Raw genomic sequence first — 144,179 nt, 5'->3', positions numbered from 1 at the left:
CACACACACTAACACAGCATGTGTGTTCATGAGGTAAAATTACCTCACGAAAATGAGTTTGAGCCCTCAACTCGTAAATTTAGCCTTTACTACCCCTACCACGGGGGGAAGGGAGGATGATGGAAGTTAACTGACTTCACTATTATAATTTTTTTGTCAAATAATGTCAGTATACCAAATTTTAGGTCAATTGGATGAGCCCTTTCTGAGAAAATAGTTTTTTCCACACACGCACATACTAACACACGCCGCTAGGCTTTTATATATTAGAAGATAATGCTAAGAATTTAGTAGGTCAGTGTAGTATATAACTCCGCCCAGCAGGTGGCGCTGCAGCTTGAGCACTCTGTCACCTGGTAGTTTTTTCCACACACACACACACACACACTAACACACGCCGCTAGGCTTTTATATATTTTATATATATATATATATATATATATATATATATATATATATATATATATATATATTACTAGAACAAAGCACAGGCGGGGCGCCTCATAGTGTTATACCAGGACAACAAGGAACAAAATATGTATATATATGCGTACCGTCAGGTAAAGATGTATAATCTAGACTTGAGTGGATCCTCTTAGGGAGTAGTAACACTGGATCTCAACTCAGGAACAATCCAAAGGCGTGGAAAAAGGCAAACATAGTATAATATTGTAATGCAAAAGATAATGCACCACGTGAAACACCACAGAATATTCAAAAGGGTGTGATATTCAAGAATGCACCAGGGTATATATATAGAACAGCGTAGCCCAGGAAAACACACACCACTTTATGTGTAGGTAATAATTCATATGCGTACCAGAAATATGAGCATAATAGCCAAAAGATGTTTTCTTTATAAGCAGCTGTATCTCATACAATGGATACCCAGGGATATGGGCATAATAGCCAGAAGATGTTTTCTTTAAAAGCAGCTGTATCTCGTGCAATGGACACCTGAAACCAGGAACAGAAACACATGCAGGTAATCCAGGAACAGACACATGAGCAGGCTAGGAACTTCAATGACCAGTTCCTAGCCTGCTCATGTGTCTGTTCCTGGATTACCTGCATGTGTTTCTGTTCCTGGTTTCAGGTGTCCATTGCACGAGATACAGCTGCTTTTAAAGAAAACATCTTCTGGCTATTATGCCCATATCCCTGGGTATCCATTGTATGAGATACAGCTTCTTATAAAGAAAACATCTTTTGGCTATTATGCTCATATTTCTGGTACGCATATGAATTATTACCTACACATAAAGTGGTGTGTGTTTTCCTGGGCTACGCTGTTCTATATATATACCCTGGTGCATTCTTGAATATCACACCCTTTTGAATATTCTGTGGTGTTTCACGTGGTGCATTATCTTTTGCACTACAATATTATACTATGTTTGCCTTTTTCCACGCCTTTGGATTGTTCCTGAGTTGAGATCCAGTGTTACAACTCCCTAAGAGGATCCACTCAAGTCTAGATTATACATCTTTACCTGACGGTACGCATATATATACATATTTTGTTCCTTGTTGTCCTGGTATAACACTATGAGGCGCCCCGCCTGTGCTTTGTTCTAGTGACTATTTTCTTCTGGATTGACCATCTGGATACAGGCTTATACGTGGCTGCCACTCACACATGAGTGAAGTGATTGTGGACTACTAATTATTATATTTGATACTATATAGTATTGTGAACCTCTATATATAATACTAACTGATGTGGTAGATAGCGCCAGTGTATATCTATTGTTGTGGTTATATATATATATATGTATGTGTATTTGTTTGTGTATATAATATAGGGTGTGGTGTTTTCACAGTAACTTCCTTTAAAATTGTAAGACTACTGACTATCAGACTAATTAATATAGGTCTTGACAGGAGTCACCATTCTCACACTTAGAACTTTCCAATGAGTGGCCCCATCTATCCTTTTATGTTGAACTCTGCCAACTCCATTGACCTCGAAAATAGTAGGTGTTTTCTTGTCCTGGTCTCCCTCTCCATTAGCAACCATTAGCTCTACGTGATCTTGCCTCCCCCATCCCTGTTTCCTCCCCAGTCTATCCTCCTTTTTCCTTGTACACCTCTTATTCTTGATTTTGTTTGAAAAAAGTTGACCTTGTATTTTGCATTCTTTTCTGTCATTGTATCAGCATAACATATGTAACTTTTACCTTTGTCTGTTGAAAATAAAATGTTTAAAAAAAATTGCTCTTTCTGTTTAGACAATAAGTCAATTAAATAGACTCTAGGATATATCTGGGTAGAAAGTGTATGTACATGTGTATACCAGAATCTCAAGTTTAAAATACCTATTATACGTAGAAATGGTTTTCATTATGTTTTGTCTAAGGTAGGGGTCATTCAAATTGAAGATACATTTGTTGACAAGAAGATGTTACCAAAGGCAATGATCTAATAGGAATTTCCAGTTACATTGGAAAGGTTCATTTGTTGATATAACACGATTGTACCAACTACCAAGATCGAATTAAAATGATTCTGTTGTAGTACAGTGTTGTTGTCTTGTTTATATGTTATTTACAATTCAAGTAGCACAGGAGATACCTTGATGAAAGGAAACTGTACATAATTTATGACACTCTAATTTAAATTTCACATACAGATAGGCAGTCTGAGAAAAATGTTTTGATCATCATTGGAAAAATCTGAAATAGAGTGATGAATGGGGTATAAACAAAATACAGATAGTTGGAGGAAGCAAACAGAATCACAAATGAGGAGAGAGAAAGGAAAAGGGAGATGAAGAAATTTGGAGTGAACAATAGGTGTTGTACAAAAGACAGAGAAGGACACACAGACATCTCATGCATCAGGTAGCTATATTATGCATCTCATGCATTATATTTATATATTGTGACAAGCATGCCGACCAGATGATGCTTACACAGGTTTGCTGCACTTTGCTCAGGGATGTCAGGATGGTACAGTCAGCAAGTCTTGTAATTCCAGCAGTCAAACAAACAAAAGTATTTACAATTTCCCGCGACCCTGCATTGAGCTAAACGATCAGTCATCTCACTAATGACCGGCCAACTATTTCAGCGCCAGTCTCCTCCAACCACAACACAAATCCAGCTATTTATGCTTCCTCCCCACCGCTAACTACCTCAACTAGAAATTAATCACACCCATGTGCTCCACCTGTGAGCCTGTGATCTGTGTGTAGAGAAGTGTGGAGAACTAACCCTGTCTGCAGCATGAGTCTATAGACTGCCAGAGAAATTATTAGTCTCTCCCTTAACAGAGCATATTTACATGAGAGAGCATGTGTGTTTTTACGCATAGCTGACAGTCTATGCTCCACAGTGAAGTGGAAAGGCTGCAATATCTCACTCTGGCATTGATCTCTTTGTTTACTTACAACCATTTTAACAGTGCATGGTCCATCACCAGGGTAAACTCCCTATTTAAGTGGTAATAGTGGAGGGCTTCAACACCCCATTTGATCGGCTTCTCCTTGAAACTCAGTACTTTACAACTGAATCACGCAGGGGCATACGGTTGGTAGGAGACACTAGCCTCCATGGGTATCAGGCCCGCCGCTACCCGGCAAGTGAACCTGACAGGGGAGCAAGGCGTCAGCAGGAGCAAATTTTTAGTAGGGAAGGCACACTTTCATGACAGCCCAGTTCAGGAGCAGGACATGGTGGGAGCAGTGGGCTACAAGTGGAGGAAAGAGTGGTATCTGCAGCCAGGGTCATAGTGTGCCCCAGTAGGATACCTCGGCCCCGCGGCACTGCTGTAATGATGGGAGCACCCAGGGTAGGGACGCAAGAGGCTGAGTCAAGGGTTGTTTTCCGCAGCAGGGCATCCAGTTCACAGTGTTCACAGAGGGGCAGGAGCTGCTCTCGTGCTGCGTCATCTGAGGATTGCCAAGCGTCACTGTGTTTGTTTGATGAGAATGAAACTAACCTATCTTTCCCAGCAGAGGACGCGGCTGACCAGGCAATGGATGCGGATCAGTATTCTCACAGCAGCAGTTACAGGTCGGAGCAACTGCAGGAGGGCCCGGATTCCATATCAGGTTCCTCTGATGGATATCGGGGAATGGATGAGTCTCTGGTTGACAATCTTGATGACAAATTGCTTGTCTGGTCAGAATGTTATAGCACTAGTCAGAATTCGGATAGTTCTGGTGCATGCCCTCCCAAATTGATGAAAACACTGCGCAAATGCTTTGTCCCACAGAAGGGTGTGCATAGGACAGGTGGGCATAGTAGGGCGATCCGGCTCACAGGATCTGAGATGCTGCGCTGCGAGAATACGGCCATATATACAGGGGTTCGTGCTTCAGTGCCGGATAGGATTCTTAAGGGGCGATATGTGGATATGTTCACCGCTACCGGGAGGGTCAGGTATCTGTGGTCAATTGATGGGCTACGCATTGAGCATCTGGGAATCAGGTTTCAGGACCCGGCCTTCTACAGGCCTGATGGGGTGCACCTTACGGGAGGTAGGGTTAAGTATTTTTATATGGGAGATTTATGAGGCGTTAGGCAACTGGCTTAAGGTGTAGTATGGTGATGGGCCTAGGTTCAGGAGGGAACCTGGCGTGGCAGGTGAACACTGTACAGGATAAGCAATGTGGTAAAGCACATATTTATGTTAGTCAGGCTTTTGGAACTCATGCCCTTTAAAGAGGCAGCTTAGGTTCGGTGCAAGTGCATCTCTTCTGGGCTGACTTGCGGTGCATTATGATTATCCAAGAGGGGTACAAGTTCCGTGATGCCTGTGGACGGAAGGACAAGGTCGAGTACAGTGTTCTCCCGCCACCATTGCAGCTTTAATTTAAGTTAAATAAACATGAGTTATTTGCCAACAAGTTGGTATGGTGTCTTTAATATATATTACTTAAGAGTTAAGTTTAAGTATAATGTTTATTGATTATGTTATCAACTGTAAGATTACCAACACAGCTCTTCTCTTTGGGTGTATATTAGACCATACACTTATTGGTGCAAATTCAGACAAAAAGCCTGCAAGGACTTGTAAGTTCGGGTGGGTTCGGTTTTAAGGAAACCGAGCCCGCCCATCTCTAACATAAACTTTGGATATATACTATGTTCCAGTCAGATATGAATTACTGTGTTTTTCTGTGCCCGGTTGTGATACTGAATCAATGCCTTGTAATACACTCAATCAAAATAAATACTGTTTTGAAATCTATGGAATCATTAATAATTGTTTAGTTGACATTGAAATAACAAATACAACTATACATGTACCATATGGTGATGATGACGGTGCATAGAGGGCCCCATGACAAATTTGTGATGGTCCCCAAACATTTCTAATTAAGCCTCTGTTATGGATTATATACATTGCCTATGAAGCGTCTACAGGTTTCTTTTACACACAATTCCCTAAAGTCTCAGCTAGAGACACAGGTTGTTGTATATGAATCTATGCTGTCACTTTAATTATATTTGTCATTTTATCGCATTATCCTTCCTGAATGGAAACATTTCTTCTTTGTATTTAAAACACATAGCAGACTTACCTGTGATATGCAGGAAAAGATAATATACATATAAAATAGTCTATTTAGTTATATGCAGAATGAATGTATCAAAGGACTCATAATGTAATAAAATGTGTCTTAAATAATTTAATGAAGCTTTATTGACACATATTAATTATATACTTTTACCTGTATACCTACCTGTTGTGCTTAATACAGTTTTATCCATTAGTTGTTTATACTGTATGTCATATAATGTTTATGGCTGAGTGTTCTTTTTTCATTTGTCTTAATCCTTATTTCAAGGATCCTTTGTCAATTTTGTTTATCCATCCGTAAAATATAACAAGTAATTTTAAAATAAATGACACAATAAAAGTAAAATCTGCCATTATATATTCAACAAAAAAATAAACCAACCTGAGGAAGCCACGTGTGAAAGAGTAAGCAAAGCCCTCTGCTTCCATATCAGTAAAGACGGTAACGTGAATCAGGTTCTGCTAATATGGTGCACTTTGTTATTTGACCATCTGGATGTGCTGCTGGCTCTATATATATAAAATCAAAGTCTTTGGCAGTTCAATCTGGAGCATTTTGTGTTAATACCATCTGCAGTGATCTCAGTGAACTAATTGTTACTGCTCATTAGACAGGATATTAAAAGTTATAATGTCATTCCCATGCAATTTGAAGTCCAGCATTCTACAGTGAGAAAGATTATTCACAAATGGAGAACATTGAAGACATCTAGCAGCCTACCCAGGAATGAGCAGAAAAAGCTACATACAGGGATCTACATGTCTGTTGTCACCAAGGTAAATGCAAAGGACAATGACTCTTACATCAGAAAAAAACTGGACATGTATAGTTTGATACATACTTGCTGGCATTTGTGATCTCCCGTCCAGGAGGGGAGATCTCGCTGCCAAATCCTGGGGACATGATCATTTGAACAGCGTCATTAAGCACCACCCCCTCTGCAAAATGACACCATTTTTGGCCTATTATAGTGTGGGGTGGGGCCACAATGATGCGATTCCCACTGCATTGCTACACTAAGCCCCGCCCCCACCCACTTCACTAAGGCAGAGGGTAGGATGCGGGATGTTGCACTGCTTCCCTGGGAGTCTGGGAGAACTCACAGAAATTCGGGAGTATCCTGGACATTTCAGGAAAATAGGCACCTATGGTTTTATATGAATGACAAAGTAAAATCTTTTATGTGTTATCTGTCATTAGATTTATCAAATTTAAGGCCTGGTGAGAACTAGACGAATATTAAATATGTCCTGATAGGTATAGACATATTTTTCACACAGAGACATCTAATGGTATGAAAGATAAAATCATTGTAGGGATGTGCACTGGCCACTTTTGGTGTCTCGTGTTTTGTGTTTTGGATTCGGATTTTCTTGAGGTTTTGGGTTCGGATTTGTTTCGCAAAACACCTGCCGAAAGGTTTTGGATTAGGATTTTTTTTTAAAAAAGCATAAAAAGTTCAAAAATCAAGTTTTTGGGTTTATTTTCACTCCTACGCTATTATTAACCTCAATAGCATTCAATAACAATCATTTCCACTAATTTACAGTGTATTCTGAACACCTCACAATATTATTATTAGTCCAAAACGTTGCAACGAGGTATCTTTCTGGACTGCGTAGTGGAGTGGTCCCCACAATATAATAAGAAAACCATCAACTGGTCTTAATTACACCAAAAATTGTACCTGGACTGCGTAGAGGAGTAGTCACCACAATATAATAAGAAAACCATCAACTGGTCTTCTTAATTATACCAAAAATTGTACCTGGACTGCGTAGAGGAGTGGGTCACCACAATATAATAAGAAAACCATCAACTGGTCTTAATTACACCAAAAATTGTATCTGGACTGCGTAGAGGAGTGGTCCCTACAATATAATTAAAAAACCCTCCACGGGTCTGAATTCCAAAAAAAAAGTTTCTTGACTGCGTAGTGGGGTGGCCCCGGTACACAATTTTTTACCGGGGCCACAATATAATAAAAAAAAACCTCAACTGGTCTCAATTCCACCAAACAAGTATCTGGACTGCATAGTGGAGTGGTCCCCACAATATAATAAAAAAAACCCTCAACTGGTCTGAATTCCACCAAAAAAGTATTTGGACTGCGTAGTGGACGGAGTGGTCCCCACAATATAATAAAAAAAAAACTCAACTGGTCTGAATTCCAGGGAACAGATGGCGGACACTGGATGGACGTCTAAAACCAACATAGCAGTTAAGGGCGCAGTTCCTCTTTTTTGTGACTGCACAAACAATTAACGTAGTAATAGAAATGACAGTTTTTTTTGTTTTAAATAGAGAAAGAAAGAAGGTAGTACTTTAAATGGCAGTTATTTAGTTTCTTTTAAATAGAGAAAGAAAGAAGGTAGTACTAGAAATGGCAGTTAGTTAGTTTCTTTTAAATAGAGAAAGAAAGAAGGTAGTACTAGAAATGGCAGTTATTTTTTTTTTTTTGAAATAGAGAAAGAAAGAAGGTAGTACTATAAATGTCAGTTATTTTTTTTTTTTAAATATAGAAAGAAAGAAGGTAGCAATAGAAATGGCAGTTCCTCTTTTTTGGAACTGCACAAACAGTGATGAAAATGAAGGTGGAGCTGGTGGCATGTCACGGTCCTCTTCAGAGGACAATCTCCTGACCAGCAGGTCTTTGCACCGCTGTAGACTTGTGTCCGCCGGAAACAGAGACACAACATACGCTTTAAACCGAGGATCGAGAACGGTGGGCAGAATGTATTCCTCTGACTTTACAAGACTGACCACCCTCGGATCCTGGCAAAGCGTACGAAGGGCTTCATCCACAAGAGCTACATGCTTGGTGGAATAGCAATGGTGTACCAGCTCCTCCTTTACTTTCTCCAGCTGCTTCTGCAAAAGCCTGATCAGGGGAATCACCTGACTCAAGCTGGCAGTGTCGGAACTGACTTCTCGTGTGGCAAGTTCAAATGGCTGCAGAACCTTGCACAACACGGAAATCATTCTCCAGTGCGCTTGACTCAGGCGCATCCCCACTCCTTTTCCTATGTCGTAGGTGGCTGTGTAGGCTTGAATGGCCTTTTGATGCTCCTCCATCCTCTGCAGCATATAGAGGGTGGAGTTCTAGCATGTCACTACCTCTAGTTAATTTAGATTGCAAGGCTTGTAAATACTTTGAAGATAAAAAAAGCAGGCTGCACAGACTGTGGAGCTAGAAAGTGAAATTAAATGGACCACGTTACTTTGGTGGCTATCTATGCCCCCCCCCACCCCCCCCGCCCTACACTTGTAGTGAATATAAAAAAAGCAGCCTGCATAGACTGTAGAACTAGAAATTCAAATATACAAAGAAATGGACAAAGGCAGTTTGGTATCTGTCTGCATCAGATCCCCTCTCCACTAGGAGTAAAATAGAAAACTATTCAGTCGTTATATAATCTAGAATATAAATAGAAATTGAGAAAGGCAATTTGGTATCTGTCTGCATCATAATCATCAACATCCTCCTCAGCGCCAGCTACATCAATATCCTCCTCCCGGTGTACAACATTCACACCTTCATTAGCCAAATCTGAAACTGGACTGTGGGTGATCCTTCCAGCATATGCAGAGGGCGTGCTGCAAATGCTGGATGGAGTCACCTCTTCCCGTACAGTGATGGGAAGGTCAGGCTTCATAACCACCAACACCCTTGGACTCGCCTTGGGGATTTGTGATGTCATCTGTTTAGAAGGCAGAGTTCTTTGCTGTTTTGTTGTTGTTGCTGACAGCATAACTCTCTTAAATTTTTTGTAGGGGTTGGAGGAGGAGGGCTTAGATCTTTGGGTGAAGCTGGACCACTAGTCATGAACACGGGCCAGGGCCTAAGCCGTTCCTTGCCACTACGTGTCGTAAATGGCATATTGCCAACTTTACGTTTCTCCTCAGATGATTTTAAGTTTCTCTTTTTGCTATTTTTTGAGAACTTGGGCTTTTTGGATTTTGCATGCCCTGTACTAAGAGATTGGGCATCGGGCTTGCCAGACGACGTTGATGGCATTTCATCGTCTATGTCATGACTAGTGGCAGCAGCTTCAGCATTAGGAGGAAGTGGGTCTTGATCTTTCCCTACTTTATCCTACAAATTTTGGTTTTCCATTATATGTAGCACAAGAGAGCGTACCCCTAAGCCACACACACTCGGCAAAGCCTTTAAAAATTGTATGCGGCACAGGAGAGTACCACTGGACTTATACTGCTGAATCAGTGAACTTTGTATATCAGTACCACTGGACTTATACTGCTGAATCAGTGAACTTTGTAATATATCAGTACCACTGGACTTATACTGCTGAATCAGTGAACTTTGTAATATATCAGTACCACTGGACTTATACTGCTGAATCAGTGAACTTTGTAATAGCAGTACCACTGGACTTATACTGCTGAATCAGTGAACTTTGTAATATATCAGTACCACTGGACTTATACTGCTGAATCAGTGAACTTTGTAATATATCAGTACCACTGGACTTATACTGCTGAATCAGTGAACTTTGTAATATATCAGTACCACTGGACTTATACTGCTGAATCAGTGAACTTTGTAATATATCAGTACCACTGGACTTATACTGCTGAATCAGTGAACTTTGTAATATATCAGTACCACTGGACTTATACTGCTGAATCAGGGAACTTTGTAATATAGCAGTACCACTGGACTTATACTGCAGAATCAGTGAACTTTGTAATATAGCAGTATACCAATGGACTTATACTGCAGGATTGTTTTGGGATATATTTTTTTTTTCTTTATAATTTCTTTTTTTGTAATTTTTTTTATAACTTTTTTGAAATTTTGTATAATTTGGGAATAATGGGGAAATAACAATGCCCTTAGAAGGACAGAGCACAGGACACAGCACCACTGGACTGAACAGGACACAGCACAGGACCCAGCAGCACCACTGAACTCACAATTGACAGAGCACAGCACACAGCACCACTGGACTGATACTGCAGAACACAGCACAGCACAGCACAGCACAGAACTAAACAGCACAGCACGAGATCTACCAGGACAGAGGACCACCTAACACACCCTCCCTCTACCCTGATCAATGCCCGAGTGAAGATGGCGGCGACTAGCGGGGAATTTATAGGATCCGAGTATCGCGAGATTCGACAGCGGAATTATGACTCCGAGCCTCGGTTTCAGGTTTTCGGATTCACGAAATCCGAGTGCGCTCATCTCTAAATCATTGTAGAAATAATCTGAAACCTCACAATTCCCTTTAGATGTCATTTAAAGACAGAATATGATGCTGATACCAGATATAAAAATATGGTGCCAGAGACAGAAGGTTACACAAATATTTAAACAATTATAATCCTTTTTACCTTTTAGGGAAAAGATTTTCAAATTCCTGGCTCATCATTTCTTATTTCACACTGTAAATCTGCTTTCATTTAGGCGTGTTGCAACATATGCAACTATAATGAAAGACACAGTCTACTAAATGTTTATTAAATCTTAAATGTTTGTTAACTCATAACTTTCTAACTTACCAGTGGTTGAAGTTCTCCAAAATATACATCCTACCAGAATTCAACCATCGCACATACATCAACAATTCATACATACATCATGATGGAGTGAAGATCAATATTTGATTACATTATTCAGATTTTGTTTTTTTTTAACATTTTATTTGCATACTTGATGTAAAAGGATTTCTGTCATTTTTATTTTGACCTTTGTAATGTAATTGTATAAAGAGCATATCTAAACTGATGCAGAACTATCATTCTGTAGAATATGTTATGTGGGGGCTTGTTTCCACCAAAACTTTGAGCATTTTGTGGCAGAGAGAACAATGTCAGGGTTGTAGCATTTATACTGTACTCTTAAAGCTTTGTTGGAAGAACTTATCGGGGTCTGAAGTTTTAAAAAAATGAACCATTTATTGCTTTATGCCCTGAGAGTACCGTTCTCTGTTTTACGCCATGACACTCATGTTCTCTGCTTTATGCTGTCACTCCTATTCTCTGCTTTATTCTCTGCTTTATGCCCTGGCACTCCGATTCTCTGCTTTATGCCCTGACAGTCCTGTTCTCTGCTTTATACCCTGACACTCCCGTTCTCTGCTTTATACCCTGACAGTCCCATTCTCTACTTTATGCCCTGACAGTCCTGTTCTCTGCTTTATGCCCTGACAGTCCTAATGTTTGCTTTATGCCCTGAAACTCCAAATCTCTGCTTTATGCCCTGTCACTCCTATTCTCTGCTTTATTCTCTGCTTTATGCCCTGTCAATCCGAATCTCTGATTTATGCCCTGACAGTCCTGTTCTCTGCTTTATGCCATGAGAGTCCTGTTATCTGCTTTATGCCATGACAGTCCTGATCTCTACTTTATGCCCTGACAGTCCTGATCTCTGTGCTTCATGCCCTGACAATCCTATTCTCTGCTTTATGCCCTGACACTCCTATTCTCTGCTTCATTCTCTGCTTTATGCCCTGACACTCCTATTCTCTACTTTATGCCCTGACAGTCCTGTTCTCTGCTTTATGCCATGAGAGTCCTGTTATCTGCTTTATGCCATGACAGTCCTGTTCTCTACTTTATGCCCTGACAATCCTATTCTCTGCTTTATTCTCTGCTTTATGCCCTGACACTCCTATTTTCTGCTTCATTCTTTGCTTTATGCCCTGACACTCCTATTCTCTGCTTCATGCCCTGACAGTCCTGTTCTCTGCTTTATGCTCTGTCAATCCAATTCTCTGCTTTCTTCTCTGCATTATGCCCTGACAGTCCTGTTATCTGCTTTATGCCCTAACACTCCCGTTCTCTGATTTATGCCGAGACTAACATTCTCTGCTTTATGCGCTGACAGTCCTGTTCTCTGCTTTATGCGCTGACATTCCCATTCTCTGATTTATGCCCTGACAGTCCTGTTATCTGCTTTATGCCCTAACACTCCCGTTCTCTGATTTATGCCGAGACTACCATTCTCTGCTTTATGCGCTGACAGTCCTGTTCTCTGCTTTATGCGCTGACATTCCCATTCTCTGATTTATGCCCTGACAGTCCTGTTCTCTGCTTTATGCCATGAATGTCACATTCTCTGATATATGCCCTGACAGTCCTGTTCTCTGCTTTATGCCCTGACAGTCCCGTTCTTTACTTTATGCCCTGATGCTCCCATTCTCTGCTTTATGCCATGTCACATCTATTCTCTGCTTTATTCTCTGCCTTATGCCCTGACAGTCCTATTCTCTGCTTTATGCTCTGACAGTTCTATTACTGCTTTATGCCTGGACACTCCTATTTTTTGCTATATGCCCTGTCACTCTGATTCTCTGCTTTCTTCTCTGCTTTATGCCCTGTCACTTCTTTTCTTTGACTTATTCTCTGCATTATGCCCTGACAGTCCTGTTCTCTGCTTTATGCCCTAACACTCCCGTTCTCTGATTTATGCTGAGACTCCCATTCTCTGCTTTATGCACTGACATTCCCATTCTCTGATTTTTGCCCTGACAGTCCTGTTCTCTGCTTTATGCCATGAATATCACGTTCTCTGATTTATGCCCTGACAGTCCTGTTCTCTGCTTTATGCCATGAGAGTCCTGTTATCTGCTTTATGCCATGACAGTCCTGTTCTCTACTTTATGCCCTGACAATCCTATTCTCTGCTTTATTCTCTGCTTTATGCCCTGACACTCCTATTCTCTGCTTCATTCTTTGCTTTATGCCCTGACACTCATATTCTCTGCTTCATGCCCTGACAGTCCTGTTCTCTGCTTTATGCTCTGTCAATCCAATTCTCTGCTTTCTTCTCTGCATTATGCCCTGACAGTCCTGTTATCTGCTTTATGCCCTAACATTCCCGTTCTCTGATTTATGCCGTGACTACCATTCTCTGCTTTATGCGCTGACAGTCCTGTTCTCTGCTTTATGCGCTGACATTCCCATTCTCTGATTTATGCCCTGACAGTCCTGGTATCTGCTTTATGCCCTAACACTCCCGTTCTCTGATTTATGCCGAGACTACCATTCTCTGCTTTATGCGCTGACAGTCCTGTTCTCTGCTTTATGCGCTGACATTCCCATTCTCTGATTTATGCCCTGACAGTCCTGTTCTCTGCTTAATGCCATGAATGTCACATTCTCTGATATATGCCATGACAGTCCTGTTCTCTGCTTTATGCCCTGAAAGTCCCGTTCTATACTTTATGCCCTGATGCTCAAATTCTCTGCTTTATGCCATTTCACATCTATTCTCTGCTTTATTATCTGCCTTATGCCCTGACAGTCCTATTCTCTGCTTTATGCTCTGACAGTTCTATTAATGCTTTATGCCTGGACACTCCTATTTTTTGCTATATGCCCTGTCACTCTGATTCTCTGCTTTCTTCTCTGCTTTATGCCCTGTCACTTCTTTTCTTTGACTTATTCTCTGCATTATGCCCTGAAAGTCCTGTTCTCTGCTTTATGCCCTAACACTCCCGTTCTCTGATTTATGCTGAGACTCCCATTTTCTGCTTTATGCACTGACATTCCCATTCTCTGATTTATGCCCTGACAGTCCTGTTCTCTGCTTTATGCCATGAATATCACGTTCTCTGATTTATGCCCTGACAGTCCTGTTCTCTGCTTTATGCCATGAGAGTCCTGTTATCTGCTTTATGCCCTGACAATCCTATTCTCTGCTTTATTCTCTGCCTTATGCCCTGACAGTCCTATTCTCTGCTTTATGCTCTAACAGTTGCCCTGACAATCCTATTACTGCTTTATGCCTGGACACTTCTATTTTTTGCTATATGCCCTGTCACTCTGATTCTCTGCTTTATTCTCTGTTTTATGCCCTGTCACTTCTTTTCTTTGACTTATTCTATGCATTATGCCCTGACAGTCCTGTTCTCTGCTGTATGCCCTGACACTCCCGTTCTCTGATTTACGCCGAGACTCCCATTCTCTGCTTTATGTGCTGACACTCCTATTCTCTGCTTTATGCGCTGACATTCCCATTGTCTGCTTTATGCCCTGACAGTCCTGTTCTCTGCTTTATGCCATGAATGTCACGTTCTATGCTTTATGCCCTGACAGTCCCGTTCTTTACTTTATGCCCTGATGCTCCCATTCTCTGCTTTATTGCCCTGTCACTCCTACTCTCTGCTTTATTCTCTGCTTTATGTCCTGACACTCCCGTTCTCTGCTTTATGCGCCGACATTCCCATTCTCTGCTCTATGCCCTGACAGTCCTGTTCTTTACTTTATGCCCTGATGCTCCCATTCTCTGCTTTATGTCCTGTCACTCCTATTCTCTGCTTTAATCTCTGCTTTATGCCCTGACAGACCTGTTCTCTGCTTTATGCCCTGACATTCCTATTCTCTGCTTTATGCCCTGACAGTCCTATTCTCTGCTTTATTCCCTGCTTCATGCCCTGTCACTCCGATTCTCTGCTTTATGCCCTGACAGTCCTGTTCTCTGCTTTATGCATTGACAGTCCTATTGTCTGCTTTATGCCATGACAGTCCTGTACTCTGGTTTATGCCCTGACAGTCCTGATCTCTGCTTCATGCCCTGAAACTCCTATTCTCTGCTTCATGCCCTGTCACTTCTTTTCTCTGCTTTGTTCTCTGCTTTATGCTCTGACACTCCTATTCTCTGCTTTATTCTCTGCTACATGCCCTGACAGTCCTGTTCTTTACTTTATGCCCTGATGCTCCCATTCTCTGCTTAGTGCCCTGACAGTCCCATTCTCTACTTCATGCCCTGATTCTCCCATTCTCTACTTTATGGCCTGACACGTCTATTCTCTGCTTTATGCCCTGTCACTCCTATTCTCTGCTTTATTTTCTTCCTTATGCTCTGACACTCCTATTCTCTGCTTTATGCGCTGCCACTCCTATTCTCTGCTTTATTCTCTGCTTTATGCCCTGCCAATCCTATTCTCTGCTTTATGCCCTGTCACTCCTATTCTCTGCTTTATTCTCTGCTTTATGCTCTGACAGATCTGTTCTCTGCTTTATGCCCTGACAGTCCAGTTCTCTGCTTTATGCAATGACAGTCCTATTCTCTGCTTTATGCTATGTCACTCCTATGCTCTGCTTTATTCTCTACTTTATGCCCTGACAGTCCTGTTCTCTGCTTTATGCCTTGTCACTTCTTTTCTCTGACTTATTCTCTGATTTATGCCGAGACTCCCATTCTCTGCTTTATGCTCTGACAGTCCTATTCTCTGTTTTATGCCCTGATGCTCCCATTCTCCGCTTTATGCCCTGACACTCCTATTCTCTGCTTAATTCTCTGCTTTATGCCCTGATAGTCCTGTTCTCTGGTTTTTGCCCTGACACTCCCATTCTCTACTTCATGCCCTGACAATCCCATTCTCTACTTCATGCCAGGATGCTCCCATTCTCTGTTTTATGCCCTGACACGTCTATTCTCTGCTTTATGCCCTGTCACTCCTATTCTCTGCTTTATTCTCTGCCTTATGTCCTGACACTCCTATTCTCTGCTTTATGCCCTGCCACTCCTATTCTCTGCTTTATAATCTGCTTTATGCCATGACAGTTCTGTTTCCTGCTTTATGCCCTGACAATCCTGTTCTCTGCTTTATGCCCTGACAGTCCAGTTCTCTGCTTTATGCACTGACAGTCCAGTTCTTCGCTTTATGTCCTGACAGGCATATTCTCTGCTTTATGCTCTGTCACTCCTATTCTCTGCTTTATTCCCTGCATTATGCCCTGACAGTCCTGTTCTCTGATTTATGCCGAGCCTCCCGTTCTCTGCTTTATGCACTGACATTCCCATTCTCTTCTTTATGCCCAGACAGTCTCGTTCTCTGCTTTACGCCTTGACTGTCACGTTCTCTGCTTTATGCCCTGACAGTCCCGTTCTTTACTTTATGCCCTGATGCTCCCATTCTGTGCTTTATGCCCTGCCACATCTATTCTCTGCTTTATTCTCTGCCTTATGCCCTGACAGTCCTGTTCTCTGCTTTATGCCCTGACAGTACCGTTCTCTGCTTTATGCCCTAACTCTCCTATGCTCTGCTTTATAACCTGTCACTCCTATGCTCTGCTTTATGTCCTGACACCTCCGTTCTCTGCTTTATGCCCTGACAGTCCCGACCTCTGCTTTATGCCCTAACAGTCCTATTTTCTGCTTTAGGCCCTGACAGTCTTGTTCTCTGCTTTATGCTCTGACAGTCTTGTTCTCTGCTTTATACCCTGACAGTCCTATTCTCTGCTTTATGCTCTGACACTTCTATTCTCTGCTTTATGCCCTGTCACTCGTATTCTCTGCTTTAGTCTCTGCTTTATATTATTATTATTATTATTATTAATTTTTATTTATAGGGCGCCACAAAGTATCCGTAGCGCCGTACAAGGACAAACAATGGCACAGTACAAGGTGAAACAGCACAGTACAAGTAACAGTAAGCACTATAACTCTGGGTGCTCAGGCACAGCATGAAAGAGAGGGAGGGAGGGGAAAAGTGAGTATAGGCAGGTAACTATGGCCCAAGAGGGTGGGCACAGATGACAGTTTGAGAGTCACTGAGGGGAGCGGAGAGAAGCGAGAGGAGACAGAGGGCAGAGGGACTGAGAAGAGGTGAGCTGAGTAGTTGGAGAGCGCAGTTAAAAGTGATGGAAACAGAAGGTAGGAGAGCCCTGCTCAAAGGAGCGAACAATCTAAAGGGAGGGGAAGACAGACAGACACATGGATGAGATGGAGAGACGGGAGAAACGGAGACGGAGTCGAGGAAGGGGGAGAAGGGAAGAAGGGATGAGAAAGAGAGGTAGCCGACCGGTGGGAGTTTAGGCATGAGACTGGAAGGCTTTAAGGAAAAGGTAGGTTTTTAATGTTCGTTTAAAAGAGGACAGATTAGGGGAAGTTCTGATGGAGCGGGGGAGCTTGTTCCAATGGAGGGGAGCGGCGCGGGAGAAGTCTTGGATACGTGCGTGAGAGGAGGTAATCAGAGGGGAAGAGAGGGGAAGAGAGGCGATGATCGTTGGGCGATCGCAGTGAGCGGGAGGGAGTGTGAATAGAGATAAGGTTTGAGATGTAGGGAGCAGTGGAGTTGGCGAGAGCCTTGTAAGTCAGAGTGAGGAGCTTGAAAAGGATTCTGTAGGGGAAGGGGAGCCAGTGAAGGGCTTGGTAGAGTGGGGATACAGAGGTGGAACGGCGAGAGAGGAAAATAAGCTTAGCAGCGGCGTTAAGTACAGATCTAAGGGGAGCAAGATGAGAGAGGGGGAGGCCGATAAGGAGAAGGTTGCAGTAGTCCAAGCGGGAGATAATCAGAGAGTGGACGAGAGATTTGGTGGCATCCTGGGAGAGGAAGGGCCGAATGCGGGCAATGTTGCGAAGCTGGAAAAGGCAGGATTTGGCGAGAGAGTGAATGTGAGGGGCAAAGGAGAGAGAGGAGTCGAGGATGACACCTAGGCAGCGGAGTTGGGGAACAGGGGAGATAGATGAGTTGTCAACAGTGATGGAGAGGTCAGAGGGGAAGGAGGTACGAGAGGGAGGAAAGACAATGAGTTCAGTTTTAGCAAGATTGAGTTTAAGAAATCTAGAGGACATCCAGGAGGAGATGGCAGAGAGGCATGCGGATACCCTGGAAAGAAGGGAGGGAGAGAGATCAGGAGAGGAAAGGTAGAGTTGAGTGTCATCAGCATAAAGGTGGTACTTGAGGCCGAAGGAGCTGATGAGTGCACCCAGAGAAGAGGTATATAGTGAGAATAGTAAGGGTCCAAGGACAGAGCCCTGAGGGACCTCGACGGGAAGGGAGGAAGAAGGGGAGAGAGAATCAGAGGTGGAAACAGTGAAGGAACGGTCGGCAAGGTAAGAGGTGAACCAGGAGAGGACAGTACCGGAGAGGCCAATGGACTGAAGGGTGTGAAGCAGGAGGGGGTGGTCAACGGTGTCAAAGGCCGCTGAGAGGTCGAGGAGAATCAGGAGGGAGTAGTGGGCCATGGCTTTAGCCGAGAGGAGATCGTTTGTAACTTGAGCCAGGGCAGTTTCAGTGGAATGGAGGGGGCGGAAGCCTGATTGGAGAGGGTCAAGGAGGGAGTGTTCAGAGAGGTAGGTGGAGAGACGGTTGCAGACAAGTCTCTCGAGTATTTTGGAGGCAAATGGGAGAAGGGAAATGGGGCGGTAATTAGAGAGTGAGGTGGGGTCAAGATTGGGTTTCTTGAGAATGGGTGAGACGAGAGCATGTTTAAAGGCGGAAGGGAAAATGCCGGTGGAGAGGGACAGATTAAAGAGGTGAGCGAGGTGGGAGCAGGTGGAGGCGGAAAGGGAGCGAAGAAGGTGAGAAGGGATGGGGTCCTGGGGACAGGTAGAAGGGGGGGAAGAAGAAATGAGAGAGTGAACTTCCTCACCCGAGGTGGGGCGGAAGGAGAGAAGGAGTTGGTGGCTGGGGGGAAAGGGGGGGAGAGTGGAGGGGGGAGGAAGGGCAAGAAGGGGGGTGGCGGAAGAGTGGGTGGAGGAGGAGATTTCAAGTCTGATGGCCGCGATTTTAGAGGAGAAAAAGGAGGTAAAGTCATTGGCAGATAAGGAGGAAGGGAGGGGGGAGGTGGGGGAGACAGGAGAGTGTTAAAGGTAGCGAAGAGGCGGCGGGGGTTGGAGGACTGGGAGGAGATGAGGGATTTAAAGAAGGATTGCTTAGCGAGCGAGAGGGCAGAGCTGTAGGAGGATAGGATAAACTTGAAGTGGAGGAAATCAGCCAGGGAGCGAGATTTCCTCCAGTGGCGTTTGGCAGTACGAGAGCATTTTTGGAGGAAACGGGTAAGTTTGGAGTGCCAGGGTTGGGGATTGGAGCAGCGAAGGTGGATGGGCTGGGCAGGGGCAACCGCATCAAGGGCGGCGGAAAGGGTTTGGTTATAGAGGGAGGCCGCCTGATTAGGGCAGGACAGGGTGGAAAGGGGAGAGAGGAGAGTTTCGAGAGAAGAGGATAGAATAGCAGGATCAAGGGTGTTGAGATCGCGCCTGGACCGGGTAGATTTGGGTGGGGGGAGGGGTGCAGGAGTAGAGGAGAGAGAGAATGAGAGGAGATGGTGGTCCGAGAGTGGAATGGGGGAGATAGATAAGTCGGACAGACTGCAACGGTGGGAGAAGACAAGGTCAAGGGAGTGACCAAGGCAGTGGGTAGAAGAGGAGGTCCATTGGGAGAGGCCAAGGGAGGAAGAAAGGGCAAGGAGTTTGATGGAAGCAGGGTCGGTGGGGTTGTCAATAGGGATATTGAAGTCGCCAAGGATAATGGAGGGGATGTTAGAGGAGAGGTGGTGTGCAAGCCAGGCAGCAAAGTTGTCAAGGAAAAGGGAGGAGGGCCCAGGGGGACGGTATATGACAGAGACGCGATGATGGATGGGGTAGAAGAGACGGATAGAGTGGACTTCAAAAGAGGAGAAGGAGAGGGAGGGTTCAGGAGGAATAAGTCTGAAAGTACAGGTGGAGGATAGGAGAACGCCCACTCCACCGCCTGGGCGGTCTCCAGGTCTGGCGGAGTGGGTGAAGGAGAGGCCGCCATAGGAGAGAGCGGCAGGGGAGGCAGTGTCGGAATCGGTGAGCCAGGTTTCGGTAATGGCAAGAAGGTTAAGAGAGTTAGATAAGAAGAGGTCATGGATAGAGGGGAGTTTGTTGCGGACGGATCTAGCATTCCAGAGGGCACAGGAGAAAGGGAGGGAGGGGAGAAGGGAGATGGCGATAAGGTTGGCAAGGTTAGCGGTGCGCGGGGGAGTGCGGGGACAGGAGCGTGAAGTTGGGCGAGGTGAGAGTATGGGTATGGCAAGTGAACAGGGAGGCATGGTGGGGTGGGGGAGGAGTGGAAGAAGTAGAGGGGACCGAAAAATCGTCTGAAGCAGAGGGGCGGGAGAGGAGGACAGGGGAAGTCAGAAGGTAGACAAGAGGAATTGAGATAAGTGAGTTAAATAAAGTAATAGCCAACAATGACAATGGACAGGGGGAGTCAGAAGGTAGACAAGAGGAAATGAGATAAGTGAGTTAAATAAAGTAATAGCCAACAATGACAATGACGGTGGGGAGAGGTGTGGCAAAGAGGCTAGGCAAGGCAAGCCGTGTTAAATGAGACAGAGAGGCGTGAACTGGGAACAAAGAGACAAGAAAGGCCAATAGACGGAGAGCAGAGGAGTACCAAGGGAGAAATAAAATGCTGTTGGAATAGATTAAGAAATGCAAATAGAAATAATTAAATTATAATTAAATACAGTAAATAAGAGAAGCAAATAGAAATAATTAAATACAGTAAATAAGTAAATAAGAAATGCAAATAGAGATAAATAAATACAGTAAATGCAATAAAAACAGAGAGCGAAAAATAAAAATAAAGAATGGAGAAAATAAATATAAAAATATAATAAATAAAGAAATAAATAAAGAAATACAAGTGGAATAAAAATAAAAATAAGGCCTACAAAGGAAGCCGAGAACAATAAATACAGTACAATATGGACTAGGGTGAAAACAGGAGAATGAGAATGAGAACAAACCCGGGAGATGAGACAAAGTCACTGGGCGAAAGTCTGTGAAGTCTGAGATGAGACAAAGTCGCTGGAAGAAAGTCTGTGACGTCTGTGATTGCCAGGAGACTTAGAAGCAGGAGCTTCAGGCAGCGGGTGTCCAGAGGAGTGCAGGGCCGATTACCACAGGTCGCTGTAGTCTTCAGGAGGGCCAGAGATCAGGAACAGCAGCGGGCAGCAGGCAGCGTGGAAGGCAGGCCAAGGCTGTGGGTGTCCAGGGTAACTTGTCAGGAAGACCAGGCGGCGGTGACCAGGCGGTGACCAGGAGACACAGGCAGCTCAGGCGGCAGGAGACAGCGGACGGATAAGGGTGAGCAGGAAGCGGTACCAGAGACGGCGGCGGCGGTCAGAGAGAAGCCACGTGTAGAGGATGGATGGGGAAGATGGCAGGAGACAGCAGGCGAGTCCAGGCAGTGGGAGACACGAGTACTGCAATATTACAAAGTACTGCAATATTACAAACTTCACTGATTCTGCAGTATAAGTCCATTGGTACTGCTATATTACAAAGTTCACTGATTCAGCAGTATAATTCCAGTGGTACTGCTATATTACAAAGTTCACTGATTCAGCAGTATAAGTCCAGTGGTACTGCTATATTACAAAGTTCACTGATTCAGCAGTATAAGTCCAGTGGTACTGCTATATTACAAAGTTCACTGATTCTGCAGAAATGTCTTCTGTAATAAAATGCTGTAGTAAAAGCTAATGATAAACCAGACATATTTATACACACTGGTGTGTCTGTTTATGGGCAAGTTAATGTGTAACAAGGAATTGTCTTTCACAGAATTGTCAGAAGGTCTTTGGCAGAAGCAAATTATTTACTGGTCCCCCTTAATGATGAGAATATGGATAAGAGCACACGTTGGTGGTGAATGCTGCGATCATCTTGTTCCTGGTCACATATATGGCTTATTCATGAGAAATTCTCAATGTCGACCTTTATATTATATAGAAGGAAGTGTTTAGTATGGCTCTAGTTGTTGTGCAGAACAAAGATAGGAGTGTTTATACACTGACAGTCCTGTTCTCTGCTTTATTCCCTGACAGTCCTGTTCTCTGCTGTATGCCCTGTCTCTCCTATTCTGTGCTTTTTTCTCTGCTTTATGCCCTGACTCTCCCGTCCTCTGCTTCATGCCCTGACGCTCGCATTCTCTGCTTTATGCCCTGACTCTCGCATTCTCTGCTTTTTGCCCTGTCACTCCTATTCTTTGCTCTATTCTCTGCTTTATACCCTGACAGTCCTGTTCAGTGATTTATGCCCTACAGTTCTATTCTATGCTTTATGCCCTGATACTCCTATTCTCTGCGTTATGCCCTTATTCTCAGATTCTTTGCTTTGTGCCCTGCCTCTCCTTTGCTCTGCTTTATATCCTTACACTCCTGTGCTCTGCTTTATATCCTTACACTCCTGTGCTCTGCTTTATGCCCTGACAATCCTGTTTTCTGCTTTATGCCCTGACAGTCCTATTCTCTGCTTTATGCCCTGACACTCCAAATCTCTGCTTTATGCCCTGACACTCCTATTATCCTTAAACCACATGGCAGTGTACTTCTCAAATCATTATAGAAATGTGTATGGACGTCTATCGCCCTCTAGTGTCTCATAAAAAAAATCATTCATTAATCTTTTTAAAAAGAAAGATAATTATATTCATTCTTCAAACTACTATAAAATGTATACTTGATTAACTTCATTCAAATATTATTTTCTTTAACACCGCCAACTATTTGATTTGAGCTTGCAAGGAATGTGACAGATAAAAATGGACGATATTTAATCTTAGTGGGGAAATTGGCCTAATCCTTTAGTATCATTATACGCCCCTAACTCAAAACTAATAGTATTTCTTAGAAAAGAATGCCTTGAAATCCAAAAACTTTGTCATGGGTAAATTTAATATCGTTCCTGACCCTAAAATTGATAAAACATCCTCGTCTGCTAAATCCATCAATACAGTCATGGCGAAAAGTTTTGAGAATAACATAAATATTATTTTTCACAAAGTCTGGTGTCTCAGTTTTTATACTTTCCATCAGATACTATCCTATCATGACCGATATGACGCTTGGAGAGTGAAGGAGCCCACTACCAAGGACTTCACATTTTTCCTCTCATGTCCATAATTCATAGTCACATAATGACCTCCTATTAACTGATTGGTCTCTGCAAAGTATTAAGATCTTTGGTATCCTCCCAATCACATGGTTTGATCATGCCCCATGGTGTGTAAGTGGAAGCAATTTACTAATAACCGAATGGACCCTGGGGACTGGCTGAATACATATTGTCTGATACAGAAGGGAAACAAATTATGAATTAATCTCTCATTAATTAGATCCAAACAGAAACTCCAAAGGGAACCTCAGTATCCAACCACTGGTGTGCATTAAAAGCAGTTCTGACAGGAGTGGCAACTCAAGCTGTAGCCAGAATTTGGATAAAAATTAACAGGTCTAAAAAGCTCTTAAAACTCAGATAGCAAATTAGAAATCAAGCATAAGAAAAGCCCATCCATACCTAAAATTAAAATAGACTTAGCTGAGGGTTCGAAAAAGTTCTGCCCAATTTCTTTACTCCAAATTCATAACACTATTGAATAAAAAAAAAAAAAAGAATACTTTGGGGAGGGGACTAACCAAGGTCCTGCATAAACTTTCTAGGTCAAGCTGAACCCAATCATCACTAATTTATATAATGATGCCACCAAGAACAGTTTCTTCACTAAGGAAATTTTAGAGGCCAAATTACTACAATTCCTAAACCTTTGAAAGGACCCGACACAATGTCAAAACTACTGACCGATGCTGCTTTTGAATTCGGACAAAAAGAACTTTGCTAAACTATTTGCTAACAGACTTAATCAAATTCTCCTTCAATTTATATGTCTAGACCAAACGGGCTTTATGATGGATAGGCAAGCATCGTACAACACTAGAAGAGTCCTTAACTTAATAGTGATTCATGCAGCTAGAAGTAAATGTCAGTTGCTGCATTCCTTGGATGCAGAAAAGGCATCTGACCGACTCCTTTGGGATTAATTTTCCAAATTGTCGCCAAATTTGTTTTTCAGAACTTTTCTAAAGGCAATATTCCTTATAGAAAGGCCCTATAGCTCACCTTTATAGTAATATTTTCCTGTTATCAGGCCTCAAAATTTCAAATGGTGCAAGGCAACGGTCCCCTTTATTACCACCTTATATTTGCTTTAGCAATTGAACAACTAGCAGACAAGATACGGAAATACAATATAGTTAAAAGTACTGTCATCGGAAACACTCACCACAAATTATGTCTTTTTTGTTTGTGTCCATCCCGGAGACCTTGTTAACCGCCCTACACCAAATTCTCTAAGAATATTCTGAGGCTTCCTGTTATAAACGTAATGTCTCCAAGTCAGATGCTTTGGCTCGTGAAACCTCACATGCCTATTTAAAAGTACAACTGGCAAACTACAACTTTAAACAATCTAGGAATTTGTATCCCCTCGAATCGATTTAGCACCTTTAAAATAATTTTAATCTTTAACAAAACGTCGGGCAACTATGAGGTCTAGTGGCTGGGCAAGATTGCAGCAGCGAAATGATGCTGCTCCCCAAGATTTTTTTTACTTGGGGCCTAATTTATCAAGGAACTATAAACAAATGTATTATGCTTTTTTGAATTACGCACATATAATGGGCATACTCATGTCCATATTCAACAAGGAGCGGATCTGTAGCTGGTGCAAGTATTACGACTGAGAAACAAGTGTCTTTGAGATACCCAAAGCCTGATTCGGACACTGCTGCAATCACTCGAGCTTGGCGCACCCTTACTGTAAATTAAGTATTTGCATACACCGATTATTCTCCCTGTTTCACCCCTGAAATCATAGATTATGCACAAAATACGACACGTATTGGCATTTACAGGCCTTAATGAGACAGGTCCTTACTTTCATCTGGAGAGGTAAATACCCCGGAGGAAATGTCCAAATCCAAATTGAAAGGCGGAATAACTGCACCCATACTAGAATACTGATTTAGACAATTCTCCAAGGTGCTGATTGGTGATGTTAACAGTAATAGTACAGTTTATGTATAAAAATCGTAAGCATTTATTTGTAAAGCAATGAATATGTAGCTTCTGGACAGAAGTAATATCAACATAAATAAATGCAAATCAATTTGAAAAACAGGATATAGATTCAAAGAAATCATACATTGTGGTTCAAAATGCAGTTACAAAAACACATATACTCAGTGTAAGACAGGTTACCACTAACATGTCTTACACTGATAAGCACTTACTAGAAAGTCATTTTTCAAGTAATCCAAATGATCCAAATATATTCCAAAAGTAAATGTTAGGTACTCCTTATATAGATGGTAGTTAAGAATCTTTTCTTTCTGATATAAAAAGAATAATGGTATTTTTCTTCTTCGCAAATGATGATTTCAATAGCCAAAAGTTTTGAGAATGACACAAGTATAATTTTTCACAATGTCTGCTGCCTCGGTTTTTATGATGACAATTTGCATATACTCTAAAATTTCATGAAGAGTGATCAGATGAATTGCAATTCACTTCAAAATCCCTCTTTCCCATGACAATGAACTTTATCCAAAAAGCAACATTTCCAATTCAGCTCTGCCACAAAAGGACCAGCTGACATTAGGCCAGTGATTCTCTCGTTAACACAGGTGAGAATGTTGACGAGGACAAGGCTGGAGATCACTCTGTCATTCTGATTGAGTTAGAATAACAGACTGGAAGCTTTAGAAGGAGAGCGGTGCTTGAAATCATTGTTCTTCCTCTGTTAACCATGGTTACCTACAAGGAAACATGTGCAGTCATCATTGCTCTGCACAAAAAGAGCTTCACAGGAAAGAATATTGCTGCTAGTAAGATTGCACCTAAATCAAGCATTTATCGGATCATCAAGAACTTCAAAGAGAGAGGTTCAATAGTTGTGAAGGAGGCTTCAGGGCTCCCAAGAACATTCAGCAAGCACCATGTCCGTCTCCAAAAGTTGATTCAGCTGTGGGATCGGGGTACCACCAGTACAGAGCTTGCTCAGGAATGACAGCAGGCATGTGTGAGTGCATCTGCACGCACAGTGAGCCGAAGACTTTTGCAGGATGGCCTGGTGTCAAGAAGGCCTGCAAGGAAGCCACTTCTCTCCAGGAAAAACATCAGGGACAGACTGATACTCTGCAAAAGGTACAGGGATTGGATTGCTGAGGACTGCATTTTCTCTGATGAATCCCTTTTCAGATTGTTTGGGGCATCTAGAAAAATGCTTGTCCGGAGAAGGACCATCAGTCCTGTGTCATGCCAACAGTAAAGCATCCTCAGACTATTCATGTGTGGGGTTGCTTCTCAGCCAAGAACACAGCTATGAATAAAGAATGGTACCAAAACATCCTCCAAGAGCAACTTCTCCCAACCATCCAAGAACAGTTTGGAGAGGAACAATGCTTTTTCCAGCATTATGAATCACTTTGCCAAAAGGCAAAAGTGATAGCTAAGTGGCTCGGGGATCAAAACATCAAAATTTTGGGTCCATGGCCAGGAAACTCCACAATCCTTAATCCCATTGAGAATTTGTGGTCGATCCTCAAGAGGCGGGTGGACAAACAAAAACTCACAAGCTCCAAGCATTGATTAGGCATGAATGGGCGGCCATCAGTAAGTATGTGGCCCAGAAGTTGATTGACACCATGCCAGGGCGAATTGCAGAGGTCTTCAAAAAGAAGGGTCAACACTGAAAATTTTGACTCTTTGCATAAACTGAACTCTTTGAATTTAAGAAATTTGGAAATTAAAAAATGATCCGACCAAGATGTATAACATAGAACTGAACAAACTCCTGAAAAGGGCACTACAAGAGGGAATTCTAAACAAGCAGAAATTTGAATATCTCTCCAAAAACATCCCAAAATAACTGTTATTTACTGTCTCCCCAAAATACATAAGCAATTAGAAGACCCACCAGCGAGACCTATTGCCTCAATCATAGGATCCCTATGTCTGAATATGTAAATCAATTTCATCAACTATTAGTCATTAAACTTATTCATAGTGTTGCTCTGGGAATAATTTGACTTATTCAATAGCTGTATTTGTGGATGACTGAGTACTGTGCTGCTAAAGTTAAATATCCCTTCTCCACTTATTTATTTTGTTTTACTCTTGCTCCCAGATCTCTTCCCCCCACGTTTTCCTCAAACTCGTCCTGTCTTTGTTTCCTTTTTAAAGTTGGGCGTATGTGGATGAGCTCTGATTCCCAAATGGGTTCGAGGGGTTTGGTTTTCCGTAGTCCTTATTCTAAAAAAATCATTGAGATTGTTACTGGTATTAAATTCAAAACTTATATCATATATGGTAAAATCTTGGGTACAAGTAAGGTTTTCAAGAAGGGAATTCCTTGTGTGTTTCACATTCTTATTAATGGTCTTAGCTCCTTTCCCAAAACTTTTCCTTGCTACTCTAGCATAGTCCCCTTTTTCTTCCATTTTTTTCCAAATTTCTTAAATTCAAAGAGTTCAGTGGTTTGTATATCCTGTATTTTCCCTTTGTTTAGGAATCTCTTTCATTAAGGGGGATTTAATTATATAACTTGTCAGTTTTCTTGTGAAGGTGGTCTGTGGGCATCTGCTGTGTCGGCTTGTATTGTTTTATTTGTATAGATAGGTGTTATTTTACTTACTGTAGTTGTGCCCTTGTGGCCTGTATAAGACTTTTTCTATTCTTCTCTTTAAATAATAATTGAGACGAGCAGGGTTCCAAAATATAATATGTCAATTTTTTATTAAAAGATATTATGCATAGATACAGCCATACTGGATGAAGCAGACATACGCCCAGGTTCTCAAATGCCAATTGACAATATTTAATTAAGTCATTCTTTTATAGAAACTGTTACTTATCATTGACAAAACCACACCTTTCCAGCTTACCTCACTGATGACACTCTAAGTCTCTATAATTAATCTTCATTATAGTGACATGTTCTTGGAGGGGTCTTTTGGAAGGGTCTTCTTGACCTTATTTGGAGCAAATATGCCCTTGGCCTTATATTGTGAAATGAAGATCATGTGACCATTATATAACATGTTGTTCTGTAGTGTGCAATATGTAAGATAATGTCAGTACTTTTCCTCTTAAAAGCACAGACACATAAAATTCAAGTTCATTGGTTCATTCTATTGAACTAATTGGTAATATAGAGTTTTTGTTAATTATTATTTCGACAGACCTCAAAGGATAAGGGTCTTTATTGTTGTTGTTATTAATTGTTTTGTTATGGGTATGGTAGTCCCTATAACCAATCTCAAAATCCCTTTTGTCTCTTCTGATTTTTTTCCCTTTAATAAAGATGATGCTTTCTTCTAGGTTCCTGAAATCTTCCAGTTGTTCAATTGGTTTAAGCCCGGTTTGTATAAGTGTAATTTCTTCATCAATTCTAAGGAGTGAGGATTCACTCTCATCAATATTTAATTGCATAAGCTGTAAAGAAAAATTATCTAAAAGATTACTCCATTTCGTCAGAAATTCTTTATTCTCCTTTGTAAATATGGGATTCTTGTAAATCCTCAAACCTCTAGGGATGAGCTTGTGTTCTACATACTTCAATGTCATGATTGTCCACCATTGTTGATGTTCAAGTGTTAGTAATTTTTCATATCTCAGAAAATAAGTGCAAAGATCACTTGGGGTACTGAGCTTTCTAATTTTTCGGAGAAAATTACCTTTAGATGTATAAACATATTTTCCTGTGGGCATATATCATGCTTTGTGTTTGTGTAAATACGGTATGCAGCTGGTAAGGTATAGGTTTAAATATATACAGAGAAAACGAGGAGCCTTATCAAAAAAGGGACCCCCCTAGCTTTGCGGCGAAGGGGGGTCTGAAGACCCTTGCCCCCTAAGGGTCCTTTTTGGATCCGGGGGTCGGGGACTAGGGCCCTTCCTTTCTTAAGGAGGGCCATGTACCGCGCCCTTCTGCACGTTTTTTAAAGTCACGCACTTTTTTTCCGAGCACTAGGGTGAAAGCACTGCTTTTCAGGCTTTCAACAAAAAATAAATAAATTAGTCATTAAACCAAAAAGTTATCTTAAAGACACCACTGATGTATTAAGAGCTCTAGAGGGTCAGTGATTGCACCCTTGTAAACTGTGATTTAACTGCCTTATACACATTTATTGATAATTCAGTAAACTGTATGCATATAACAAATACTTTATACTCTATCAGACTTGCCTTCAGCACAGGTGGAATTCGTACTGTAGATCATCAGGTTCGTGCTGAAACACAATTATTTTTAGTATAATGGGCATTTCTACAAGCAGGTCTGTGAAACTGCGATGGGAAGTAAATTTGTGCCAAGTTATGCTAACTTATTTATGGCCCATTGGGAGGAAAATAAGACCTGGAATAATAATCCCTATACCAAGAACATACTCATATGGCGCAGATACAAAGATGATGTGCTATGTATCTGGAAAGGGACTCAAAATGTTCTCACTGCATTCATCAATTATATCAATAACAATACCCTTAATCTAGTGTTCACGGCCAATACCAGCAAACTAGTGGTAGAGTTTCTCAATCTAGAAATCTATAAAGAAGGAGACACTCTCAAAACGAAAATATACATCAAAAAAGTATATTGCAATACATATATACCAGCATTCAGTAATCATCACAACACCTAGTTAAAAATATCCCCAAGGGACAATTAATAAGGATTCAGAGAAATTGCACTGACACTACCCTGTTTATAGAACAAGCCACATCTCTTAAAGAGATGTTTTTAGAATAAAAGTATAATCGAGAGCTGGTCAACAAAGCCTACCAGGACATACTCCATCTAGACAGGAAGACCCTGTTAGGACTAGTTAAAAAAGGAGGCAAGAAAAGTGAAAACCAGCCTAGCATCTCGCTTATTATACAGTACAATAGCAACAACAAAGAATTTGAGAAGATTATTTACAAACCTAGCCCCTTTTCCTAAAAAATGAAAAACTATTAGAAATTATTTTGACCAAACCATCCATTGTATATAGAAGGGCAAATAATCTTAGGAATCAACATTTTCCAAGTTTCCTACCACTCAACACAGACATCAGAAACTTGGGTAGGAGAGAAAAAAAAACTGGTTTCTACAATAGTAACCAGAGTTGTGCTTGTAAACCCTCTAGACAAATTAACACTAAACCTACTACGTGCTACAGGTCACACAGTACAGGAAGGGACTTTAAAATAAATGACACACTTGGAGTGTGTCACAATTATGTTCCAATAACTAGATGCTTGTAAAGACAACAATGGAGCCAGGAGTATGATGAAAACATAAAACAATTTTTATTGTAGCAGAAACTCAATCCAGGCAATGCAGGATAGACACAGACCAGGTAAAGATGAATATAATAAACACACATCCAGGTGTGGCTGGATAACAGGTATGAATACAAAACTGCAGGTACAGGTATATTTAGCTGAACAATGGTAAACAGCCAGGACTAAGTATATACAGGAACAGTAAGTTTGCAATATGTTCAGAGCACAAGACAGTATCATATCATCAGGCAGGGCCGGACTGGCCATCTGGCACTTCTGGCAAATGCCAAAAGGGCCGATGGCTGGATGGGCCGGCTTAACTCCTCCCGTCTTCTTGGTGGCTGGTTCCTCCCCAGGTCACGTGGGTGCCGCGATTTTTTTGGGGGGTCACATGGGTGCCGTCATTCTCGCGCAGGGGGGGTCAAGAGTGTGGAAGAGCCATGGGGTGCTGGGAAAGGGGGTGAGAGAGCCAAGGGGTGCTGGGAGAGGGGGTGAGAGCCAGGGGATGCTGGGAGAAGGGGTGAGAGCCAGGGGGTGCTGGGAAAGGGGGTGAGAGCCAGGGGGTGCTGGGAGAGGGGGTGAGAGAGCCAAAGGGGGTGCTGGGATAGGGGGTGAGAGAGCCAAAGGGGAAGGGGGTGCTGGGAGAGGGGGTGAGAGAGCCAAAGGGGAAGGGGGCGCTGGGAGAGGGGGTGAGAGAGCCAAAGGGGAAGGGGCGCTGGGAGAGGGGGTGAGAGAGCCAAAGGGGAAGGGGGCGCTAGGAGAGGGGGTGAGAGAGCCAAAGGGGAAGGGGGTGCTGGGAGAGGGGGTGAGAGAGCCAGGGGGTGCTGGGAGAGGGGGTGCTGGGAGAAGGGGTGAGAGAGCCAGGGGGTGCTGGGAGAGGGGGTGAGAGAGCCAGGGGGTGCTGGGAAAGGGGGTGAGAGAGCCAAAGGGGGTGCTGGGAAAGGGGGTGAGAGCCAGGGGGTGCTGGGAGAGGGGGTGAGAGAGCCAAAGGGCGTGCTGGGAAAGGGGGTGAGAGAGCCAAAGGGGCGGGGGTGCTGGGAGAGGGGGTGAGAGAGCCAAAGGGGAAGGGGGCGCTGGGAGAGGGGGTGAGAGAGCCAAAGGGGAAGGGGGCGCTAGGAGAGGGGGTGAGAGACCCAGGGTGGCAGGGGGTGCAGGAAGAGGAGTGAGAGAGCCGGGGGGTAGAGGGTGCAGGAAGACGTGTGTGAAAGCCGGGGGAGTAGGTGGTACAGGAAGATGTGTAAGAGCCAGCGGAGAAGGTGGTACAGGGGGTTAAGTGAGAGGGACAAAGGAGAAGATGGTGCAGGGGCATAGGTAAAAGAAAGTGTAAAGGGAGAGACATCTTAAGAATTCGAATGTCAGGGATGCAGCTATCATAAAACACAAGTAGTAATGAAGAATGGAAATGCACAGAGGGGACAAGTGTTAAAAAAAAAAAAAAAATCAAGTCTTCATACTCCATTCACTTTTATTTTCTATACCCCCATTCCTAAATTTCTGCTTCGACCACTGCACTCTGGTTCTGCTCCCGACTGCCTGTGTAAGCTGACAGCTGCTGATCCCTCCTTGCCCAGCGCACCCAGTAGGAGAACAGAAAACAGGATGCCATAATCAGGTAAGTTCATATATTTTCTCATGTGCAATGTGTTTTTAACCATCCTTTCTTGAACTGGGGACACTACAGCGTATCCAATAATGTTTAACACTATGTATTGCTCATTATTGCGCTGTAACGTTTCTTGCATATTTATGTTTTTTTTAGATATATGTTAGTTTTATTTCATGTGGAATGATTCATGAAAATTCTGCCATTACTATTTAATTGAGGGAAAAGGGTACCTGTTACCTATATGTGTGTGTAAGTACTCTGTTCGTTGTTGCTATTTTGTGGGAGATTTGAAGAAAGCAAAACATTGTTTCCTAGAGTGGCATCTGTATAATTGGTGGTATTGCTGTAGTATGGGGTGGTGTGGTGGTGGCAATGTTGTAGTGTGTTTGGGGCTTAGTATTGCTAATAAGTATGATAGGGTATTGCTGTAATGTGGGGGGTGACACTGGACGCTGTAATGTGGGGGTGATTGATGTAGTATGAGTGTGTGTGGGGCGTTATTTATTGCTGTAATTTGGGTACTAATAATGTATTGTCATGGTATTTATTGATGTAATTGGGGTGCTAACAAAGTAATGTTGAGGGTCATTAGGAGAAATAAATACCCCACACAGACACACACTCATACTACATCATGTTGTACTGCACCAGCAACGTGTACTGCGCCAGCATCAGTGTGCAACAATATAGTGCATGGGGCCCACAACACGTGGGCCTGTGTGCTTTAAATGCCAGGGCTGATTTTTAGTCCCAGTCCGGTCCTGTCATCGGGTGTGGCCAGGTACAGGTGAATATTCAAGAAATACTGAACAGCAGGTGCAGGTAATTTAACTGAACAATGGTAACAACCAAGGATTCACAGGAATACAACTATGAAGGAAGTATCTCATGTTTAACAGATTTAATTTCAGACAAATAATTTATTTATCTAATTATGTATATCCCTCCTATTGAGACGCAATGACAATGCTTGATGGTTTATTTTTTCTCTTTTACCTTTTATAATAAATGATTTGAAGTACCCGAAATTGTTTGGGTTGAAGTCTTCAAGTTATTAAGTTATCAATGAGTTGGATGTAACTGCCAACATTTTAAAAAAAATTAGCAGCTTAGCAGCTCTTCCAATAAGCTGACTGCCCAGTGTAGGGGCCCAATACAGGCACAATGCAGGGTCAAATTTCTGCCCAGCGTACACCAGTGGGAGGTCAGACCGGGATCTCAACCCCCTAGTATGTCTTCTGGGATCCAATGTTACCAGTCTGTGTAGTTTTCATCAAATCCATCCAGTGGGTGGCTCAGAACAGGCCCCCCAGGTTAAAGTTCTGCCCAGCGTACACCAACGGTAGGTCTGTCCAGAACCCTAACCCCCTTAAAACCTGGCCAGGATACAACTGGACCACCTCACATTGGTTTCATCCCAATTCATGCTGGGGTGTCCAAATACATAACTGAACATCCAATCAAACAAACAAACAGACCAATGAATTTTATAAATAAGATGCCATCCAAATCCATCCAGTGGAAGGTCCAGAACATGCTCCCCGGGTCAAAGCTCTGACCAGCGTACACCAACAGGAGGTCCAACTGGTACCTCAACCCCCTAGTATCTCTTCTTGGATCCAATGTTACCAGTCTGTGAAGTTTTCATCCAAATCCATCTAGTGGAAGGCTCAGAATAGGCTCCCTAGGTCAAAGTTCTGCTCAGCGTACACCAACGGGAGGTCCAACCGGGACCGTAATTCCCCTATAATCTGCCCAGGATCCAACTGGACCACCTTGTGTCTGTCACAAGTACAATTATTTTTAGTAACATATATGGTACCCCTTTTCATTGTATGCCGCCTGGCAGAAAAATGTACAGATCACTGATCTATATCTTTACAGTATATAGGGTTGTGTTTCCCATGAAATTTATTAAATTAATAAATTGTTTGCTAATTAATTGTCAAAAAAATATTTTTTAAAGATGACTATTTATTAATGTTGTCTGCACTGAGGAGTACAATCTTCTATTCGCTCCTCTAGACATAATGATTGCTATAGTGAGGAGGGAGTGGTATGAATGCACATTGCAGAGTGCAAAGCTTACAAGATTCTATAATCATGGGAAACTGACATTTTCCCTTGCTTTCTTATCCAAGGTGAGCAAGATTCTGAGTCAATCCACGTTTCAACTCAGATGGTAAAAACTGAGCACTGTTGGATTCAATAGGATCCTAACAGATCCCTACTTGGTGAGCCTGCATGTTATTTTCCAACAAGAAAAGCCATAAGCCAAACACACTTAAACGTATCTGTCTGTGCATAAATTATTAACTTACCAAATAGGGGTTCAGTCTGCTGACATCTTCCAGCCAATAGAATACACAGGGAGGGGCCCTAGCTGGCCCATATATTCTTGCCTTGTGTAGTTGCTAGGTCTCTTTTGCAGCACAAATCCCCTTCCTCCAAGAATTTCTGTGTGATGTATTAACCATATACTTTTTCCCAATACCAGAGAAGGCACAGTTGGTGGGAAAGCTTTGCAGTCAGCAACTAATTCATGTGCTATCGCTGTTTGGCCACATGTCACTGCCCCCTTTGAAGCACCCTGGCTTCTGGTCCCTTTGTGTGTGGGAGTAGTCACAATGATGCCAGATTTAGTACCGACCAATCGTAAAGGACTATGTCATGGGAATAGTGATTAGTACCTGTGGCCATACACTGTCTAGTTTGCTATTAGTTGTTAGCTGACTTGCAAGTGGCTTTTTCCGCCACCATCTTTTTATTTAATTCAGTAAACTGTGACCTATTTTGCCAAATTTAAATGGTTGTCAGTTTCTTTATATATGGATTAGAGTGTTAAGTCTTAAACGTTAAGAGACGTTTTCTGCAATGAAGACGAGGCATCAACATTATGCAGTTTATTTCATTTTAACTTGTAGCATAAATACCAAGTCGATCACAGGAAAGTAAATGCAGCTTATAATTAACGGGTTGCATTTACAAGGCCATCATCACCGCTCAGCTTGCAGTTAACTCTTAAATCTGACTGGTTCATGAGATTATTTAATGAATGGCAGTATGGGATGACAATTTTTATTATTGGCAGCTGCATATAATATTATGCATGATTTAAACAATTCTTTATTATGCACCAACAAAAAGCAATCTGTTACTGAGTTTGCAATGCACAATGCAGGGAAGTTAATGGTGTTGAATTTCAGTGTTAAGTAATACCCTTTACCAACAATCTCTGTAGCTTAGACTATTATAAAAATATCAACAGGTAGACAGGAAATTGGTACAGTGATTATAAGTGTCACATTACAGTTGGTGAAAATCTGACAAATATCAAGAAACATTAATCATGAACAAGATATATGAAACAGATAATATAAAGATTTTGAAAGTTATATATCCCCCTTGGAAGTGAAATATTCATATTGGAATACAGTGTCCTTACAATTCATTTTGCTTTTAAGAAGCTGGCATATTCCATATACAACGTTTTATCTTGCTCTTTCAGGCTCTCAAATGTTTCTTGTAGCTCGTGGGCAATTTTTCTTATCTCAGCAGCTGCCTCCGTTTTAGCACCTTCTTGCAGATCTGTCGCTCCCTTCACCACAAAAGCAGCATCAACCACTATGAACACTGCAGCAAAAACTCCTGAAACAGCTCTGGCTACCCGAGCCCCATGAGCTAATAACTGGGCCCCTTGAGTTGCAGCTGCAGATACTTTGCCCAAATGAATCAATCTACTTAACTCTACTGCCACAAATGCACCTCTCCCCCCAATTCTACCAGCTTGTTGGATTATTTGTTCGTTAGCCAGCACAGATCTAAGATCTTCAAGTTTACTTTCAATTTTATTAGACATATCTTGAATTATAGTCAAATTTCTATTAAACTCTGCAACAATCTCGTCTGCTCTTTGGCATTTATTTTTAATATTTACAGTATCAGCTATAGAAGCTGCTGCACCTGTCACCCCTCCAGCCACAGCCACGCCAATGCCAACACCACTGACCACCATAGACAACCCAAGTGTAAATGGGGCTAAGGCCAGGCCTGCAATGGTAGCGACTCCTCCTGCTATTCCAAATGTACTTCCTGTGACGCTGGCAATGGTGGCTCCTTTATGGAAAGTGTCTATTTCATCAGCGATACCGAGCAATTCTGCAATGCATTTTTCAATAATGTCCATCAAAGATGTCCATGTGACTGTAAACTCTTCAATAGATGTCATGATCTGTTCATAATAAACAAAAAAATAAGAAAGTTTATAAAACATGACCGCGCTTGATTATCTGTCTATATAATACATTTGGTAATATTTAAATACATTATATTTATAAGCAAATAATCAATACAATAAGAAGATGTAAAAGGGAATGTATTGCTCCCCTTGCATTAATAAAATGCAAAGATAGGCATAGAAGAAATTTGAGTGTTATATATGTGATTAGTTGTGGGTTGCAGAGATTTGTGTGGTCTTCTCCATTTTATAACCAATCATATGATCTAATATCAATAAAACTGCACATTTTTATTAGCTAAGAAAATGTTTCAATTCAGATGGTTTTAATTAAAAAGCATCTTTTGAATACACACAGTGAAGGCAGCCATTTTAATGACTGTACCAAGATTCCCCCTATAAAATCATTATGGAATAGTAGCATCACTGAGATAAGAGGCACATAGTACATCAAGCATGGTTGCTCTAGTTCTTAGTGAATTTGATGGGCTGCATTCTCACATGTAGATAACAGGTACACGTTATAATTTCTGTTGTTTATGTCTGCATACCATAAGGCTGCGCGTAAGATGAGAGGGTACTGAAGAAGTATATAGAGGAGTCTGCTTTGTCAACTAATGAAACTCATATAGGATTCCAAGAATCAAAACAGTTGCACAAACGTTTCTTAGCTGAAGCTGTCCATGTGTGTTTGAAAATGGTCATAAAGCCAGAAAACTATTAACGATGTTTACTAACTAAACAACAGCCCTCTACCACAAATTCTGCAAAAAACCCAAGATCAATAAATACTTGATTCACTCATTTATATTAATCTTTATATAATAAGGGGTCTATTTAAGAAGCAGTGAAGACACAAAATGCCAGCGTAAACACCAGTAAAAGGCACTTTCATTGCTTATTGTTATTCATCAAAGGTTTAATGTATGAAAAATCATAGATTTCTCTGGCATTAACCTAATTATCAGGGCTTACTAGTATCCCCATAGACCTCTGTGGACTATGGTGAAAGAAGCAAATCACCAACAGCAATTCAATTACTGTTCAACTACTGGTATTACAGTAAACAAAATATGAGCAATAGCTCATTGGAAACGATCAGATGTAACGAGAGAGTGACTGGATGGGTGAAGGGCGTGTGCTAGTCTTAACGTCTACCTTGTAGTACCAATGGGCCAAACCAGGTAACTAGGGCTGTTCGAGAGGGGCGACCGCCCAGGGCTTAATGCTGAAAGAAAACTACAAAGACAGTTATTGCAGTGAAGATGTTGATGAGCTCTCTATTTCTTCTTTGTCATCTTCTGACAAGAATGTTTTAGTGCAGATTTTAGTTTTGGCTTCTTAATTTTAGAAGTAGGATTATGAATTTTTTTTTTAGGTTCATTTGGTTAAAATTGACATCTAGGGTGGCGGCAGTTTTGTTTCTCAACCCAGGCGCTACAATTTTAAGTTACGGCTCTGGGTCAACCACTCGGCTGTAGCTCATTCTCTCCCATATCAGGATGCTGTTTGTTAAAGTTAGCAAATAAGTATCCCTGTACGTAAATGTTTGTTAAAAGGACAGGTGTTATGCAGATGTAACAGGTGATATGATGCACAGTTACCACTGATTACACTAAGGAGCCAGGTCACCTTAATTGGATAAAAAAAAAAAATATTTACAGTATCTTCTATTTGCTCATGTACCACTTGGTGCAGTACAAATTTCTTCATCACAGTGCTCAAGAGCTAACACCTGTACATTTATTATTTAATCATTTTGATTAAATAAATAAATTATAAATATTTATTTGTATCAAGAACAGTAAGCCCCATATAACTGCATCTTGCACAATATTCCTGTGATACTGCAGCAAACTGACAAAAACCTCTGAACAAGATAATATAAAAAAACCCTGTAGAACACATTCAAAACAGAGCATATATTTCCATATACATTGAATGGTCGTATGCACATAATAAATTTACAGTAAGGGTGAGCCAAATTCGAGTGCACACAGCAACATTAGATTCAAGCTTAAGGCATCTCTAAGGTACATGTTGTTGTATCAGTTGCACCAGATACAGGTCAGGTGTACGTGCAGAGTGATAGTGATGACGGTCATGTATGCATGCTAAAACATGTGTTTCAATCAAAAGCAACTGTAAAAATGCATTTTATGTTCACTAAATATTAATACCATCATGATAAATACATTTCATGAAAAAAAAAGAAAAAAAAAATGTTTTTAATGTTTTTTCAGTATTGACTATATTTTTAACAGATGACAATAATCAAATACTTTTTATTCCACATACAGTATGTATTGTACATATCCTGCAGTGTATTGGCTGTCAGAGTAGAGCATACCTATTCAACAAAAGACGTTTCTTCAGATCCGCTTGGAGTTTAAGACGGACGTGCATATGCCTGAATTACGTGCATTTTGTGTGCCATTTTGTGTGCCATAATTATTATCAAATGCACACATCAAGGTCAATTATACCAAAATTAGATTTTACCAATGGGTAAACATAACAGAAAAAATCTTGGCATGCATGGCAAAATCTAAGATATGTAAAAAAAACTCAATTTTGGTAATAAAAATGCTGTATCTGGTATCAGACAGACCCCCACTTCTAAAAATTTGGCCAAATTCAAAGCCTATTATGATAAATTATTCACTTCAACCACCAATAGTTAAACATTAAACGACTGGCTAATACATGAGACAAAAATTAGCCAAATCAATTCACACACAAAATAACAATTAAATGCAGAAATCATTGAAAAGATAGTCAGCCATATTATCTTTTGATATGCAACATAGTTTCAGGTCCAGATGGTTCAAGTGGGGAATATTACAATATAAAAACAAATAAATAATCCTAATACAAAACCTACATTAAGAACTTCCCACTTTCACAAATTTAATGAAACCCACATAATCTTTATTCTAAATCCAATAACAGAGGATAATACTATTCAATAAGATCATCATCAAGATAATTGTATCCATGTAACTTTCAACATGTTCAATAACCTCTTATTCTAAAATAAAATACCACCCATCAATTAGTTTCCCAAATAGAAGACACTCAGTAAAGGTCATCCAAATGGCCAGAATGGCAGTAGTATTTTACAAAGATCCTTCATCATGTATAATACTCAGATTAAAGATGCCAAAAGAGAGTTTAACAAGATATCTTTGTACCATCTATATATGTCAAACCCAATTTAATCTTTACAATTTATTTTTAATAAAATCAAAGATTTTGTGGACCATCAGGATCCGAGATCAAATTAGAAAAGTCAGTTATCACGTCACTCAACACAATAAATTAGTCATCACTGAATGAACAGTTTAGCATAACTTGGGCCAGACCCTACATTACAAAATGAGTCGTTCAACTCCCTAAAAATCTACCTAAACTGTATACATTTAAAATGAGTAGAACTATGGATATTATGAACCAAATAATGTCACAACTTAAATGTATTTACCACATTGACCCTTATCACTGGTTAGTATTCATGTATAATTTTACCTTTGCCCGATCTGCCCAAAAATATGTTCAATTTGGTTTTAACAAGTATGATCATGTTCACCAGCTCGAATTTAGATAAATAAATTTTAAAATTCTATCTACTAGATAATTTATTACAAATTTTAGAACTTTAGAGACATGCCAGTTTTAGAACAACTTTAAAGTAAATTCGAGCATCTGTACTCCAATCATTTTCTACTCAAGAATACCCACATAATATTGAACCTTGAAAAGTCCTGGATTATTCCAGGACTGTTGGGCTTTTTTCAGGGTTAGACATACAACAATTTTTGTGCCATAAATATATGCATTTATGCATTTCCGTATTGCGCATGGGTACCAAAATGTCTCCAAATCTAGATTTGTGTGTATCGGAGAGTTGCAGCCCCTTTCGCACTGGAAAGGCAAAACGGGACTGGGCAATAATAATTTGACTACACTAAGGGCATAAGAGTAACATGTCACTTGGAGATGCAACCTAATGAGACTTAGATGCATCCACAATACGTTTTTTAGGAGGCGTATTTTTTACGGGCACTGAAGGCTTGGTGTAAAGACACGCGATGGTGCTGATGACACCAGCAATACTATCTAGCAAATTCTGAATGTCTGCTTCTGTATAGGAAACTACAGCTGATAGTACGTCATTCGTTACTGCTATATTATATAAAGGTAAATTATTTGTCATTTCCATTTGGACCAATGTAGGAATGAAAATTCACATGTTATTTATAAATTGTTCAACTATAGACATGGGAATGTTTGTGTTTCATTATATTTTATATTAAAAAAAATATTTTCACAGAGACTATCACAAAAACTAACATCTAGATATATTCATTAAAAGTAACAAATGTTTAACAATATCTTTAATGCACTTCTATTTCTGGAGATGTGGCATTGTATATAGATTGCTTATTGTGCACAGTTATTAAGCGTAATATGATAATTACTTATTTCCCTTATTCACATAAAAAGTGTTACATGCAATTAAAGCAGACCCAAAGCCCACTTGCTGTTGTTATTTTTTTAACCGACCAATGAGGATGAACCTAATAGTATTATAGGATTAAAACTTAAACATTTATACAATTAAAGGTGTATATCTAAAGGTATGGGAGGCTGGAATTTGTAGTGGTGTTTACACTATTCTATAATGCACCTCCCAAACATTTTTCCTCCTCTCCACACATCAAGGTGCACTTTGTGGTGCCCTGGCCATTGTTTTCGTAAGTGATGTCCACTGAGTTTTAATTTATATGTACAAATGTAATATAGAAAAATTCTGTCTTACCGATTGCAGCAGCTCTTCAGGTTTACATTCCTAAAAATGCAAGAAAAAGTTACATTGATAATTTTCAGTTGTTTGCAAAGTGTAATGGCATAAACTGTTTTTAAAGGATAAAGCAGAAAACATCAGCTATAGACAACACGTAAAAGTAAGTAGTTCCAGGCTCAGGTGGAAGTGATGGAATATGGTGGTGGCAGCGATTACTTTTCTACAACTGGTGCGCAGTTGACTATTACAGTCAGTGAGTGTCAGACGGCCAAATAACACCAGTGGGAGTGGTCAGTGACAGCAGGTAAGTTAAAGTAAAGTAAACCTGAAGATGAATTGTTAAAACCACGGATAAGCTGTTGATAGAGGACAGGGTGGCAGAGTAAGCACATCCTATCATGATGACTTCAAAATCAGCCAAGCTGGGACATATACAATAATATCAGGATAGAATAATGAAGGAAAATACTGACAAACATAACACTCTGCCACACTCCTAGCTTTTGACACTTATGCTTATGACCTATCAGATGTTTGCTTAATATAGAAAATAAAATTCTAGAAAGTTTCCTATTATGAAAAGCACACATCAAGGTCAACTATACCAAAATTAGATTTTACCAATGGGGAAACAAAACAGGAAAAATAATTGGCAAACATGGCAATTTGTTAGAGAAGAAAAAAAAACAATTATGTTAATGTAAATGCAGTATCTGGCATCAGACAGACCCCCACTTCAGAGAATTTTGTCAAATTCAAAGCCTTTTATGATGATTTATACTCTTCAATAATTAAACATTACACGACTCGTTACTTAATGAGACAAAAATTACCCAAATCAATTCACACACAAAATAACAATTAAATGTAGATATCGTATAAGAGGAAGTTATTCAGCCATATTATCTTTTGATATGCAACAGAAATCCAGGTCCAGATGGTTTAAGTGGGGACTATTACAAAATAAAAACAAATAAATAATCCTGTACTTCCTAATACAATACCTACATTAAGAACAACCCCCTTTCACAAATTTAATTAGACCCACACTATATTTATGCTAAATGCAATAATAGAGGATAACAATATTCAATAAGATCTTTACCAATATAATTGTATCATGCCTTTAACCTCTTCTTCTAAAATAAAATACCACACATCAATTAGTTTCCTAAATGGAAGACACTCAGTAAAGGTCATCCAAATGGCCAGAATGGCAGTGGTATTTTACAAAGATCCTATATCAGATATAATACTCAGATTAAAGATGCCAAAAGAGAGTTTAACAAGATATCTTTGTACCATCTATATATGTCAAACCCAATTTAATTTTTACAATTTATTATTAATAAAATCAAAGATTTTGAGGACATATCAGGATTCAAGATCAAACTAGAAAAGTCGGTTGTCATGTCACTCAATACAATAAATTAGGCAAGATTGAATGAACAGTTTAGCATAACTTGGGTCAGACACTACATTACATAATTAGACATTCAACTCCCTAAAAATCTACCTAACCTGTATACATTTAAAATGGGTAGAACTATGGATATTATGAACCAAATAATGTCACAACTTAAATGTACTTACCACTTTGACCCTTATAACTGATTAGTATTCATATATAAATTTACCCTTGCCAAATCTGCCCAAAAACGCCCACTTTGGAACAAAATTTTGTCCACATTTTGGGGCATTACTGTGTTTGAATTTGAAATGCAAAATTCACTGTTTGCATGGAAATGCACTAAAAATAGTTTACCATTCTAATATATCCATGTAACTTTCAACATGTTCAATTTGGTTTTAACAAGTCTGATCCTGATCACCTTGCTTGAATTTAGATAAAACAAACTTAAAATTCTATCTACTAGATAATTTATTACAAATTTTAAAACTTTAGCGACATGCCAGTTTTAGAACAACTTTAAAGTAAATTTGAGCATCTGTACTCCAATCATTTTCTACTCAAGAATGCCCACACAATATTGAACCTTGAAAAGTCCTGGATTATTCCATGTATTGGGCTTTTTTCGGGGTTAGACATACGACAATTTTTGTGCCATAAATATATGCATTTCGTATTGCGCATGCGTACCAAAATGTGTCCATATCTAGATTTAAATGTATCGGAGATTTGCAGCCCCATACCCCTGGAAAGGCAAAACGGGACTGGGCAATAATAATTTGACTACACTAAGGGCATAAGAGTAACATGTCACTTGAAGATGCAACCTAATGAGACTTAGATGCATCCACAATATGTTTTTAGGAGGCGTATCTTTTACGGGCACTGAAAGCTTTATGTAAAGACACGCGATTGTGCTGATGACACCAGCAATACTATCTAGCAACTTCTGAATGTCTGCTTCTGTATTGAAAACTACAGCTGATAGTACGTCATTCATTACGGCTATATTATATAAAGGTAACTTGTTTGTCATTTCCATTTGCAACAATGTAGGAATGAAAATTCACATGGGATTTATAAATTGTTCAACTATGGATGTGGAAATGTTTGTATTTCATTATATTTTATATTAAACAAAATATTTTCACAGACACTATCACAAAAACTAACATCTAGATATATTCATTAAAAGTAGCAAATGTTTAACAATATCTTTAATGCACTTCGTTCTCTTTCTGGAGATGTGGCGTTGTATATAGATTGCATATTGTACACAGTTATTAAGCACAAATATGATTATTACTTTTTGACATGCTTTATTTCCCTTATTCACATAAAAAGTGTTACATACAATTAAAGCAGACCCAAAGTCCACTTACTGTCGTTATTTTTTAACCCATCAATAAGGATGAACCTAGTAATATTATAGGATCAAAACTAAAACATTTATACAATTAAATGTGTGGTTGTAAAGATATGGGAGACTGGAATTTGTAGTGATGTTTGCACTATTCTATAATGCACCTCCCAAACATTTTTTTCTCCTCTCCGCACATCAAGGTGCACTTTGTGGTGGCTGCTGTAAGTATAGAGAGGGAGCATGTGCGACAGCCATTGTTTTCGTAAGTGACGTCCACTGAGTTTTAATTTATATGTACAAATGTAAAATAGAAAAATTCTGTCTTACCGATTGCAGCAGCTCTTCAGGTTTACATTCCTAAAAATGCAAGAAAAAGTTACATCGATAATTTTCAGTTGTCTGCAAATTGTAATGGCATAAACTGTTCTTAAAGGATAAAGCAGAAAACATCAGCTATAGACAACACCTAAAGGTAAGTAGTTCCAGGCTCAGTTGAAAATGATGGAATATGGTGGTGGCAGCGATTACTTTTCTACAACTGGTGCGGAGTTGACTATTACAGTCAGTTAGTGTCAGATGGCTGAATAACACCAGTAGGAGTGGTCAGTGACAGCAGGTAAGTTAAAGTAAAGTAAACCTGAAGATGAATTGTTAAAACCACAGATAAGCTGTTAATAGAGGACAGGGTGGCAGAGTAAGCACATCCTATCATGATGACTTCAAAATCAGCCAAGCTGGGACATATACAATAATATCAGGATAGAAAAATGAAGGAAAATACAGACAAACATAACACTCTGCCACAAATCTAGATTTTGACGCTTATGCTTATGACCTATCAGATGTTTGCTTGATATGCTAAATGCATCAGAAGCTGAATGATGAATGATGAATCAACTGTTATAATGACTAAAATAGGTTGTGTACTTTTAATGTATGTTTGATCTTGCACAGCTGAAATAGTGAAATGTTTCCCTCCCCCCGCCCCCTATTCTGTGTAAAAGATTTTGGTGTGTTGAGATAAGAAGCACTCTGTATTTTGTTATCTGTCAATATATGTAACATTGATAAAAAGGTTCTTCGAGTATGCTTTAATGATTCAAGAGTAACTAAAATGTGTCCAGAGTGGTGAGTGGTAATAACATGTTGAAGCTGATTTGTATTTAGTCTAATGCTGGGACTTATCGTTCCACAGCAGTAGGCTGGAAGATATCAGTTAATTTTTCTTTCTCTGTAAGTGAGATTTTGTTCTCCGTCTTACTACGTGTGAGGGAGATCCATGATAATATCACGCTGTTTGTTCTTTGTCTTAGCGCTCTGTAAGGAAGAGGTGTGATTTAGTTTAAATCACACTGTCTGTCTTGTCTGTTTTTACAAGAGACATGTTTCAAGGTTGAAAAAGTTGTACATTTACATAGTAACATAGTTGATGAGGTTGAAAAAAGACACCAGTCCATCAAGTTCAACCTATTTTGGATCTCCTGCGATCCTGCACTTATATTTGAAATTAATTCAGAGTAGGCAACCGCCCATCTGTTTCAATTTTGAAAATCCCCCCAGACTCAATATTGCAATCCAATTTTTACCCTATATCCACTACTATCCTTTATTTTAAATTAACGGTCGTATCCCTGGATACACCTTTCCGCTAAAAATTTGTCTAACCCTTTCTTAAACATATCTATTGAATCTGCCATCACAACCTTCCCTGGCAATGAATTCCATATCTTGACTACCCTTACTGTAAAGAACCCCTTCCTTTGCTGGTTGTGAAATTTCCTCTCCTCTAACCTTAGGGGATGACCACGTGTCCTGTGTATGGTCCTTGGGGTAAAAAGTTCCCATTAAGCTCTCTGTATTGACCCCTAATGTATTTGTACATAGTAATCATATCTCCCCTTAGGCGCCTCTTTTCTAAAGTAAACATGCCTAAACTGGCTAACCTTTCCTCATAACTTAATGACTCCATACCCTTTATCAATTTTGTCGCCCTTCTCTGAACCCTTTCTAGTTCCAAATTATCTTTTTTATAGAGTGGTGCCCAGAACTGTACTGCATATTCAAGATGAGGTCTTACCAATGATTTATACAGTGGCAAAATTACACTGTCTTCCCTTGCATCTATGCCCCTTTTTATGCATGCCAATACTTTGTTTGCCCTTGCAGCTGCTGCTTGACATTGAGCACTATTGCTAAGTCTACTGTCTACGAGCACTCCCAAATCCTTTTCCATTATAGATTCTCCCAAATTAATTCCATTTATTTATAGATTGCGTTCTTGTTTTTGATCCCTGAATGCATAACCTTACATTTATCTGTGTTAAACCTCATATTCCATTTAGCCGCCCAATCCTCCAGTTTATTTAAGTCCCTCTGTAGAGAAGCTACATCTTGCTCTGATTTTATTACCTTACAGAGTTTAGTGTCATCTGCAAAAATAGAAACTTTACTCTCTAAACCATCACCAAGGTCATTAATAAATATATTAAAAAGGAGTGGTCCCAGCACGGAACCTTGAGGAACTCCACTTAAGACCTTTGACCAATTAGAAAATGTTCCATTTATCACAACTCTCTGTTCCCTATTCTCTAACCAGTTTTCGATCCAAGTACAAATTTTGATTTCTAGACCCAGTTCCCTTATTTTGTAAACCAACCTCTTGTGTGGCACTGTATCAAAGGCCTTTGCAAAATCTAAGTAGACCACATCTACTGTCCTGCCCTGGTCTAAGTTTCCACTAACTTCCTCGTAGAAACTAATTAGATTAGTTTGACATGACCTATCCCTCACAAATCCATGTTGATTCCCACTAATAATTTTATTGCATACCAAGTAATCCTGAATACTGTCCCTTAAAATACCTTCCAGTAGTTTCCCCACTATTGATGTCAGGCTTACAGGTCTATAATTCTCTGGTTGTGATCTCGTCCCCTTTTTAAACAACGGCACCACATCTGCTATTCGCCAATCCCTTGGTACTGAGCCTGATGAGATTGAATCTCTGAAAATTAAGAATAGCGGTCTAGCTATTTCCGAGTTTAATTCCATAAGGACCCTTGGGTGTATGCCATCTGGACCTGGAGCTTTATTTATCTTAATATTCTTCAGTCGCCTTTGGACTTCTTCCTCTGACAACCAAGTATTAATTAATGGCATGGTTTCATTTCCATTTTTATGTATTACTCCTGCCATTTGTTCCTCTCTGGTAAATACTGAAAAAAAGAACGTGTTTAATATCTCTGCTTTTTCCTTAGTATCATTTATCAATTCACCCATCTCACTTCTTAGTGGTCCTATATTATCTTTTTTAATCCTTTTGCCATTTATATACTTAAAAAACTTTTTGGGGTTTGTCTTACTTTCTTTTGCAACGTGCCTTTCATTTTCTAATTTAGCCAATCTAATTTCCTTTTTGCATGTTTTATTACATTCCTTGTACCTATGGAAGGACTCCTCTGACCCTTCAGACTTAAACAATTTAAATGCCCGCTTCTTCCTTTGCATTTCTTCCCTTACCTTTTTATTTAGCCACATTGGTTTAGACTTAATTCTTTTACATTTATTTCCCATAGGAATGAACTTATACGTGTATGTTTCCAACAACATTTTAAAGACAGCCCACATTTCTTCCGTATTTTTTCCTTCAAAGGCTTTGTCCCAGTCTATGCTCTTTATAGACTCCTTTAGCATATTAAAATTTGCCTTTTTAAAGTTTAAAGTCCTAGTTGATCCCTTATACTGTTGTTTCTGGAAACTAATTTCAAATGAGACCATATTATGATCACTGTTTCCCAAGTGCTCCTTTACTTGAATATTTGATATTACGTCTACATTGTTTGTTATTACTAGGTCCAGTATAGTCCGGTTCCTAGTTGGTTCCTCAACTAATTGGGACATGTAATGGTCTTTTAGCGTGCTCAGAAACCTATTTCCCCTAGCTGTACCGCAGGTCTCAGTACTCCAATCAATGTCCGGATAATTAAAATCCCCCATAATTAAAATTTGACCTAGTTGTGTAGCCTTTTCAATTTGCTGTAGAAGTTGGGCTTCCTCAATCGTACTAATATCTGGCGGTTTATAGCATATCCCTATCAGAAACTTCTCTGAACTTTTTCCTCCGCTGGATATTTCCACCCACAATGCCTCTATATTATCACCAATATTCTCGTATATAACTTCCTGAATACTTGGTTTTAATTCTGGCTTAATATAAAGACATACTCCTCCTCCCCTTTTATTTACCCTATCCCTCCTGAAGAGAGAATAGCCTTCCAAGTTGACTGCCCAGTCATGTGTATCATCCCACCAGGTCTCAGTAATACCTATAATATCATACTGCTCATTCATTGCTACTAGTTCTAACTCCCCCATTTTACCTGTCAGGCTTCTTGCATTTGCGAGCATACACTTAAGTCTATTGGCTCCCTTAGGTATTTCTTTTTGCTTTAAAAAGGGCCGCTCCTTATCGGCTATGCTTCCCTTTCCCCCCTCTCCACCCCCTTTACTCTTGTTAAATTCCTCCTTACTACTCTCAATGTCTATCCCATAAATACTTGTTTGCCCCTCCCCCCCGGAGCCTAGTTTAAAATCTCCTCCAACCTTCTAACCATCCTCTCCCCTAGCACTGCAGCCCCCTCCTCATTCAGGTGCAATCCATCACGACAATAAAGATGGCAATTGACCGAGAAATCAGCCCAGTGCTCTAAGAATCCAAAACCCTCCTTCCTACACCAATCTTTTAGCCACGCATTAACCTCCCTAATCTCCCGCTGCCTCCCTGGACTAGCGCGTGGCACAGGTAGTATTTCCGAAAATACTACCTTGGATGTCCTTGCCTTAAGTTTGCGACCTATGTCCCTGAAATCATTCTTTAGGACACCCCTTCTTCCTCTAACTCGGTCATTGGTGCCAACATGCACCAAAACCGCTGGGTCATTCCCAGCCCCTCCCAACAATCTGTCCACCCGATCCGCAATATGCCGAGCCCGAGCACCCGGGAGACAACACACTGTTCGGCATGCACGGTCCCGGTAACAGATTGCCCTATCTACCTTCCTAATAATTGAATCCCCTACCACCACAATCTGCCTGGGTCCCTGAGTAACTTTGGTCCCCTCTGTGCTGGAGAGACCATTCCCCTGGTTGCTAGAGGAAGCAGTGTCATCCAACTCTACCAATTCTGAACTGCCTTCCACAGTATCTTCATCCAATCTGGCAAATCTGCTGGGATTGCCTAGCTCAGAACTGGCCTGCCTCTTCCTCCCTCTGCTACCCCTAGTAACTGTTACCCAGCTGCCTACCTGTGCATCCTCCTCTGTCTCTGCTCCACCCTGCTCAGCTAACGCATCAACGGTGAGCTGTAAACTCTGCTCCAGGTTGGCAATGTCTCTCAATGTTGCAATGGTCTGCTTTAGATCAGTTACCTGGGCTTCCAAAGAGACCAATTGCTCACATTTCTCACAGAGGTATAAACCTTGGAACACTTGCTCCAAGTGTGCATACATATGACAAGATATGCATTGAGTGAGATCATCAAGCCTGCTACTACTCATCTTATTATGGCTAACGTAACTTCTTATAGCCTACAGTGAACTTTAGTACTAGCCTTTCCTAGCCACTTACCAGTTTAAACCCCTTCCTGGATTCAACTCCTTAATGGAACCAACTCCACACTTTAAACAAAAACAGCACTTGAAATCAAAAAAGCAGTGAAATCACAAGCTCAATGAAATCGCTTGCTACCTCCTGTTAAATAGAGCTTGCACTAACCAGCTGTATCAACTATGCAATTAAACCACACCCACTAGCTCTAACAGAGAGAAGGGAAAAAAAAAAAAAACACTTAATAAACACACAGAAAAACGAATCCCGTTCAATAAACACACAGAATAATTCCCCAAACTATATCACTCTCTCAGCACAGAACAGCAATCCTTAATGGAACCAACTCCACACTTTAAACAAAACAGCACTTGAAATAAAAAAGCAGTGAAATCACAAGCTCAATGAAATCGCTTGCTACCTCCTGTTAAATAGAGCTTGCACTAACCAGCTGTATCAACTATGCAATTAAACCACACCCACTAGCTCTAACAGAGAGAAGGAAAAAAAAAAAACAAAACACTTAATAAACACACAGAAAAACGAATCCCGTTCAATAAACACACAGAATAATTCCCCAAACTATATCACTCTCTCAGCACAGAACAGCAATCCTTAATGGAACCAACTCCACACTTTAAACAAAAACAGCACTTGAAATCAAAAAAGCAGTGAAATGCCTGCATTGCTTAATTGTAAGCTTTTGAAGAGATGCAAAACAAGTTTATGAAATCTTTGGTGCGTCACTGCACAAATCAGTGGTCAGAAAATACTGTAAATAATGTACAGATAGTATCAGAAGAATACAGTGACCATCAGCTGGCTGAGGTCCAACAAGCCGTTTCTGTATTTGAACAAAATAATTTTGTTTCTGAAGTTGAGAAAAAAAGCTTTCTCTTTAATGAAGTTGAGAATTGTGGGAGTGAGCTTTTCCATGCAGATATTACAAGCGTTTTTAATCTGTGCGAAAATAGTGCTTATGAATGTTTTCAGAAATCAGGAGGGTTTGTTATGCCAATAAAAAATGCTATCTGTGAGGGAGACTTGTTTAAGTGAATATATTTGTACTTTCGACATGGTTATCACAGAATCTGGAAATATGTGTGAATATTTGGTGATGGGAGATTTTGTTGAGAAAATGTTGAGTGATTTGCAGACACAATGTGAAGTGTCTAACGAGAGTACTCTGATATATGAAAGGAGCAGTGTTGTTTTTAAAAAGGCTAAATGCTTAGAAAATTTTCCCGGGGGCTGTTGGTGAATGAATGAATGAATGATTGTTTCTTCCTGGATTTCAATGGAGTCATTCCCAAACATGTTTTCTCCTCTCCATACATCAAGGTGCACTTTGTGGTGGCTCATATCAGTACAGAAAGGGGTCATGTGCCCTGGGCCATTGTTTTCGTAAGTGACGTCCACTGAGTTTTAATTTATATATACAAATCTAATATAGAAAAATTCTGTCTTACCGATTGAAGCAGCTCTTCAGATTTACATTCCTAAAAATGCAAGAAAAAGTTACATTGATCATTTTCAGTTGTTTGCAAAGTGTAATGGCATAAACTGTTTTTAAAGGGTAAAGTAGACAACATCAGCTATACACAGCACTGAGAAGTAAGTGGTTCCAGGTGCAGGTGAAGGTGATAGAATCTGGTGGTGGCAGTGATTACTTTTCTACAACTGGTGCGTCAGTCAGTGAGTGTCAAATGGCCGAATAACACCAGTGGGAGTGGTCAGTGACAGCAGGTAAGATAAAGTAAAGTAAACCTGAAAATAAATCATTAAAACCACAGATAAGCTGTTGAGAAAGGACAGGGTGGCAGAGTAAGCACATCATGTCACGGACACCCTTAAAATCAGCCAAGCTGTTACATATGCAATAATATCAGGATAGAAAAATGAAGGAAAATGCAGACACAGATTACAATCTGCCACACTCCTAGCTTTTGAGGCTTATGCTAATGACCTATCAGATGTTTGTTTGATATAAAAATGTGTGAAATTAAAATACTAGAACGTTTCCTATTATGAAAAGCGCAATTCAAGATCAACTATACCAAAATTAAATTTTACCAATGGGGAAACAAAACAGGAAAAATAATTGGCAAACATGGCAAAATTTTAGAGAAGGAAAAAACACAATTTTGGTAATAGAAAATGCTGTATCTGGTATCAGACAGACCCCTACTTCCGAGAATTTTAAGCCCTTTATGATGATTTATACAATTCAACCACCGATAATTAAACATTACACGTCTCGCAACTACATGAGCCAAAAAATGACCAAAATCAATTCACACTTAAAATAACAATTAAATGCTGCTATCATATAATAGGAAGTTATTATCTTTTCATATTCAACAAAGATTCAGTTCCAGATGGGGACTATTACAAAATAAAAACATAAATAATCCTGTACAGTTATTAAGTTCCTAAAACAAAACCTTCATTAAGAACAACCCACTTTCACAAATTTATTGAAACCCACGCCATCTTTATTGTAAATCCAATAATAGATGATGACACGATTCAATCAGATTCTCACCAAGATAACTGTTTTATGCCTTTAATCTCTTCTTCCAAAATAAAATACCACCCATCATTTGGTTTCCCAAATGGAAGACACACAGTGAAGGCCATCCAAATGTCCAGAATGGCAGTGGTATTTTACAAAGATCCTTCATCAAATATAATGCTTAGATTAAAGATGCCAAAAGAGAGTTTAACAAGATATCTTTGTCCCATCAATATATTTTAAAACCAATATAATCTTTACAATTTATTATTAATAAAATCCAAGATTTTGAGGACATATCAGGATTCGAGATCAAATTAGAATAGTCAGTTGCCATGTTACTCAACACAATAAATTAATCAACATTGAAGGAACAGTTTAACATAACTTGGGCCAGACACTACATAACATAATTAGACATTCTATTCCCTAAAAATAGAAATAACCTGTATACATTTTAAATAGGTAGAACTATGGATATTATAAACCAAATAATGTCACAACTTAAATGTATTTACCACATTGACCCTTATCAATGGTTAGTATTCATGTATAAATTTACCTTTGCCCTATCCGCCCAAGAAGGCCCACTTTTGGATAAAACTTTGCCCATCTTTTGGGGCCTTACTGTGTTTGAATTTGAAATACAAAATTCACTGAAAATAGTTAAAAAATTTAATATATTCATGTAAGTTTTAACATGTTCAATTTGGTTTTAACAAGTCCTGTTCACCTTGCTCGAATTTAGTTAAAAAAACCTTAAAATTCTATCTACAATAGAATTCATCACAAATTTTAGAATTTTAGAGACATTCCAGATTTAGGACAACTTTGAAGTAAATTCAAGCATCTGTACTTCAATCATTTTCTACTCAAGAATGCCCACATAATTTTGAACATTGTAAAGTCATGGATTACTCCATATATTGGGCTTTTTTAAGGTTAGACACACGACAATTTTTGTGCCATAAACATATGCATTTCCATACTGTGCATGTGTGCCAAAAAGTCTCTATATCTAGATTTGTATGTATCTGAGACTTGCAGCCCCTTACGCCTGGAAAGACAAAACAGGACTGGGCAATAATATATTGAATAAACTAAGGGCATATTCACATAAGAGTAGCACGCCACCTGGAGATAAAACCTAATGAGACTTAGATGCATCCCCAATACGCTTTGTAGGAGGCGTATCTTCTATGGCCACTGAAGGCTTGATGTAAAGACATGCAATGCTGCTGATGACACCAGCAGCACAATCTAGCAACTTCTGAATGTCTGCTTGTGTATTGTCCATTACAGTTGATAGTACGTCATTCATTACGGCTATATTATATAAAGGTAAATTATTTGTCATTTCCATTTGGACCAATGTAGGAATGAAGATTCACATCAGATTTTTAAAGTGGTAAACTATGGATGTGGGAATGTTTGTCTTTAATTATATTTTTTATGAAAAAAAATTCACAGAGACTGTGACAGAAACTAGCTAGTTATATTCTTTAGATGTAGCAAATGTTTAATGCATTTGTATTTCTGGAGATGTGGCATTGTATATATAGAGATCACATATAGTGCATAAATATTAAGAGTAAACATGATTATTACTTATTGACATGCCTTATTTAACTATTTCACATAAAAAGTGTTACATGTAATCAAAGCAGACCCAAAGTCCACTTAATGTCATTATTTTTTTAACCCATCAATGAGGCTGAACCTAGTAGTATTTCAGTAACAAAACTAAAACTATTATATAATTAAAAGGTGTATATCTAAAGGTATGGGAGGCTGGACTTTGTAGTGATGTTTACACTATTCTAATGTGCACCTCCCAAAGATTTTTCCTCCTCTCTACACATCAAGGTGCACTTTGTGGTTCCTGCAATGAATACAAAGAAGGGGCATGTGCCCTGGGCCACTGTTATAGTAAGTGACGTCCACTGAGTTTTATTTTTTATATACAAATCTAATATAGAAAATTTCTATCTTACCGATTGAATCAGCTCTTCAGATTTACATTCCTAATAATGCAAGAAAAAGTTACATTGATCATTTTCATCTGTTTGCAGAGTGTAATGGTATAAACTGTTTTTAAAGGGTAAAGCAGACAACATCAGCTATACACAAAAATTAGAAGTAAGAGGTTCAAGGTGCAGGTGAAGATGATGCAATCTGGTGGTGGCAGCGATTACTTTTCTACAACTGGTGTGTAATTGACTATTACAGTCAGTTAGTGTCAGATGGCCGAATAACACAAGTAGGTGTGATCATTTACAGCAGGTAAGTTAAAGTAAAGTAAACCAGAAGACAAATCGTTAAAATCACAGATAAGCTGTTTAGAGAGGACAGGGTGACAGAGTAAACATATCCTGTCACGGAGATCTCAAAGTCAGCCAAGCGGGGACATATGTAATAATATCAGGATAGAAAAATAAAGTAAAATACAGACACATATAACACTCTGCTGCGCTCCTTGCTTTTGAGGCTTATGCTTATGACCTATCCGATGTTTGCTTGATATAGAAATACATGAAAATATAATTCTAGAAAGTTTCCTAATATTAAAAGCACACATCAAGAAGAACTATGCCAAAATTAGATTTTATCAATGGGGAAACAAAACAGGAAAAATAATTGGCAAATATGGCAAAAATTTAGAGAAGGAAACTACACAATTTTGATAATAAAAATGCTGCATGTGGTATCAGACAGACCCCCACTTCCGAGAAATTCAACAAATTCTAAGCCCTTTATGATGATTTATACACTTCAAACACCCATAATTAAAAATTACACAACTCGCTACTACATGAGACAAAAATTACCCAAATCAATTCACACTCAAAATAACTATTAAATGCAGATATCATATAAGAGGAAGTTATTCAGCCATATTATCTTTTGATATGCAACAGAACTCCAGGTCCAGATGGTTTAAGTTGGGACTATTACAAAATAAAAACAAATAAATAAATTTGTACAGTTATTAAATTCCTAATACAAAACCCACATTAAGAACAACCCACTTTCACAAATTTAATAAAACCCACATCATCTTTATTCTACATCCAATAATACATGATGATACTTTTCAATCAGATCCTCACCAAGATAATTGTATCATGCCTTTAATCTCTTCTTCCAAAATAAAATATCAACCATCAATTGGTTTCCCAAATGGAAGACACTCAGTGAAGGCCATCCAAATGGCCAGAATGGCAGTGGTATTTTACAAAGATACCTCATCAGGTATAATACTCAGTTTAAAGATGCCAAAAGAGAGTTTAACAAGATATCTTTGTCCCATCAATATATTTTAAACACAATTTAATCTTTACAATTTGTTATTAATAAAACCCAAGATTTTGAGGACATATCAGGATTTGAGATCAAATTAGGAAAGTCAGTTGTCATGTCATTCAATACAATAAATTAGTCAAGATTGAATGTATAGTATAACTTGGGCTAGACACTACATTACATAATTAGACATTCAATTCCCTAAAAATCGAACTAACCTGTATACATTTAAAATGGGTAGAACTCTGGATATTATAATCCAAATTATGTCACAACTTAAATTTATTTGCCACATTGACCTTTATCACTGGTTAGTATTCATGTAGAAATTTATCGTTGCCAAAAACGCCCACTTTGGGACGAAACTTTGCCCATTTTTTGGGGCCTTACTGTGTTTGAATTTGAAATACAAAATTCACTGTTTGCATGGAAATCCACTAAAAATAGTTTAAAATTCTAATATATTCATGTAAGATTTAACATGTTCAAATTGGTTTTAACAAGTCTGATCCTGTTAACCTGCTCGAATTTAGATAAAATAAACCTTAAAATTCTATCTACAATAGAATTAATCACAAATTTTAGTATTTTAGAGACATTCCAGATTTAGAACAACTTTGAAGTAAATTTGAGCATCTGTTCTCCAATCATTTTCTACTCAAGAATGCCCACATAATATTGAGCATTGTAAAGTCATGGATTACTCCATATATTGGGCTTTTTTCAGGGTTAGACACACGACAATTTTTGAGCCATAAACATATGCATTTCCATACTGCGTATGCGTACCAAAATGTGTCAATATCTAGATTTATTTGTATCTGAGACTTGCAGCCCCTTACGCCTGGAAAGGAAAAACAGGACTGGGCAATAATAATTTGACTACCCTAAGGGCTTATTCACATAAGAATAGCACGCCACCTGGAGATACAACCTAATGAGACTTAAATGCATCTCCAATATGTTTTTTTGAAGGGGTATCTTTTACGGGCACTGAAGGCTTGATGTAAAGACACGCGATGGTGCTGATGACACCAGGAGAATTATCTAGCAACTTCTGAATGTCTGTTTGTGTATTGACCACTACTGCTGATAGTACATAATTTATTGCGGCTATATTATATAAAGATAACTTTTTTGTCATTTCCAATTGGACCAATGTAGGAAGGAAGATTCACATCGGATTTCTAAAGTGGTAAACTATGGATGTGGGAATGTTTGTGTTTTATTATATTTTATATGAGAAAAAAAAATTCACAGAGACTATCAAAGAAACTATCTAGATATATTCTTTAGAAGTAGTAAATGTTTAATAATATATTTAATGCACTTCTATTTCTGGAGACGTGGCATTATATATAGATTGCATATTGTGCACAATTATTAAGAGTAAAAATGATTACTACTTATTTTGATGCGTTAATTCCCTATTTCACATAAAAAAGTGACACATGTAATCAAAGCCGACCCAAAGTCCACATACTGTCATTAATTTCTTAACCCATCAAGAGGCTAAACCGAGTAATATTGCAACCTAAAAATTTATACAATTAAAAGGTGTGGTCTAAAGATATGGGAGGGTGGACTTTGTAGTGATGTTTATACTTTTCTATAGTGCACCTCCCAAAGTTTTTCGTCCTTTCCACACATCAAGGTGCACTTTGTGGTGGATGCTGTGAGTACAGAGAGGAGACATATGGCTTGGGCAATTGTTTTCGTAAGTGTCCTTCACCATTATTTAATTTTCATTTACAAATCTAATATAGAAAATTTTGTCTTACCGATTGCAGCAACTCTTCAGATTCACCTTCCTACAAATGCAAAAAAAGTTGTATTGTTAATTTTCAGCTGTTTGCAAAGTGTAATGGCATAAAGTGTTTTAAAGGGTAAAGCAGAAAATATCAGCTATACACAACACCTAGAAGTGCTTCCATGTGAATATGATGAAATCTTGTGGTGGCAGTGATTACTCTTCTACAACTATTACAGTCGGTAAGTGTCTAGTTCCCAAGTAACACCAGTAGGAGTGGTCAGTAAGAGCAGGTAATTTAAAGTGAAGTAAACCTGAAGATGAATCGGTAAAACCACAGATAAGCTGGTGAGAGTTGAAAGGGTGGCAGAGTAAGCACATCTTGTCACGGAGACCTCAAAAGCAGCCATGCAGGGAAATATGCAGTGATATATAGATAGAAAAATGAAGAAAAATACAGACACATATAACACCCTACACTCTGCCACACTCCTAGCTTTTGAGGCTTATGCTTATGACCCATCAGATGTTTACTTGATATAAAAATATATGAAAAACAAATTCTAGAAAGTTTTCTAATATCAAATGCACACATCAATGTCAATTATAACAAAATTAGATTTTACCAATGGGGAAACAAAACAGGATCTTGGCAAACATGGCAAAATCTCTGAGAAGGAAAAACACAATTTTGGTAATAAAAATGCTGTATCTGGTTTCAGACAGACCCCCACTTCCAAGAATTTGGATAAATTCAAAGCTTTTTAAGATGTATTATGCTCTTCAACCAGCAATAATTAAACATTATACATCTCGTTTTAACATGAGACAAAACATTAAATGCAGATATCATATAAGAGGAAGTTAGTCAGCCATATTATCTTTTGATATACAACAGAGCTCAAGGTCCAGATGGTTTAACTGATGACTATTAAAAAATAAATAAAAAAAATAATACTGTACAGTTTATAACCTTCTAATACAACATCTACATTATGAACAACCCACTTTCCCAAATTGAATAAAACCCAGACAATCTTTATTCTAAATCCATAAAAAAAGCTGAGACTATTTAATCAGATCCTCACCAAGATAATTGCATCATCGACTATGCTTCAAAAATAAATTACCATACATCAATGGGTTTCCCAAATGGAAGACACGAACTGAAGGGCATCTGAATGGCCAGAATGACAGTGGCATGTTCCAAATATCCTTCATCAGTTCTAATACTCAGTTTAGAGATGCCAAAGAGAGTTTAACAAGATAACTTGGTCCCATCTATATATTTTAAACCCACTATAATCTTTACAACTTATTTTTAATAAAATCAAACATTTTGAGGAAATATCAGAATACATGATCAAATTATAAAAGTCAGTTGCCATTTCATTCTATACAATAACATAGTCAACATTGAATGAACAGTTTAGCATAACTTGGCCCAACCACCACATTACATAATTAGACATTGAACTCTACCTAACCTGTATACATTTAAAATGGGTAGAACTATGGATATCATAAACCAAACAATGTCACAACTTAAATATATTTACCATATTGACCCTTATCACTGGTGTGTATGTATGTTTGTATTTATTTATGTATGTATTAATATTTGTTTTAATTTACAGTCGCCCGATCCGCCCAAAATCGCCCACTTTGGGACAAAACTTTTTGGGGCCATTACTGTGTTTGAATTTCAAGTACAAATTCACTGTTTCCATGGAAATCCACTAAAAATAGTTTGAAATTCTAATATATTCATGTAAGCTTCAACATGTTCAATTTGGTTTGGTGAGAATAGAGAGGATTATGTGCCCTGCGCAGTTATTTTCGTAGATGACGTCCACTGCGTCTTAATTTTAATGTTCAAATCTAATATAGAAAAATTCTGTCTTACCGATTGCAGCAGCTCTTCAGATTTAGCTTCCTGAAAATACACAAAAAGTTACACCGATATTTTTCAGTTGTTTGCAAAGTGTAATGGCCTAGACGGTTTTTATGGAGTAAATCAGGAAACAATTTTATTTAACATACCATGCTTGGAATTAGTTTTCGAATTTGTCAAAGTCAGTATCAGATCTCTGTGTTCTCTTAGACTAGAAGAGAGAAAATGACATTTTTTTTACAAAGTAAATGGTGCAAATGTCACACAAATCATCACACTATATCTGTCATGAGGTTATCCGTGAAGAGCATAGAAATCTAAAAAATCATCCTGGTGAGGCTATCTGACATGTTCAAAACTGTTCTGTACAATATTCAATTTGAGATTTGGTGTTAGGTGTTCCCAGTCCTACCCCAACCACTCCACACAGCAAACAAAAAAATTGATCATTATTGCCCGGTTCTATTTATTGACAATAAATTCAGCAAATGTGAATTTACAAATACAGTGCAGAATGGAATTCTGCAGAATGTTGAAGAAAAAGAGGAACTTGAAAATTGTATCTCATCATCATCATCATCATCACCATTTATTTATATAGCGCCACTGATTCCGCAGCACTGTACAGAGAACTCACTCACATCAGTCCCTGCCCCGTTGGAGCTTACAGTCTAGATTCCCTAACATACACACACACACACACACACACACACACACACACACACACAGAATAGGGTGAATTTTGATAGCAGCCAATTAACCTACCAGTATGTTTTTGGAGTGTGGGAGGAAACTGGAATACCCGGAGGAAACCCACACAAACACGGGGAGAACATACAAACTCCACACAGATAGGGCCATGGTTGAGAATTGAACTCATGACCCCAGCGCTGTGAGGCAGAAGTGCTAACCTCTCCAAACTTCACACCACTGAGGAAACAGCCTGTTCCACCTAGAAACCTGATTTGTGTGACATGTTGCTGCAATTTCACTCATCTTCTACTTATAGTGTTACTTAAATTCATAGATTTCATTACACAAGGTGTCTGTATCCTTGGAGTTCAATATGTAGAAACCACTGAAAACATCCTTTATTTTATCTTAGAAAATGTTAAAGCTGCATTACCATTTATTGTTACATTTTACTGACATGCTCCTTCCCCTCCCTGGAACCCCGGGAAAAATAGCTACATAGAGCATCCCGCTCACACCCCCTCTGCATAGCGGCTTCAGGTCGTCGCACTCACATTCAATAATTCAACATTCGATTATAATAATGTAAAAATATACTGTAAAAGCAATGTGCTTAGTGGTATAACAGAAGTGAGAATGGAAATGATAATTAACTGGCTCATATTCATTCTCTTACAAACTGCATTTCAGGCTTATTACAGATCAGTATTATGCACTTTATCAGAGTAATACCTGTCATAGGTACTCACTCATTAAACAAAAACACATGTGGCTGTTAACGGCGCACATATAATCCCAAGTATGAAATTGTTCAGTATTGCATGAATTACAAATGTATTAAAATTTATTTAATACGGTTAATTTCTCTGGTTGTCATGTAGGGCTGATTAGGAATGTTTATCCTCTATCATAACATGTGACAAATAGGAAATATACAAATATTAGAACGACTGGACTATGCTTATTATTACATTTAACAACATATGAATGCAAAAAGGTCACAATCTGCCTATCAAGAACCTAACTAATATTTCATTAACTGGTAAGGGCACACATTATCTTATAGTGTCTGACTAAAAATTAACAAATACAATTTATGTTTTTGATCCGGACTAATAGAGGATTTAATTGATTGAGAGATGACGAAGCATACACAGCAATTTTAAAATCACTTTATTCACATATTTGCACATATTTTGCTGTTTTAATTTGCAATTTAATTTTAATACATTTGTAATAAAAGTAAAATTTTAATGCGAAGAAGGGAATTTCATGCAATACTGAACAATTTCATATTTGGGATTGCATGTGTGTCATTAACAGCCAAAATCTATGTCTTTTTGTTTAATGTTTGTATATTAGCTGGTAGGTAGCACCTCAGATTACTTTAGAAGTGGAGATTGGTAAAAATACCTAGAAACAAAAGGATATAAAAAATATAATTAAATCAGGAAGCATTTTATATTAAGGAGTAACAATCCCTGTAGTCTTACTAATGCGACAAATACTTTTCTAAATATAGGTACTCACTCATCAGAAACAGTATCCAGTGTGAAGATAGGGCTTTCTATGATAATTATTGTATAATTCAATGCAAAATGGTGCAGGGACATAGCTTAGTATAAAAGGGTTATGGGGCTTAATGAGAAAGAAAAGGGAAGGTTGATATATTTAAAAGATTTACTGTTAGAATATAATCACTGGTAGTATACGTTTTAAAAAGCTTCCATCAGATGTGGTTTAGAAAAACACTTTTGACATAACAAACAAATATGGCATAAACAAGCATCTTCTCTAAAAATAAATTATGTGTAAGTTCATTGGTCTTCATATAGTTTTCTATGAACAATAAGAATGATCTGCTGGCTACTGCGTTAGCCATGATTTTCCTTTTCTTCAACATCTTAGGCTCCAAGACTATATTTAGTTTCTAGTGATTTTCTACTCACCAAATGCCTATGACATTGTATACTGGAAAGAAAAACTAATTAATACATAATAATAGACATTTGGGACACTGGTGAACCAAGACAGGGGAGCCCAATACAACACACTCAGTGTTAGTGTTATGACTCTGCCAATGTTTTGTATGTGGCAGCAGTACCTTTAATCTTCCAGAGGTGCTGCTGTTCTGCTCCTGAGCTTGCACCATGCCTGAAGGGGTTAACCTTCTTGCCTAATTAGAACTGCACCTGGCTCACTGCTTCTAATAGCTGCCTCAACTTGTGCTCAGTGCAGTTCATCCGTGTATACCTGGCTGCTGCTTGTGTCTCCCTGTTCCAGTTTGGTTCTGCTGCTACTTGATCGCCCGTTGTGACCTTGGCCTGTTTACTATTGATGCTTGTTTGCTCGTGACCACAAACTTTGCCTGAATACTGGATACGGCTTGAACTCTCGTTGCCCTAGACCTCGGCCTGATTCCCGGACTATGCTAGTTTGCTTGTGACCCTGTACTCTGCCTGTACTCTGGTTTTGCTTGTACTTGTGTTGCCAGACCTCTGCCTGGTCATTGGACTCTACTCCTCTGTTTGCTTCCCTGGACAGACTCTTGCATCCTGGCATTGGGTAACTCACCATTCTTATCCCTGCATTTAAACTGTATTTGCATTCACTGGAACCTGTTATTTCTGTGGACCTTTCCTTACATTAATCACACCTGTTCATAACTGTGTTTGGAGTATACCTGTTAATCCTGTTTTCCGAAATCTACATTTTCTCAGAACAGAATCCTTGTCCTATATTTTTGCCTGAATAAAGACATTTGGTTTCATACTTCTGTTGCTGATTTGTGAATGCACTATGAATCATAACAGTTATGATATTGGGATTGCCTCTTTAACTCTGGTGAGCATTAGTCATTAACTGTGTATGTTGACATTACCTCTTTAGCTGTGGTGATCATGGGTCATTGCACACCTGTCTCATTAAATTAGGGTGTGCTTCTCTACTGACCTAATTGCACCTTTGGATTTTAAAACCTCCTCCTGTTCTATGCTTTTTATAGTGATAGCGTTTACTCTGGACTATTGCATCTCCTCTTTGGCATTCTTCAGTTCACAGATATATGCAACTTTAGCTCAACAACCTTGGCAAAAAGATTACAAAGACTTTAGACTCTGCTGGCTAGGAAGATAGTCTTTCTGCCTACTAATACCAGACCGAGGGGTTTGGACTCATCTCATTTGCGCTTTGAGTTTTTCTGCCTTCAGATGGCCATATTGGATATTTCCAAGATTGCTTCTTGTGTGCACTGTGTCTGCTTCTACAAATCTGAACTTTAATTATTCTGGTGAAGCACTACAGACTGCAAGTGTCTCTGAAGATCTTTCATTCACTACAGCTGCCAGACAGTTTATTTATCAGTATCAAGCTGTATTTACTCTGTTTATGATCATTGGTTTCTCTGGATGTTTTCAATATATTCAAATAAACTCACATTTGTTTGAACTTCTCTCCTGCCTCTATATAGCTTTGTAGTACCTAACACTGAGCTTTACAAATATCTTTTAATATCAATTAGTTTGATTTTACAGTCTGCCTACTACAATACAATCTCAAAAGAATTTGCATTGTCGCACTAGTATTATTATTTTCTAGACAACTCAAATCCATATATATTTGACATTATGCTATATATGCTATTGATGTGATAATTCTTCATATTCAGCATTAGTTTACATGGTAGTGAGGTGCCATCCGCCAGTTGGAAATAACATAAGAGCCCAAAAAGAATAAAAAGAACTGGTATAACCGAGTGCACTAAATCTTCATAGTTTGTCACTTGGCAAAAGTCATTAGAGCCCCTATTGAATGTGAAATTGTGTCAAAAGTGAAATAAAAACTGTGAAAATAAAAAAGATTGTGTGTAGTTCCTTATTATCCAATATTAGATTGCTCGTAGCACTTGTGGTGAATCAATCTGAGGAAGTTGATATCAAATGTGATTAACGAGTCAAAAGTAATATATTAATTTTAAAGCTCACTTCAGAATAACAGGTTAAAACACATATGCGGTTGTAGGATAATCAGTTGATTCTCAGGATATAGAGCTGTATTATTTCTATGCCTCCCTGTACTTTAGCTAATAGGATGAATTATCTGCTATAGTATATGCGCATTCCTACATACTATTGGTGGCCGGGAGTGAATTGCTATCTGCCGATAGAAATCTAATTTTCGGGGTTTGGGCATATGCTACTAAAATGCTCTCAGTAATCCCACGCTGTATGCGATTCGTGCACTAATCGAGATTATAAAAGGAGGAAAAACACACAGTTTAGATGCTAACGTGCATTTCACTGTGCTAGGCTTTTTCAAGGCAAACCCGTCCGTGATCAGAGCAGGATTTTTAAACTATCTATGGCCAATCAACAAGCTCACATACGAAAGTTGGGTGTGTATTTAATGTGAGTCTCCCTTTATGTTTCATTAACAAAGCGTTTAGTTAGAAGATATCATCCTTAAAATAATGAAAAATGGGGGCGTGGTTTGGACGCCATTCGGAGCGGATGGAGATCTTGCCAGCTCTCCCTTGCACAGCTTAGAAATCCCCCTATATCGGGATTTACCCCCCCTGTTTGCGACCCTGCAAGAAGAACTAAGTTGGGGCAACATACTCCTGGACCCACCGAGGCAATATCGGGTGCACAGCCGCTGTGTGTGGCCTCTCAGGAGCGTCATAAGCTGCCTACCCTGCATTTCACGACCCTCCCCCTGCTTCCCTTACGGGGACCGGATCGTGGCAGAACTCACTTACCGGGCAGTCACCTCTATCTCCGGACTGGACCTGAGGACCTTGCTCCGCGGCCTCTGCCTGCCTCTACAACCCTTTGAAAAGGGACCTCCGACCCGGAAACGCACATAAGAGACCGGGTAGGTGACTCCCGATTATCCCCTTGGGACACTTGCCAGCCTATGTATTTAACAGTGTCCTGATCCATGGAGGGGGCCTACTTCCGGTCCTGATCCACGGCCTTGAGTACGGGCTTGGCGGGGCACATCCGGTGGGGGCGTGGCCTATCAGCGGGAATCGTAGCCCCCAATACTGTGTGCAAAACAACCTGCAACTAAACAGCTACTATATAACTGAAGATTAGTGGGGGAGAGCTTGGGGTGTTACGCTGACACCGAGACCTGAGCGGCGCACCAGTGACCCTATATTGCTATAGCTGGTTTATCTCTATCCAGTGCAAGTTGACAAAGTGCTCCAGCTCTGCATTTATATCCTCTTGCTATAAGTTTTGTGTCTTGACCTAATCTATGCATAAATACTGAGAGCTGCTCAGAGTAACACTTGCATCTAAAAGCTAGGACTTTGCTGCCACCTGCTGGTTAAAAATAAGATTGCGGCTGTACAGTTCTATGTAAAATATCCGGCACTACACAGTGGAAAATAATTCTGTACTTCGAGAGATAAGGATATCTCTTTGTTCTAATAATGGAAGTCATTTGAATTAACATACAGGATACCCACCCAGTGTGACACTCTAAGCAATCAATCGTTCAGGGGAGTCCACCCTCAAATTATACAGGCTCTACATATTAGATAGTCTCTCATGGCTGATAAAAAGATTAAACCTACTGTCTTGGCTCCTCCACTTAAATTTCAACCAAAGCCAAAGTCGGCGTCAAGCTCACCCTCCACCTCAAGAGGCTCTCCTCCAGCTGCCCGGACCAAGGAACTAGAGATTTCCCCTTTACTTACGCTTGTCCCTGATTTGGGAACGGATGCCGCCTTGGATGCTCCATTAACAGCGCGCATTCTGCACTCTACTTTACAGCAGATGCTGACGGCTCTTCGGGCTGACTTGTCTTCTGAAATGAGAGCAGCAATTGGAAGCTTGAAGGTAGAGATCACTGAAAATGGAGATCGGACAGACCACCTTGAGACAAAGATGGGGGAAGTGATTGCTTTCAACAATGACCTTTCATCCTCACACCAAGCCCCCCAGAGCGAGGTTGCTTTTTTGAGAGGCAAAATGGCAGACCAGGAGGACCGCTCCCGCAGAAACAACATTAAGATCAGGGGCATCCCAGAGTCTGTTTCCAATGCAGACCTACAAGACTATGCCGTCTCTTTGTTTAAGAAGCTAGTTCCTGTGGGGGACGACAGAGATTTCCTCATTGATCGCATCCACCGCCTTCCACGCCCTCGATCTGTGCCAGGGAATCTTCTGAGAGACACCCTTTTTCGGGTCCATTTCTTTCATATTAAGGAGGCTATACTCCGTGCAGCTCGGGACCTGTCTAATGTGGCGACGCTGGGGGAATTGCAGCTCTTTCAAGACTTGTCACTCACCACAATCAACCAAAGAAGAGCTCTCCACCCAATAACGACTGCCCTGCGAGCAAATGACATCTCGTACAGGTGGGGTTTTCCGGTTAAGCTGCTGGTGCGCCATGAGGAGTCCTCATATGTTATCTCGTCCCTTGAAGCTGGCACCAAACTCTTAGAGGAATGGCACATATCTCTCCCACCTGAAACCGCTCCTAGCAAGACCCCGCTCCAATCAGAATGGACTCGTGTCTCTAAAGACTGAGGTCCAATGATATGGTTGTATTCGCAAGCCATACAACTTCTACCTCTGGCTTGATAAGTATGACCACTAGTACTCTTGATATTTAATGTTTAATACTTTTCGTTTATACCTTTATTTTTCGATGCATAAGTCACGAAATGTATCAATCAGGTTTATTTAATGATAATCTGTGGCCTTGCAGGGTTAGGAATGCCGTAGTGGGTGGCCTGGTGCCCCTGCTGGAAGTGCGTCCCTCCTTGCGGGGTCCGGATTGTTCTGTCGTAAGATATATATTTCTTTCATACTATGTTAGAGGTTTAATATGATGTTATAGGGACGTCATGTTGTTCATATTGTGTTGTTATAATAAGGTTCTTGTTTCTGTTCTCTTATGGTACACAAGAGATTTAAGTAGGTGTAATCCGTTGGCTAAATAGGTGATTCTTTTTCTCATTTCTACCCTTTCTTGAGTGTTACGTGGGTGGGATCCTGTACTTGTCCCACCACCTCCCCACATGGTACCCAGTTTGCCACACGCTTCCCTCTGTGGCAAATGCTCTGGCCCCATTCTACGGGTCAGTTCAGTTTTTTCTTCTTTTTCTCTTTTGTACCCTTCCACCCCGGTTCCTCCATCTCCCCTCTCATCACACCACACATCATAGGAATAACTCAGGCCCACTTGCGATAGCCTTCTCCTTTCGGGTCCCATAACCAATGGTTCGGTTCTACTCTCTGAATGTTAAGGGGCTTAATTCCCCAAATAAACACCGTCTGGCGCTTACAACATTCCATAAACGTAGAGCAGATATTATAGTCCTACAAGAAACACATTTCTCATCCCGGGCTCCACCACAGCTTAGGGATTCAAGATACCCTGTGGGATACTTTGCCAATGGTCCATTCAAAAGGAATGGGGTGGCCGTGCTGTTCAGTGCTAATGTACGTTTTAACCTTCAACTAAAAATAGAGGATAAATCTGGCCGATTTATAATTTTGGTTGCGCTCCTAGAAGATAAACAAGTGACATTAGTTTCTCTATACGCCCCTAACTCCCGCCAAATCCCCTTTCTTAAGATACTTTGTGAGGAGATACAGAAAGTACGTAGAGGCCACCTGGTCCTAATGGGAGATTTTAATCTGACTCTAGATCCCAAGATAGACAAGTCTAGGCCATTAAGATTATCAGGCCCAGATCCAACTTTAGGCCCTTCAACAGCCTTTCGTAAATTACTGGTGGAATATGATCTCTATGATGTTTGGCAGGTCCAGTCTCCAAATGTACAGGATTATACCTATCATTCTAGTGTACACAACACATATTCTAGAATAGACATGGTTCTGACGGACAATTGGACGCTACAGCACACTAACAAAGTTGAGATTCTCCCCATTACATGGTCAGACCATGCCCCAATAGAGTGGACCTGGAATTTAACTTTAACTAAAATCCCCCCGAGGCCATGGCGGATGCCGGCCTATCTACTTACTTCTTTGGAGGCCAGGCTTGGTCTGTTGGAGGCATTGTCACAATATATCCAGGTGAATAACCCAGAGGATACATCCCTTTCCACTCATTGGTGCGCACTGAAAGCAGTCCTGCGTGGCTTAGCTATTCAAATAGGTGCACGCTTAAAAAAACAATAACTCTTTCAGCAACATACGCTGGAATCTAACCTCCACACCCTAGAGGCACAGAATCAGACACATCCTTCTAAAGCCCTTCAAAAAGAAATAAATGTCATTAGAAAACAGCTTAATACACTTTTTATATCTCGCATGAAATCAGCCCTTACTAAATTGCGTCAGAAATTTTACTCTACGGGCAACAGAGCCAGTCGGCTCTTGGCCCGCAAACTCAGAGGTAAGCAAGCTAAAAATCAAATTAAATCTATTCATGATTTGAGGGGTAATAAGATCCACAACCCCTCCGATATAGCAAATCAATTGGCTAAATATTATACCAAGCTTTACAATCTTCGAGATGAGGGCGATACGGTACAACCAACAGAACTGTTCATATCTAACTTTCTTAATGACCTTAATCTTCCTTCATTGGATCATGAAAGCCTGGAACTGATTAATCTCCCTTGGTCTCAGCGAGAGGTTGAAGAAGTCATTAAGCGCCTACCTAGAGACGAGGCCCCTGGTCCGGATGGCTTCGTTAATGCTTTTTATAATACATTTAAATCGGAGCTGGCCCCGCTTCTTACCAATCTCTATAATGATGTTATGACGGGAGGTAGCTTCCCTGCTGAGATGTTAGAAGCACAAATAATAACGATCCCTAAACCTGGTAAGGACCACTCTCATTGTAAGAACTATAGACCTATAGCACTACTCAATACTGACCTAAAATTTTATGCTAAGTTGATAGCTGATCGTCTGAACCCCTTACTACCTCAGCTTATCCATCCGGACCAGGTGGGCTTCATATTGGGACGCCAGGTGTCAGATAACGCACAGCGTATTTTGGATGTGGTAGATCTTCTGACTGGGACTGGGGAGGAGCTTGTGATGTTATCCCTTGACGCAGAGAAAGCGTTTGATAGGCTACATTGGCTCTACATGAAGGAAGTTCTACTCAAATTTGGCTTTCAGGGTAACATCTTACATTCTATATTAGCTTTATATCAGGGACCTTCTGCGAGAGTATTTAGCAATGGTTTCCTATCCTCCTCTATTACTAATGGAACAAGGCAGGGGTGCCCCCTTTCTCCCCTGATGTTTGTCATGGCCATTGAACCCTTAGCTCATACAATTAGACAGGCTTCTCATTTCCCAGGCATTACCTTTCACTCCCACACACATAAACTATGTCTGTTTGCAGATGACGTGTTTCTGTTTGTCACCAGCCCGGAGACCTCGTTGTCAGCCTTGAAATGTATTTTGGATGAATACAGTTCAGCCTCATTTTACAAATTGAATATTACTAAATCTGAAGCTCTACCTATTAATATTCCACAACCCTCACTATCGTCCTTGCAAAAGAAATTTCCGTTTGTATGGGTAAAAGACTCTCTGCCATATTTAGGTATACATATTCCCCCTACCTTATCTACAGTATTTGAAATTAACTTCACTCCAATTTTTTTGCATCTCGCCTGTTTAACTAAGAATTGGCTTGACTTCGAGGTCTCCTGGCTGGGTCGTATAGCTGTCTTCAAAATGATGCTTCTACCAAAATTAATGTATATTTTCCGCACTATTCCATATGTCGTTCCTAAACAAATGATGGCACGCTTAAAACCCTAATGATGGCATATGTGTGGCGCCAGAAACGCCCCCTACTTTCCCATAAACACATGGCCCCATCTAAACAACGTGGGGGGTTGATGCTTCCTAACCTAACATATTACTCAGAGGCCTGCATATTGAGTCACCTAGGTGAATGGGCGCTCCCGCATGCTTCAAAGCCATGGGTGGAATTGGAAAGAGCTCTGTGTTCTAGTTACCCACTGTTAGACCTTCTCTGGACACCAAAGTCTGCTCGCCAACCTGCTGTGTATAGGTTACGGTCCATCTCAGATGCCATGCAGGTGTGGGATAGGATCATTGGGCTGCATACTAATTTTGGACTCTCATCTCGCAATCTATCTCTCCAGGCATTAGGTCAACTCATCCCAGAGTTAAGTCTGGTTGTTTGGAGAGAGAGAGGAATTTCCTCCCTATCGGATCTGTTTGCCCAAGACCTCTTTCTCTCCTTCGCTTACCTACAAGATCGTTACAGTCTACCATCCTCTGAGACATACAGGTACTTGCAAATTAGACATTGGGTTGGAACGATCTTTAAGACCCCCCATTCTCTCATGTCGCTTCCATCACTGGCCCTGGGTAGACTGACAAAGAGTGGCAGTAGAGGCGGAATAACATTTTGGTACCACTATATTCACTGCCTGATTCCCACAAACAAAACTCCTGCACAAATCCAATGGGAAATGGATTTGAATCTAACTCTTACCGAACAACAATGGGAAAAAATTTACGTAAACTCCCACCGTATGTCCAAGTGTATAAACCATACAGAGATGCAAGTCAAACTTATTAACCGACTGTACCTCACTCCAGAGCGGTTGCACAGGTTTTGGCCAGGCCAATCGAAATTTTGCTGGCGCCAATGTGACCAAGTAGCGGACATCTTCCATGTCTTCAGGACATGTTTGGTGCTTCAGCCGCTGTGGAGTGAAGTATTTGCCTTAATCTCCACTGTCTTAAAGACCCCTGTTGCCCCAGATTCGGCCTTAGCTCTACTCCATGTCTACCCGACATCCATTCCAAAGCATGATCGATACCTAGTGGGCCACATATTGATAGCTACTAGAGCGTCAATAGCGCAAAACTGGAAGTCACACATTCCTCCTACTATTACTTGAATCATTTCTAAGATACAATATAGCTTTGAGATGGAAACAACAGATACGCCCTATGCCTCATCTGCATCAGCCCCTATTATAAGATGGTTCAGATGGCATGAATATATCACTGATGGCCCAGGGGCTCCCCAAGATATCTCTGGTTACCCAATGACTCATTCACCAGTGCCCCCTTGTGGAATCCCCCCAGCCCATTGACCAGCTCCCATCCCTGGGTATTCTTCCCCTAGAGGAGCTATCTTCAGACAACCACAGTGAAAGTTAAAGTTAATATGTCTTACTGTTCCTTATAGTTGTAAATACATATTGTTGATACTGTGTGCGCCTTAATTAAATTGAGTGATTCCTTTCCCCCTGCGTGGGGAACCCCTATGTGTGTACTTCGTATGTATTTTCTTCTCTACCCTTTTTATTTCTGTACCCCATATACTTTTGCAAAATCTGAAAAAAATATTGATGCAAAAAAAAAAAAAAAAATAATGAAAAATATTGCATTGAAATTCAGAGGATAAATTTGCAAATAGATGGAAAAAAGCGTTGCGTTATATTTCCCCAAATTGGGAGGGTTTTTTTATACGTTCATCTTGTAATCCATGAAAGTTGTGTATTGAGCTGTGATGTTCTGAATCGCTGTGTAAATATCAAAATGTCAAAGTTTAGTAATATGGAAATGGTGTAACACTTCACTCTAATTCCTATATATAGTTTATGTGACATTGTATTCGTATAGCAAATTAAAGGGGGGAAATAGCTATGAGCAAATGGGGAAATGTATCTGTTCTTCCTGGTAATTCTTTATAAGAGATAGGTAACTTGTCCTGATAAGTCTAAAATGTAATAATAAGATGTAACAAATATCACTCGATCCATTGAAAATATTTGAGGTTGAGCGTGCCATAATTATACGAATGAATTCCCCTTAACATTATACTTCTTGTTAATTATAACAAAATACACAAGTATAAAGGTGATTGAAAAATGTAACTAAGTGTAAAAATTATTTATGTAGTGGATATTGTGTAAGAAGACGAGCATGTTATTGTAAGTGGGGGGACTTCATGTCCTTAAATTAAGTGTTATAACTTGTTATGATCCAATAATGTAGATTAAAGCTGGCATGAACAACATGTCACTAGTGATCAACATAAAGTATTTAAATATTGTGTATCATAAAATGTGAGTTGTAGCATACTGAGGGTACCTTGAGATATTTTAGTACCATGGATTAGTAGTTTACTATACTCAATATGTGAATTAAAGACATACTTAAAATTAAATAATAATGAATAATAGAACTAGGGAGATGACAAGTAAACTCAGTTGTTGTGATGATGTGTGAATACATTGAAAAATGTGAAGTGAAAAATAATAAAATAATAATACTGGGTGATAATTTCCTTGTCTTAATAAAAAAAAGGTTAATACAATGTGAAAATAAAAAATATATTTTTGTGAAGGTGCTTGAGCATTAAAGTAAGAGATTACTTATGTGTGTGCCCTATGTGAAAACTAAAGTATGTATTAATATGTATCAGGTTGCTTATGTTTATATCGATTATATCCTCAAACACCTAACCATAAAAATTAATTTAGGATCGAGTAAGTCATGAAGCATTATCCTCATTAGTGTAATTTAACATAAGCAAATGATTAATATCTAAATAAAAAATGAATATGCAAGAAAAAGTAGCTTGGGTCATGTGATATAAGATATCAATTATCTCCATTAGAGTCACTAACTCACACCTAATAATAGTCCGCCCGGCAGTAAATTCTCTTTCTTTCAGTCCACCAGGTGAATTACTGCTGTATACCATAAAGATCTACCCAGTCACATATTTAATTTAGTTTCTGTGATAATGTTTTAATATAATGGCAAAATGGTCTGGATTAGTAAGTAACAGTAACCAATGAGATAAGTGACGGTAATTGCAAACTGTCACCTCCCCATCCACAGTAGTCATGAATTTTGTAGTGCAGAGACAGCCATGTAGTTGTTACTAATATGTTATCAAACAATCTTTTATAAAAATTCAAAAGTGCACTTAGATTACAAACCTATCAGACATTTTTGTTTCAAATGAAAAAGTATAATTCAAACAGAAGATCATAAAAAGACAGTAAAATTGTTATTTTTGTTTAGGCCCTTGGGACTGATTGTATCCAAGGGGAATATGTATTGGGATTCTTTCTTTAGCAATTCTTTTTTTAGATCACCACCTCTTAACCCTAGAGAGATCGTTTCAATTGGAAAGGCTTTGAGGTATTTATGATTACAGTCATGTTCCTTGTGAAAATGTTTTGTGACAGTAGTTAGTTGTTTTATCTTAAGAATATCAGCTCTTGCATTCTGTATGTTGCATGCTCAAGTAATCTTTGTTTTAATGGACTGATTATCATGCCTATATACTTCAGGTCGAATATGCAAGACAGGCAGTATACAACTCCTGGGGGTAAATGTATCAAGCTCCGATTTTGAAAATCCAGCGATTTTCTCAGGAGAGTTGAAACTCACTGATGCATAAAACTGAGATTTCATGTAAAATCGCCAGATATGTGTTTTTGTCAAAATCGCTATTTCAAAAATCAATAGCGATCAAAGTCCCAACTGTTTACCACTCTAGCTATACACATCTCAAATGTACGAAGCTGCAATTAAGAAAACTCTCCTGAGTTTGCTTTAAAAATCACTAGATGTAACACGCTGCTTCCTAGCTGCCAAATTAGTAAAATATCACTGTGACACTGCCCTGTCTATACAGCCGCAGGTCCCGGCGGCTGTCAAAAGTTTAAAAATAAATAAATGTTCAAAAAAATATTAGTGGGATCCCCCCTGTCCGAGCACTATTAACCCCAGTGCTGCCAGCCTACTGCTGGTTAAGTGAAAATTGGGAAAAATTTGTTTGGGCTCCCCCCAAGTTTCACATAACCAGCACTAGGCAAACCAGTGAGGGTGGTTGGCACTATAACAGGGGTCCCCCTGTTAATGACATACCACCCCAGGCTGTTCAGCGCTGGGCTGGATTTCCTAGGGAGTGGGGTCCTCCAAAAAAATGTGCGGGCCTCCCTCTAGGAATAACCAGCCCAGTGCTGAAAGCACTAGTGCTCTTCCTACACCCCTGGGTGGTGGGTGTAGGGTAATATTGGCAATGATAATGTAAAAAAAAAAGAAGAAGTGCCAACACAGCCTGACACCCATGGCTGGCTGAGACCTGTAGTTCTACAAAAAAATGTTAAAAAAAACCACAACACCTCATTAAAATCACATACTTTTAGTAAAAATAAAAAACGCCAATAAAAACATAACACAACTTCTTTTTTACCACATAAATTTAATAAAAATAATAAAACCCAAAATACTCACCAATCTGAATTCTTCTTTTGTCAGCAGCTTGTAATCCAAACGTGTTTGCAAACCATGTCCTTATATATTTATAGATCCAAATGTCCATGCTTGAAATCATGTCCATAAATAATTGTATATCCAAATGTCCATGCTTGAAAATATCTTCTGTTCTTTTGGTCATCAAGACCTCCTAGTTGCTTGCAGTCTTCTTATCTTCAAGCCACAAAGGGTCCCATAATTGTTAATCCAAATCCAGAACATGCTTGAATAAAAAAATAAACCCAATTTAAAAATGACGCAACTTCTGCTTGTACAGTGTACAAACAGGCCGGCGCTAATGAGTATAATTCAGCCGCGAGGTCTATTTACACTCTATGGGGAATACCCCTGACAGCGTGGGAAATCCCCATAGAGTATAAATAGACCTTGCGGCTGTATTATACTCATTAGCGTCGGTCTATCAGGACAGTGTAACAGTGATGTGTTTACTAAGCACTCAGCTAGGAAACACAGGAGAGTTTGCTAAACACTGGAGAGTTAGCTAAACACGAGAGTGTTTGAAATCCAAGCAAATTGCTAGAGATGACCAGCGATTTTGAAAATCAGAGTAAAAATCACAGCTTAATACATCTGCAGACTTTGGGGCTAAAATCGCAGGTTATCACCCGCAATTTGTCGTGGTTTTTAAACAATGAAAAAAACTGAGCTTGATACATTTGACCCCTGAAGTCTTACAGTTCATAAATGTTTTGATGAAATGTTCCTTTTGATATTTATCAAAGAATGATTGGAGTTTGACAATATATTTACAAGCTTTACATGTGCCACATGGGAAAGAACCTCTTATTTATTCCCTTTGTCATTTTCTAGTAAAATGACTAGTAGTCAGAAGAGCTTTCAAGTTCTTTGAACATATCCAACTAATGGGGATTTTATTGCCAGTTATCTCTTTCAAATCTGTATCTAATTGTAATATGTGTCTGTGTTTATGGAGAATTTCACCCATCAAACGCCAGTGTTTATTAAAGGTTCCAACAAATCTAATCTGTCTATCATTAGTAATTTTTGGGGAGAAGGATGGAGTAATGTGTCTCCATTCATTTTTTTTGCTTGATTTATATTTATTTTGAATTAAATTGTGGCTATATCCTCTTCTGGATAATCTCATCTTTAACTCAGCAGCTCATTTTTCAAATGTGCAAGAATCTCTATAGTTACATCTCGTACAGATGAATTCTCCCTTGGGCACTCCTCTTATCATTGCAGGCAAGTGTAAACTGTTGGCGTGTAAGATACTGTTGGGAGCAGTAGGTTTCCTTTGTATGTCCATTGTGATCACATTATTTTCAGAAATATATCTAGAAAGATGATTTTTTTTTTGAGTCAATCACTGATGTCAATTTCAAATTAATGTCATTGATATTTAAAAATGATATGAATTCAGCAAAATCATTCTTTGTTCCTTCCCAGATGATTAGGATGTCATCGATAAATCTGAGCTATGTGCTAACATATTTTGTGTAATATTCATTTTCAGGGGTAAAAATGACCTCAAGCTCCAATCAACACAAATATAAATTGGCGTAGGTTGACCCCATTGCTTTTCCCCTCGTTTGTAAATAGCAATTTTTGTTGAACACAAAATAATTTTTGGTTAGCACAAATTCCAGTAGACTCCGAATAAAAAGATTATGCTTGCTTCTTGTCTTCATCTGTAGGAAGTAATTTACTGCTTTTAATCCAATATCATGTTTGATGCTTGCTTATAGTGACTCCACATCAATAGTACACAACCACACAACCACACATTTGAATCTATATGTAGATCTTGTAGTTTTCCCAATATATCCATTGTGTCATGAACATGTGATGACTGCGTGACTACAAACTCCCATAGATCACTGTCCACATATACACTTGCCTTTTCTGTAAGATTGTCATTTCCGGAAACAATTGGTCGCCCAGGGTTCAGGGTTTTTTTTCATGAATTTTAGGGAGTATATAAAAAGTCTCTGTTTTTGGGTTCTCAACTCATAAACAGTCATACTCATTCTTATTGATAATTCCTCTATCATACGTGTTTTGAATTAGCCTTTGATATTATGACAGGAAGTTAGCAGCGGTGTTGAATATTCATTTTTTATAGCAGGTTGGGTCATTAAGTTGTCTGTTGGCTTTTGATATATAATCATCAAGTGGCCATATTACTATGTTTTCCTCTTTATTGGAATTTTTTATAATCACTTTGTTCCAATTTCTTATTTCCTCCAATGTCCTATTTTCATCCCTGCTAAGGATGAGATTTGTTTTTTGTGACTGAGATCAGTTGATCAAAATCATGAGAAACTAGAACAACATATATTTGTACCATAGGACTGGTATAACATCAGTCTACAGAATGTGGATTTTTTCCTGAATTTTTTTAATTTTATCATCTGTGGTGGTGATGTTTTCACCACTTTCAATCTGTAATTCTTCAAAAATTTGTATGGCTTCCTCATACTCTATCTCTTGTGGAGTTAGATGTTCTTTATAGGAGTCAGAGTCTAAATTAATATTTTTCTGTTGTTTGAAATGTTTGTATAGAGAATTAGATTTCTATAGGCAGATAACAATTCACTCCCTGCCACGAATGGTATGTAGGAAACTGGATATACTATAGCGGATAATACATCTTATCAGTTAAAAAACAGGAAGGCATAGACATTATACAGCTCTATATCCTGAGAATCAACTGATTATCTTACAACCGCATATAGATTAACCTTTTATTCTGAACGGAAATTTAAAATGAAAATATTACTTTTGACTCCTTGATCAATATTATCTTCCTCAGATCCATTCACCACAAGTGCTACAAGCAATCTAATATTGAATTATAAGGAACTACACACAAACTTTTTTATTTTCACAGTTTTTATTTCCCTTTTCACACTTTTTCAAATTTTTTCACTTATAGTTTGCTGTTTTTATTCAATAGTTTTAGTTATAACTAATAAAAGTTAAGTTTCAACATTCTATAGGGGTTCTAATGACTTTTGCCAAGTGACAAACTATGAAGATTCAGTGTACTCAGTTATATCAGTTCTTCTTCTTCTTATTGGCTCTTACAATACAATCTCATCAGATAACATTATACAACATATACCATTCTGATATTCAATATCTAACAAAGCTCTCTCTGACCAGTATCTAACTCTGCTATATCTAATGACCAGTACACAACAATGCCACATATGTCCAGTAGTACACATTTTCAATTTAAATTGGAGCACTCAACCTATATCTGTAGGCCATATACACATACAATAAAAAAATGTAAATATTTTAATGCACTAATTGTATTATCTTGTCAAAACAACATTCAAAATTGCAATGTAAAAATGCCTCATAAGTACCGGACTACATGTCGCAAATACCAAAAGTGCACACAGACATATATTGTCATGGAATATTTAAACTCTGAAGTTCTTATCTGCTGGTATTGGCGCTGCAGAGCTGAAAGACGTGGAGTCTAACATGCCTCAGGTCTTCACCATGGAGTTTGAGGTTCGCTGCAAGAGATGTGCAGGTCGCGACCCTCCGAGATAGCTACCAGCGAGGAGTTAGGTGAGTAAACGTAGACGTGCGGTCCGAGGTCAATCCGTGGGAGCGATACAGGTACCGAAGGAGCAGACAGGAGATCCAAAAGAGGAGTCAGCAGAACCAGGTAGGAATCAAGGGAGACAGGCAGAAGGCTTGTAAGCTGTCAAGGATGCTGGAGAATAGGAGTGATCCAGATACTCTGGCACCCTAATGGCATCAGAACCAGATATAAATAGAGGAAGGAGCTTTCTCATTGGTGACAGTGGAATCACTGGTCAGAACAGCTGACCGCCGATAGCAAGAGGTTGCCAGCTCTTCGTTGCCTAGCAACTGGACGCGCGAGTGGGGGCAGAGAAGGCAGCCATCAGTGGCACTTACTGTACGTGCGGGGATGGCGCCTGACATTACTCCCTCTCTCCACTGGAAGATACATCCTTCAAGGATTGTCTTTTGATGAAATCAGCCAGAAGACGAGGATCATGGAGATCTTCCTTATACACTCACGACCTCTCCTTGGGACCAAATACCTTCCAATGTACCAAGTACTGGGATCATCCTCGCAAGTTGCCAGCATCCAGGATGTGACTGTATCCGGATGCAGTCAAAATGGGCTGTGGACGAGAGGATTTGCGAGAGAATTTATTGAGGACTAGTGGTTTAAGCAAGTAAACGTGAAAAGTATTGTGGATCTTCAGAGAGAGAGGAAGGCCGAACCTGTAAGCTACAGGGTTAATGACCTATATCACTGGGTAAGGCCCAATAAAATGTGAAGCCTTTTTCATGGAGGGCACCTAGAGCCACACTTTATCCCAAATATGGAGAGTGGGAATTAACTTACGGTGAGGGTCAGTGAAGTTTTCAACAAAATTTCCATAGTTGAGGCCCAGATATAAGCAAAATCTTGAACCAGAGAGTGGGCACCAGGAACTGTTGGTGCTAGAGGAGGGGACATCGTGTAGGATGGGTGGGTGCCATAAACTGTAAAAAAAAGGGGGAGGATCCAGAGGAATCATGTATATGGTTATTATAGATGAATTCGGCCCAAGTTGTTCCAATTATCTTGGTTACCGGGGAGAAACAGCAGAGAAATGTTTTAAGATCTTGGTTTACATGTTCTGTCTGGCCATTAGTCTGTGGATGGTAACCAGAGGAGAACTTTAGATTAGCTCCTAATTCTTTACAGCAGACTCTCCAGAACCATGATATGAACTGTACCCCGTGGTCTGATATGATCTCTTGTGGGCACCATGGATCCGAAACACCTCTTTCATAAAAACTTGTGCGAGCTTGGAGGTGGATGGAAGCCTTTTTAGTGGGACAAAATGAGCCATCTTCGACAATCTGTCCACTATTACCCAAATAGTGTTAAAACCACCTCTAGGAGGTAGGTCACTGATGAAGTCCATGGAAAGACTAACCCAAGGACATTCGGGAACTGGTAGATGTAAGAGCAGACCTCTTGGGAGGTCTGGGAACCTTGTTTTGAGCACGTACTTCACAGGAAATTCTTTAAAGTCTCCCAGAGAGTAGGCCACCAATAACGTCGGAACAGCAAGGAGAACGACTTCTTAAATCTGGCGTGACCAGATTAGATTATATGCCCTGCGTAGGTATAATTTAAAGAACATTTTAGAGCCACTAATCTGATCAAATATATCAGCGATGAGAGGCAGTGGGTACCTGTTTTTGATAGTAATGGCATTTGACTGCCGTTAATCGATGCAGAGGCGTAATGTACCATCTTTTTTCTTAACAAAAAAGAATCCAGCTCCAGCAGGTGAAGAAGACTTTCTGATTAAACCATGCTGTAGATTTTATGTGATATACTGGGACATAGCCTGATTTTCAGTGAGGGAGAGCGGATAAATCCTACCCCTAGGAATGGGCTTGCCCAGTATCAAGTCAATCTCATGGACGATGAGGGGGAAGAATCTCAGAGGCTGCTCTGCAGAGGACATCCTGAAAAGAGACATAGGGTACTGGAAGCTCCAGTTGTGAAGAAAGCATGTGACAAGGAATGGTGGATGTAGTCAGCTTCTTAGGTTTCACAGCAAGGAGACAATTCTTGAAACACTGAGGACCCCATGAAGTGACCTATGCAGAAATCCAATCAAACTGAGAAGCATGTAATCTGAGCCGTGGGAGACCCAGGATGACTGAATTGATGGACTGGGGTAATACCAGAAATTAAATCCATTCCAAAGGCAAGACCTCTACCATCAGCCAAACAGAAGAAGTGGAACCGCTGATTTCACAATTTCCGTCCACAGTGGTGAGAAAAAATGGCTGACACAAATTTCGGGTGGGTATTTGTAGTTGCGATGCCAGGGTGGCAGAGATGAAATTTCTGGCGGCGCCAGAATCCACAAAGGCAGAGGTCACATAGGGGCCACAAGGCGTGTCCTAAAATTTCGACATCAAAAATCTGGTTTCGAGGTAGTATAGGGAGTGGAAAGTCTGACTCCCCAAATGGCCTCCCTGTCACCGACTAGGAGGAGGCGTTTCCCGGCCTCTTAGGACAGGTGGACAAAAGATGGCCGGCCTCCCCACAGTATAAACATAAGTTTTGCTTGAAACGTCTCTCTTTCTTCTGGAGACAGCCTGGATCGTCCGATTTGCATGGGTTCATCAGGAGGAACTGGATTTGGGTTCTGAAAATGAGGAGCAAGACGAGGAACAAAGCGCCTAAAAGGAAACTTTTCTTGAGTTTGTTCTCTGAAACAGAGATCAATTCTGTGAAAATGAGGGTGTCCAAATCAGCAGGGAATTCGCGAGACACCAATTCGCCCTTAATATGGTCTGCCAAACTTTGCTAGAAGCTTGCCACAAGTGTCTCATTGTTCCTTTTAAGCTTGGATGTCAAGGTGCGGGACTGAACCGTGCATTGTCCAACAGTTTGGTTACCTGGACGCAGAGAAAGAATGCTGGAGGCTACAGATGAAACCCGGACAGGTTCGTCAAATATCTTTTGGAAGGCTTCAATGAAGGATGAGGCGTTCTGTAGTAGAGGATTGTCTCATTCCCTTAAGAGAAAGACCTGAGCCAGAGCCTGACCGGACAGCAGAGAAATGATGAAAACAACCTTGCGCTAAAAGGGGGAAGATCCGGAATGACATTAAAAGTATATAAGACATTGGTTCAAAATTCCAAGACACCTATTAGGATCTCCATCAAATTTTTCCAGTTTCCAGATACAAGTATTGTGGAAATACCTGTATCTCTGCAATACCTGTTTTGCTATAATCTCAGGGTGGTGATAGCAGATCATTAACAGACCAATAGCATTAAAAAATGCTTTATAGGACCAATTAGTATTGCCACTGTATTGAGAACTGCATGTTATACTAAAAGATAAGTAATGGAGGATAAGAATGCTGATTATAATAATATGGGAGACAATTAAATATTTAAATATATACCAAGAAAACAAACACCTAAACCAAGTAATAAGGACAAATACTATTGAAATAGGTGAAAACATTCATCAGTGAACAGTCATAAAATGTATGAAAATAAAAATAAATTGTATTGAATTGTTAGTAAATAAAGGTGATTACTAGTGAATAGTTTAATATTTTATTAATCATAAATTATTAATAATGTGAAAAAAGAATAATACTGATAATATTGCAAAACAGATATCATATAATTATATCAATTAGTCATAGTTTTAATTCTTAGACACTATACCATAATAGTTTAATATAATGAAAATTCTATTTTGGCACAAATATTAAATCAATAAACCATGTCTGTGTACTAAAAAATCCTTACCATTATATTTTTAATTTAACTGTATTAAAATATTCTACCCTAAATTAAAGCTCTAATTTAAACCTGTGGGTGAAATTCCTGGAATTATAATCTTTGTATGGTAGATACTGATGGTGGATTCCAATGTCAGGGACAGTCTTAGTGTGTAAAGGTGTACTGTACCGTCAAGTACAGAAGGACAGTCTGGGGACTAAAGTAAAGTCCAGAAAATACTCAAGGGTTCAGAGCCAGAGAGGTATTCATCTGCGAGCCAGAAGTTAAGAGTCAAAAAAGTCCTATGAGAGCCAAGGATCAGGAGCCAGAGAGGTAGTAATGTAAAAGCCAGAGGTCAAATACTGGAAGGCAGCTAGAACGGTATAGGATACAGAATGCTGATTCAGGTAGGCAAGCTCAAGAAACTGGCAATTTGTCGTTTACAGGAAGCTGCCTATAGAATTTAATTTGTGCTAATGAGTCTCGGCTGCTGCTGACAGCAAGTAGCAGGTCATTAGGCCTTTCCCTGATGCTGGTCTAAACAGATGAAGTGATAATAAAAGATACAATAAGTAGTTAACTGAGCCTGTGGGTCACTGTGTAGAAGCTGCATTTTTGTAAACAAGAGTTCGCAGTTTGAGTCCTTGATGCACTAGGTGTGAAAAACAGTGTTCACGGCAGCGGAATAGCCATGCCATGTTAGAGAAGCAGCGTGAATTTAAATAGTGACCTCTGCATGCCAACAACTAGAGCAGGTTAAGTCATGGCAAGAACAAGTATGGAACTCCATATCAAATATTCATTTATAAAATGTCTCACCAGAGAAGTCATTGTTTAATTTTCTGTGCATCTGAAAAAGTATTTCTAATAGTCCCAATGTGTTCAAGGAGTTGTGATTTGAATGCCCTTATCGTCATGCCCACTTATTGTTTACATCATGGACATAAAACAGTAGATAACGCCTAAAGTTTTACAGCTTATGTGCTGCCGGCATCTGGCCAATTGCTAGAAAGCAGCATAATGATTCAAAGGGTGGATAGCAGTAATTTTACTTTTACTAGCAAACAAGATGACGTCTGTCATTCTGCGTGTCTCTTTATGAACAGATTACCAGTTATGTGCTATTTTTGCACATTATTTATATCTTTTATGACATTGTTTTATGACCCACCTATCATTACCCCCACAGCATATACAATGATTAACAGACATACTAGTGAGCATGTAGAAGAGACATCGCAAACTAGCAGGGAGGAAGGTTTACATGTATGACAGTTCAAAGAGCACTAGGCAATCACTTTTATCTTCAGTTACTGTTACAACTAGAGATGGTCACTGACCCCCGTGTTTTGGTTTTGTATTCGGTTTTGGATCTGGATTACCGTCGTGTTTTGGTTTTGGTTTTTGTTTTGCACAACCGCCATTGCGTGTTTTGGTTTTGGTTTTGTTTTGCTATTTTGTTGGAAAATTAATGTTTTTGGGCCTAAAATAACCAAATTTAGTGCTCCACCTGTTTCTTGCATAAGTAATGTAATTGTAAAGCTAATAAATTATAAAAAAAACAGTTTAATTCCTGTAAGGTAGCCCTTCATTAATTCTACACACAAAACAGATTGTCTTCCTCTCCATCTATGCATGTTGGCAATGCAGCCATCGTCTTTGGATGTATATTACACCCTACACTTATAGTTAAATATGTAAAGAAATGGACAAAGGCAGTTTGGTTTCTGTCTCTCTAGGCCCCCCATCACTTTTCGAAAATACAAAAAAATTCAGCCGTTATAGACTGTACAATATTAATTGAAATGGAGAAAGCCAGTTTGGTTTCTGTCTTTCTAGGCCCCCCCTCCACTTTTCGAAAATACAAAAAAATTCAGCCGTTATAGACTGTACAATATTAATTGAAATGGAGAAAGCCAGTTTGGTTTCTGTCTCTCTAGGCCCCCCTCCACTTTTCGAAAATACAAAAAAATTCAGCCGTTATAGACTGTACAATAATAATTGAAATGGAGAAAGCCAGTTTGGTTTCTGTCTTTCTAGGCCCCCCCTCCACTTTTGGAAAATACAAAAAAATTCAGCTGTTATAGACTGTCCAATACTAATTGAAATGGAGAAAGCCAGTTTGGTTTCTGTCTCTATAGGCCCCCCTCCACTTGTCTAAAATACCCAAAAATTCAGCCGTTAGAGACTGTCCAATATTAATTGAAATGGAGAAAGCCATTTTGGGGTCACTGTGTGTATGACACCCTACCCTAAAGGATAAATTGCCCAAACAGCAGCCTTTCAAGATGGTACGTGATATGGAAATGCCCCAAGTCCCTTTCCTCTTTGGGGGTAGATTTCACCCTAGACTTAAATAGAAAGTTTTAAAAAGATGTTATCGTCATCATCTGGATCTTCATCCTCACCCTCATCAGTGTGTACGTCATCATCACAGACTATCAATTCATCGCCGATTGAATCCGCCTTTAGAAAACAGTCAGTGCTTGGATGTCTTTGATGGTGAAGGTCTTCCTCGTGGAAGATGTAGTTCATTTTTATAAACATCATTTTCTTCACATTTTTTGGAAGTAACCTTCGACGGCGATCACTGACTAAGTTTCCAGCTGTGCTGAACAATCTTTCAGAGTACACACTGGAGGGTGGGCAGCTTAGGTATTGCAAAGCAAGTTTGTACATGGGTTTCCAAATGGCCTGCTTTCCCTCCCAGTAAGGAAAGGGACTGTATGACATTTCCATATCAATTACCTCTTGAAAATAATCTCCCACCATCCTTTGCATGTTTATACTCGTATTGGATGGAGTTATGGGCAAGGTTACACATTTTTTAGAAAAATCCTTCAAACCAGCCCAGATGTTAAATTGTTCTGGTCTGCCCCCTGCGTCTTCCCTGCTTCTTTTTGGGAAATTTAATTTTTTACGAGCAGCAGCAGCTTGAGAAAGTGAAGGTGGACACGCCGTCAAGCCGAAGCCCAGTTCAGCAGCCAACTTGCTGAGCAATAGCTCCTTGCAAAAGTTCACATCGCGCTCAATTACAAGTAAAGACTCAATGTAGGTCTTAAACCTTGGATCAAGCACAGTGGCCAAAACGTACTGATCCGTGTTCAAGATCTTAATAACTTGAGGATCATTGTGAAGCAAATTAAGTACTTTATCGACAAGGCCAACATACTTTGCTGAATTGCTTGCTTTCAGCTCCTCCTTCAGTTTCTCAAGCTGCTTTTCCAATAGTCTAATTAAAGGAATGACTTGGCTCAAACTAGCAGAGTCTGCACTCACCTCACACGTCACAACTTCAAATGGTTTCAGCACCTTGCATAGCACTGAAAGGATTCCCCACTGTGCAAGAGTGAAATACATCCCCCCTCCTTTCCCAATGTCATGGCTTGTGCAATATGCTTGGATGGCTTTGCGCTGTTCCTCCATCCTCTGCAGCATGTACAGGGTGGAATTCCACCTAGTTACCACCTCTTGCTTAAGTTGGTGGCAGGGCAAGTTAAACTGCTCTTGGAGCTGCTGCAATCTCCTACATGCTGTGGCTGAATGCCTGATATGGCCTGAAATTTTACGTGCCACCGAAAGCATCTCCTGCACCTCACGGTTATTTCGTAGGAAGCTCTGCACCACCAAGTTGATGGTGTAAGCAAAACAGGGAATTTGTTGGAAATCACCCAGCTGTAATGCTCGCACTATATTGTTGGCGTTATCAGAAATGACATATCCTCGGGAGAGTCCAAGTGGTATAAGCCATGTATCAATCACATCTCTTAGTTTGCATAACAAATTGTCAGCTGTATGCCTGTTAGTGAAGCCGGTGATACAAAGAGTGGCCTGCCTGTGACAGATGTTACGTAGTGGTGTACATGCTGCTGCTGTTCCTGCTGGTGAAGGTGAATGACCAACCCAACTGTGTGGGCTGTCACAGTCATATAGTCTTTAGTTTAGCCACTTCCACTTGTCCACATATCTGTGGTTAAGTGGACAGTGGGCAGAATGGCATTTTTCAGCGCAATCTCTACATTTTTACACAATTTTTGGTATAGTTGTGGAATTGCTTTACGAGAGAAATGGTGTCGCGATGGAATTCTGTAACACGGACACAAAACCTCAATTAACTGTGAAAAACCAGCTATGTTTATTGTGGAGATTGGACGCAGATTTAACACTAACATTGCAGCCATGGCGTCTGTGATTCGATTGGCGACTGGGTGACTGCTGTCATATTTGCTTCCCCTCGCAAATGATTGTTTCACAGTTAATTGCTGTAATGTAGTACTGCTCATTTTTTTGACCTGCCTCTGGGATGACGATTCACCCCCAGCAGCAGCAACAGCAGCAGCAGTGGGACTAAAGCTTTCTTCAGAGGAATCACTAATAGTGCAGGAGTCATCCAGCCTTAATAAGTGGGATGCAGGGCTAACTCCGAGCGCTACAGAGGATATTGATGAGGATCGTGTGGTGGGTGTATTTTGTAGCCGTCGGGATGTCGGTGACCGGAGGGTCCTAGCTGATGATGGAGTGCTTGTAATTTTTTTGGAAGAACTTTCAGCTTTTCCCAACACTTTGCCATGAACTCTCGTTAAATGGCGTAACATACACGAGGTATAAGATGGTTAAGGTCCCTCCATCGACTAACTGTGCCTTGACATACACTACAAATGGCTATACAATTGTTGTCTGGATTTGGGTAGAAATAATTCCACACATAAGAAGTGGATTTTTTTGTTTTATGCCCAGGCATGACAATGGCCTTTTTCTTGTCACGTGCCAGAACTGCTGCCACTGGTGCAGGACTGACACAAACACCCTCATCAACATCCTCATTAGCGCCCTCGTCACCTACACAAATCTCCCCCTCATCCTCTTCTATTTCCAAAGTGGCATCCTCAATTTGTATATCACCGGCTACACTCGGGCTCTTCAGGCACACATCAGCAGTACTGCTGAAAGGGCCCTTCTTTATGGGTACACTGACAAAATGCTCACGATTCGACATACCACAGGGATTGGTGTGATTTCTGATTCAGAGCAAACATTATCCTCTAATGCCTTACTGTTATCTTGCAGCTCGGCTTTGACGCATAACAGCAGTTGTGCACCACTTGTAGGCTCGGTAACATTTTTGGATCTGCCACTAATAGAGAAAGGCGAAGGCCTCATTCTCTCTTTGCCACTGTGTGTGTAGAATGGCATGTTGGCAATTTTTTTTTTATCGGCAGCTTTTCCTCAGTTAGACTTTGTTTTCAACAGCGTAAATTTTTTTTTGGTGTGTGTTTATTTGGATGATTTTAAAGGACGGTGTACTTTGACATCGCCTTTCCCAGCTGACGTACTGGGAACACTACCATCAGGACTGGTGACAGAATCTGGTTGCTCATTCTGCTCATATGTGGACTGCTTTGAATCCATTCTGAGCCCAAAGCACTTGTAGTGCTACAAATTGTTTTAGATACTGCTGACATATAATACTTTGAAAAGCCAGAAATATTTATGCACAATTATGGGGGACACCCCAAAAGCACTTGGGAGTGCTAAAAATGATTTGGTAGATATTGCTGACAGATAGTAATTTTGACAGCCAGAAATATTTATGTACAATTATAGGGGACACCCCAAAAGCACTGGGGAGTGCCAAATATTGAAAAAAAAAACTCCTCTATCCTCCTCTCTTCTCTAGCGATTTTTGATAGCTCAATTTGAATAAGAATATTTTATTCTCTGTCCCTGCTCTAATCAGCCTGTGACTACACCCTGCTCTCTCCCTCTGTCAAATGGCGATGGATTGCTGTGGAGGCTTGTATTTATAATCTTCAAATATCACGAGAACTGAGCCCCGAGATCCGACGACGTCACAATGACGTTCAGCCTCGATTTGGATTCCGGGCGGGCGGGAGAGTACCGAGCCTACTTGGCTCGGTACTCGGATACCAAAAGTTCGGGTGGGTTCGGTTCTCGGGGAACCGAGCCCGCCCATTTCTAGTTACAACAGATAACAAAAGAAAATGTGACTGGGATGGTTTGTGATTCACTATGTCCATTGCATTTATATGACTTTTTTCCTATATATATTGTCAGTGTCACGTATTCCAGAGTAAGGTTTTTGAAATAATGTGCCGCACTGTAACACAAAATAATGATTACACCCAACATATGATTGGACCAGAACCTATTTTAAGATGGTCTGTAGTCTTGGAGGTAATTGTATGAAGTAAACAGCATAATGGCCATAGCCGCGTGGTCCTGCTGCCATCTGCAACATTTATAGGTGGAGATTACATATTAGACTGTGAAGAATATAGGCAGATTGATTTATCAATAATTGGTGTCAAGGGGAGTGCTTTGAACATCTTTACAGTGGATCACATCTGGGTGCCCTGAAGCTCTCCCTTTAAAAGAAGTCTTTGGAAAGTTATTTCCCTACACCGACTCTTTAGACTGCATGTACCTGTTTATAAACCACAGTTAAGTAATCACTGTGAGGTCTGTGTATGACCCCAGGGCGGTAGCCCTCAAGAAGCATGCTGCAATTCCCTAACCCCGGGCTGCTCTGGGATGTAAGGAAAAGTAATATATAAGTGGTGTTATCAGACAAGGAAAAAGAACAGCGCAAAACAGGTATAGTAGAAAAATTAAATATATATTATATATAATTAATTAATTAGTATAGGAGCAAACAGCAGCATATAAGAAAATATATATATTTATTAACCAAAAACCAATAGAAACAGCACAAATATAAAAAAACACAGAAAATAAAACTATACAAATGCTATTGGTGCAAAATAGATTCTAATATAATTAAATCATCTAGGTAAACCCATCCAACATGACCAGATTAAACCAGACTTGATAAATCATCATTTACATAATTGATATAATGGGCAAAAAATCCTGGATATAGAGCAATGCTGCTCATTAACACACTTAGACCATTGCCAATAGAATATAGCATATAGATCACATATGTTGATAAATCACAATAAGGATCCAGACCCTTGTAGAGTAAAGCTGCAACGGATACAAATCCTTTAGGGAGAAATGTCCCAATCAGTAAGCAGTCTAAGGAACAGGGAGGAATTAGATCACAGCTTTCCAAGTATTTATATTGAAAAAAGACAGAATCATATGAGTAGTCTTTTTAGAAAAACTCCCGATATCCACATTAAGCGGTGTCCCTCTCTTCTCCGGCATGTAGTGATCACATAAAGGTGGGTGCGCACCCTTCAGCTGTCCGGGTGGAAAAAAACAGCACGGACAGCTGAAGTGTGAAGGCATGTAAATAAAAGTTTCTATTTTGCAATACAGAGATGATCTGGCACACAACTTACTGTGACAATTATTACACAGCACCTTTACTCAACAAGACCTATGTCCACACTTAACATTGCTGTAAAACCCACATGTTTTGGGCACTCTCTGGTCACTTATGCCCACACCCAAGTGTTAGCCAGGGTAGAGAAGGAAGCACAGTTGAGGAGGTTCATTACCCACCCATGCATCCCCAAGACCACACAAAGGGGTTACACAACAATTGTGACAACCACCACACTAGAAGCCTCAATTGCTACTAAAAATTCACCATGACAAACTGAAATGATAAAGACACTCTAACCCAAAGTGTAAATTGAAAGACAATTCTTATATGCATATTATGACAATTAGTGTGTGTGAGTTGAGGTCAATCATTAGAATAAACATGACATATATTACAAAGTACTTACTGAGTTCTAGCTGTGGAACAATGTAAGCTGTCATTGCATCATTTAAATGGGAAAGCAATATGTTTTATAATAACCTGGCAAGCCACACCTCAATGTTTATTTATGTGATAATGGCAAATGTGTCTCATTTCAAAGGTTAACAGAAGTTCAGACTTCTACACATTCACTCACACACACGCACACACACACATAAAAACCAAAAATGTATAGCATCTTTTGCATCTTTTTGTTGCATTTAATTTAAAAAGTATAAGAAATATAAATATATAACATGTGCCACTTCTGGGTCACACTGTGCCCTTTTTGTATCACACTGTAGCCCTTCTGTATCACACCAGTGGCGCACGCAGAGGGGGTTTCTGAGTCTCCAGAACCCCCCCTCTGCTAACTATGTGCCCACCATAGCGGCACTGTACTATACAGCAGCCCCGGCGCTGTCAAAGAAGCGTTTGCGGCGGTGCTGTATTGTATATGCGGGCGCATGCGCAGCAGCTCTCTCGGCTCTCTCAGCACCCCCCCTGACAATCCTGCTTGCGCCCCTACACAATGTTCCCCTTCTGTATCACACTGTGCCCCCTGGCCCACTTCTATATCACAATTCTTTTTTTAGATCACCACCTCTTAACCCTAGAGAGATTGTTTCAATTGGAACGGCTTTGAGGTATTTAGGATTACAGTCATGTTCCTTGTGAAAATGTTTTGTGACAGTAGTTAGTTGTTTTATCTTAAGAATATCAGCTCTTGCATTCTGTATGTTGCAAACATGTTCAAGTAATCTTTGTTTTAATGGATTGCTTGTCATGCCTATATACTTTAGGTTGAATGTGCAAGACAGGCAGTATACAACTCCTGGGGGTAAATGTATCAAGCTGCGATTTTCTCAGGAGAGTTGAAACTCACTGATGTGTGAACCTGAGATTTCATGTAAAATCGCCAGAGATTTGTTTCTGTCAAAATCACTGTTTCAAAAAATCTATAGAGATCAAAGTCCCCACTGTCTACCATTCTAGCTATACAAGTCTAAAATGTACGAAGCTGCGATTAAGAAAACTCTCCCGAGTTTGCTTTTAAAATCACTAGATACAACACGCTGCTTCATAGCTGCGAGATTAGTAAAATATCACTGTTACACTGTCCTGCCTATACAGCCGCATGTCCCGGCAACTGTCAAAAGTTTAAAAATAGATAAATGTTAAAAATAAAATGAGTGGGGTCCCCCACTCCGAGCACTATTGGTAACGTGAAATTCAGGAAAAAAAATTGTGGGCTCCCCCCAATTTTCACATAACCAGCACCAGGAAAACCAAGGAAATATCGGTGATTATAATGTAAAAAAAAAAGAAGTGCCAACATGGCCTGACACCCATGGCTGGCTGAGACCTGTAGTTCTACAACAAAAAATGTAAAAAAAAAACACCTCACTAAAATCACATACTTTTAATAAAAATAAAAAACCCAATAAAAACATACACAACCTCTTTTTTACCATATAAATTTAATAAAAAATAATAAAACCCAAAATACTCACCAATCTGAATTCTTCTTCTTTTGTCAGCAGCTTTTGATCCAAATGTGTTTGAAAACCATGTCCTTAAATATTTATAGATCCAAATGTCCATGCTTGAAACCATGTCTATAAATAATTGTATATCCAAATGTCCATGCTTGAAACCATGTCCATAAATAATTGTATATCCAAATGTCCATGATTGAAAATATCTTCTGATCTTCTGGTCATCAAGACCTCTATTTGTTTGCAGTCTTCTTATCTTCAAGCCACAAGGGCCCCCATAATTGTAAATCCAAATCCTGAACATGCTTGAATAAAAAAATATACCCAATTGATAAACGACGCAACTTCTGCTTGTAGAGTGTACAAGCAGACTGGCGCTAATAAGTATAATCCAGCCGCAAGGTCTATTTACACTCTATGGTGACTACCCATGACAGCGTGGGAAATCTCCATAGAGTATAAATAGACCGTGCGGCTGTATTATACTCATTAGCGTCTGTCAGGGCAGTGTAACAGTGATGTGTTTACTATGCACTCAGCTAGGAAACACAGGAGAGTTTGCTAAACACGAAAGTCAATTTTTCTTGTGGACTTCAGTTTAAAAAGAAGTGTGGGAGAAGGGGGCTTATTATCCCTCTGAAGAAACCACTGCTAACCCTGATAGACTGAGAAATGCACCAAGGTTTTATATTAATACTATAAGGACTCTGAAGCAGATGCAAGTACCAAGATTTGGACCAAACCTTTTAGCAATAAAAGGAACCAGAAGTGGAATTTAAAAGGTACCTATGGACTAGACCTGGGTCATAATTGTCTCCAATTTATATGCATCCATCCGTTTACGGGAGACAGGTCTGTGTCCAGACACTGTTAAACAATATCCCTGCTTGTCCTGTGTGCAAAGAATCATTCAATTATAAAGTGGTAAGCTGGTACCTGAACTGCTACATCAAGGCACTATTTCTTTTATCTTTCTTCCAGGCTAATGGATATAAGAACTTTTAGTGCTCACTTGTTTGAGACACACTTCTTAGGAAGTGGGACATTATGTTAGTTCCATATATGTATATGTTTATTTAATATTACTCCTAATATTGATATCCACACAAATCCATCTATCTATCTATCTATTTATCTTTCTATTAGGGCATGATTCTGTAGCATGTTTCTGGTTAATTAAATATTTATTTTTTTTGCTAATACTAGTGCTGGTCTGTTTGATTTTTTTTTTTTAAAGAAACAATATTTCTTTACAAGTACCTGTCTGGACCATGCACAGTACATTGGATGCATGTGAGTATTGAGCACTCCCTCTCTATGGACGTAGGAACCCATTAAATATTGTATGTGCAATGCCTTTAAAGCGGGGTGCATCACTGAAGGGGCGTGACCAGCCACCAGAGGAAGTGAGGCCAACCATAGGAGTCAAGGCCAGCCAGTAGAATGGGCGTGGTCAACCTACAAAATTAATGTTATTTCTTTTTTTTAGTGTTAATTATACAGATCCCACGGTAGATCTTCACTTGATCTGCTGTTTTCAAATCCCCATCTGCCGGCCTCAAATCAGTAGAGAAGCCATCATGTCAGTCTGTCAGTGGGAGGTTTGAAAACAGCAGCTCAGGTGTGTGTAACAGCAGAGCACTTGCGAGCTACAGTGACGTCGGTATAATTAAAAGTACCAAAAGAAAAAAATTAAACTTTATTCAACTAAGTTAAAAATGTTTTTATATAAGTTATATATTATCTCTATTTTAAATCTTTTCCAACAGAAAGGCTATTTTTAATTCTAATAAATAAAACGGTAATATATTTAGAATAATAGTAATATCTAAAAATACTATACATGCATTTACCCATAACAAAGCTACTGTGATATCTTCTTTCTTCCATTGTGGCAGGTGATGTACAGCAGCATGGTGGAATAATGTGTTGGTTGGGTTAATGGCAGCACTGGTAGTGAAAAAGGAGGGGGGATTGTGGCAGTTGTGGGGGGGGGGGGTCTGGCATCAGAGTGAGGAGTGTGATAGGTGTTCAGTAGTTAGGGGGAGTGTGGCAGATTGGGAATTCTAACAACAGGCGGACACAGGGGGACTGTTGTCAAGGAGCTTCCTGAAAGAATGGAGGTGGTCTATTATGCAAAGCTTTGCTCACACGCACACACACACACACACACTCACTCACTCACACTTATTTCTCACCCCCACTGACACACACACTCCATTACATTTACCTGTTCCTGCTGTGGTGTGCTGTATAAAACACATTTTTAAATTTGAGACATGCAGTTTGGAACTTTTTTTATTGTTGGTTTTATGTAATACAATTGGTGTATAATAATATTTACATCTGTTATTGTATGTGTGTGCAACCTACAGATATAGGTTGAGCTGTCCAAATTAAATTTATATTGTTTTGTAATTATCAAAATTAGTAATTATTTAATTTTTTGGAGCAGCACATAATTATACTTTTCTCATTTGATTTTTCACTACAGCGCTTTGACTAAATTTAGTAAGAAAACACTGTATATTGATATATAGCACCTGAAGCTCCCTGCGATCACCAATTTAATTAAATTAATTAAATTTTTGGAGCCACGGTGGAGCCGTCATGACGTCACACGTCATGACAGCTCTGTGGACTAGCCCGCGCTTCAGGTTTGCAGCTGCGCGATGTGACGTCTGGACGTCATGCGCGGCTGCGTAGGACTGGCTGTAGAGGGCGCACAGATTCCTAGAGGCTGCTGAGGTAAGTATCTCTTACTTTCACAGGGAAAATGTGTGCAGGGGTGGGGGGTAGAATTTGGACCCGATAATATGTGCAGGGGGGGAGAAAGTGGACCCGATAATATGTGCAGGGGGGGAGAAAGTGGACCCGATAATATGTGCAGGGGGGAGAGAGGACCCGATAATATGTGCAAGGGGGGGAGAGGACCGGATAATGTCTGCAGGGGGGGTGGGGAGAGAGGACCCGATAATGTGTGCAGGGGGGGAGAGAGGAATCAAAAATGCGTGGGGGGGCTGAAAATGTATGCAGGGGGAGGGAGGGGCTGAAAATGTCTGCAGGGGGGTGGAGAGGGGCTAAAAATGTCTGCAGGGGGGTGGAGAGGGGCTGACAATGTCTGCAGGGGGGGTGGAGAGGGGCTGAAAATGTCTGCAGGGGGGGTAGAGATGGGCTGAAAAAGTCTGCGGGGGGTGGAGAGGGGCTGAAAATGTCTGCAGGGGAGGTGGAGAGGGGCTGAAAATGTCTGCAAGGGGGGTGGAGAGGGTCTGAAAATGTCTGGTCTCAACTATCACTGGAATATTAAATATACCAGTGAGATGGGGCTGGTAGAGGTTAACATTTTATTGACCACAAATGTTCAGATATTACTTATATATGCCTGTATATTGGGGTAGTGTTATCTGGCCATAATGGAGTGTTTTTTTTTAATTAAAGACCCTAGTCATTGTGGGTTTAACATTTTGTAATATAATACATTTTTTGCATTTTCAATACAGGACTCCAAATTCCCCAAAGCCAGCGAGAAGACAACAAAGCAGCAAGAGAGAAGAGCAAGAACAGGTAAGAGACAACGGCGCAATCAATCTAAATTTGAATGCTGGAGAATATTTCCGAATATATATATTTAGGAGTATTTCTATACATTGGGGGGGAGGGGAAGGGGGGGGGGGCGCTGTTGGTGTATTTGCCTACACTGACCAGAACCTTTAACGCCACTTCAGTGTGCAACAATATTGTGCATGGAGCCGACAGCAGGTGGGCCTGTGTGTTTAAAATGCCAGGGCTGATTTTTAGTCCCAGTCCGGCCCTGACCTGAAGTTACATATTATCAGTAGTACTAGTAACTTGTGGATAGTCACAAAATATAGTAGTTGACAAACTAATCCGTATCACCAACTTGAGGAAGTGAAACAACCTGAAGCCACACAGACACAGGAGAACATTAAGGCTGCACCTTTCCAAAATGAGATGGAAATGATTTTCAAACGGATCATGCAAAAGTAGGAGAAAATACAATGACTTGCAGTAATGAAATATAGAGCATATTTATATTAGGAGGGAAAGCTCTATGGCTGGTAAAAGTTTAAATTATTCTGCTTTCCCCAATTCATCACCAGAACAAACACCAGTGATAATATTGTTATCACTGGAAAAAACCTTGCTGGCCATAATCTTGCCTTTGCCTAGTTAACAAGTATTGTGGCAGTACCTGTATCTCTGCAATACCTGTTTTGCTATAATTTCAGGGTGGTGATAGCAGACCATTAACAGATCAATTGCATTGAAAAATGCATTATAGGACCAATTAGTATTGCCACTGTATTGAGAACTGCATGTTATACTAAAAGATAAGTAATGGAGGATAAGAATGCTGATTATAATAATATGGGAGACAATTAAATATTTAAATATATACCAAGAAAACAAACACTTAAACCAAGTAATAAGGACAAATACTATTGAAATAGGTCAAAACATTCATCAGTGAACAGTCATAAAATGTATGAAAATAAAAATAAATTGTATTGAATTGTTAGTAAATAAAGGTGATTACTAGTGAATAGTTTAATATTTTATTAATCATAAATTATTGATAATGTGAAAAAAGAATAATACTGATAATATTGCAAAACAGATATCATATAATTATATCAATTAGTCATAGTGTAATTCTTAGACACTATACCATAATAGTTTAATATAATGAAAATTCTATTTTGGCACAAATATTAAATCAATAAACCATGTCTTTGTACTAAAAAATCCTTACCATTATATTTTTAATTTAACTGTATTAAAATATTCTACCCTAAATTAAAGCTCTAATTTAAACCTGTGGGTGAAATTCCTAGAATTATAATCTTTGTATGGTAGATACTGATGGTGGATTCCAATGTCAGGAACAGCCTTAGTGTGTAAAGGTGTATTGTACCGTTAAGTACAGAGAGACAGTCTGGGGACTAAAGTCCAGAAAATACTCAGGAGTTCAGAGCCAGTGAGGTAGTCATCCGAGAGCCAGAAATTAAGAGTCAAAAAAGTCCTATGAGAGCCAGGGATCAGGAGCCAGAGAGGTAGTCATGCAGAAGCCAGAGGTCAAATACTGGAAGGCAGCTAGAAAGGTACAGGATATAGAATGCTGGTTCACAGAGGCAAGCTCAATAAACTGGCAATTTGTTGGTTACACAAAGCTGCATATAGGACTTAATCTGTGGTAATGAGTCTCGGCTGCTGGCAGCTAATTACTGGTAGCAGGTAATTAGGCTGATGCAGGTCATTAAGCCCTGCCCCTGCTATACAATGACGGGAATTTTGACATTTTATAGTGGGGACGGGGGCCAAATGCCGTGTTTTTCAAATCTCGACCCCACACGCCCACCTCTTCCCCCACAGCTCCCGAAAGCCATCTTCAAAAGGTTGGCATGTATGAGTTATTGTTAAAGTTTCTGTGCATCTGATAGAGTATTTCTAATAGTCCCAATGTGTTTAAGGAGTTGTGATTTGAATGCCCTTATCATCGTGACCACTTATTGTTTACATCATGAGCATAAAACAGTAAATAATGACTAGTTTTACAATTTATGTAATGCCGGCATCTGGCCAATTGCTAGGCAGAAGAGTCAAGGGGTGGGAAGCAGTAATTTTACTTAACTAGCAAACAAGATGAAGTCTGTCATTCTGCGTGTCTCTTTATGAACAGATTACCAGTTACGTGCTGTATTTGCACATTATTTTTATCTTTTATTATGACATTGTTTTAGGACCCACCTATGATTACCTCACAGCATATACAATGATTAACAGACATACTAGTGAGCATGTAGAAGAGACAACGCAAGCTAGCAGGGTGGAAGGTTTACATGTATGACAGTTCAAAGAGCACTAGGCAATCACTTTTATCTTCAGTTACTGTTACAACAGATAACAAAAGAAAATGTGACAGGAATGGTTTGTGATTCACTATGTCCATTGCATTAATATGACTTTTTTCCTATATATATATATATATATATATATATATATATATATTAGAGATGGTCACTGACCCCCGTGTTTTGGTTTTGGATTCAGTTTTGGATCTGGATTACCGTCGTGTTTTGGTTTTGGTTTTGGTTTTGCAAAACCGCCATTGCGTGTTTTGGTTTTGGTTTTGTTTGGTTTTGTTTTGCAATTTGTTATAAAAATTACATTTATTGGTGCTAAAATAACATAATTTAGGTATTATTTTGTAGCTACATTATTATTAACCTCAGTAACACTAATTTCCAGTCATTTTTTATTCAATTTTGAACACCTCCTATGTCACAATATGATTTTCATACACTTGAAAAGAAAAATTGCTGCAGTTCTTGCCAGTGATAACAAAAAGGCCATTGTCATGCCTGGGCATAAGACCAAAAATCCACCTCTTAAGTGTGGAATTATTTTTACACGAATCCTGGCAAGAGTTGTCTATCCATTTGTAACATTTTGAAAGCCACACTCAGTAGAGGTAGGGACCTTAACCATCTGGGATCCTCATCCATGTTTCGTCATTTTTCAGCGAGTTATTGGCAAACTGTTGGGAAAATCAGAAACTTTGGTTAAAAAAAAATTAACAACAAGCATTCCAGCATAATCTACCTCCCTTCTCTCATCTACATCCCAGCACCTGCAATCTTCCCCCCCCCAACAATTGGCAAGTAAACAATCCTCTGCAAGAGGAAGCAAGAATGAAACCTGTCACCCAGTCGCAAAGCGGATCACAGACGCCCTGGGTACTATGCTAGCGTTAGATCTGTGTCCAATGTCCACTATTAATACAGTTGGTTTAAGACATTTAATTGAGGTGTTATGTCCCTGTTAGCAAATGTCATCACTATACCATTTTACTAGAAAAGCTTATTCTCTCCTGTACCGGAAAGTTCCTAAAAATGTCATTATTGGGTGACAAAATTGTATTCTACCCACTGTACACTTAACCACAGATATGTGTACAAGCGGAACTGGGCAAACAAAAGATTATATGACTGTGAAAGCCCACTGGGTTGGTCTTTCGCCTTCCCCAGCATGGACAGCAGCAGCATGTACCCAGGTACATCACATTTTTGAGAAGTAGGCTACTCTGTGTATCAGCAGCTTCACTAAGAGGCATACAGCTGACAAACTGTTCCAAAAACTAAGGGATGTCATTGAAAGATGGCTAATCCTGCTTGGAGTCTCCTGAGGATATGTCATTTCTGATTACGACCCCAATATTGGTCCAGCATTACAGCGGGGCTGAATTCCATCACATTTCCTGTTTTGCACACACTATCAACTTGGTGTTACAGAACTTTTGAAAAATGACATGCAGGAGATGCTGTTTGTGTCCATAAACATTTAGGGTCAATTTGTGGTTTCTGCAACAGCATGTAGGAGAATACAGCAGCTGCAAGAAGACTAGCATTTGAGGGGAATATACTTTAGTCCAGCGAAGTAGTTACCTGTGAAGAAAGTGCAGACACGGTTAGCTTGATTCAAGTGATTGCCTTAATAATAGATTTTGAAAAGGTGCTACATAAAATTATAGTGTGCAATAAAACAAAGTAAATGTGCTAACTATATTTTAATTGTAGATGAAATACTTAATTTTCTTTGCAAGGATCCCAGACTTATCAACATCTTGTTGGGACGTCTTCTCCTTCAGTTTCTCTGGCAACTGCTTGTAGTAAAAGAAATTGCTTTCCCAAGACACCCAGTGATGATGCAGATGAGTCCGCTAAACATTTTGATATTTGCTGTGCTGTAAAAGAATTGCCCAAAAACCGTGACAGCTCTGCCCTAAAATCAACTAGTCATTCCCTTTGGAAGGCCATTATCAGCAATTACATCATACTACACAGACTTCTATGATATTGAGATATTGGGATGAATTAGTATTGTTGGAGGAAGATTATCACTAAACCCTGCCACCTCTCCAGTTTCGCAATGAGCTATGGTACAATAAAATGTAACTGCAGATTTAGACCAAGACTGTCAGCCCTATTATTTCTATTTCAGCAATTACAATTAGCAATGGAGCAATGGAGCTCTTCTCTTTGGGTGTTACCTATATAACGCAGCACAATTTGCCTGCAAATTCTACAGACAAGCCTGCTTGTCTTCCTCTCCATCAATGACTCTTAGCAATTGAGCACTCGTCTTTGGGTGTATATTACACCCAAACATTATTAGTGAAAATTATGAAAAATACAGTTTAATCCCTGATAGGCCCTCCACCATCCTTTGCATGTTAATAGTAGGATTGGTTGGAATTATGGTCAAGGTCACACATTTTTTTGACAAATCCTTCAAACCAGCCCAGATGTCAAACTGTTGTGGTCTGCCCCCTGCGTCATCCCTGCTTGTGTTTGGAAAGTGCATATTGGTGCCAGAACCTCACATGCCAGAACTGCTCCCACTGGTGCCACACTGCTGCAGGACTTACACAATCAACCGCATCCTCATCGTCGGATACCCAAATCTCCCCCACATCCTCTTCTAAAGACAAAGTGTCATCCTCACTTGGTGTATCATCGGCTACACTCGGGCTGTTCAGGCACACATCAGCAGAACTGCTGAAAGGGCCCTTCTTTATGGGTAGACTAACAGAATGGTCACGATTAGACATCCCACTGTTGGATGGACTCTCCACAGGGATTGTTGTCATTTGTGAATCAGAGCAAATATTCTCCTGTAATGCCTCACTGTTATCTTGCAGCTCGGCTTTGACGCGTAACAGTAGTTGTGCACCAATTGTAGGCTGGGTAACATTTTGGGATCTGCCACTAATAGCCAAAGGTGAAGGCCTCATTCTCTCTTTGCCACTGCGTGTGTAGAATGGCATGCTTGCAATTTTTTTTTTATCGTCACTTAACTTTTGCTCAGTTACACTTCTTTTTCGCTTCAATACAGTAAAAAATTTTTTGCTTTTTGTTTTTTGCACTAATTTGAAAACACTCTGTTGTTTGACATCGCCTTGGCCAGATGACGTACTGGGAACACTAACATCAGGACTGGTGACAGAACCTGGTTGCTCATTCAGATCATATGTGGACTGCTTTGAATCCATTCTGAGCGCAAACCACTGGGGAGTGCTAAAAATTATTTAGTAGATACTGCTGACAGATATGAATTTTGACAGCCAGAAATATTAATGCACAATTAGGGAGGACACCCCAAAAACACTGAGGAGTGCTAAAAATTATTTAGTAGATTCTGCTGACAGTTATGACTTTTGACAGCCAGAAATATTAATGCACAATTAAGGAGGACACCCCAAAAGCACCGAGGAGTGCTAAAAATTATTTAGTAGATACTGCTGACAGATATGACTTTTGACAGCCAGAAATATTAATGCACAATTAGGGAGGACACCCCAAAAACACTGAGGAGTGCTAAAAATTATTTAGTAGATACTGCTGACAGATATGACTTTTGACAGCCAGAAATATTAATGCACAATTAGGGAGGACACCCCAAAAACACTGAGGAGTGCTAAAAATTATTTAGTAGATACTGCTGACAGATATGACTTTTGACAGCCAGAAATATTAATGCACAATTAGGGAGGACACCCCAAAAACACTGAGGAGTGCTAAAAATTATTTAGTAGATACTGCTGACAGATATGACTTTTGACAGCCAGAAATATTAATGCACAATTAGGGAGGACACCCCAAAAACACTGAGGAGTGCTAAAAATTATTTAGTAGATACTGCTGACAGATATGACTTTTGACAGCCAGAAATATTAATGCACAATTAGGGAGGACACCCCAAAAACACTGAGGAGTGCTAAAAATTATTTAGTAGATTCTGCTGACAGTTATGACTTTTGACAGCCAGAAATATTAATGCACAATTAGGGAGGACACCCCAAAAGCACTGAGGAGTGCTAAAAATTATTTAGTAGATACTGCTGACAGATATGACTTTTGACAGCCAGAAATATTAATGCACAATTAGGGAGGACACCCCAAAAACACTGAGGAGTGCTAAAAATTATTTAGTAGATACTGCTGACAGATATGACTTTTGACAGCCAGAAATATTAATGCACAATTAGGGAGGACACCCCAAAAACACTGAGGAGTGCTAAAAATTATTTAGTAGATACTGCTGACAGATATGACTTTTGACAGCCAGAAATATTAATGCACAATTAGGGAGGACACCCCAAAAGCACTGAGGAGTGCTAAAAATTATTTAGTAGATACTGCTGACAGATATGACTTTTGACAGCCAGAAATATTAATGCACAATTAGGGAGGACACCCCAAAAACACTGAGGAGTGCTAAAAATTATTTAGTAGATACTGCTGACAGATATGACTTTTGACAGCCAGAAATATTAATGCACAATTAGGGAGGACACCCCAAAAACACTGAGGAGTGCTAAAAATTATTTAGTAGATTCTGCTGACAGTTATGACTTTTGACAGCCAGAAATATTAATGCACAATTAGGGAGGACACCCCAAAAGCACTGAGGAGTGCTAAAAATTATTTAGTAGATACTGATGACAGATATGACTTTTGACAGCCAGAAATATTAATGCACAATTAGGGAGGACACCCCAAAAACACTGAGGAGTGCTAAAAATTATTTAGTAGATACTGCTGACAGATATGACTTTTGACAGCCAGAAATATTAATGCACAATTAGGGAGGACACCCCAAAAGCACTGAGGAGTGCTAAAAATTATTTAGTAGATACTGCTGACAGATATGACTTTTGACAGCCAGAAATATTAATGCACAATTAGGGAGGACACCCCAAAAACACTGAGGAGTGCTAAAAATTATTTAGTAGATACTGCTGACAGATATGACTTTTGACAGCCAGAAATATTAATGCACAATTAGGGAGGACACCCCAAAAACACTGAGGAGTGCTAAAAATTATTTAGTAGATACTGCTGACAGATATGACTTTTGACAGCCAGAAATATTAATGCACAATTAGGGAGGACACCCCAAAAACACTGAGGAGTGCTAAAAATTATTTAGTAGATACTGCTGACAGATATGACTTTTGACAGCCAGAAATATTAATGCACAATTAGGGAGGACACCCCAAAAACACTGAGGAGTGCTAAAAATTATTTAGTAGATACTGCTGACAGATATGACTTTTGACAGCCAGAAATATTAATGCACAATTATGGAGGACACCCCAAAAACACTGAGGAGTGCTAAAAATTATTTAGTAGATACTGCTGACAGATATGACTTTTGACAGCCAGAAATATTAATGCACAATTAGGGAGGACACCCCAAAAACACTGAGGAGTGCTAAAAATTATTTAGTAGATACTGCTGACAGATATGACTTTTGACAGCCAGAAATATTAATGCACAATTAGGGAGGACACCCCAAAAACACTGAGGAGTGCTAAAAATTATTTAGTAGATACTGCTGACAGATATGACTTTTGACAGCCAGAAATATTAATGCACAATTAGGGAGGACACCCCAAAAACACTGAGGAGTGCTAAAAATTATTTAGTAGATACTGCTGACAGATATGACTTTTGACAGCCAGAAATATTAATGCACAATTATGGGGGACACCCCAAAAGCGCTGGGGAGTGCCAAATATGAAGAAAAAATAATAAACCTCTATCCTCCTCTCTGCACTAGCGATTTTGGTTAGAGCAATTGCAAGAACAATATTGTATTCTCTGTCCCTGCTCTAATTAGCCTATGACTACACCCTGCTCTCTCCCTCTGTCAAATGGCGATGGATTGCTGTGGAGGCGTGTATTTATAAAGTTGAAGTATCGCGAGAACCGAGTCCCGAGATCCGACGACGTCACAATGACGTTCGGCCTCGATTTGGATTCGGAATGGGCGGGAGAGTACCGAGCTGCTCAGCTCGGTACTCGGATACCCAAAGTTCGGGTGGGTTCGGTTCTCGGAGAACCGGACCCGCCCATCTCTAATATATATATATATATATATATATAGGAAAAATGATTATTTCTTCTTTAACCTTGTCAGTGTCTTGTATTCCAGGGGAAGGTTTATGAAAATATGTGTTGCACTGTAACACAAAATAATGATTACACCCAGCATATGATTGGACCAGAACCTATTTTAAGATACTCTGTTGCCTTGGAGGAAATTGTATGAAGTAAATAGTGTAATGGCCATAGCCGCGTCGTCCTGCTGCCATCTGCAACATCTATAGGTGGAGATTACATATTAGACTGTGAAGAATATGGGCCGATTGAAGCATAAATAATTGTTATCAAGGGGAGTACTTTAAAAATCTTTACAGTGGATCACATCTGGGTGCCCTGATGCTCTTCCTTTAAAAAAATTCTTTGGAAAGTTATTTTCCTACACCGACTCTTTATACTGCTTGTACCTGTTTATAAACCAAAGTTAAGTTATCACTGTGAGGTCTGTGTATGACCCCAGGGCAGTAACCCTCAAGAACCATGCTGCAATTCCCTAACCCCGGGCTGCTCTGGGATGTACGGAAAAGTAATATATATATATAAAGATAGTGTTATCATACAAGGAAAAAGAACAGCACAAAACAGGTATAGTGGAAAAATAAAATATATATTCTATATAATTAATTAATATAGGAGCAAGTAGCAGCATATAAGAAAATATATATTTTTATTCACTAAAAAATGATATAAACAGCACAAATATAAAAAACACAAAATATAATACAATACAAAGGCTATTGGTGCAAAATAGATTCTAATATAATTAAATCATATATTTACCAAAAATAGGTAAACCCATCCAACATCACCAGATTAAATCACAATTGATATAATGGGCAAAAAATCCAGGATATAGAGCAATACTGCTCATTAACACACTTAGACCATTGCCAATAGAATATAGCATATAGATCACATATGTTGATAAATCACAATAAGGATCCAGACCCTTGTAGAGTATAGCTGTAACAGATACAAATCCTTCAGGGAGAAATGTCCCATTCAGTAAGCAGTCTAAGGAACAGGGAGGAATTAGATCACCGCTTTCCAAGTATTATTATATATTGAAAAAAGACATAATCTTATCAGCAGTCTTTTTAGAAAAACTCCCGACCTCCACATTAAGCGGTATCCCTCTCTTCTCCGGCATGTAGTGATCACATAAAGGTGGGTGCGCACCCTTCAGCTGTCCGGGCGGAAAAAACAGCACGGACAGCTGAAGCGTGAAATGTAAATAAAAGTTTATATTTTGAAATACAAAGACAAACTGGCACACAACTTACTGTGACAATTATTACACAGCACCTTTACTCAATAACATCTATGTCCACACTTAACAGACATTGCTGTAAAACCCACATGTTTTGGGCACCTTCTGTTAGCCAGGGTAGAGAAGGAACCACAGTTGAGGTTCATTACCCACCCATGCATCCCCAAGACCACACAAAGAGGTTACACAACAATTGTGACAACCACCACACTAGAAGCCTCAATTGCTACTAAAAATTCACCATGACAAACTGAAATGATAAAGACACTCTAACCCAAAGTGTAAATTGAAAGACAATTCTTATATGCATATTATGACAATTAGTGTGTGAGTTGAGGTCAATCATTAGAATAAACATGACATATATTACAAAGTACTTACTGAGTTCTAGCTGTGAAACAATGTAAGCTGTCATTGCCTCATTTAAATGTGAAAGCAATATGTTTTATAATAACCTGGCAAGCCACACCTCAATGTTTATTTATGTGATAATGGCAAATGTGTCTCATTTCAAAAGTTAACAGAAGTTCCGACTACTACACATTCACTCACACACACACATAAAAACCAAAAATGTATAGCATCTATTTTTTGCGCTTAATTTAAAAAGTATAAGAAATATAAATATATAACATTTGCCCTTTCTGTATCACACTGTGCCCTTTCTGAATCACACTGTGCCCCCTGGCACTCTTCACAATCACACTGTGCCCTCTTCAACATCACACTGTGGCCCTTCTGTATCACACTGTGCCCCTTCTGTATCACACTGTGCCCCCTGGCCCACTTCTATATCACAATTCTTTTTTTAGATCACCACCTCTTAACCCTAGAGAGATTGTTTCAATTGGAACAGTTTTGAGGTATTTAGGATTACAGTCATGTTCCTTGTGAAAATGTTTTGTGACAGTAGTTTGTTGTTTTATCTTAAGAATATCAGCTCTTGCATTCTGTATGTTGCAAACATGTTCAAGTAATCTTTGTTTTAATGGATTGCTTGTCATGCCTATATACTTTAGGTTGAATGTGCAAGACAGGCAGTATACAACTCCTGGGGGTAAATGTATCAAGCTGCGATTTTCTCAGGAGAGTTGAAACTCACTGATGTGTGAACCTGAGATTTCATGTAAAATCGCTAGAGATGTGTTTTTGTCAAAATCGCTGTTTCAAAAATTGATAGAGACCAAAGTCCCCACTGTCTACCATTCTAGCTATACAAGTCTAAAATGTACGAAGCTGCGATTAAGAAAACTCTCCCGAGTTTGCCTTAAAAATCACTAGATACAACACGCTGCTTCATAGCTGCGAGATTAGTAAAATATCACTGTTACACTGACCTGCCTATACAGCCGCATGTCCCGGCAACTGTCAAAAGTTTAAAAATAGATAAATGTTTAAAAAATAATGAGTGGGGTCCCCCAGTCCGAGCACTATTGGTTACGTGAAATTCAGGAAAAAAAATTGTGGGCTCCCCCCAATTTTCACATAACCAGCACCAGGAAAATCAGGGAAATATCGGTGATTATAATGTAAAAAAAAAAAAGTGCCAACATGGCCTGACACCCATGACTTGCTGAGACCTGTAGTTCTACAACAAAAAACAAAACAAAAAAAACACAACACCTCACTAAAATCACATACCTTTAGTAAAAATTAAAAAAAAAACAATAAAAACATACACAACCTCTTTTCTACCATATAAATTTAATAAAAAATAATAAAACCCAAAATACTCACCAATCTGAATTCTTCTTCTTTTGTCAGCAGCTTTTGATCCAAATGTGTTTGAAAACCATGTCCTTAAATATTTATAGATCCAAATGTCCATGCTTGAAACCATGCCCATAAATAATTGTAAATCCAAATGTCCATGCTTGAAACCATGTCCATAAATAATTGTATATCCAAATGTCCATGCTTGAAACAATGTCCATAAATAATTGTATATCCAAATGTCCATGATTGAAAAAATCTTATGATCTTCTGGTCATCAAGACCTCTATTTGTTTTCAGTCTTCTTATCCTCAAGCCACAAGGGCCCCCATAATTGTAAATCCAAATCCGGAACATGCTTGAATGAAAAAATATACCCAATTGATAAACGACGCAACTTCTGCTTGTAAAGTGTACAAGCAGACTGCCGCTAATGAGTATAATCCAGCCGCAGGGTCTATTTACACTCTATGGTGAATAACCATGACAGCGTGGGAGATCCCCATAGAGTATAAATAGACCTTGCGGATGAATTATACTCATTAGTGTCGGTCTGTCAAGGGCGACAGTATAACAGTGTATAACAGTGATGTGTTTACTAATCACTCAGCTAGGAAACACAGGAGAGTTTGCTAAACACGGGAGTGTTTGAAATCCCAAAGTCAATTTTTCTTGTGGACTTCAGTTTAAAAGGAAGTGTGGGAGAAGGGGGCTTATTATCGCTCTGAAGAAACCACTGCTAGCCCTGATAGGCTGAGAGATGCACCAGGGTTTTATTTTAATACTATAAGGACTCTCAAGCAGATGCAAGAACCAAGATTTGGACCAAACCTTTTAGCAATAAAAGGAACCAGAAGTGGAATTTAAAAGGCACCTATGGACTAGACCTGGGTCATAATTGTCTCCAATTTATATGCAACTATGCATATAAGTATGCATCCATCCGTTTACGGGAGACAGGTCTGTGCCCAGACACTATTAAACAACATCCCTGCTTGTCCAGAGTGCATGACCAGCCACCAGCGGAAGTGAGGCCAACCACCAGAGTCAAGGCCAGCCAGTAGAAGGGGTGTGGTCAACCTACAAAACTAATGTTATTTCTTTTTTTTTGTGTTAATTATACAAATCCCACGGTAGCTCTTCAGCGCTGCACAGCATTTTCCACTTGAACTGCTGTTTTCAAATCCCCATCTGCCGGCCTCAAATCAATAGAGAAGCCATCATGTCAGTCTGTAAGTGGGAGGTTTGAAAACAGCAGCTCAGGTGTGTGTAACAGCAGAGCACTTGCGAGCTACAGTGACGTTGGTATAATTAAAAGTACCAAAAGAAAAAAAATAAGCTTTATTCAACTAAGTAAGTTAAAAATATTTTTAGATAAGTTATATATTATTTCTATTTTTATATTTTCCAACAGAAAGGCTATTTTTAATTCTAATAAATTAAACAGTAATATATTTAGAATAATAGTAATATATAAACAAAGCTACTGTAATATCTACTTTCTTCCATTGTGGCAGGTGATGTACAGCAGCAGGGTGGAATAATGTGTTGGTGGGGCCAGTGGCAGCACCGGTAGTGAAAAGGAAGGGGGAGTGTGGCAGTTGTGGGGGGGCGTCTGGCAGCAGGGGGAGGAGTGTGATAGGTGTTCAGTAGGTAGGGGGAGTGTGGGAGATTGGGAAATCTAACACCTGACAGGGGGGGGGGGACTGTGGACAACGAGGTTCCTGAAAGCAGGGAGGGGGTATATTATGCACAGCTTTGCTCACACAGACACACACACACACACACACACACATATAGACACACACACTCACTCGCTCATACTTATTTCTCAACCCCACTGGCACACGCACTCCATTAAATTTACCTGTAACTGCTGTGGTGTGCTGTATAAAACACATTTGTGGGTAAATGTATCATACCCCGGTTTTCTCAACTTGCGGGAGATCAGCGTCTTCGCAGCTTAAACTTCCCTTTACAAGGCAGCACCGCTTTAAATTTAAGCTGCAAAGACGCCGATCTCCCGCGAGTTGAGAAAACGGGGTATGATACATTTACCCCTTGGTATTTGGAACATGCATGTCGGAACTTTTTTTTTATTGTTGGTTTAATATAATACAATTGGTGTATAATAATATTTACATCTGTTATTGTATGTGTATGCAACCTACAGATATAGGTTGAGCTGTCCAAATTAAATTTATATTTTTTTGTAATTAGCGAAATTAGTAATTATTTCATTTTTTGGAGCAGCACATAATTATGCTTTATCCCCAAGTCTGCATTCTCATTTTATTTTTCACTACAGCTCTTTGACTAAACTTAGTAAAAAACACGGTATATTGATATATAGCACCTGAAGTTGCATATTATCAGTAGTACTAGTAACTTGTGGATAGTCACAAAATATAGTAGTTGACAAACTAATCCATATCACCAACTTGAGGAAGTGAAACAACCTGATGTCACACAGACACAGGAGAACATTAAGGCTGCACCTTTCCAAAATGAGATGGAAATGATTTTCAAACAGATCATGCAAAAGTAGGAGAAAATACAATGACTTGCAGTAATGAAATATAGAGCATATTTATAATAAGGTGGAAAGCCCTATGGCTGGTAAAAGTTGAAATTATTTCTGCTTTGCTCAATTCATCACCAGAATTAACACTAGTGATAACATTGTTATCACTGGCAAAAACCTTGCTGGTCGTAATCTTGCCCTTACCTAGTTAACAAGTATTGTGGCAAGTACCTGTATCTCTGCAATACCTGTTTATAATCTCAGGGTGGTGATAGCAGACCATTAATAGATCAATTGCATTAAAAATGCATTATAGGACCAATTAGTATTGCCACTGTATTGAGAACTGCATGTTATACTAAAAGATAAGTAATAGAGGACAAGAATGCTGATTATAATAATATGGGAGAAAATTAAATATTTAAATATATACCAAGAAAACAAACATCTAAACCAAGTCATAAGGATAAATATTATTAAAATAAGTGAAAACATTCTTCAGTGAACAGTCATAAAATGTATGAAAATAAAAATAAATTGTATTGAATTGCTAGTAAATAAAGGTGATTAATAGTGAATAGTTTAATATTTTATTAATCATATTGCCAATAGAATATAGCATATAGATCAATCTGTTGATAAATCACAATAAGGATCCAGACCCTTGTAGAGTAAAGCTGTAACAGATACAAATCCTTTAGGGAGAAATGTCTCAATCAGTAAGCAGTCTAAGGAACAGGGAGGAATTAGATCACCGCTTTCCAAGTATTATTATATATTGAAAAAAGACATAGGGGTATATTTACTAAACTGCGGGTTTGAAACGGTATCCCTCTCTTCTCCAGCATGTAGTGATCACATAAAGGTGGGTGCGCACCCTTCAGCTGTCCGGGCGGAAAAAACAGCACGGACAGCTGAAGTGTGAAGGCATGTAAATAAAAGTCTCTATTTTGCAATACAGAGATGATCTGGCACACAACTTACTGTGACAATTATTACACAGCACCTTTACTCAACAACACCTATGTCCACACTTAACATTGCTGCAAAACCAGCATGTTTTGGGCATCCTCTGGTCACTTATGCCCACACCCAAGTGTTAACCAGGGTAGAGAAGGAAGCACAGTTGAGGTTCATTACCCACCCATGCATCCCCAAGACCACACAAAGGTGTTACACAACAATTGTGACAACCACCACACTAGAAGCCTCAATTGCTACTAACAGTTCACTATGACAAACTGAAATGATAAAGACACTCTAACCCAAAGTGTAAATTAAAAGACAATTTTTATATGCATATGATGACAATTAGTGTGTGTGAATTGAGGTCAGTCATTAGAATAAACATGACATATATTACAAAGTACTTACTGAGTTCTAGCTGTGAAACAATGTAAGCTGTCATTGCCTCATTTAAATGTGAAAGCAATATGTTTTATAATAACCTGGCAAACCACACCTCAATGTTTATTTATGTGATAATGGCAAATGTGTCTCATTTCTAAAGTTAACAGAAGTTTAGACTTCTACACATTCATTGGTGATAACGAACTAGAAAAACATTGTTATTTTTCAGCTGTGTGGCACAGATAGAGAACCCTTTAATTTTTTTTTCTTTCAAAGTGCAACTTTGCAGATACTTTGTGAGACACTTTGAAGGCTTACAATGATACATACTACAGTGTACTTGTTTCTCAGCTTTTTTCCCAGTTCATACATTGCTACCAATAAAAGTTTACATATTTGGGCCCCTGTTTTCTCCTAAAATACTGCTCATCTGAGCTTCTTTTAAGCATACTGGCCCACTCTCTCGAAATGTCCAGGAGTCTCCCGAATTCCAGGTAGGACTCCAGGGAGAGCAGGCAAGTCTCCTGCATCCTGCCCATCTCCTAGTGAATTGGGCAGGATGGGAGCTTAAAAACGCGATTGGCCGCACCCCGCCCCTTTCTGGACAGCCCACATTACAGCCACAGTGGTCTTCACTGTTCTGTCCACTGGTGTTTGCTCTTCAATTTCTGCCTTAGGGCTCAAGATTGCTGCTCTGCTTACTATGTAAGACAGCTCTACCCCTATGCAGCTTTCTGCTTGCCTCACTCAGCCTAGATTTCTGTGGGGGCATCAATTACCTATATAACCCTGCGCTGTAGTGTGGGCATTTACATCCAGTAGCTCTGCTACCTGCTGGTTCCACAGATCACGACTAGAGGGAGCTCCAGTAATAAAAGCCCATAAAAGCAGTATCTCCATTAGCCTGTCAGACCTGTCACTGTGGCTATACCTGTTAGTTACCACCTCTAAAGCGGGACTTTACTGCCACCCAGAGGCTATTTTCTGCTACTACACCTGCTATTTTCTCTGACATTGGAGGCTAGGGACTTTATGTGATCTCACTCACCCTGAACGTGTCTGAGAGATCTAAATTTGAAAGGAGGTGTGACCTGACAGCTAGATTGTCTAAACGAATTCTTGGAGTTTATCACTGTACAAGCATACTCTCCCCACTACTATCACCTAGGGGAGGTGGCTTTATACCTGACAACTGAATTTCGGGCGATTTCACACAGCAGCCAATGACTTCAAAAACAAATTGAATTGTTTGGGTAACAGGACAGATGCTCTGGAATCAAAAACGGGTGACATCGTTCCCAGTCTGTAGTAGATAAGGAACTCTTCTGTCTTCATGACGAAGTTGAGACTTCGAAGGAAAAAGAGGAGGATTCTGAAAACAGGTCTCGCTGTAACAATATTTACATTAGAAATGTGGCTGAAGAAGTTGGCGCAGCGGATCTCTAAGCTTTCCTCAAGGCCCTCTTCCTTTACCTTCTTTTGATTATCTCTGATGAGGACTGCCTCATGGACCGGGCTCACCGTTTCCTGAGAGCCAAGGCTACCAACGGCCAACCTCCTCTTGACATCATCGTTGGGTTGCATTACTTTTGCACTAGTTGCTGCATCCTTACAGCTACCAGAGACCAATCTGTGGTCTCTTTCCGGAACATGAACATCCAATTGTTCCAAAATCTCACACCCTCTACGATCCAAAAATGAAGGGACCTATATCCAGTCACTAGGATTCACCCCCAGCACAATATCCGATATTGCTGGTGTTTGCCAGCTCCAAATCTCTGTTGCCAATTCTTCTCACTTGGTTTAAAACACTGGATCAAGGTCAGACCATTCTGGCCGAGTTGGGCATCCTTCCCGTGATGTCCACCATTCAGTCTACTCCTCCTCAGGACCAACGCCTGGCGCTTCCCCAGCCTCTGTGGTCCTGTACCTCTCAACTACGTCTTTGGGACGCAGAACCGCCATGATATGTCTCTACTAGTGTTTTCTTTCCTCTTCAATTGTTTTCTCAGGTGGATTTCCTACGACAGTTGGAGCTTATCACCTTGCCTGTCAAACTTTGGTATCTTCAGTTCTCTTAAAGCACCAAGTATATTACTCAGTTTGTCCTTTTTTGATAATTTTTTAAAGGTTTGTTATGTTTTAAGTACCTCATAATTTTTGCCTCCTCATAACCAATTATGTTATTTGATGCTCTGTTGTTTTACCTGTACTACACCACTCTTTGACTTCTCAGTCAGGAGAGCTAATGATTCCTTCCTTCCATTATTTTCTGTCACCCCCCCCTTACCACATCTGGCCTTCCCAATCTCCTCCCCACATCTCTAATCATCTAAGTGGTCATTTATATATTTTGTCACCTCTGCACACTGTTCTACAGCTAGATATAATTTTTCTTTAAAGACTTTATGTTTTTTACTCCATCCAGTCATCTCACATTCCCTATCCATTTAGAACTCCTCCTCTCAAAATTGTGGCCTCTTGCCTCATCACTCCACTTTGATACCATTATTTAATTCCCCAGATTTTTCCCCAGGACTTCTCCCTATTTCATTTCAGCCATTGCACTCACAGGGAGTCAGATATCTCAATCCCCTAACATCTAATCCCCTAACTTCTACAATTTTTCCTACATTTTTTGACATCCAATCTCGCATTCATATTCCCTGCAAACACTTGTACCAGTTTCTACAACTACTCCATTTCCATCATGCATCAAAAAGAAAGCATCTCCTCCTGCCCTTTCTCTACCTTTGAATCCCACTGTTTAAGTCAATCTTTAGCAAAAGGTCTCATCTCCACACTGTACTATGAACTTGCTCCCTCTACATTGGGCCTTTGGGACCCCCACAAACTAGCCTGTGAACGGGACCTTGATGAGGTGTTATTAGATAAGGAATGGTCTGAGATTCATGAGAATGCTGCCTCCAGTTCTATCTGTGTTAGAATTAAGGAGAATATTTAAAAGGTGCTAAACCGATGGTACTATGTGCCTTCACGACTCCGTAGAATCCTCCCTGACTCCTCTGATGGATGCTGGCGAGGATGCTCTCACGAAGGCATATTCCTTCATATTTGGTGGTCATGGCCAAAACTGATACGTTTCTGGACTGAGCTCAAACATATGATCCAATCAATTCTTCAGGTGGATATTCCCCATGAGCCCAAATTCTTTATTCTTCCTCTGGGAGTCCTCTCGGCAACCCGACATCAGAACAAACTAATTAGGCACATTCTCTCTGCAGCTATTTTCCACATAGCAGCAGAAAGGCAGCAGCAATCTCTCCCCTCCTTGCAGACCATAGTTAATAGAGTTTGGCAGACCCAGTGGATGGAGTATGTTACCAGTATCATCCGCAACTCCTCGAGAGCCTTCACCAAGGATTGGGATCCGTGGCTTTCCTTTATCCAGGCTTGCTCCCCTTTCAAATAACTATTACTATTCCACTCCCCTTCCTAGCTCTTATCGACCCTCACATTGGATCTAGCCACTTCTCCCCTCTCCCACTATTTTTTCTCTCCCCTCCCTCTATATGTTATTCTATTTTTGCTCTTTTTTCTTCTTCTCTACCCTCTATTAAAGTAATTTCATTGTTTTCCAATAAGCATTGTCTAAGCGATTTCTTGTGATTCCAAAGCACAAACAATTTATTTAGCAAAAGCAAAGGTTTAGCAGTTCCATAAATAAACTACAGTACAATACAGCTGATACCAAATACATACATATATACGCTGTGCTCCGCTGTACTCTCTGCTGGGTCCAGCAAGACAGTCCTTCAGTCCAGAAGACTTTGGTCAGTGATGACTGTCTTAGCTGGTCCCAGGGAGCTGTATATATACACTCAGGGATACAGAGAAAACAATACAGATGATGTGGCTTGCTTCTATAGGTACATGCTTCAGGACGTCCAGTGTAATGCAGGTCATAGGCCAGTTCAAACAAAAATATACAAAAGTGGGTGTCAGCTCTCCAGGGGATGTACTCTGATTTTTCAGCCCAGAATCCAGTTTAAACTAGTCTATTTACACACTACACAGACAATATCATTCTAATCATTTATTCCCTACAATCTATAATTACCATACACAATGTGCGTTCTGTTTGGGGATTGTACCTGGATGTCTGTGAATAATTTGGGGATTAGAATGATACTAAACATGATATGTTTCCTGTAACCTGAACCTTAAATATCACTAAAGTGTACACATAACCTTATAATATATATAACTATAAGCCAAATACCATCTGCTCATAAACGACTGTGGAATGCAACCATTATGAATATGAAATATATATATAAATGTATGTGAAAGTGCGAGTGTATGCGTGTGTATTTTATCTTGCGATCGCGCCATGACACGTAACACATGGCGTACTAATAGCAATCGCACGGTAAAACAATATTAATCAATATACTTTCTTTCATCCTATTATATGACTTAAACACCTCTGTATGAAAAATTCTTGATTATTCTTTCTTTACATCTATAACTATATGATTGATGTGTTGAGTTCTATCTCTACGCTGGCCATAGGCTCTGTTTGTTTTTCTTGCTGAATACTGTCAGTTGTAAACTATTTCTCTGACTATGCAAAAAAAAAACGTTTAAAAAAAGTGCATCTCACACAATTGCCATCTGATTAAAAAAAAAAAAAATTAAAAGCAAGAAATTTATATATTTCTTGGATGTGTCATTTCAGGTTATTCTGGATATGTGTTTAATTCCTGGTTAATGATACCTCTATTGAATCCACAGACTCCTCCCCATAACAAATATAATGAAGCGCACATAACCACTAGGAGTGTGATAGAATGTACCGTTAAACTATTAAAGAGCAGATTCAGGTGCTTTGACAAATCCAATGGGGTGCATCTCTATGCCCCTGCAAAAGTGGCAGATATTGTGAATACTTGGTGCATGCTGCACTATAAAGGTTTACATCACGATAGACCATACTTGCCAACATTTTTTTTTCTGTTTCCGGGAGATGCCGGCTGGGACGTGGGCGTGCAGGGGGCGGGGCTGCGAAATCGCGTCATTTTGGCCCCGCCCCCGTGACGGAATGACGCAAATCGCGTCATTTTACAGTGGGGGCGGGGCTAAACGCCGCGATTCCGGGTGAATCGCGGCGTTAAAACTAAATTTTTCCCCTTCCTATCAGGGAGATTGCCACACTCGTCCGGGAGACTCTCGCAAAATGCGGGAGTCTCCCGGACAATCCGGGAGAGTTGGCAAGTATGCGATAGACTTGAGCCAGAGCTTATTGCACCATACAGTGAGGAAGCAGGGGTTCAATTACCATTTATCAGAAGAAAGAAAGTGATGGTCAGAGGGGGGCTCACACAAAGTTTTTTTGCCTGTGTTCAGTATGCTCACTTTTTTGTAATCCTTTTTACTACAGCTAACACACCTTGTTTTTGTCCAACATACTCTACTCCCATTGCTAAACCAACCTTAGAGCATGCAACACTGATGATATTTCTTATTATAAATCTGTGTATATTTATTATCAAGCATGTTAAGTACACACCAATCATCACAATTATGCTATGAAAATGTGTAAAAAGGGATACATTCAACTATGCTTAGTTAAAGAGCCAAACATTTTTGAAATTAATGAACAGTTTTTTATATTTCAGCCCAGTGTTGAGTGTAAATATGTGAATGTTCAAATGTTAAACTATTTTTTATCCTTGTTTTATCTCCAAAGAGCAATCCTCTCCTAACCCTTTGACTCCTTTCCTGCAGCCTCCACTGCTCCGCACACTCCGCCTGGAAGGCATTGTTGGAGCTGTAGTAGGTGGAGTGCTTGTCTGACTTGTTTTGGCAGATATGGGTGCCAAGGTAATTGTAGGATGAAAGTTTTTTGGAACTTGGTAAAAGCACCATATCTTTCAGAGGTGTTTGTCAGGATACTAGGATATTAGAGCTGGAGCTCACAATACAGTACCTAGAGTTCACAGATCACACAGGCAAGGACAATATTAAAGATACAACAGTATCTTTATTACACAATATCATGTTCGTTGGGAACCCGGTGCTAAATCATTCGTAGACGACCTGATTCTGGGTCAGGGTTTCGAGCGTAGCAGAGCAGCTCCCTCGCTGCGATCTATTGAAAGTCATCGCTCGAGCCAAGCTTTTGCCCTTCTGCTCCATGGGAGGTTTCTGTCCTCCCTGAGCTCACCTTAGGACACCTGCGTTACGGTTTGACAGGCGTACCGCCCCAGTCAAACTCCCCACCTGCCACTGTCTTCGGATACAGTGAAATACAGTAATACATTATGTAAAAAAACACATTAATAATAGCCAGGCGAGTCACTAACCCTCTAGTTCTAACCCTTACCCACACAGTCTCTGAACACTGCAAATTCATGAATGAACTTATTTCCAGCTTCAAAGGGCATGTTATACCCTCTACCAGTTTGGTAGGAACCTGATACCCAGTCCAGTTTCCAACTCCTGCAGGCTCACCAGGTAATCAGATTCACGGTTTCTCCAGATGGAGCAGTAACACAGGATACTTGCAGAATAATAGTGCAGATCAGCAGTGCATTAAAACAGCAGCACACCAGGATCTGGTCAAAGCTTAACTCAACACCAGAATCCCAAGCAGTAAATGGTCAGGACCATTTTAAAAGTACCCAAATTCCTACAATATTGGTATATAGCCTGGGTTGCAGGAGCGGATTGGGAACGTAAAACGGTACAGGAAAAATTACTGAAAGTGGCCTTTTGTAGGCATGACCAAGTCAACTGTAGGTAGGGCCAACACAAAAGTAATATTCATTTAACTCCCTACTGCTTTTATTATTTAGCCAGTATTATATATGATAGATATGAAATATGCCAGTATTTGATAGATATACAATGCGGGTAGCATTCTGTGCCTGCCATACAATACAGATGGCATCCTAGTGACTGCCATAAATACAGAGAGTATCTTAATGACCACCATAAATACAGTGAGCAACTTAGTGACTGCCATACAATACAGAGAGCAATCTAGTGACTGCCATACAATACAGAGAGCAATCTAGTGACTGCCATACAATACAGAAAGCAATCTAGTGACTGCCATACAATACAGAGAGCAATCTAGTGACTGCCATACAATACAGAAAGCAATCTAGTGACTGCCATACAATACAGAGAGCAATCTAGTGACTGCCATACAATACAGAGAGCAATCTAGTGACTGCCATACAATACAGAAAGCAATCTAGTGACTGCCATACAATACAGAGAGCACCTTAATGACCACAATACAACATAAAGTATCCTAAGGACCCCTATGTAATACAAACAGCATTCTTTTTACCACCATACAATAAAGAGAGCATCATAGTGACTGCCATACAATGCAGAGAGCATTCGTCTGAGCACAATACAGAGAGTATCTTAGTGACCACCATGTAATACAAAGAGTATTTTTGTGACTGCCACCCAATATATTCTCCCTCATCATCAATTAGCCACTCCTCAAAATCTTTACCTCCGTCAGCATCATCATACCAACTCCATTCAACATCATTAACCCCTTTATAATCATTAACTCCCTATCTCTTATTAATTAACCCCTGCATCATTAATGTCCATTAACCCCCTTAATACCTCCCTTAGTCTAATCAAAAGAAACCCTTCATAGTAATTTAATCCATTTAGATCACCATCATAAACATTCTTCAAACTAACCCTTATTCTCAATAGTATCTTCCCTCATTTATAATAATCACCTGTTGCTGATCCGATTCCTTCACCTCAATGTTGACACACAGTGGGCCTGATTCATTAAGGAAAGGAAGTAAGGCAAAAAAATGAGTAAGTTTTCTCCTGGACAAAACCATGGTACAACGCTAGGGGTGCATATTAGTTTATTATTTTGCACATAAGTTAAATAATGGCTGTTTTTTCATATAATGCACAAATGCTTGATAACTTTATTTTCACACTGAAATTTAAAGTTGATCTAGGACATGCCCTATCCCAACTATAAATTTGCCCCACATTTTAAATTTACCTCCCCCTTCAATGCAACATGGCTTTGCCAAGTTTCAAAGTCACTAATTTGTTTTGTTTTACTTTCCTTAATGAATCAGTCTCAGTGTGTTCATAGTGTGAAAGAAAGGTGGTCCTTGTTTAAAGGAGGGGCCACCATAGAAGAGGTAGGGACCATGACCTGTAGCAGTAGGCTGAACAGCCCCTACAAGGGGAAGGATTAAAGCCAGGCCCTGTTTTTTTTATGTGTTTTTTAGGAAAGTAATTCCAGACGGACAACAATATGAGGGGTGACACTGGCAATGCTGTGCTTCAGATAGCCTCGCAATTGTTACTTCACTGTCTGTACTGACCCCTTTATATCGTGGCTGACCCTGATGGTCTAGTCAGTAGAAGTGGGCCCCCGAAACACCAATTCGCTGCTGCCAGTGATTATAAAATAAAACTGCACATTAGGTCACCAGTCTAATGGGAAAAGTCCCAGTAAAGACTGCAGGCCAATCCGACCTCCGCTGGTAGGTATGGAATCTGGACAGCCGAGATAATTGCTAGATTATTAACAACTAGAAATTGCTAGTTTCTTGTTTACCCTTAAGTATTTACAAGTAATTAATCCTCAGTATTTTGTATCAATAGAGGAACTGCATGCCACAAAATGACACAGTCCTAACATAGTTGAATTAATTTGCATATATAATAACTTCACACTTCCAAGAAGAAGAAATATATACATATATATGCAAAGGCATGTTCATGCTGGTCAACACATTAGTTCATGTTAGTACCAGTGCTCGAAGTGGGGCGGTATGTGCCAGTATGATATAACGGCACTTCTCTGCCCCACTTCTTCAGCCTTTGCCACAGTAAGCAGGGTAGGCAAGGTGGGGGAGCGCCATGCCTGAGAGGCGCTCCGCCTGCCCTGGCTTCCCCCCTTGTGCTGCATCCAACGCTCTTCTGGCTCCTCTCTGCTCTATTCTGGCTGTGGGGATGTGATGACAGCACGCCCGACAGTCAGTGAGACTGGAGCAGGGAGCAGAGAGGAGCCAGAAGTGCCATCGGATGCAGCACAGTAGAAAGGAACACAGAAGGATTAGAACAAGACAAAATAAGGTCATAAAAAGGTTAGTATAGAACGGAGAGGGACAGAATGATTATTGAGGGCACAGGGTGATATGGAGAGGGCACAGAGAGAGAGAGTTATGGAGGGGGCACAGAGAAAGAGAGATATGGTGGGAGCGCAGAGAGAGAGATATGGATGGGGCAGAGAGAGAGAGAGATATGGAGGGAGCAAAGAGAGAGAGAGATATGGAGGGAGCAAAGAGAGAGAGAGATATGGAGGGGGCAAAGAGAGAGAGAGATATGGAGGGGGCACAGAGAGAGATATGGAGGGGCACAGAGAGAGGGAGAGATATGGAGGGGTCTCAGAGAGAGAGAGAGATTTGGAGGGGGGCACAGTGTGATGAATGAGGGCACAGTGTGATGGAGGAGGGCGCAGTATGATGAAGGTGGTTGCAGTGTGATTTTGGAGGGGCAAAGGTGTGAATTAACTAGTAAAAGGGAATAATAGGAGCAGGGATAGATGGGATGAAGGAGTAAGGGAGGAGTGAGAGAAGCAGGATGTGAGGCACAGGGGAGAGTAGGTAGGGAGAGAGAGAGGGAGATACCTGCAATTTAGATAGGGGCACACAGGAACAGAGAAAAGAAGTAGATAAGGGAAATGTAATGGGTAACAGGTAAGATATAAGGGAGATATTTTGGACAGTTTTATTATAATATTTTGGAGATATGAGGGAAAATGTAAGTACACAAAAGAGACACGAGGGAGAGGTGGAGGGACACAGAGGAAAGATAATTGGACACAGGAGAGGTGGGCGACACAGGGTGGATAGTCTTACGTCATTTGATATGTTTTATGTTATGCTATATAGTGTTAAAATGTATCTAAAATTAATTTCACTCTATCAAAATCCCTAAACCTTAGCGGCCCTCAGGTCTTCGACTGTTCATTTCAAAGTTTTATACCATCACTTCTAAATTTCCACTTCAACCACTGGTTAGCAGTGAATGAAACAGAATGCGCTCACAGTCCCTAAAAGTCCCAATGCAGATGGAAGCTGAAATGCTGCAGGAAGGTACAGCACTGTTACTTGCAATATTTTAGTTGCTGGCAATGTAAAGGACAACCTGCAACCAAACTCAGTGCCATTGCTTGCTGAAAGGTGTATTGGCAACCAGATCAGTAATAACTGGCAATGCAGAGACAAAGAAGTTCAGCGCAGACACCCATAGCAAGCTGGTCTCATGGAATTGAATGGCAGACACAAAGGGAAAAAATGATGAACTGTAATGGAGAACAGTGCTGATACTGATCTACAACACCAATCACAGAGGTCAGGCACTAGCACCTCCTTAATACCATTGATCCCAAAAGATCAGCAAGTGTAGATGTAACCCCCTGTGCTGGTGTGTAGTATGAGGAGCACAGGTTAGGCAGTACCCCTCCTTATCTAGCCCTGGCTAGCTCATGGGCATAGGTGTAAATTACCAGATTTTTTTTACAAATTCTCTTTGAAGGTGTTAGGACACAGGTGATGTAACGTGGAGTGCATTCAGTCAGATGTTTCAATAATTTGGGTGCCAGGCCATCTATATAATGCAAAACAATTTCTTTGTATACACTCCTCTTCACTCCAGCACATTCTTAAACTATTGCAGTGATAAGTCTATATATATATATACACACATATACAGTTGCTTTATACATCTCCTGGTTACATGGATATAATATTAATTGGGAGATCATTTGTGACCTTCTGACTTTTTAGCTCACATATCTCTCTCACAGCAATGCTCAATCCCTATGTAAATCTCAATTGCAGCTCACTGCTCCTTGCAGCACTTCCCTCTCCAGAGGATCTCTATCTCGTACATGCAGTCACACTACTCTGCACTGCTATTCTCCTATCCTGGGGTCTCTCACAGAACTCTCTCTAGTACTTATTCAGAGGACATTCCTTCCCTGAACATCTGGTGCTCCACCTAACATGTTCAGCAATTAACCCCTCTAAAGACCCAGGACCTCCCTTCTCCTCAAGGGTCCTAGTGCTAAACTGTCTCCCATAACTGCCAAACTCCATCTCCACACAGGTTATGATCCTCCCATACCAGCATTGCTGCTATGCAATCCTGCTGGTGTGTGTCCTCTGGGTTCCAGTGTCGAGCCACACATTCAGCCACTGGGAGGCGCCAACAACAACACCAGAAGGAGTGTTACATAGATAACCAAACACAGCAGATACAGGTGTAACGCCCCCTGCGGGGAAAGACAGGGACAGACGCACACAAAAGAACTTACCTTGTAAACGATGGTCACCTCCAGTCCGCTTCCAATTTCCCAGCTGCGATCCAATCCCAGCAGATCCGCAGCCGCAGTCACCTCCAATCACGTCCCTCTGAGATAGAGACAGAGATTACGGCCGTGCCTACCAGGTAAGGGCTGTCCGAGACTACGGCAAAGAACAAGGGCACAGTCAGTCCAAGCTCTTTGCCGCCTCCTCACTTTGTTCTTGCCAAGACGCGGGGGACTACAGGCACTGAAGGCCAAGACTAATCCGAGGACTAATCCCGCCTCAAGTACCTCACACACCTGCCGGTGAGGGCCTAACCGAAAGGAGGAATCGAGCGTGATACTCACCGGGACACTCCCACTTCCGATCCGGTTCTCCTGCACCTTCCCGACTCCTGCGGATGACAAGAACACACAGCCTCCCTCTACGCTCTCCGTGAGACTAAGATGGCACCCACAAAACTGGACTGACTACAACAGCGACCCGACCCTAACAACGTTCTAATGGTCGGCAACGCAACTACGTCAAACCACTATTACTAACTAGGTGTGGTGCACTAACGGAACTGTTCACTTACACGTTACGGGGAACACCAGCCGGTGTTCACAGCCTAAACCGGAGGGCGGTTCCTAACCCCCTCACCCAGGTCGTACCAAGAAGCTGCCTTCTTGCTATGGAGTCACACACAGGCCCTAAGTACGGGTTCTTTAAGCCCGGCTGAGGCTCAGTAGAACAGCACACTAACCCGCGGGCCGACTGCCGCACGGAACAGCCGATCGAACTGAACCGCCCGACTGCCTGTACTCGGGTATCTCACACGTGTCCCTACGTCCGGAACCACAGGTCCACCTGCACGGAACCGGCCTTGAGGACCCTTGATCAGAACCACGGCCGCCCCTGGAACTGCCTCAAGGTGTGCTGCACTGCCACCAACTCACTCAGCCACCCCCTCTGGGTACCAGTGTGACCCCGGAGACCTAAGGGACAGGAAAACTACGTGTGTTCTCCCCTAACTATGTGTATGCTGTTACTTACACTTGTCCCCACAGCACGGGTTAGCACAGGAAAACCACAGGAACAAGAGCCTACCTTTAATGGGGGCCTGACGTCTTGCCCCTGGACACAGTTATGTAGCACACCAAAATACTGTAATGTAAACTACACTCGCCACACAGACAGAATAAATACCGTACACAGTACTTTGCACGCTACTTACCCGAACACACCGCTGTTAGCCAACCAGCAGGTTGCTACAGCACCACAGGAGCCTCCGCTCTACTGTACCTCCTAACCACGTGTGCTCACCTCACACAGGACCGCGCCTACACTCACAAGGCTCTCACGCCTCTACCACATACCACCAGGGCCTTATGCCCTACACACCATGGGTCTCTGCCCAGCTACACACAGAGCCTTGTGCTCTGATTAATGGGCCTCAGCCCCCTCTCTAACTCAGGGCTCTGAGCCCACTCACTAGGGCCTTGTGCCCTACTACCTAGGGGTCCTAGCCCCTGCCTGAGGCCTCCCTAACTGACTGAGGGCCTTGTGCCCTTAATAGCAGACGGGCTACCAGCCCCTAACCAGGCCCTCTGGCCTTCCTATGGCCTCTAGGCCACTAACTACCTATGGGCCTTGTGCCCTTGTACCTGGGCTCTCACGCCCCTATCTAGCTAATAGGGGCTTGTCCCCTTTATCATATATACTAATGGCCTACTGGCCCACTAACTCGTTGGGGCCTAGTGCCCAGGTCCCTGGGCCTTGTGCCCCTACTTCAGTGCCAACGGGCCTTGTGCCCGACTGTGGCCCCGGGCTTAGTGCCCGAATTAACACTGAGTATACTTACCTGCTCTGTGCAGGATACTCAGCTTGCCACGCCGTCTTCTTCCTTTCTTCTCCGGGTCTTCCAGACCCTCCAGCCGGCGGCGCCTCTTCTCCGGTTCGGCGCTGGGTCTCCTGTTGCAGCTGGGGCGGGGGCGCTCTCAGCCCTGACAAGGGCTCCCCGCCGGCGATCACCGCTTGCTTGGAGTCTTCTGGCGGCAGGGTAGCTCACGGCCCTTACAAGGGCCCCCTGCCGCCGCTGCTGCTGGCTCTGTTGCTGGACGTCTTGAAGGGACGTCCTCTCTCTTCTCCGCCGACGGACTTCTGCCAAAATGGCGCCACCCGGCGACTTATATAGTCGCCGGTGTGACGTCATTAGCCGGCGCGAGCGCTGATTGGCTCGCGTCGGCGCCAATCTTTTGAATGGCCGGGCACGAGCCGCGATTGGCTCGCGCATCCGGCCGCTGATTGGCCAGCGGGGAAAGATGAGCCCTGATTGGCTCATCCTTCCTCCGCGGACGGGACCTGCAGAAAGAAAGTTATACTCACCGCCGCTGGATCGATGGACGGGTAAGTTCTTCTCCTCTTCTTTCTTCCTGCTGGGCACCATCGGGGACCTCTTCAGCCCCTCCAGGGGCACCAGGAACGTCTTCTGTCCCTCCAGGGACACAGCGATGGCGGGTACCTTCGCCCGCTTCTCGGGCACCATCTCCACACAGGAATGGAACACAGTTAAAAGAACTGTAAGTGGAAAGAGACGATGCTGGAACGGAGCACAGCAATAGTTCAGTGCTAGAGAGCAGCAGGTGGAACTGGACATATGCAATAAAGGAATGGAGCACAGCAATAGTTCAGTGCAAGATAGCAGCAGCTGTAATTGGAGGCAGCCTATACAGGAACGGAGCACAGTAATAGCTCAGTGCTAGATGGAACAAAACATATCAAATACAGCAATGGAGCAGAGCAATAGTTCAATAAGTACAGGCTTCTGCTATAGGTAGTACACTGAGGTACAACAGCAGAACAACAGCGCGTAGTAATTGTGCATGGCACACAGACTATAGGCAAGGAAATAATTGTAGTCAAACAATGCATGGTCAGAATGGCAGGCAAGGTCCAATTTACAATTTGGGTCACCAGAGAAAGTACACACTAAGCACAGGTTCAGCACACTGGGTCAGAACAAACAAGCATCAGCACAGGTGTACAGGAGAGGAAGCCTACTAATCCCTCGAAAGCCAATGAGGTAAGGTCTGGAAGACAAGTCTCAAAATCACATGATCCATCTATGGAATATGCCTCTTAACCTAAAAATTAGCAGCACCTGTGAATAGACTCTGGCCTGTTGTTCACAGACAAGGAAAGGATCATAAACATCTGCTTCAACTATGCTGGCTGCAGTTGCTTTGCAACCAGTACTACAAGCTAGAAGAGCAGTGCTACCTGACTGAAAGACATTGGGTATTGTTGCTATGCAAAGACCAGGAGCATGGCAGCATCTGCCACTGATCACAACAATAGCAAATGTTAGTGTATGCCTCTGGACTTCAGATTACACCAAGGCTGAAACAGTTTGTGACAGTCAGATTTCAATAATCTGAGTTGAATTTGTTAATAGATGCAAACAAACTCTTTTACCTTCAGGTAAGTACCTCAGTGTAGGTGGTTGTGAAAAGGAGGTTGGTAGGTATGGGTACAGAGCTTCCCACCAGGTACAATATGTGCTGAACCAGACTTTAATTTAATATTTCAAGTAGAGATGAGCGCACTCGGATTTCTGAAATCCGAGCCCACCCGAACGTTGCGGATCCGAGCCGGATCCGAGACAGATCCGGGTATTCCCGCCAATTGCAAAACTGAAAGCGAGGCTCTGAGTCATAATCCCACTGTCGGATCTCGCGATACTCGGATCCTATAAATTCCCCGCTAGTCGCCGCCATCTTCACTCGGGCATTGATCAGGGTAGAGGGAGGGTGTGTTAGGTGGTCCTCTGTCCTGGTAGATCTCGTGCTGTGCTGTTTAGTTCTGTGCTGTGCTGTGCTGTGCTGTGTTCTGCAGTATCAGTCCAGTGGTGCTGTGTGCTGTGCTCTGTCCTTCTGAGTTCAGTGGTGCTGCTGGGTCCTGTGCTGTGTCCTGTTCAGTCCAGTGGTGCTGTGTCCTGTGCTCTGTCCTTCTGAGTTCAGTGGTGCTGCTGGGTCCTGTGCTGTGTCCTGTTCAGTCCAGTGGTGCTGTGTCCTGTGCTCTGTCCTTCTAAGGGCATTGCTATTTCCCCATTATTCCCAAATTATAAAAAAATGCAAAAATAGTTATAAAAAAAATTACAAAAAAAGTATTTATAAAAAAAAAAAAAAATATCCCAAAACAATCCTGCAGTATAAGTCCATTGGTACTGCTATATTACAAAGTTCACTGATTCAGCAGTATAAGTCTAGTGGTACTGCTATATTACAAAGTTCACTGATTTTGCAGTATAAGTCCATTGGTACTGCTATATTACAAAGTTCACTGATTCTGCAGAATAGACTGGGAATTTGTGGAAATGATTGTTATTGAATGTTATTGAGGTTAATAATAGCGTAGGAGTGAAAATAAACCAAAAAAACTTGATTTTAACACTTTTTATGTTTTTTTCAAAATAAATCCGAATCTAAAACCTTAAATCCGAACCAAAACCTTTCGTCAGGTGTTTTGTGAAACAAATCCGAACCCAAAACCTCAAGCAAATCCGAACCCAAAACAAAAAACCCGAGACACCAAAAGTGGCTGGTGCACATCTCTAATTTCAAGTGCCTGTGCTGAATTAATTATTACTGAGAACTGTGTCTTATTTAACAATAATTAATGCAGTACAGATAACTGTAATATTAAAGTGAAAAGTTCTGCAGATCATTTTGTACCTGATGGAAAGGATCATGTTAGTCTGTGGATAGAAAGTCAAGAAAGTGTCAGAAGAGGTATTCACAAATTACATCTGATATTGACTTTGGAGTCTCTGAGAATGATGCTAATCTGAAGGACAATTATAATCAGCAATAAAAAAACAAAAATAAATAACAGTTAATGAAAAAGATGGTGCTACAAACTCTAAATCAATTACACAACTGCTCCTTTAAGAAGAGATATCCATTATCCAATTATGCTCTGGACTGTCTCACCCTCCAGGGGCAATCTGTCCATTCTCCAATCTGTCTAGTACAGGCTTTTAAACACTAAATTAGAGAAAGGTGGTGGCACAAAAGTACTTGATCGATCATAATATATTGCTGAGTTTTGGAAACTGCTTAATAATATACAATTTGGAATTAAACAAGAAATTAAATGTACAGTGTACAGAGTTGCTGGGTCTTTCAAGGACTTTTGAAAATCCTGTTTGCTGCCCTCTACCGCAATGTAGAGCCAAACAAATGCCTTTCAGCTTTTGGCATGTATGCAGAGTCATAAAGCCACAGAGTGCTTTCCATTCACCATCACAGAATATACTTTGGACAGAAGCACAGTTTCTAGTCATGAAGCCATAAACCACCCCTCACATCCTCAAACCACAAGTTATATACACCTCAATATTCTCACGGTAGTAGGGCTAAAGGAGGATACACTAGATGTGGCATTCAGACTATGGTTGGCAGGCAAGTTAGGATACCTATCCTCTGGGTGTCCTTTCCAGATGGCTGGGAACCATTGGCTCTCTGTGGAGAGGGTGCAGCAATGTCTGAACCCTTGTGGCCTGGTATCATTCATTTGTTAAAGGTTGGCAGCCATGTAGTTTGGTTCTAGGGAGTAAGATGGCTGTGACCGTGTTCCCATACCTTTACTTTACTAACAGCCCACCTGGCAGCATTTAAGAATAACCAACATAGATTACATACTGTAGCTGCAACATAATAACAATTGACACCAAAAACTAAGGGATGTCATTGAAAGATGGCTAATCCTGCTTGGAGTCTCCTGAAGATATGTCATTTCTGATTACAACCCCAATATTGGTCAAGCATTACAGCGGGGTTGAATTCCATCACATTTCCTGTTTTGCACACACTATCAACTTGCTGTTACAGAACTTTTGAAAAATGACATGCAGGAGATGCTGTTTGTGTCCATAAACATTTAGGGGCATATTCAATTGTCAGCGTTAACGCTGAAAAACGAGAGCTCAAAAAATATTACCGTTTATACGGTAATATTGCGCGCAAAAAACGTTAATACGGTAGTTTACTCTCGGAATTTCAGCTCGCCGTTCAGGAAGCGGCGAGCTGAAATTCCGCGGGGAATTACCGTATTAACGGTAAGATTTTTCGAGCACTCGTTTTTTAGCGTTAACGCTAACAATTAAATACACCCCTTAGGGTCAATTTCTGGTTTCTGCAACAGCATGTAGGAGAATGCAGCAGCTGCAAGAAAACTAGCATTTGAGGGGAATATACTTTAGTCCAGCGAAGTAGTTACCTGTGAAGAAAGTGCAGACACGGTTAGCTTGAGTCAAGTGATTGCCTTAATAATAGATTTTGAAAAGGTGCTACATAAAATTATAGTGTGCAATAAAACAAAGTAAATGTGCTAACTATATTTTAATTGTAGATTAAATACTTAATTTTCTTTGCAAGGATCCCAGACTTATCAACATCTTGTTGTGACGTCTTCTCCTTCAGTTTCTCTGGCAACTGCTTGTTGTAAAAGAAATATTTGCTGTGCTGTAAAAGAATTGCCCCAAAATCGTGACAGCTCTGCTCTAAAATCAACTAGTCATTCCCTTTGGAAGGCCATTATCAGCAATTACATCATACTACACAGACTTCTATGATATTGGGATGAATTAGTATTGTTTGAGGAAGATTATCACTAAACCTGCCACCTCTCCAGTTTCGCAGTGAGCTATGGTACAATAAAATGTAACTGCAGATTTAGACCAAGACTGTCAGCCCTATTATTTGTATTTCAGCAATTACAATTAGCAATGGAGCAATGGAGCTCTTCTCTTTGGGTGTTACCTATATAACACAGCACAATTTGCCTGCAAATTTTACAGACAAGCCTGCTTGTCTTCCTCTCCATCAATGACTCTTAGCAATTGAGCAATCGTCTTTGGATGTATATTACACCCAAACATTATTAGTGAAAATTATAAAAAATACAATTTAATCCGTGATAGGCCCTCCACCATCCTTTGCATGTTAATTGTAGGATTGGTTGGAATTATGATCAAGGTCACACATTTTTTTGATAAATCCTTCAAACCAGCCTAGATGTCAAACTGTTGTGGTCTGCCACCCGCGTCATCCCTGCTTGTGTTTGGAAAGTGCATATTGGTGCCAGAACCTCACATGCCAGAACTGCTCCCACTGGTGCCACACTGCTGCAGGACTTACACAATCAACCGCATCCTCATCGTCGGATACCCAAATCTCCCCCACATCATCTTCTAAAGACAAAGTGTCATCCTCACTTGGTGTATCACCGGCTACACTCGGGCTGTTCAGGCACACATCAGCAGAACTGCTAAAAGGGCCCTTCTTTATGGGTACACTAACAGAATGGTCCCGATTAGACATCCCACTGTTGGATGGACTCTCCACAGGGATTGGTGTCATTTCTGATTCAGAGCAAACATTATCCTCTAATGCCTTACTGTTATCTTGCAGCTCGGCTTTGACGCGTAACAGTAGTTGTGCACCAATTGTAGGCTGGGTAACTTTTTGGGATCTGCCACTAATAGCCAAAGGTGAAGGCCTCATTCTCTCTTTGCCACTGCGTGTGTAGAATGGCATGCTTGCAATTTTTTTTTTATCGGCACTTAACTTTTGCTCAGTTACACTTCTTTTTCGCTTCAATAAAGTAAATTTTGTTTTGGTTTTTGTTTTTTGCACTAATTTGGAAACACTTTGTTGTTTGACATCGCCTTGGCCAGATGACGTACTGGGAACACTAACATCAGGACTGGTGACAGAACCTGGTTGCTCATTCTGATCATATGTGGACTGCTTTGAATCCATTCTGAGCGCAAAGCACTGGGGAGTGCTAAAAATTAGTTGGTAGATACTGCTGACAGATATGACTTTTGACAGCCAGAAATATTTATGTACAATTATGGGGGACACCCCAAAAGCACTGAAGAGTGCTAAAAATTATTTGGTAGATACTGCTGAAAGATATGACTTTTAACAGCCAGAAATATTTATGCACAATTATGGGGGACACCCCAAAAGCACTGAGGAGTGCAAACAATTAGTTGGTAGATACTGCTGACAGATATGACTTTGACAGTCAGAAATATTTATGCACAATTATGGGGGACACCCCAAAAGCACTGAGGAGTGCTAAATATTATTTGGTAGATACTGCTGACAGATATGACTTTTGACAGCCAGAAATATTTATGCACAATTATGGGGGACACCCCAAAACACTGAGGAGTGCTAACAATTAGTTGGTAGATACTGCTGACAGATATGACTTTTGACAGCCAGAAATATTTGTGCACAATTATGGGGGACACCCCAAAAGCACTGAGGAGTGCTAACAATTAGTTGGTAGATACTGCTGACAGATATGACTTTTGACAGCCAGAAATATTTATGCACAATTATGGGGGACACCCCAAAGGCACTGAGGAGTGCTAACAATTAGTTGGTAGATACTGCTGACAGATATGACTTTTGACAGCCAGAAATATTTGTGCACAATTATGGGGGACACCCCAAAAGCACTGAGGAGTGCTAACAATTAGTTGGTAGATACTGCTGACAGATATGACTTTTGACAGCCAGAAATATTTATGCACAATTATGGGGGACACCCCAAAAGCACTGAGGAGCGCTAACAATTAGTTAGTAGATACTGCTGACAGATATGACTTTTGACAGCCAGAAATATTTATGCACAATTATGGGGGACACCCTAAAAGCACTGAGGAGTGCAAAAAATTAGTTGGTATTTACTGCTGACAGATATGACTTTTGACAGCCAGAAATATTGATGCACAATTATGGGGGACACCCCAAAAGCACTGGGGAGTGCCAAATATTAACAAAAAATAATAAACCTCTATCCTCCTCTCTTCTCTAGCGATTTTTGTTAGAGCAATTGCAAGAAGAATATTGGATTCTCTGTCCCTGCTCTAATCAGCCTGTGACTACACCCTGCTCTCTCCCTCTGTCAAATGGCGATGGATTGCTGTGGAGGCGTGTATTTATAATGTTGAAGTATCGCGAGAACCGAGCCCCGAGATCCGACGACGTCACGATGACGTTCGGCCCCGATTTGGATTCAGAACGGGCGGGAGAGTACCGAGCTGCTCAGCTCGGTACTCGGATACCCAAAGTTCGGGTGGGTTCAGTTCTCGGGGAACCAGACCCGCCCATCTCTAGTGAAAACACTATATTCTGCTGACGAACCAATGAGTAAAACACAACCCACAGCAGGCAATGAGAAGTGGGTGTATATAGATTATCTGCAGCTTCTCTCCAGTACATGTCACTTGTAAAGAGGGACATGTCAGATGCTAATGAACAGATACCTCACATCTACTCCCCGCTGTGATTACCACTGAGTGTGATCAGTACAAGTACCACAAAGCACTTTTGAATAAATGAACTGATGTCACTGAGGGGCGGGAGGTTTACAATGGATTCACTAATAGCTGTCTCAGGGAGATATTAAACTCTCAATTGAGAGCAGTGCCTGGGCTAATAGTACTACAGGGTGCTCCTCCCACATCCCCAAAACACTAATCAGCCCCCATGTGGCTAGAAAATGTGGGTAATTTCTTCAGCTCAGAGATGAAAATCCCTTAGCCAGAGACTCCGCCATGTTTGTGCTCAAGTGAAGCCAGTCTGAGTACACCCAGCACAAACCTCTAACTGACATGTGCAACGTTATGAAATCCCCTACCTGTAAAATGGGGCATATTTTACCAAATTGTAAAAAATTATAACTTTCTCAAAATTTGAAACCCTCAAAGGCACTCCTCAGTCCTAATAGCTTTCTTATAAAACAAACCCGAAGTCTTTCGACCTCCTGTACACTGAGTTACGCTCTCCCAAAAAAACGGTGACTCTTGCAAAATAGGAAGTGGAAAAAAATTGCGAGATTTTGAAATTTAGATTATTCCTAATTTGTCAATTTTTATTCTTTTTTTCTGAAATTTGGCATGCAGCACCTATGGACTGTTCTTAATTCGCTTGCCAAATTTCAGTTTAATAGACTTAATACTTTTTAAAATGTAACCCCTCAAACACCAAGCCCCCCTCTCACAGATTTCTAATGGCAGAATGTAGTTTTTTAGATGTAAGGGCACGACTGTGCCCTTATAATATTAGATGTCATGTATTCATTAATGGTTATTCTTGTGCGATGGATTATAGATCTTATATTGCGGGCAGCACGGTGGCTAAGTGGTTAGCACTTCTGTCTCACAGGGCTGGGGTCATGGGTTCAATTCCCAACAATGGCCTTATCTGTGTGTTTGCGTGTGTTTCCTCCGGGTGCTCCGGTTTCCTCCCAGACTCCAAAAAAACATACTAATAGGTTAATTGGCTGCTATCAAAAAAATTGACCCTAGTCTGTGTCTGTGTGTATGTTAGGGAATTTAGACTGTAAACTCCAATGGGGCAGGGACTGATGTGAGTGAGTTCTCTGTACAGCACTGTGGAATCAGTGGCTCTATATAAATAAATGGTAAGTTCCATGTTCAAGAGCCCTATCATTTATTCTCATAACCCATTCAATGCCATCTTCAAACAATGAAAGATACTATAGTATAGGTTCTAGTATAAGTAGCAGCTGTAGATCTATATTAGTCTGCCTGTAGATATCGAGGGATATTGCTATGAAATAGCACTATCCCACGATATCAGCTGCTACTGATACTATAACCGATACTATAGGATCTTTGATTGTTTGAAGATGGCACATTGGATGGGTTATGAGAATTAATGATAGGGCTCTTGAACATGGACCCTAAATTCTATAATCCATCCCACAAGAACAACCATTAATGAATACATGGCATCTAATATATATATATATATATATATATATATATATATACACCCTATTAATAAGGGATACTAATACTGCAGGGACCGTATTCCCTGAAGAGTTTATTCTTATTTCTTAATCACTTGTTTTTCATACTTTTGTCACTTTCTATGTTTTTAATATTTTGCCGATTCCTAAACCTGGTAATTAGATTTTAATTTAAAGTTTGTTTTTATTTTTAAGGACTGGAGTGCCACTAGAACAAACTTCCTTTTGGTGATCTCTGCCACCTTTTGCCCTTTAGCTTTATCTCTTTATTTGGGAGAGCACCCCTCATATCATACCTTTTATTTATTTACAAGGTATATATAGTATTGAGTATAGTCCTATCCCTTGAGCGGAATAGCTTCCTATTTTTCTCTTAAGTACAATTTGATGCCTGCATTCTATTAACGGACATATATATGACGTATAATTTTATAAAATTTATCTGACAGGAACATTGCATGCTTTAATGCATGAATTTAAATGTAAGCATGAATATAAAAGATTAATTTTTCTGCAACACAGATTTCAAGGAAAAAATAACTGTTTTGGTGGCATGAGGGGGACCTACATAATATTAAGGATGAGCGGGCTTGGATTCCGCTAATCCGAGCCCACCCGAACAGTGCGGATCCGACGGGATCCGAGCACTGTTCGGGTATTTCCGGCGGCTAAATGAAACCAAAATGAGGCTATGACATCCCAGTCTCGCGTCGGATCTCGCGAGACTCGGATGTCATAAATTCTCAGCTTGCGGCGACCATCTTCATTTCGCCTGACATCAGGGAAGAGGGAGGGTGTGTATGGTATTGGTGCTCCTGTGTGATCAGTCCAGTGCTCTGTCCTTGAAGAGTCCAGTGGTGCTTTATGCTTGTGTCCAGTGCTCTGTCCTTGCTGAGTCCAGTGGTGCTTTTGCCCTGTGATCTGTCCTGCTGAGTCCAGTGGTGCTTTTGTCCTGTGCTCTGTCCTGCTGAGTCCAGTGGTGCTTTGGTCAGTGTCTGTCCTGCTGAGTCCAGTGGTGCTTTAGTCCTATGCTTTGTTGTGCTAAGTCAATACAAATTTTATAATTATTAAAAACTCCTAAAAAATCCAAAAAAGAAAATTAAAAAAAATATACAAAAATAATTAAAAAAAATATATTAAAAAATAATTTAAAAAGTATAAAAAAATTCTAGAGCAATATATTATTGCAGTCCCAAAAAATAGGTACTGCTATCTAAATTACTACGTTCACTGTTTCTGCAGTCCCAAAAAATAGGAACTGCAATCTATATTACTACGTTCACTGTTTAAGCAGTCCAAAAAAATAGGTACTGCAATCTATATTACTACGTTCACTGTTTCAGCAGTCCAAAAAATAGGAACTTCAATCTATATTACTACGTTCACTGTTTAAGCAGTCCAAAAAAATAGGTACTGCAATCTATACTGCTACGTTCACTGTTTAAGCAGTCCAAAAAAATAGGTACTGCAATCTATATTACTATGTTCACTGTTTCTGCAGTCCAAAAAAATAGGAACTGCAATCTATATTACTACGTTGACTGTTTCTGCAGTCCAAAAAATAGGAACTGCAATCTATATTACTACGTTCACTGTTTAAGCAGTCCAAAAAAATAGGAACTGCAATCTATATTACTACGTTCACTATTTTAGCAGTCCAAAAAATAGGAACTGCAATCTATATTACTACGTTCCCTGTTTATGCAGTCCAAAAAAATAGGTACTGCAATCTATATTACTACGTTCACTGTTTAAGCAGTCCGAAAAAAAATAGGTACTGCAATCTATATTGCTACGTTCACTGTTTCTGCAGTCCAAAAAATAGGAACTGCAATCTATATTACTACGATCACTGTTTAAGCAGTCCAAAAAAATAGGTACTGCAATCTATATTACTACGTTTACTGTTTCTGCAGTCCAAAAAATAGGAACTGCAATCTATATTACTACGTTCACTATTTCAGCAGTCCAAAAAAATAGGAACTGCAGTCTATATTACTACGTTCACTGTTTAAGCAGTCCAAAAAAATAGGTACTGCAATCTATATTACTACGTTCACTATTTTAGCAGTCCAAAAAATAGGAACTGCAATCTATATTACTACGTTCACTGTTTCTGCAGTCCAAAAAAATAGGTACTGCAATCTATATTACTACGTTCACTGTTTCAGCAGTCCAAAAAATAGGAACTGCAATCTATATTACTACGTTCATTGTTTATGCAGTCCAAAAAAATAGGTACTGCAATCTATATTACTACGTTCACTGTTTAAGCAGTCCGAAAAAATAGGTACTGCAATCTATATTACTACGTTCACTGTTTCTGCAGTCCCAAAGTGTGTGTGGTTTAGTGGTACGCTCTCTTGTGCTGCATATAATGGAGTACAAAAATTTGGAGGATAAAGTAGGGAAAGATCAAGAACTACTTCCTCCTAATGCTGAAGCTGCTGCCACTAGTCATGACATAGACGATGAAATGCCATCAACGTCGTCTGCCAAGGACGATGCCCAATCTCCTAGTAGAGGGCATGTAAAATCCAAAAAGCCAAAGTTCACTACAATTAGTAAAAAAAGAAAATTCAAATCATCTGAGGAGAAACGTAAACTTGCCAATATGCCATTTACGACACGGATTGGCAAGGAACGGCTTAGGCCCTGGTCCGTGTTCATGTAATATAATCCTATAGCGCTTAAGTAATAGAACATATAACTCCACATGAACAAATCACACATCAATATACACACATCAAATAAAAACGTGCACTGGATGGAACTTGGTTGCACCCATGTACTGGTAACATACAGCCAATACCCCTTTGGGGTGATCTAGTGTATTATTCAAATTGAATGTTGAATAAAGGTTGAAAAAGGCATGAGCTGGAATATAAAAAGTACCGTGATAGACTAGAGTCTAGAAGACGGTGTTGTGCCACACAATAAGTCAATCTTCTCCGCTCCGTGAGGATGTATCATCCGTTTGGGCAAGTTGTGTTCCTGGATAGGATTTAAGCCTCGCGGTGGTGAGTGCTGTTGATCTCCGTGTCTACTCCAGAAATAGTGGGTAATGCTGGGTAATGTAGTCCGTATGGAGTGATAAATCCTCCAGCGTTGGACACTGTATACCACAGCCACCGACAGTGCCTTTCCAGAGCGTGCACGGCAACCAAGGAAGACCAAAGCAATGGATCAATATAAAAAACTTTATTGTGACATACAAATTACATCAGTACTTACACTGAGGTTTGGGTCATGATGTTCCTAGTACTCCTCTACGCGTTTCGTTCCTTTAGGGAACTTTTTCAAGAGTGAGTAATGCCATATTTAAGGTGCTTTATATACCATTTGTTTCAATTTGGTTGGTTAATTAAGACCAATCCTTAATTGCTATAGTTAACTCCTCATGTACTCTGTTCTGTGAGTAATCCTATCATCTACTAGTACAATCTTACAGCAGTTATTAAACATTTAAATAAAAATAAAAATAAAATTCAATAAAATCAGCAATGAAATATAAAATATAAACAATATTTTATGATGTTAACAATATCTCATATAACTATAGTTGTAATAAAGTTATATATATAAAAACTTATAAAATAAAATTATGTATATGGGAACATATATATGTATATAAAAAATAATTAAATATATATGTATATACAAAAAAGGGGGGGGGCCCCACATAGTATACCAATCGCAAATTTACATGAGCATGTCTGTTTCTTTAAGGCACATAGAGGTGTCAGATCCATATTAATTGACCGACACCTAAATATGTATCCTCTAGTGTCTTCATAGACAATATGTATTCTCTTAGTACCTTATTTTCATATATTAAATTATACTTGGTATATCTTAACAATATAATAGATATGGCAACAACCATGGTCCGTGTTCATGACTAGTGGTTCAGCTTCACCCAAGGATCTAAGCCCTCCTCCTCCCTACCCCTCTAAAAAATTTAAGAGACTTAAGCTGTCATCAACAACACAGCAAACAACTATGCCTTCTAGAGAGATGTCATCACAAATCCCCAAGGCGAGTCCAAGGGTGTTGGTGGTTGCGAAGCCTGACCTTCCTATCACTGTACGGGAAGAGGTGGCTCCTTCCACCATTTGCAGCATGCCCTCTGCATATGCTGGAAGGATCACCCACAGTCCAGTTACAGATTTGGCTAATGAAGGTGTGAATGTTGTACACCGGGAGGAGGATATTGATGTAGCTGGCGCTGAGGAGGAACTTAACGAGGAGGATGCTGATGTGGTTATCTTAAATGAGGCACCAGGGGAAGAAACAGTTGTTGTCCATGGGATGAAAAAGCCCATCGTCATGCCTGGTCAGAAGACCAAAAAATCCACCTCTTCGGTCTTCAGTTATTTTTATCCCAATCCGGACAACAAATGTATGGCCATATGTAGCTTATGTAAAGCTCAAATTACCAGGGTTAAGGATCTTGGCCACCTAGGGACATCCTCCCTTATACGTCACCTGAAGAACCTTAATTCTGTGTTTAGTTCAGGACCTGTGGCTAGGACCGTCAGCAGTCCAGGGACACCTAAATCCCTTGGTCCTGTTGGATACACACCACCAACACGCTCCTAGTCAACTTCTTCCACGATCTCCATCAGATTTAGTCCTGCAGGCCATGTCACCAGCCAGACTGAGTCCTCTTCAATCCGGGATTCATCAGAGGAATCCTGCAGCGGTACGCCTACTACTGCCGCTGCTGCTGTTGCTGCTGGTAGTCGGTCATCTTCCCAGAGCGGAAGTCGCAAGAACACTACGTCTCTTACCAAACAGTTGACCGTCCAACAGTCATTTGCCATGAGCACAAAGTACGACAGTAGTCACCCTATTGCAAAGTGGATAACTGCGGCTGTAACAGCTATGTTGGTGTTAGATGTGCGTCCGGTGTCCGCCATCAGTGGAGTGGGATTTAGACGGTTGATGGAGGTATTGTGTCCCTGGTACCAAATCCCGTTGAGATTCAACTTCAATAGGCAGTCCAGAAATATTAGTATCAGATATTAAAATACGTTCACTGTTCCTGCAGTGCAGAAATAATAGTATCAGATATTAAACTACGTTCACTGTTCCTGTAGTGCAGAAATATTAGTATCAGATATTAAACTACGTTCACTGTTCCTGCTACATCAAAAAAGCATGAACCTGCCCTACCATCAACTAAAACAAGAGGTAGTGACGTGCTTGAACTCCACCCTCTATATGCTGCAGAGGATGGAGGAGCAGAAAAAAAGCCATTCAAGCCTACACAGCCACCTACGATGGGCCACGTGTTTGTGCCGCCCACTTGTGTCGCTTTGCTTAGACATCCAGCTACCTCGGTGCAACCTTTTGGACTAAAAACAATATTGTGAGGTGTGAGGTGTTCACAATAGACTGGAAATTAGTGGAAATTAATGTTATCGAGGTTAATAATAGTGTAGGAGTGAAAAAAAAAACCGAAATATGTATTTTAGCATTTTTTATGCTTTTTAAAAAAAAATCAGAACCCAAAACCCAAAATCAGAACCAAAACCTTTTGTGGGGTGTTTTGGCAAAACAAATCAGAACCCAAAACCTCAAGCTAATCAGAACCCAAAACACCAAAAGTGGCCGGTGCACACCCTTACATAATATTAGGCAGGTGGCTTTAATGTTGTGACTGAATGGTGTCAGCCCACTGTAAAATACGAGAACGAACATATAAATGGGAATTATCACATTTATTACAATAATAAAAATTTAAAATAGAAATATAACTAAAAAGAGAGTCACCATTCGATATGTGAATGAACACTATTTTTTATCAAAAGTTCCTCTGCAGTGTTCCTGAATATTTCTTCCAGCTGATATGTGAAATAAATAAACACACAATACAAAATATTGATTTACCAATAACGCCTATATAGCAAAGATTTGATATTGTATGTTTCATCAGTGCTATTTCCATAGAAGAAGTAGTTTATAAGATGATGGGTTCTATCCCCTCCTTTTGTAGTTATTAAGCCTATTTTAGTTATTGAGCCTATTTTTGTTTTTAGCCCTATTATAATAATCTATTTCATTTTCTCCCTTTACTTTATTTAGGTGACTTTACCTCTATGTTTCATTTCATTCTAATGCATCATAAACTGAAAGTTCTATTAGGTAGTTGTTATTAATGAGTTTATATAGAACTGTTGTAGTTCACACTTGATTGTTGAGATTTTTAGGATTTATTGTATCATAATTTTTATTGTGGATATTTACAGTTGATTTATATTTTATTATGCATTTATTAAGAAGTGCCTGGAACCCCCTCCCGGCCTGGGGGGCCATGCATGCTTTAGGTGGCTGGCCTCTCCCCCAGGACCAACCACTTTACAGGTTGTGTCTTCAGATAGTTTATAATCCATTTCTACACTCTCTCTACACTGTCCACAGCCCTCTCTCCCCTGGTGTGTCTCTGCCCCTTTCTCTCCCACTGCCAGCATGCCTCATGTGTGCAGCAGAAGCAGAACACAAGATACAGCACTGGATGAAGAGTGTGGGGGAGTGTGTGTGTGGGGGGGGGGGGTTTCATGTAAGTGTGTCACTCTGTGTCACAATGAGGGGATTGAGCTTTTAACGTAAGTGGGGGAGTTTAATATATACAATAGTTCCAATGTATACATAGCTTGCAGCATTTGGTTTTCTTGCATTCTCCATAAAACAGGTAATATTTATACGTATTTATTATTATTGCCATCTTTAATTTATAAGGCGCCACAAAGGGTCCGCAGGGCTGTACATGACATATACAGAAAACAGTGAAACCTGCCAGCCCGCGCCTGGCCCTGCTCCTGAGAGCTTACACCCTAAAGGAAAGGGGGAGACACAAATTGCGTGGTACTAACTTGGGGAGAGAGCCGGGACAAGCGAGTTAGGAGGAGGACTGATAGACTTAAGTATAGAAATGAGTCTTAATGGCACGCTTGAAGTCTTTGAGAGTAGATGCTAACCTGATGGAAGATCATTTCATAGCTGGGGAGCAGCCCAGGCAAAGTCCTGGAGACGGGAGTGAAAAGAGGTGATCAGTGAAGTAGTGAGTCGGCGGTCAATGGCAGAGAGGAGGGGGTGGCTAGGAGTGTAGGTAGAGGTGAGATTGGAGATCTAGGGAGAGAAGGATTGATTAAGAGCTTTAAAAGTGAGAGTGAGGAGTTTAAATTTAAGGTAGGCCATGGGGGGCCAATGTAGTGACTGTTGGAGGGAGACAGCAGAGATAGAGCGGTGGGAGAGAAAAATGAGGAGGACAGCAGCATTGAGGATAGACTTTAAAGGGTCAAGGTGAGAATCAGGTAGGCCAGAGAGAAGGAGGTAATAATAGTCAAGGCAAGAGGTTACAAGCGAATGAACGAAGATTTTCATAGCTTCCATGGTGAGAAAGGGGAGTATCTTGGATATATCCCGTAGGTGGAAGTAGCAGGATTTTGAGAGGGACAGAACTTATATATGAATATTCCAATTAAAAGTTATGACTACAGTTATTGGTGAACCTGTATTAAAAATGACCATGGCTTAGAGGGGCTTTTAATATTAGTGTGGGGAGGGCGAAAAAAGGATTTTAATGTACATGTAGGTGGTGTATTTTAATATGATGGGGGTGGGGGGTGAAATATTAATTTCATAGTGGGGTGAGAGTGGGGATTAAGCATTTAATGATGGGTCAAAGTTTTTAATTTATTGGTGGAATGATGTTTGGGGATATTTATTTGATGATGGGGACTATTTAATTTAATAGTGGGCTTATGGCGGACCTATTAATTTAGGGAGGGATGATGGGACTATTCAGGTAATGCTGGGGTGGTTTGGGTGCTATGAATTGTATGTACGGCTGAGTTTGGGGAGAAGTTGCTATTTCTTAAGAGTGAATGCTAATTATTTAATGTTTGAGAGGAAATATATTTATTTATTAAATGTAAATACTATTATTTTAATGTTGGGATTGTTTGCTTGAAATGGGTCTTTTTATTAAAGGTGAATGCCATTAATTTACTGTCTGGGTTGGTTGCTGGGAGGCCTTATTATGAAACGTGGGTGCTTTTGATTTAATATCTGCTGGTATGGGGGACGGAGGCTTACAGTGTTACTGGCCTTTCTATATCTCATATACCTGTCCTTTTTCTAAACAGGGACCCAACATTCCAGGATCAAGACATGCAGCAACTCAGTTTAGGACACGAGCAGCAGCACCAAGTAGTGAAAGCAGCAAGAACAGGTAGAAGAGAGCACGACAGTCTGCCAATTGTCCTGATTCTAGTGTTTCAGACTGTAGAGACAGTTGAGAGGAATGTCCCGCTTCACACAGCTCTGCTTGTGAAGGGGGAGCTGCATGCACTTAACAGTAGTGTACGCAGCATTGCCCTTGTATATGAAAGGTATAGGAAGAGTTGGAGAGCAGCCTAGTACTGTCTAAAATTATAGCCACGACCCATGCATGCTGGTCATGCCCACTAGCAATGTGACGTGGAAGCCCCTCTCTAGAAATCCTGTGTTTGCCCCTGCAGAGATATTTTAATAAAAGTTTACAGTGTATGAATTATTTTTAGTTAATTGCCATCTTGTGTGTTTACTTGCCATATGCTTCCGAAATGATGTATGGAACGCAAATTTTCAAGTAATATTTCAATAAGAGGTCGTAGTGTGCGTTCCACTGTGCTAATATACCGCAAGTGGTCTTTGTGATTTTTCAATATGCCGGTATTACTAAGATGTCTACTCCATTTGCCTTCCTAAATTGAGGTGTGGATCGCAAACAGGAAATAATAACTCAATAGAACCAGTAGCGTGCATTTCACCATGTGACAATACCAGAAGTCTTATCTGTGATTTTTCTACTATGTCGTTTTTCCTTGCCAATGTCATGCATATTTAATCTATTATAAGATACGAGGTGGGAAAGTGCTATAATTTCTGTGCAATAGTATTTGTATATTAAAATGTTTTGAAGAATTATGATTGCTCCAGTAATAATCCAAACTGATTGAACTATAAAAGAAGAAGCTTTTCAGTGTTCCCTTGAGCTTGATAAAGACTAGAGTAGTCAAAACACGTTGCTTATATTGCATCCAGTGGTTGAGAGGACCCTCCTGTGACCTTGGTGGAACTTCTACAATTTAACAAGGAATCCTGGGACCTTGATTTATTGATTATATATATTTTTCCTCTTCACTGTTTACCAAGGGAATCTGGTATGGGCACTTGCCTATCTCTTTTTACTTGTGTTGTTTTCAGTATTCTGTGTGAGTACCATTTATATTAAATACTTGATAATTAAAGGATAATGCACTAGAATCTACTTCTTGTTTCTTTGTAAGATACATTGTTCCACCCCCTTTGGTATATACCCATACAGTGTATTTTGTGGAGAGGGGCGCTGCCACGGCTGTGCCCGAGAAGAGGGCTAAGAAAGAAGAAGGAAGAAGCTACTTACCATGCCGACGTTCCAGCGGTGAGTATCCTCTCTCTTTTCCCACAGGTCCTGGTGGCAGCGGGAAGCGAGCCAATCAGGGTTTGCTTCCCGCTGCTGGTCAATCAGTGGCCAGACAGATGAGACAATCCTGTCTCGCCTCTGGCCATTCAAGCAATTGGCACTGCCGCAACGAGCCAACTAGGGCTCGCAGAGACGGCTGATGATGTCGGCGCGCCCGCGGCTTTGTGAGCCACCCGGCGCCGCCATTGCTTCAGTCCATCGGCAGAGGCAGAAGAAGAGGACCCCGAGGGACGTACAGCTCCAGAGACGCTGCCGAAAGACAGAGTAGAAGACGGTGGTGGAATCGGCAGGGAACCCTTGTAAGGGCTGTGAGCTACGCTGCCGCCCAAAGACCCAGGAGAAGACAACAGTGAGGTGAACATTGACGAGGAGTCCATGTAAGGGCTAAGAGCAGCCCTGCGACAGAGACTGTGGGCAGAGCACCCAAAAGGAGAAGAGGTTCCGACGGCTTGAGGGTCTGGAAAACCCGAAGACGGCGCGGCAAGCAGAGTTTCCTGTGCGGAGCAGGTAAGTATATTACTCTCACTTAGGTCAGGCACAAGGCCCGGGGGCACATTTCAGGCACTAGGCCTGTGGCACAGTTAGGGGTGGTCATTGTAGGCGGTTACTGGGCACAAGGTCCCAGAGGTAGTTAGGAGTGGGGCACAAGGCCCCATAGTTAGACTGGGGGGTATAAGGCCCCAGGCCCTTGGATTGTAGAGAGGCGCAGACCTCAAAGTGAGAGGAACACGAGGCTCCCAACAGAGTAGCAGGGCGGCAGCCCTGTAGTGGTAGCAGGACAATAGGTCCTGGTGGTTAGCAGGGCAGCAGGCCCTTCTAGTTGGTAGTGGGCATTAGGTCCAGGTCTAGCAGATCGCTAGGTCCCTGAGTAGCATAGGGGATGCATGGTCCCTTGATAGTTAAGCAGTAAGGTACAGTGAGCGGCATACAAAGCCGCTCCATCCATCCGGAAGGGCTCCTAAGTACTGAGCCCCAGGACAAGGCGGGCTTAACAGCTGGGGCTCGGGCCGCAGACAAAAGCCTGTAGAGTCACAATGTCTCGAGATGTATGAGTGGGAGTATTCCATTCAAGGAGAAGGAAGGTACGGTGCATTCCGTAGCAGTCCCTCGGGATTGAGTAAGTATCTGGAGTGTTGGGGAAGGGATTGTTCTGTGTGGCTTTGTCACCCTTGTTTAACAGGTGTTGGTCGTCAGACAAGGCTGCGGAGCAACTCGGTGAGCGAGGATCTCTGGAGCAAAAGGGAGAGAGGGAGTTGCCGTTGCAGACTCGCGTCCGTGAGTATAGCCACGACGAGGGCTGTTCCTGTGGGGCACTCACCTCATGGAGCTGTCGCTACCATATTTTACCCCTTTTTCCCCTTACAGTAAAATGAGTGCCCTGCACACGAGGACAGGGGCCCTTTTCCCCTGCTGCGTTTTGGGCGTTCGGACATCCCCCCACCCTCACCGAACCCGTACATATTGGAGGAAAATAGATGGAACCTACTTCAGAAACATCTTATATGACCAGCAAAAGACAATAATCTAGTAAGTACAGGCAAAAAAGGGGACCAAGTAGAAGTGTGAAGGATAACTTCTTTCAAACTGGAATCTTCACATTTCTTTTAATAGTAATTGCACGTGAGTTGGTGGGCAACCCTTTTGATTTAAATTTACTACATTATATTTTGTATTCTGTGCTTGTTTATTTTACATATGTGTTGGAAGAAATATTCAGGAAACCTCAGAGGAACTCATGATAAAAAAATATTGTTCATTCACAAATTGAATGGTGGTTTTCTCTTTTTAGATATATTTCTATTTTTAATTTTTATTATTGAATTAAATGTGTCAATTCAAATTTATATGTTTGGTCTTATATTCTCTATTTAGTGGGGTGACACTGTTTGTATTTGTGAGGTGGCACTTTTTGTGCACTATAAGTTATATATATTTAGTTCCATTATCTGAGCCACCTAACATAGTTTCACTGAGACGTGTCTGGACGTACATCTCGCATTTCACTTCTTTTGGGTATCAATCATATTGTACCATTTGCCATTTATTTAAAGAATCATATGTCTAATCAAAAGTCTTGCTATTGATTGACAGATTTCCTATTATTACATTAGTAGTTTGTTTATTCTTTATACTGCAGTTATTATAATCAACTACACCCTTTTTGTATGTAATTAAAATACTGTTTCTTAGGTGAACTATAATGGCTGTCCCAGTCATTGTCAACTCAAATGTACAATCCCAAGACTTTCTATCCATACATATTATGGTTATCTCTACAGGTAAATAGCTTTACCCATATTCTTTTATCATGATCATTAGGTTTTAATTTTTATAATTTTTATAATGTTTGGAATCAGTAAAGTAAACAATATTAATTGTTAATATGAAGATGTTGCTTATTCTAATGCTTGTGAAAATGTATTTAATGTTGACAAATAAAATTAAACAGGGACTCAGGGATTGTAATAATGAATACATTACAGTGATATACCCACTGTCTTAAGTGTAGTAATAATATATGTGTGTTTGTATGTTGCAAAATTAATATTCAGATAGTTTAATATATTATTTAAAAGCCAGTGCTTATAAAGTGATGATAAGAACCGAAATTGAAGTGATAGACCTGTGAAATAAATATTATATCTGAATCTCTGACTAAGTGATTCTGACACTAAAACTTCACCCTCATCTACATGGCCCTCTTCTACTCCACTGCCACATACATCTCCAACCTCCTCTCCATTCACACTCCATCATGTTCCCTGCTATTAGCCAATGACCGTTGCCTCTCCTCCACTCTCATCACCTCATCCAACTCCAGAATCCAAGATTTCTCCAGGACTGGCCCCCTCCATTGAAACGACCTCTAACGCTCCATCCGGCTATCTCCTAATTTGTGCATCTTCAAACAGGCACTTAAAACTCATCTGTTCCTCAAAGCCTATCAGCCATCCACCTAACCTTCTCTCCATGCTTGATCTCCTCATCTCTCCTCCCTGTCCCGCTTCTTGCTCCTTTTGCAATTGATCCCCCTATGTCTCCTTTCTGTTTGCCCTCCCTTAGGAAGTTAGCTCTTACGAGCAGGGCCCTCCTGTCTCGCTACCTTTTCTTCTCCTCCAACTCCATTGTGCAAGCTATGTTTGGAGCTATTGAAGTACTGGTATTTTTAGTTTATTGTTTTGTACTGTTTTACCCTGTATGGTTCACTGTCTGATTTGTCCGTTGCTTCGGAAACCTTGTGGTGCCTTATAAATAAAGATTAATAATAATAATAATTAATAATAAAAACATAGCTAAAAC

General features: G+C 40.3%; 1 protein-coding gene across 1 annotated transcript; it reads right to left on the bottom strand.

Moving 5' to 3' along the window:
* Positions 1-34,865: 34,865 nt before the first annotated feature.
* On the bottom strand, positions 34,866-88,875 carry LOC142142663 (apolipoprotein L3-like). Its single transcript, XM_075200523.1, has 8 exons — positions 88,839-88,875; positions 59,008-59,069; positions 58,871-58,900; positions 53,906-53,935; positions 50,866-50,895; positions 44,123-44,152; positions 41,037-41,066; positions 34,866-36,208 (listed from the first exon to the last, which is right to left on the bottom strand). The coding sequence occupies exons 2-8, from the start codon at positions 59,008-59,010 to the stop codon at positions 35,426-35,428; spliced, it is 936 nt and encodes a 311-aa protein (XP_075056624.1). The 5' UTR covers positions 59,011-59,069; positions 88,839-88,875; the 3' UTR covers positions 34,866-35,425.
* Positions 88,876-144,179: the final 55,304 nt, after the last annotated feature.

Source organism: Mixophyes fleayi, chromosome 3 (genome assembly GCF_038048845.1).
Source record: "Mixophyes fleayi isolate aMixFle1 chromosome 3, aMixFle1.hap1, whole genome shotgun sequence".
Taxonomy (NCBI): Eukaryota; Metazoa; Chordata; class Amphibia; order Anura; family Limnodynastidae; genus Mixophyes; species Mixophyes fleayi.
This window is presented reverse-complemented; position numbering and strand designations above follow the sequence as displayed.

Excerpts from the sequence above, each read along its gene's own strand:
- LOC142142663 (XM_075200523.1), bottom strand. Across the intron at positions 53,936-58,870 it reads CTGAAGAGCTGCTGCAATCG|GAATGTAAATCTGAAGAGCT; the intron begins GTAAGACAGAAT and ends TTGCATTATTAG. Across the intron at positions 36,209-41,036 it reads CTGAAGAGCTGCTGCAATCG|ATCATGACATCTATTGAAGA; the intron begins GTAAGACAGAAT and ends TATTATGAACAG.